Source organism: Meles meles, chromosome X (assembly GCF_922984935.1).
Source record: "Meles meles chromosome X, mMelMel3.1 paternal haplotype, whole genome shotgun sequence".
In the NCBI taxonomy this organism is placed as follows: Eukaryota; Metazoa; Chordata; class Mammalia; order Carnivora; family Mustelidae; genus Meles; species Meles meles.
In genome coordinates, this window is record NC_060087.1 from 54,862,689 (window position 1) to 55,006,867 (window position 144,179).

Here is a 144,179-nt window from a genome sequence, read left to right on the forward strand (position 1 = left end):
CCCCCCAAAGATCAATGAATCTAGAAAGACCTCCAGAAACTTGATTGTGAAATTTATGAATCATAATTTTAGAGAAGAGGTCCTAAGGGAAGCTAGGGGGAAGAGATTCCTTAAGTACAGAGGAAGGTTCATCAGAAGAAAATCTGACCTGTCCACAGAAACTGGGCTGCCAGAAAGGTTTGGCAGGATACATTCAGGGCACTAAATGAGAAGAAAATACAGCCAAGAATACTTTATCCAGCAAGGTTGACATTCAAAATGGATGGAAAGATAAAGAGATTCCAAGACCAGCAAAGTTTAAAAGATTATTTGTCCACCAAGGTGACACTACAAAAAATATTAAGGGGGTTTTTATAACAGATAAAAGAACCCAAGAGTGACACAGAAGAGAAATTTACAAAGACAATCTACAGAAACCGGGACTTCACAGACAACATGATGTCAATAAAAACTTATCTATCAATAATCACTCTTATCACTCTATCAATAATCCAAAAGAAAAGAGAGAGGACCCAGATTAATTAAATTATGAATGAAAGGTAAGAGATCATGATAACACCAAAGAAATAGAAACAATTATCAGAAATTATTATCAACAACTGTATGTCAATAACTTAAGCAAACTAGAAGAAATGGATGCATTCCTGAAAACCTACCAACTTCCAGGAATGAAACAGGAAGAAATGGAAAACCTGAATAGACCAATATCTAGTAACAAGATTGAAGAAGTGACCAAATATTTCCCCCAAAACAAGAGCCCCGGAACTGATGGATTCCCTGGGGAATTCTACCAAACATTCAAAGAAGAAATAACACCCATTCTCCTGAAGCTATTTCAAAAAAAAAAAAAAAAAAAAAAAAGAGAGAAGGAGAACTTCCAGACTCTTTTAACAAAGCCTGCATTACCCTGATCCCCAAATCAGGCAAAGACCCCAGAAAAAGGAGAATTTCAGACCAATATCCCTGACAAACATGGATGTAAAGATTCTCAACAAGATCTTAGCTAAAAAGAACCAGGAGTACATTAAAAATATTATCCACCATGACCAGGTGGGATTTATCCCTGGGATGCAAGGTTGGTTCAACATTACCAAATCAATTAATGTGATAGAACAAATCAGTAAGATAAGAGAGAAGAACTACATGGTTCTCTTAGTTGATGCAGAAAAAGCATTTGACAAAATACAGCATCTGTTCCTGATTAAAACTATTCAAAGTATAGGGACAGAGGGAACATTTGTCAAATTCATAAAATCAGTCTACGAAAAAACCCACAGCTAATATCACTCTCAATGGGGAAAAGCTGACAGTCTTCCCTTTGAGATCAGGAACACGACAAGGATGCCCACTCTCACCACTGTTGCTCAACATAGTAGTAGAAGTCCCAGCAACAGCAATCAAAACAAAAAGTAATAAAAGGTCTTCAAATTGGCAAAGAAGAAATCAAATTTTCTCTCTTCACAGATGATGATACTTTATATGGAAAAACCAAAAGACTCCACCCCCAAACTCCTAGAACTCATACAGAAATTTATTAATGTGACAGGATACAAAATTAATCCACAGAAATCAGTTTCTTTCCTTTTTTCCATTTTATTTATTTTTTTCAGCGTAACAGTATTCATTGTTTTTGCACAACACCCAGTGCTCCATGCAAAACGTGCCCTCCCTATTACCCACCACCTGTTCCCCCAACCTCCCACCCCTGACCCTTCAAAACCCTCAGGTTGTTTTTAAGAGTCCATAGTCTCTTATGGTTCGCCTCCCCTCCCCAATGTCCATAGCCCCCTCCCCCTCTCCCAATCCCACCTCCCCCCAGCAACCCCCAGATTGTTTTGTGAAATTAAGAGTCATTTATGGTTTGTCTCCCTCCCAATCCCATCTTGTTTCATTTATTCTTCTCCAATCCCTCTAACCCCCCATGTTGCTTCTCCATGTCCTCATATCAGGGAGATCATATGATAGTTGTCTTTCTCTGATTGACTTATTTCACTAAGCATGATACACTCTAGTTCCATCCACATCATCGCAAATGGCAAGATTTCATTTCTTTTGATGGCTGCATAGTATTCCATTGTGTATATATATCACTTCTTCTTTATCCATTCATCTGTTGATGGACATCTAGGTTCTTTCCATAGTTTGGCTATTGTAGACATTGCTGCTATAAACATTCGGGTACACGTGCCCCTTCGGATCACTATGTTTGTATCTTTAGGGTAAATACCCAGTAGTGCAATTGCTGGGTCATAGGGTAGTTCTATTTTCAACATTTTGAGGAACCTCCATGCTGTTTTCCAGAGTGGTTGCACCAGCTTGCATTCCCACCAACAGTGGAGGAGGGTTCCCATTTCTCTACATCCTCACCAGCATCTGTCATTTCCTGACTTGTTAATTTTAGCCATTCTGACTGGTGTGAGGTGATATCTCATTGTGGTTTTGATTTGTATTTCCCTGATGCCGAGTGACTTGGAGCACTTTTTCATGTGTCTGTTGGCCATCTGGATGTCTTCTTTGCAGAAATGTCTGTTCATGTCCTCTGCCCATTTCTTGATTGGATTGTTTGTTCTTTGGGTGTTGAGTTTGCTGAGTTCCTTATAGATTTTGGATACTAGCCCTTTATCTGATATGTCATTTGCAAATATCTTCTCCCATTCTGTCAGGTGTCTTTTGGTTTTGTTAACTGTTTCCTTTGCTGTGCAAAAGCTTTTGATCTTGATGAAATCCCAATAGTTCATTTTTGCCCTTGCTTCCCTTGCCTTTGCCATTGTTCCTAGGAAGATGTTGCTACGGCTGAGGTCGAAGAGGTTGCTGCCTGCATTCTCCTCAAGGATTTTGATGGATTCCTTTCTCACATTGAGGTCCTTCATCCATTTGGCGTCTATTTTCGTGTGTGGTGTAAGGAAGTGGTCCAATTTCATTTTTCTGCATGTGGCTGTCCAATTTTCCCAGCACCATTTATTGAAGAGGCTGTCTTTTTTCCATTGGACATTCTTTCCTGCTTTGTCGAAGATGAGTTGACCATAGAGTTGAGGGTCGATTTCTGGGCTCTCTATTCTGTTCCACTGATCTAGGTGTCTGTTTTTGTGCCAGTACCATGTTGTCTTGATGATGACAGCTTTGTAATAGAGCTTGAAGTCCGGAATTGTGATGCCACCAACTTTGCCTTTCTTTTTCAATATTCCTTTGGCTATTCGAGGTCTTTTCTGGTTCCATATAAATTTGAGGATTATTTGTTCCATTTCTTTGAAAAAAATGGATGGTATTTTGATAGGGATTGCATTAAATATGTAGATTGCTTTAGGTAGCATGGACATTTTCACAATATTTATTCTTCCAATCCAGGAGCATGGAACATTTTTCCATTTCTTTGTGTCTTCCTCAATTTCTTTCATGAGTACTTTATAATTTTCTGTGTATAGATTCTTAGCCTCTTTGGTTAGGTTTATTCCTAGGTATCTTATAGATTTGGGTACAATTGTAAATGGGATTGACTCCTTAATTTCTCTTTCTTCTGTCTTGTTGTTGGTGTACAGAAATGCAACTGATTTCTGTGCATTGATTTTATATCCTGACACTTTACTGAATTGCTGTACAAGTTCTAGCAGTTTTGGAGTGGAGTCTTTTGGATTTTCCACATATAGTATCATATCATCTGTGAAGAGTGACAGTTTGACTTCTACTTTATCAATTTGGATGCCTTTAATTTCTTTTTGTTGTCTGATTGCTGAGGCTAGGACTTCTAGTACTATGTTGAATAGCAGTGGTGATAATGGACATCCCTGCCGTGTTCCTGACCTTAGCGGAAAAGCTTTCAGTTTTTCTCCATTGAGAACGATATTTGCGGTGGGTTTTTCATAGATGGCTTTGATAATATTGAGGTATGTGCCCTCTGTCCTTACACTTTGAAGAGTTTTGATCAGGAAGGGATGCTGTACTTTGTCAAATGCTTTTTCAGCATCTATTGAGAGTATCATATGGTTCTTGTTCTTTCTTTTATTAATGTGTTGTATCACATTGAGTGATTTGCAGATGTTGAACCAACCCTGCAGCCCTGGAATAAATCCCACTTGATTATGGTGAATAATCCTTTTAATGTACTGTTGAATCCTATTGGCTAGTATTTTGGCGAGAATTTTTGCGTCTGTGTTCATCAAGGATATTGATCTGTAGTTCTCTATTTTGGGGGGATCCTTGTCTGGTTTTGGGATCAAAGTGATGCTGGCCTCATAAAATGAGTTTGGAAGTTTTCCTTCCATTTCTATTTTTTGGAACAGTTTCAGGAGAATAGGAATTAGTTCTTCTTTAAATGTTTGGTAGAATTCCCCTGGGAAGCCGTCTGGCCCTGGGCTTTTGTTTGTTTGGAGATTTTTGATGACTGTTTCAATCTCCTTACTGGTTATGGGCCTGTTCAGGTTTTCTATTTCTTCCTGGTTCAGTTGTGGTAGTTTCTATGTCTCTAGGAATGCATCCATTTCTTCCAGATTGTCCAATTTGTTGGCGTAGAGTTGCTCATAGTATGTTCTTATAATTGTCCTTATTTCTTTGGTGTTAGTTGTGATATCTCCTTTTTCATTCATGATTTTATTTATTTGGGTCCTTTCTCTTTTCTTTTTGATGAGTCTGGCCAGGGGTTTATCAATCTTATTGATTCTTTCAAAGAACCAGCTCCTACTTTCATTGATTTGTTCTATTGGTTTTTTTGGTTTCTATTTCATTGATTTCTGCTCTGATCTTTATGATTTCTCTTCTCCTGCTGGGTTTAGGGTTTCTTTCTTGTTCTTTCTCCAGCTCCTTTACGTGTAGGGTTAGGTTGTGTACTTGAGACCTTTATTGATTCTTGAGAAAGGCTTGTACCGCTATATATTTTCCTCTCAGGACTGCCTTTGCTGTGTCCCACAGATTTTGAACTGTTGTGTTTTCATTATCATTTGTTTCCATGAATTTTTTCAGTTCTTCTTTAATTTCCTGGTTGACCCATTCATTCTTTAGAAGGATGCTGTTTAGTCTCCATGTATTTGGGTTCTTTCCAGCTTTCCTCTTGTGATTGAGTTCTAGCATCAGAGCATTGTGGTCTGAAAATATGCAGGGAATGATCCCAATCTTTTGATACCAGTTGAGACCTGATTTGTGACCCAGGATGTGATCTATTCTGGAGAAGGTTCCATGTGCACTAGAGAAGAATGTGTATTCTGTTGCTTTGGGATGAAATGTTCTGAATATATCTGTGATGTCCATCTGGTCCTGTGTGTCATTTAAGGCCTTTATTTCCTTGTTGATCTTTTGCTTGGACGATCTGTCCATTTCAGTGAGGGGAGTGTTAAAGTCCCCTACTATTATTGTATTATTATTGATGTGTTTCTTTGATTTTGTTATTAATTGGTTGATATAGTTGGCTGCTCCCACATTAGGGGCATAGATATTTAAAATTGTTAGACTTTCTTGTTGGACAGACCCTTTGAGTAGGATATAGTGTCCTTCCTCATCTCTTATTATAGTCTTTGGCTTAAAATCTAATTGATCTGATATAAGGATTGCCACCCCAGCTTTCTTCTGATGCCCATTAGCATGGTAAATTGTTTTCCACCCCCTCACTTTAAATCTGGAAGTGTCTTCGCGTCTAAAATGAGTTTCTTGTAGGCAACATATGGATGAGTTTTGTTTTTTTATCCATTCTGATACCCTGTGTCTTTTGATTGGGGCATTTAGCCCATTAACATTCAGGGTAACTATTGAGAGATATGAATTTAGTGCCATTATTAGTCTGTAAGGTGACTGTTACTGTATATTGTCTCTGTACCTTTCTGATCTACTACTTTTAGGCTCTCTCTTTGCTTAGAGGACCCCTTTCAATATTTCCTGGAGAGCTGGTTTGGTGTTTCCAAATTCTTTCAGTTTTTGTTTGTCCTGGAAGCTTTTTATCTCTCCTTCTATTTTCAATGATAGCCTAGCTGGATAGAGTATTCTTGGCTGCATGTTTTTCTCGTTCAGAGCTCTGAATATATCATGCCAGCTCTTCCTGGCCTGCCAGGTCTCTGTGGATAAATCTGCTGCCAATCTAATATTTTTACCATTGTATGTTGCAGACTTCTTTTCTCGGGCTGCTTTCAGGATTTTCTCTTTGTCACTGAGACTTGTAAATTTTACTATTAGGTGACGGGGTGTGGACCTTTTCTTGTTGACTTTGAGGGGGGTTCTCTGCATCTCCTGGATTTTGATGCTTGTTCCCTTTGCCATATTAGGGAAATTCTCTCCAATAATTCTCTCCAATAGACCTTCTGCTCCCCTCTCTGTTTCTTCTTCTGGAATCCCAATTATTCTAATGTTGTTTCGTCTTATGGTGTCACTTATCTCTCGAATTCTCCCCTCATGGTCCAGTAGCTGTTTGTCCCTCTTTTGTTCGGCTTCTTTATTCTCTGTCATTTGGTCTTCTATATCACTAATTCTTTCTTCTGCCTCATTTATCCTAGCAGTGAGAGCCTCCATTTTTGATTGCACCTCATTAATAGCTTTTTTGATTTCAACTTGTTTAGATTTTAATTCTTTAACTTCTCCAGAAAGGGCTTTAATATCTCCAGAGAGGGTTTCTCTAATATCATCCATGCCTTTTTTGAGCCCGGCTAGAATGTTCAGAATCGTCATTCTTAACTCTTGTTCTGACATATTACCAATGTCTGTGTTGATTAGGTCCCTAGCCTTCAGTACTGTCTCTTGTTCTTTTGTTTGTGGTGATTTTTTCCGCCTTGTCATTTTGTCCAGATAAGAGGATATGAAGGAGCAAATAAAATACTAAAAGGGTGGCAAAGACCCCAGAAAAATGCGCTGTAACCAAATGAGAAGAGACCCCAAATTGTGGGGGGAGAAAGGGGATAAAAAGAGGTTTAGAAAAAAAAAAGAAAAAAATTTAAAAAATAAAACAAATAAAGAAAAAAATATAAAAAAGAAAGAAAAAATATATATATTTAGATAAACTAGTCAAAAAACGTTAAAAAAGAAAAGGGTAAAAGTTTTAAAAAATTTAGCAGAAGAAAAAAGAAAAAAACATTTAAAAAAGAAAAAAAAATTTGAAGTAGCTGCAAGACTAAAGAATCATGGGGAGAAAGCCATGAGTTCCATGCTTTGCTTTCTCCTCCTCTGAAATTGCGCTGCTGTCTTAGGAATTGAACCTACTTTCCTTGATAGATGAACTTCTTCCTGGCTGGATATTTTGTTGATCTTCTGGGGGAGGGGCCTGTTGTAGTGACTCTCAAGTGTCTTTGCCCGAGGCGGGATTGCACCGCCCTTTCCGCGGCCGGACTAAGTAATTGGCTCGGGTTCACTTTTGGGAGCTTCTGTTCCCTGAACGCTTTCCGTAGAGTTCCGGAGGACGGGAATGAAAATGGCGGCCTCCTAGTCTCCAACCCAGAGGAGCCGAGAGCCTGGGGCCCCACTCCTCAGTGCACCCCCAGAGGACAGCACCCAATCACTCCTGTCTCCCCAGCCTCTAGCCGCGCTCCGAGCTCACCCAGCCCGCGACCAGTTCAAGGTAACCCCGAGCTGAGAGTTCAGTCCTTGGCTCTGTCTCTGCAGCCGGCTTCTCCGTTCTAATACCTGCAAGCTCTGCAACACTCCCACACCCCCGATCCTTCTGTGACCCTGCGGGACCTGGGGCCACGCTGACCCCGCGTGGGCGTCACCCTGGTTTAGCCTCTGGAGCAATGTCCCTCAGTGTAACAGACTTTTAAAAGTCCTGATTTTGTGCTCCGTTCCTCCACCGCTTGCCGGGAGCCAGCCCTTCCCCCCGCGGTCTATCTTCTTGTTGTTTTAGATTCACTTCTCTGCCAGTCCTACCTTTCAGAAAGTGGTTGATTTTCTGTTTCTAGAATTGCTGTTTTTCTTCTCTTCGATCTCCTGTTGGCTTTGTAGGTGTTTGCAATGTTTAGATAAGCTATCGAGCTGATCTCCTGCTACCTGATATAGTCTCAGCCTGCTACTTCTCCGCCATCTTAACTCCTCACCCCCAGTTTCTTTCTTATACACTAACAATGAAAATATAGAAAGGGAAATCAAGGCCATTTATTATAGCACTAAGAACCATAAACTACCTTGGAATGAACCTAACCAAATAGGTAAACGATCTGTACTTGAGGAACTACAGAACACTCATGAAAAAAATTGAAGGAGACACAAAAAGGTGGAAAAGCATTCATGCTCGTGGATCAGAAGAATAAACATTGTTAAAATGTCCATACTGACATGAGCAATCTATCATTTCAGTGCCATTCCAATCAAAATTCCGCCTGTATTTTTGAAAGAGCTGAAGAAAAGAATCCTAAAATTTTATGGAACCAGAAGAGACCCCAAATTGCTAAGGAAATGTTGAAAAAGAAAAAAAAAACCTGCGGGCATCATGCTGACTGATTTCAAGCTTTACTACAAAGCTGTGATCACCAAGACATCACAGTACTGGTAGAATAACAGACACAAAGACCAGTGGAACAGGGTAGAGAGCCCAAATATGGACCCTCAACTCTACGGTCAAATAATCTTTGACAAAGCAGGAAAAAATATACAGTGGAAAAAGGACAGTCTCTTCAATAAATGGTCCTGGGAAAATTGGACAGCTATGTGTAGAAGAATGAAACTCAGCCATTCTCTTACACCATACACAAAGATAAACTCAAAATGGATAAAAAGACCTCAATGTGAGAAAGGAATCCATCAGAATCCTAGAGGAGATCATAGGCAGTATCCTCTTCGACATCAGTCACAGCCACTTTTTTCACTTCTTTAAAGAAGACATACAAACGACTAACATGAAAATATATGTTCATCATCATGACTCTAGCCATCTGGGAGATTAAAATCAAAACCACATTGAGATATTACCTTATACCAGTTAGAAGGCCAAAGTTAACAAGACAGTAAACAACAATTGTTGGAGAGGATGTGGAGAAAGGGGAACCCTCTTAACAGTCTTGGTAGGAATGCACGTTGGTGCAGCTACTTTGGAAAAAACTGCAGAAATTCCTTAAGAAATTAAAAATAGAGCTACCCTATGACCATGTTATTGCACTACTGGGTATTTACACCAAAGATACAGATGTGGTGAAAATAAGAGCCATCTGTATCCCGATGTTCATAGCAGCAATAGCCACAATTGCCAAACTGGAAAGAGCCAAGATGCACTTCAACAGACGAATGGATAAAGAAGATATGGTCCATATATACAAAGTAGTATTATGCCTCCGTCAGAAAGGATAAATACCCAACTTTTGTATTAACAAGGAAGGGACTGGAGGTGATTATGCTGAGTGAAATAAGTCAAGCATAGAGAGTCAATTATCATATGGTTTCACATACTTGTTGAGCATAAGGAATAACACAGAGGACATTAGGAGAAGGAAAAGAACAGTGAGTTGAGGGAATTCGGAGGGGGAGATGAAGCATGAGAGACTGTGGACTCTGAGAAACAAACTGAGAGTTTTGGAGGGAAGAGGGGGTGTGGAGTTAGGTGAGCCTGGTGGTGGGTATTAAGGAGGGCACATCTTGCATGGAGCAGTGGGTGTGGTGCATAAAGAATGAATCTTGGAACACTGAAAAAATAAAATTAAACTAACAAAAAATGGATGAAAAACCTCAATGTAACAGAGGAATCCATCAAAATTGACAAGCAGTAACCTCTTCAACATCTGCCACAGCAACTTCTTACAAGACACATCTCCAAAGGGAAGGGAAAGAAAACTGAAAATGAACTTTTGTAACTTCATCAAGATAAAAAGCTTCTGCTCAGCAATGGAAAGAGTCAAGAAAACTAAGAGGCAACCCATGGAATGGGAAAACATATTTCCAAATGACCTATTTGATAATGGGCTGGTATCCAAGATGTATAAAGAACTTCTCAAACTCAACAACCCCCCCAAAAAAAATCCAGTCAAGAAATGGGCAGAAGACATGAACTTCTTCAAAAAAGACATACCAGTTGGTAAGAGAAACATAAGAAAATGTTCTGCTTCACTAGTCATCAGGGAAATACAAATCAAAACCACATTGAGATACCATCTTACACCAGTGAGAATGGTTAAATTAATATGACAGAGAACAACAAATATTGGTGAGGAACACTTGCACAACTGGTGGGAATGTGAGCTGTTATAGCCACTCTGGAAAACAGTATAGAGTTTCCTCAGTAAGTTAAAAATAGAGCTCCCCTACAACCCAGCAACTGCACTACTAGGTATTTACCACTAAGATATAGATGTAGTGAAAAGAAGGTGCAGCTGCACCTCAATGTTCATGACAGCAATGTGCATGATAGCCAAACTGTGGGAGGATCCAAGATGTCCTTCAACAAATGATCACATAAAGACTATGTTTCATATATACAAAGGAATGTTACTCAGCTACTAGAGCGGATGATTTCCCACCATTTTATTCAACATGGATGGAACTGGAGGGGACTATGCTAAGTGAAAAAAGTCAAGCAAAGAAAGACAATTATCATATAGTTTTATTCATATGTGAACATAAGGAATAATGTGGAGCAGTTACAGATTGAACTCCTTGTTCTACTCTTTCCCCCCTTCTCACTACTGCACTTGACTAGTAAAAAAAAAAGTAAAACAAAAAGTAAAAAAAAAAAGTAAAAAAAAAAAAAAAGAAAAAAGAAAAAAGGAATAATGTGGAGGACCATAGGAGAAATGAGAGAAAACTGAAAGGGGGGATATCAGAGAAGGAGTTGAGCCATGAGAGACTATGGACCCTGGGAAACAAACTGAGGGTTTCGGAGGGGAGAGGCATGGAGCAATGGGGTATCCAGATGATGGGTATTGAGGACAGCATGCGTTGTACTGAGCACTGGGTATTATATGCAACTAATGAATCATTGAACACTGCAGGGCACGTATTGCATGGAGCACTGGGTGTGGTGCAAAAACAATGAATACTGTTACACTGAAAAGAAATAAAAAAAAATAAAAAACACACACAAAACAAAACAAAAACTAATGATTTCTTATACAGTGGCTAAATGAACATAATAATAAAATAATATAAAATGCAAATACCTTAAAAAAACAAAGTAACAATGAAATTAATGAAGTTGTAGGATAAAAAATTAATACCCGGAAATCGGTGGCATTTCTATACACTACTAACCAAGCAGTGGGAAGATAAATTAAGAAAATAATTCCATATATAATTGCATCAATAATAGTAAAATACCTAGGAATAAACTTAACCAAAGAGATGAAAGATCTGTACTCTGAAAACAACAAAACACTGATGAAAGAAATTGAAGATGACATAAAAAATGGAATGATATTCCTTGCTCATGGATTGGACAAATTAACAGTGTTAAAATGTACACGTTACCCAAAGCAATGAATAGAGTCAATGTAATCCCTATCAAAATACCAGCAGTATTTTTCACAAAACAAGACCACATAATAGCAGATTTTGTGTTGAAATGCAAAAGACCCTGAATAGCCAACATTATCTTGAGAAAACAAAATAAAACAAAGCAAGGGGTATCACAATCTGAGATTTCAAGTTTACTTCAAAGCTGTAGTACTCAGAACAGTATGGTACTGACATGAAAATAGACACATAAATTAATGAAACCGAATACAGAGTGCAGAAATAAACCATTATTTATATGGTCAATTAATTTATGGAAAAGGAGACAAAAAATGCAGTAGGGAGAAGAATATCTTTTCAATAAATGGAGTTGGGAAAACTGGATTAACTACAATAAAATGAACCTGTACCACTTTCTAACACCATACACAGAAACAAAACATAAATTAAAAACCTAGGGGCCCCTGGGTGGCTCCTTTGGTTAAGCCTCTGCCTTCAGCTCAGGTCATGGTCTCAGGGTCCTAGGATCAAGCCCTGCATTGGGCTCTCTGCTCAGTGGAGAGCTTGCTTCCTCCTCTCTCTCTCTGCCTGCCTCTGTGACTCCTTGTGATCTCTCTCTCCGTGTTAAATAAATAAAATCTTTAAAAGAAAAACAAAACAAAACACAACACAACCCCTAAATGTGAGATCTGAAACCATTAAAATCCTAGATGAGAATGCAAGCAATAATATATCTGACATTGGCCCTAGCAACATATTTCTGGATATGTCTCCTGGGGCAGGGGAACAAAAACAAAAATGAACTATTGGTACCAGATCAAAATAAAAGACTTTTGTACAGTGAAGGAAACCATAATCAAAACAAAAAGGCAACCTGTGAATGGGTGAAGAGATTTGTAATGATTTATCCAATAAAGGGTTAATACCAAAATATATATGTAAAAACTCAACACAAAACAAACAAAAAACTGTTCTCTGTTCTCAGAGTTTTCTATATTCAGCATCTTTTACATTTATAATAGAAAGAAAAACGTTTTATACAAAATAAGGACTGTATGTGTGTGTTTGGGAATAGAGGTGGAAGAACACTAATGAGATAAGGTTCTTGGCACTTGGGGACTGGAAGAGAAGTAATGCAACCAAGGTTAGAGTAGTCCATGGAAAGCTGAAAGTAGCTATTTGTGAGTTGGAACTCTTTTGTTACTTCTCAGAAGGAATTTAGAACCTGAAATGGGTATACAGAATGCAAATTTTTTCATGTTTGTATTCTCTGTAATGGTAGGTTTTGGAAAAGAGAGGGTGAGTACCTGGGCAAAGTGGTAGCAGTGGGAAATATAGTGACAGAGCCTCAAGCTCAAATTCATCCATAGGACAGAAATTTGGTTTTCATCCTAACACTCTGTCCACCCCTCTACCCATTTCTCACTCTCCATACACTAAAGAGGGCCTGACAGAATAAACTGCTCAGTGTTTCAGTGTTTGTTGATGGGAACATTGAGTGGCAAAGAGATAGAGGCCTTTCTACTTAGATGTTTCTTTCTAGGCTTTTCCTCTGTTTCAGGTTTTTTTTTTCCTTTAGTTTTTTTATTTCTTTTTAAAGGAGGCTGTTTTCATGTATAAGCAAACTCAATGACTACCATATTTTATTTTTAGCTTGTTTTTTGTTTTTTTATACAAATATTACATATTTGTTATAGTAAAATGTAAAAATGCAGGTTTGCAAATAAAACATAAATAAAAGTATGAATGAGTGAGTGAATGAATAAATGAAGAAACTATCTACAATTCCACCACCACCACCTAAAGATAAACCTGTATGTATTTTGATACACATTCATTTAGACATTATTCTGTGTATTTATTCTTGCAGTGTGATTATGTTATTTTGTAGCCTATTTCCTTTCACTTAGCAATTTAACATACGTATCTTTCCAGGTTATTAAAAAATTTTATTTTGAGGGTGGGACAAGATGTCAACTAAGTAGGAGGAGGTGCCATTTCAACCTGTCCCCTAAAATGAGCTGAATACATACCAAAGAACTCTGATCACCTATGAAATCAGACTGAGATTAGAATTATACACTTCTGGATCTCTACGGGAGCAGAAGATGCCAGTGGGCAGGTAAAGTGGAGTGGAAACATTGATCAGACTGATATCAGGAGATAAACAAAAGGGGGAGGGAGCCACCAGAAGTGACCCTTTGAAAAGTAATACCCCAATACAAGAGTGCCCTGTGATTGGGGACCAGCATTAACTTGGAGTCTGATTGAAAGCACTCAAAAAGAGCAAAGGATCTTAGGGGGAAATTGGGGGAATCAGGCGGTTAGGGACAGGGGCTTAAGCCCACTGATGCAGGACAGTCACCACTGGCGCTGAGCCAGAGAGAGTGCAGTGTAGAGGCCAGGTCTTGGTCCCTGAGCTGCCATTGTGCCTGACAGCATCTGGGTGGCTGCACCTGTGAGAGTGAGGGAGCCTCGCTAGCCAGCAGAACCACAGCCTTTTGCACTCTGCACATGTGTGAGCACTGCGTGACCAGAGTCCAACTCTTGCCCTGCACCCTCCCTTGAGAGAGGTGGGTGCAGGCGCTAGTTGGCCTGCACTCTCTCTGACCCGGAGAGTTGGAAGACTCCCAACCAGGGCCAGCGTGAAAATCTCAGTGAACTATCTCTGCTTGGGACCTCTCTGGCAGTTTGGATCAGCCCGGACAGCCACTGCTAGTATTTCTCTTGGTTTTGGGTACAAGCAGGAGTCCCTGGGACCCCACTGACCATGACTGGGAATGTGTTCTGCTAGTGGCAGAGAGGGAATTTATGTGCTCTGGAGCAGCCAGAGGGGAAGAAACGGAAGCTTCTCTCTGAGAGGGAGGTCTGGGTGCAGTTTGCTTTCACCTAAAACCTCCAAAAACTGCCAAAAGCCACCAAGGGGACATAAAGCAAGTGAACAAATAAACAAAAAAACCTTCAGAGAACAAAAGCCTGAAAAACCAGTTTCCCCAGAGCCCAGTCCCTTGATGGGGGCAGGAGGACTTAACTCAGGCAACAGGGCCTGAAAAACAGGGTGGCAGGCCACTCCCCACAGAAAGCCGGGCCCAAAAAAAAAAAAAAAGAGGACAACCACCACTACTTCATAGATACAACTTTTATTTTTAATTCGTTCCCACTATTCTGGTTCTTTTCATTTTTTTAAAAAATATACAACTTTTTAACCTATTTACCATCAAAATGAGATGTTCAGTACCTCAAATTCTGTAATTACCTTTTAACCTGAACTTTTTGATACATATACCTGTGTTTTTCTTTTGCTTTTATATTTTTTATTTTATTTTATTTTATTATTATTTTTTGATATTCATAAAGAGATAAAGTTCAAGGTAATCCCCTTTCCCCAATCAATGCTTCCCCTATAGGTAAACCAGTTTTAACCCCCCTTTACTTCAGGAAAGTTGAGTCCTTTAACAATGATATCAAGATACATCCAGGAAGAATCAAAATAAACTTCCTCACCCACACTGAGAATTTATAACCACTCTCCCATCTTTTTCTTCTGTCACTGTTTCTGTGTATTTGTTCTTGTCCTGAGTATATAAATATTATACTTGGGGTTCTTTTTGACGAATTTCTTTTATTTATTTATTTATCTATCTCTTGTCATCTACTTTTGTTGGTCTTTTCGTTTGTCTGTTTTTGTTTGTCTACTTCATAAATCTTACCTTGGGGTCCATTTAAGCTGGGCCCTCTCTTTTATCTTTCTTTTTATTTCCCTGTCTCTCTCTCTCTTTTTTTTTTTCTTGTTTCTTTCTTTTTGGTGGCAAATCTCGATTGCTCAGAAACATTCCAGGGTGCATGTTGCCTGCACCATGGTTGGTACATTTGGCTGCACATCTGTTCAGCCATCTCTCACAAAAATGACTTGGAGGAGGAATGCCCAACAGAGGAAAAATTCAGATGCTGGGCCCTCTCCATCAGAGCTATTGGATATGGACATAGACAGTATGTCAGAAAGGGAATTCAGGCTAATAATTATCCAGGCAATAGCTAGGTTGGAGAAAGCCTTTAATGACAAAATGGAATTGATTAGGGCAGAAGTGAAAGCAATCAGGGATGATGTTCACAATGTTCTCAATGAGTTCCAATCTAATCTAAATTCTCTAAAAGCTAGGGTAACTGAGACAGAAGATAGAATTAGTGATCTGGAGGACAGATAGAGAAAAAGGATCAGGAGGGAGCCTGGAACTAACAGCTTAGAAGCCATGAAACAGAATTAGGGAAATAAATGATGCTATGGAAAACTCCAACATCAGAATTATTGGAATCCCTGAAGGGGAGGAGAAAGAAAGAAGACTAGAAGATAGAGTGGAACAAATTATCCATGAAAATTTTCCCAATCTGGTGAATAGAACCAGTGTTCGTGTACTAGAGGCAGAAAGGGCTTCCTCCAAGATCATAGAATCTTGAAAGAGCTCGAGACAACTGATTGTGAAAATGATGAATCATAATTGTAGACAGGAGCTCTTGAAAGCAGCGAGGGCAAAGAAATTCCTTACTTACAGAGGAAAGCCCATCAGAATAGTGTCATACCTGTCCACAGAAACCTGTCAAGCCAGAAAAGGCTAGCAAGACATATTCAGGGCAATAAATGAGAAGAACATGCAACCAAGAATACTTTATCCAGCAAGACTGACATTCAAAAATGGATGGAGAGATAGAGAGCTTCCAAGACCAGGAAGGGTTAAAAGCGTATGTGACCACTAAGCTCACACTGCAGGAAATATTAGGGGTTCTATAAAAGAGGGGAAAAAATCTAAGAATATCACTGAACAGAAATATATGGAGATGAACTATAGAAACAAGGACTTCAAAGGTAACAAGATGTCAATAAAAACGTATCTCTCAATAATCACTCTCAATGTGAATGGCCTAAATGTGCCCATAAAATGACACAGGGTTGCAGATTGGATAAAACGACAGAGCCCATCCATATGTTGTCTACAAGAGACGCATTTTGAACCCAATATACATCCAGACAAAAAGTGAAGGGATGTAAAAACATCTTTCATGCCAATGGGCCTCAAAATTAGGCTGGGGTAGCAATTCTCGTATGAGATGAATTAGATTTTAAAATAAAGACTGTAGTCAGAGATACAGAAGGACACTACATAATTCTTAAAGGGACTATCCACCAAGAAGATCTAGCAATTGTAAATATGTATGCCCCCAATATGGAAGCAGCCAGTTACAAAAGAAATCTGTTAATCAAGATAAAGAGTCATATTGATATGAATACATTAATAGTAGGAGATCTTAACAGCCTCTCTCAGTAATAGACAGATCATCAAAGCAGAAAATCAATAAAGAAACAAGAGCATTGAAAGACACATTGGACCAGATGGATGTCATAAATGTATACAGAACATTCCACCCTAAAACAACAGAATACTCATTCTTCTCGAGTGCACATGGAACCTTCTCCAGACTAGACAACATACTGGGTCGCAAATCAGGGCTCAACTGATACCAAAAGACTGAGATTTTTCCCTGCATATTCTCAGATCAAAATGCTTTGAAACTGGAGCTGGACCACAAGGAAAAGATTGGAAGGAATTCAAACACCTGGAAGCTAAAGACCACCTTGCTTAAGCATGCTTGGATCAACCAGGAGATCAAAGAAGAACTTAAATGATGCATGGAAACCATTGAGAATGAAGACACTTCAGTCCAAAACCTATGGGATACAGCAAAGGCCGACCTAAGGCTGAAACACATAGCCATCCAAGCCTCCCTCAAAAAAATTGAAAAATCCAGAATACACCAGCTGTCTCTATACCTAAAAGAACTGGAGCACCAACAACAAATTAAACCAACTCCACACACAAGAAGGGAAATAATCAAAATTAGAGCAAAGATAAATGAGATAGACACTAGAGATACAGTAGAAGACAACAATGAAACTATTAGCTCATTTTTTGAAAGAATCAATAAGATCAATAAGCAATTGGCCAAACTAATTCAAAAGAAAACAGAGAAGGCCCAAATTAATAAAATTATGAATGAAAAGGGAGAGATCACAACTAACACCAAGGAAATAGAAATAATCATCAGAAATTATTATCATCAGTTATATGACAATATTTTAAGCAACCAGATGAAAAGGATGTATTCCTGGAAGATGATAAACTTCCAAAACTGAATCAGGAAGAAACTGACAACCTGAATAGATTGATACCTAGTAACGAAATTGAAGCAGTGATCAAAAACCTCCCATAAAACAAGAGCCCAGGACCTGATGGATTCCCTGGGGAATTCTAACAAACTTTCAAAGAAGAAATAACATCTATTCCCTGGAAACTGTTTCAAAAAATTGAAGCAGAAGGAAAATGTTCAGACTCATTTTATGAAGCCAACATTACCCTGATCCCCAAACCAGGCAAAGACCCTACCAAAAAGGAGAATTTCAGACCAATATCACTGATGAATATGGATGCAAAGATTCTCAACAAGATCCTAGCAAATAGGATCCAACAGCACATTAAAAAGATTATCCACCATGACCAGGTGGGATTCATCCCTGGGTTACAGGGATGGTTCAACATTCGCAAATCAATCAATGTGATAGAACAAATCAATAAGAGAAGAGAGAAGAAACACATGGTCCTCTTAATTAATGCATAGAAAGTATTTGACAAAATCCAGCATCCGTTCCTGATGAAAACGCTTCAAAGTAGAGGGATAGAGGGAACATTCCTGTACTTCATAAAATCTATCTATGAAAAACCCACAGCAAATATCATTCTCAATGGGAAAAAGCTCACAGCCTTTCTGTTGAGCTCAGGAACATGACAAGGATGCCCACTCTCACCACTCTCATTCAACATTGTAAAAGAAGTCCTAGCAACAGCAATCAGACAACAAAGAGAAATAAAAGGTGTTCAAATTGGCAATGAAGAAGTCAAACTCTCTTCTCAGATGACATGATACCTTATATGGAAAACGCAAAAGACTCCACCCCTAAACTACTAGAACTCATACAGCAATTCAGTAACGTGGCAGGATACAAAGTCAATGTACAGAAATCAGTTGCTTTCTTATACACTAACAATAAAAATACAGAAAGGGAAATTAGAGAATCAATTCCATTTACTATAGCACCAAGAACCATAAGATACCTGGGAATAAACCTAACCAAAGAGGTAAAGGATCAATACTCGAGGAACTACAGAACATTCATGAAAGAAATTGAAGAAGACATAAAAAGATGGAAGACCATTCCATGTTCATGGATCAGAAGAATAAATATTGTTAAACTGTCTATACTGCCTAGAGTATAGACATATACTGCCTAGAGTATAGACATAGACATGCCTATATTTTCCATGCCATTCCGATCAAAATTCCACCGGTATTTTTCAAAGAGCTGGAGTAAACAACTCTAAAATTTGTATGGAATCAGAAAAGACCCCAAATTTTTAAGGAAATATTGAAAAAGAAAAACAAAACTGGGGTCATCACGTTACTGATCCCATACTTTACTACAAAGCTGTGATCACCAAGGCAGCATGGTCCTGGCATAAAAATAGACATATAGACCAGTGGAACAGAGTGGAGAGACCAGATATGAACCCTCAACTCTATGGTCAAATAATCTTTGGCAAAGCAGGAAAAAATATACAGTGGAAAAAAAGACAGTCTCTTCCATAAATAGGGCTGGGAAAATTGGACAGCTATATATAGAAGAATGAAACTCAACCATTTTTTACCACATACACAAAGATCAACTTGAAATATATAAAAGACCTCAACATGAGGCAGGAATCCATCAGAATACTATAGGAGGACATAAGGCAGTAACCTCTTCAATATCAGCCACAGCAACTTCTTTCAAGATATGTCTCTAAAGTCAAAGGCAACAAAAGTGAAAATGAATTTTTGGGACTTCATCAAGATCAAAAGCTTCTGCACAGCAAAGGAAACAGTCAACAAAACAAAGAAGAAACCCACAGAATGGGCGAAGATATTTGCAAATGACAGTACAGACAAAAGGCTGCTATCCAGGATCTATAAAGAACTCCTCAAACTCAACACACACAAAACAGATAATCATGTCAAGAAATGGGCAGAAGACATGAACAGATACTTCTCTAATGAAGACATACAAATAGCTATCAGACACATGAAAAAATGTTCACCATCACTAGCCATCAGGGAGATTCAAATCAAAACCACCTTGAGATACCACCTTACACCAGTTAGAATGGCCAAAATTAAAAAGACAGAAAAAACGTGTGTTGGAGAGGATGTGGAGAGAGGGAACCCTCTTACACTGTTGGTAGGAATGCAAGTTGGTGTAGCCACTTTGGAAAACACTGTGGAGATTACTCAAGAAATTAAAATAGAGCTTCCCTATAACCCTGCAATTACACTACTGTGTATTTACCCCAAAGATACAGATATGAAAAGAAGGGCCATCTGTACCCCAGTGTTTATAGCAGCAATGGCCACGGTCACTAAACTGTGGAAAGAATGAAGATGCCCTTCAATGGATGAATGGATAAGGAAAATGTGGTCCATATACACTATGGAACATTATGCCTCCATCAGAAAGGATGAATACCCAACTTTTGTATCAACATGGACGGGGCTGGAAGAGATTATGCTGAGTGAAGTAAGTCAAGCAGAGAGAATCAATTATCATATGGTTTCACTTATTTGTGTAGCATTAGAAATAACTCGGAGCACATCGGGAGATGGAGAGAAGGGAGTTGAGGGTAACTGGAAGGGGAGGTGAACCATGAGAGACTATGGACTCTGAAAAACAAACTGAGATTTTCGAAGGGGCAGGGGGTGGTAAGGTGGGGGAGCCTGGTGGTGGGTATTATGGAGGGCACGTATTGCATAGAGCACTGGGTGTGGTGCATAAAAAATGAATTCTGGTACAATGAAAAGAAATTTAAAAAGTAAAAATAATTATTTTGGGACTTTAAAAAGTTACTTTATACATTTATTTATTTGACAGACAGAGATCACAAGAGAGGCAGGCAGAGAGAGAGGAAGGGAAGCAGGCTCCCTGCTGAGCAGAGATCTTGATGCAGGACTGAATCCCTGGACCCTGGGATCATGACCTGAGCCGAAGGCAGAGGCTTTAACCCACTGAGCCACCCAGGCACCCCAAAAATTACTTTAAGATACTCAACATTTTAATGTGTTCCCCTTGTAAAAATTGAAATATATAAAATGTACTAAGAAGATTTAAAAAAAATGATCAATGCTCTCTTTAACCACCAGTATCACCTCTACACTAGTCCTTGTCTTCTCCATTTCTCAGAAATAACTACTATTATCATTGGTGTGTATTCTTGTAGCTGGATGTCTAAAAATCTCCATCTATCATCTATGTATATATGTCTCTGTCATCTCTCTCTGTCTCTGTGTGTGTCTCTTTCTCCCTGTATTTTTGTGTGTATATGACATAATGACATATATATGACATTATTTTGAGTGGTCTTCATGGTGTTTATTTTCAATATAATGGTATCATGTTGAACATATCAGTCTGAAATTTACTTTTCTCATTCAAAAGCATGACTTGGATATCTATATGAATTTCATTCTATTTAATTGATATATGGTATTGTGTGGTATAGATACACCATCATTTATTTGACTACATCACTACTGAGGTAGGTTTAAATTTTTTTCTAATGTTTCACTATTGCCAATAACACTAAGATAAATATCCTTGATTGGCCTCCTTGTGCATATGTATGTGTAAGAATGTTCCTATAGGAGAGATGCCAGGAGAGAAATAATGTCATAGGATGCACAACACTTAGCTTCAACATTTATCAACACATGGCCAACATTGTTTCATCTAAATTCCACCCCCCCATACACACTGGATTATTTTAAAGCAAATAGTATCATCTGGATGCTTATTTTGAAATTCAGTTTATACTGAAAAATTGCCTCTAAGATGTCTATACCAATTCATTGTCCCATCAACAGTGTTTGAGGTTATCTATTTTCAATACCTCTGCCAAATTTGAAATTATCAAACTTTAATATTCTGCTAACCAGGAATAATATTGTATTATTGTTTTAACTTGCAGTTAAGTTAGTACAATTTTTAATTTTACTAATTTTAAATTTTAAAAAATTAAACTAATTTTTAATTTTAATTGCAGTTAAATTACAGCCTAATTAGTAGTGAAATTGTCCATCTTTTCACATACTTAATAAGTATTTGTTTTTCCTTTTCTGTGAAATTTCTGTTCAAATTCTTTGCTGATTTTTTCCATTTTGGTTTGTCTTTTTATGAAACATATTATATGTTTATGCATGAAAGAACGCATTATAAATGTGTAAAATGTTAGCTTGTGTTTAGCATTTTGATTGTTGAGAGGCAAGTGGACTTTTCTTAGCATCTGTTGATTCTTTTATTTATTTAATTGTTGACCACTTGTTATTTTCTACACTTCAGAGAATTCCTACCCTTATAAAAATTATTATTGGCCAAGTGGGAGAGATTGACACTAATTAAATGGCCACACATATAAATATATATTTACTAATAATTATATTTACAAATAATTATGTTAAATAAAACTACCTCGACTGAAAGGCTTGAGGTAGTCAGACTGGTGGACCACTGGGTAGACTGGGATAGAAAAAGGGTGAATAGCAGTTGCTCCCATTCAAAGAGCCAGATCCAATAGGAAAGAACATCTCATCTCCTGAATACATTCACTCTCTAGGCTGTTTCTCATTAGCTTTAGTGTCACAATCTGCTTGGAATGTACTGCTTTATGAAATAGTGTTCGTGGCTGTGGAGGAGCAAGATGACAGAGGGTAGGAGACCTAAATTTCTTCTGGTCCCAGGAATTCCCCCAGATAGTTATCAAACCATTCTGAACACCTACAAATTCAACAGGAGATTGAAAAATAGCAACAATTCTATGAATAGAAAAGTGACCACTTTTTGGAAGTGTATATTTTTCTGGGGTCATTGTTACCCTTTCATAATTTTGTTCTGTCATACATCTATTCTTCTCTGGACAAGATGACAAGGCAGAAAAAGTCAACTCAAAAAAAAAAAATGAGGCAGTAGCTACTGCTAGGGACCTAATCAATATGGGCATTAATAAGATGTCAGCAGTAGAGTTCTCTGAATGATGATTATAAAGATGTTAGCTGGGCTTGAAAAAAAAAAGGAATAGAAGGTATTAGATAATCACTCTCTGGAGAAATATGCCCCCCTTTCTAGAGAAATAAAAGAATTAAATCTAACAAAGCTGAAATAAAAAAAAACTATTAATGAAACACAATAAAAAATGGAGGTTCTTTCTGTTATGATAAATGAGGCATAAGAGAGAATTAGTGATAGAGAAGACCAAATGATGGAGAATAAAGGAGCTGAGAAAAAAGGAGATAAACAACTACTGGATCTCAAGGGGAGAATCTAAGAAATAGGGGACAGCATAAGATGAAACAATATTAGAATAATTGGTATCCCAGAAAAAGAAGAAAGAGAGAGAGGGGCAGAAGGTATATTGGAGCACATTATAGCAGAGAACTTCCCTAATTTGAGGAAGAAAACAATCATCAAAATCCAGGACGCAGAGTGAGCCTCCCTCAAAATCAATAAAAATAGGTCAACATCAATGGTAAAACTTACAAGTCCCAGTGACAAAGAGAAAATCCTGAAAGCACCTCGGGACAAGAGGTCTGTAACCTGCAATGGTAGAAATATTAGATTGGCAGCAGACCTATCCACAAGGACCTGGTAGGACAGAAAGGACTGTCATAGTATAGTTGGAGCATTAAAGAGAATAAATATGCAGCCAAGAATACTTTATCCAGCTAGACTGTCATTGAGAATAAAGGGAGACATAAAAGGCTTCCAGGACAAATGAAAACTAAGAGAATTTGCAAACAACAAACCAGCCCTACAGGAGATATTGAAAGGGGTCCTCTAAGTAAAGAGAGACCCTAAAAGTATAAGTCCAGAAAAGAACAAAGACAATATACAGTAAGAGTCACTTTACAGGCAATGCAATGGCATTAAATTCATACATTCAATAGTTACCCTGAATGTAAATGAGCTAAATTCCCCAATCAAAAGACACAGGGTATCAGGATGGATAAAACAACAAGACCCATCAATATGCTGTCCACAAGAGACCTAAAGACACCTCCATATTTAAAGCGAGGTAGTGGAAAACAATTTACCATTCTAATGGACATCGGAAGAAAACTGGGGTGGCAATCCTTATATCAGACAAATTAGATTTTAAACCAAAGGGTGTAACAAGAGATGAGAAAAGACACTATCATGCTTAAAGGATGTGCGCCACAAGAATATATATGCCCCTAACATGGGAGCAGCCAACTACATAAACCAATTAATAACAAAATCCAAAGAAACATATCAATAATAATGAAATAATAGTAGGGGACTTTAACACTGCCCTCACTGAAATGGACAAGTCATCTAAGGAAATAATCAACAAGGAAATAAAGGCTTTAAATGACACACTAGACCAGATGGACATCACAGATACATTCAGAACATTCCATCCCAGAGCAACAGAATACACATTCTTCTCTAGTGCACATGTAACATTCTCCATAACAGATCATATCCTGGGTCACAAATCAGGTGTCAACTGGCACCAAAAGATTGGGATCATTCCCTGCATATTTTCAGACCACAATGCTCTGAAGCTAGAACTCAATCACAAGAGGAAATTTGGAAAGAACCCAAATACATGGAGGCTAAAGAGCATCCTACTAAAGAATGAATGGGCCAACCAGGAAATAGAAGAAGAATTGAAAAAAAATCATGGAAACAAATGATAATGAAAACACAACTGTTCAAAATCTGTGAAACACAGCAAAGGCAGTCCTGAGAGGAATGTATATAGCAATACGAATCTTTCTCAAGAAATAAGTAAATGTCTCAAGTACGCAACCTAATGCTACACCTAAAGGAGCTGGAGAAATAACAACAAACAAAGCCTACACCCTAAAATAGAAGAGAAATAATAAAGATCAGAGCAGAAATCAATGAAATAGAAATCAAAAGAACAGTAGAAGAGATCAAGGAAACTAGGAGCTTGTTCTTTGAAAGAATTAATAAGGTTGATAAAGCCCTGACCAGAATTATCAAAAAGAAAAGAGAAAGGACCCAAATTAAAATCGTGAATGGAAGAGGAGGGATCACAACCAACACCAAGGAAATAAAATTATAAAAATATATTATGAGCAAATATACACCAGGAAATTTGACAAATTTTCTTTTTGTCAGGAAATTACCAAAATCATTCAAAGACACCATCCAAAAGAAGAAATACAGACCCATATCCCTGATGAACACAGATGCAAAAATTCTCACCAAAATACTAGCCAATAGGATACAACTGTACATGGAAAGGATTTTTCACCAGAACGAGGTTGGATTTATTCCTGGGGTCCAAGGTTGGTTCAACACCCACAAAGCAATCAATGTAATACAATATATTAATAAAAGAAGGAACAAAAAGCATATGATACTCTCAATAGTTCCCGAGAAAGCATTTGACAAAGTACAGCATGCTTTCTTGAACAAAACTCTTTACAATGTAGAGATAGGCCTTAATATCATAAAGACTTCTATGAAAAATCCACAGCAAATATGATTCTCTGTGGGGAAAAACTGAGAGATTTTTTCCCCAAGGTCAGGAACTTGACAGGGCTGTCCACTATCACCACTTCTATTCAACATAGTACTAGAAGTCCTAGTTTCAGGAATCAGACAACAAAAGTAAATAAACGTCATCTGAATCAGCAAAGAAGAAGTAGAACTCTCACTCCGCAGATGATATGGTACTTTATGTGGAAAACCCAAAAGACTCTACTCCAAAAGTAGTAGAACTCATACAAAAATTCAGTAAAGTGTCAGGATATAAAATCAATGCACAGAAATAATTTGCATATCTATACACCAACAGCAAGTCAGAAGAAAGAGAAACTAAGGAGTTAATCCAATTTACAATTGTACACCAAACCATAGGATATCTGAAGAGGCATAAGTTATCTAAGATAACCAAAGAAGCAAAGAATTTGTACTCAGGAAACTATAGAGCACTCATGAAGGAAATTAAGGAAGACAGAAAGAAATGGAAAAACTTTCTATGTTCATGGATTGGAAGAACAAATACTACGAAAAAGACTATGCTACATAGACCAGTCTACACATTTAATGCAATCTCTATCAAAATAACATTAATTGTTTTTCAAATAAATAGAACAAATAATCCTAAAATTTATATGGAACCAGAAAAGACCCAGAATAGCCAGAGGAATGTTGAAAAAGAAAACCAAAGTTGGCGGCATCACAATTCCAGACTTTAAGCTCTATTACAAACTGTAATCGTCAAGACAATATGGTACTGGCACAAAAACAGACATATAGATCAATGGAAGAGAATAGAGATCCCAGAAATTGACCTGCAACTATATGGTCAATTAATCTTCCACAAAGCAGGAAAGAATATCCAATGGAAAAAAGACAGTCTCTTCAACAAATGGTGTTGGGAAAATTGTAAAACCACATACAGAAGAATGAAACTGGACCATTTCCTTATACAATACACAAAAATAGACTCAAAATGGATGAAAGAACTCAATGTGAAACAGGAATCCATCGAAATCCATGAGGAGAACAGAGGCAGCAACATCTTCGACCTCAGCCACAGCAACTTCTTCCTAGAAACATCACCAAAGGCAAGGGAAATCAAGGGTAAACATGAACAATTGGGACTTCATTAAGATCAAAAGCTTTTGCACAGCAAAGGAAACAGTCAACAAAACTAAAAGATAGCCAACAGAATGGGAGAAGATATTCCCAAGTGACATATCAGATAAAGAACTTGTATCCAAAATCTATAAAGGACTTATCAAACTTAGAAACCAAAGCACAAATAATCTGATCAACAAGAGAAGACATGAACAGACATTACTGCAAAGAAGACATGAACAGACATTTCCTCAAAGAAGATATTCAAATGACCAATAGATACATGAAAAAGTGCTCAACATCACTCAGCATCAAGGAAATACAAATCAATGCCACAGCGAGATACCACCTCACACCAGTCAAAATGTCTAAAATTAACCAGTCAGGAAATGACAGGTGTTGGCAAGGATGCAGAGAAAGGGGAATCCTTCTACACTGTTCGTGGGAATGCAAGCTGGTGCAACCATTCTGGAAAACAGTATGGAGCTTCCTCAAAAAGTTGAAAATAGGGGCGCCTGGGTGGCTCAGTGGGTTAAAGCCTCTGCCTTTGGCTCGGGTCATGATCTCAGGGTCCCTGCTCAGCAGGGAGCCTGCTTCCTCCTCTCTCTCTGCCTGCCTCCCTGCCTACCTGTGATCTCTGTCTGTCAAATAAATAAATAAAATCTTTAAAAAAAGTTGAAAATAGAGCTACCCTACATCCCAGCAATTGCACTACTGGGTATTTACCCTAAAGATAGAAAATTAGTGATCTGAAGGGACACGTGAACCATAATGCTTATAACAGCAATGTCCACAATAGCCAAACTATGGAAAGAGCCCAGATGTCCATCAACAGATGAATGAATAAAGAAAATGTGACACACACACACACACACACACACACACAGGAATATTATGTACCCACTAACCCTCCCCCCCCAAATATTGCCATTTGCAATGATGTGGATGGAACTAGAGGGTATTATGCTAAACAAAACTAGTGAATCAGAGAAAGAAAATTATCATATGATCTTACTGGTATGAGGAATTTGAGAAACAAGACAGAGGATCATAGGGGAAGGGATTGGAAAATGAAAGAATATGGAACCAGAGAAGGAGAGAAATCATCAGAAGCTCTTAATCTCAGGAAAAAAACTGATGGTTGCTCAAGGGGACGGTGGTAGGAGGGATGGGGCATCTGGTTGGTGGACATTGGGGAGAGTATGTGCTATGGGGAGTGCTATGAATTGTGTAAAACTGATGAATCACAGACCTGTACCCTTGAAATAAATAACACATTATATGTTAAAAAATGAAAATAAATTTAAAAAAAACTAAAGCTTGATATAAAACCTAAAACAAAACAAAAGAAAAAAAAGGAAATAAGGTTGGCTGTAAAAACACTGGTTGAATGTGTGTTCTAGTGCTTCTTTATTAATCTTTGGCCAAAAATGAATTAAAGACTATCCTGTATCCCCAGGACAAATCCACTGGACCTTTCTAGGGAAGTCAATAAAAGCATGCAATGGATAGACCAAGTACCTTCTGAAAAAACTGGGGAACTTGCATCTTGGGGAAATCCAGCAGGACTGTGTGTGATACTGGATTTATAGCACTATTGATACCATCAGAAGCAATGATATTAGCAACATGAAAACTCAGAGCAATAGTATGAATATCAAGATCCATAAGAACAAGAGCAACAACATCAACTAGGGCAAGAATATAAACCACATCAGCAGGCGATGTAAGACAGAGGATGATAAGGACACTTCAGACATTTTTTTACCCATTTTTCAAGAAAACAGTAACACCACACTCAAAGAGGCTTGTAAGTGCTGCCATGCTTTGCAGTGAGAAACCACCTCCACCTTCAAAAGCCATGAAATGCAGGGTAAAGTGTGGCCCCAGAGTGATCCATCAAACTCCAGTGATCCACTGTATAGACACCACCTACCATTAGTAAAATCACAATACTAAGTACGAACTGCTCCAAACTGTTTATATATTTACAAGTCCCAATAATTTGGGGAAATTGGTTCATTTCGTCTGTTCTGTGCACCCACATTTCCACTTTTTTCATGCTTGACTGTGAGATACCTTCATAGTCTTGGAACCTAAGAAAGTCTTCCTAAAACAAAAAATAGTTTCGCCTATGATAGGTGACAGTGGCCAGAATGGCTACTACTTATGATACTTTATAAAAAATAGAATGTCCTTTACTTGAATTGACTTATTATTTTAAGTCCTTAACACCCGAGAGGCAGAAAAAATATAAGACCTCAAGTTCTTCAGGACTCACGGCTCTCTGGCTGATCAGAGCTTCCTGATATGGCTTGAGGCTAGGTTGCAAGCTGGGCTGGGTTGTGGTGATCTTGCAGGATAAGGTTGCTCTGGGGAAGTGAGAACCCACAACCATATCTAGGGAAACGTGGGGGCTGAGGCTGTCCCATTTGTCAATGTTCCTCTCAGGGTGTGGTGCCCATAAGAGAAAATATTCTGTGGTCTGACCAGTGCTAAGTAGAACAAGACTGTCCCCTTCCTAGTTCTGGACACTGCAACTGCATTTTTATCAGTGCAGTCAAAGATGGTGTTATCTTTTGGCCACCACATCTCACAACTGACACATGTTGAGCTAACTATCTACCCAAATCCCTAAACTGGATTACACATGCTGCTTCTAGGCCATATCTCCTCCAGTGTGTGTGTGTGTGTGTGTGTGTGTGTGTGTGTGTGTGTGTGTGTTAAAGATGTTTGAGAAGAGACAAAGAAGACCAGGAAGAATTCAGAATTGGGTAAGAACTTCTGATCCCAAACCCCTCACCAATTTGTTAAGTGTTATTACAAAGAGATGACCACTGGCAGAGAGTGGGCCTCAGAAAGGGATCACCATAGGTTCAAGGTCTGAATTTAATATGGTGAGGCCAGAAACCTCACCCATAGTTGATCTGGCACAGAGGCATTAATTCTTATTCTCCATAAACAAAGCTGAATTACCCAGATCTGCTGTTCATCCAAGTACTGGCCACTCAGGAGAGCAGACTTGAGTGCAGAAGAGAGTTTGAAGAATAGAGGAATAAGGCAAAAGGGCTTAGAGATCTTCTGGGATATTTACCTAGAGCCAGGGTAACTGTACGAATTGGTCTCTCCAGCCTTTTGGAGATTTCTGTTTCTGTGGCACAGGTTGATCCATAGACTCAGTGGACTTTCTCCTTGGATAGTATCACTGCCACATTGACACATTGTTTTTGTCTCCTTTTCCTCTAACCTCCTGGATATCCTCTTTCCACCAATGTCCTTTCTGACAACACAACAGTAACTTCAGCTAAGTTACAACATAATTGAGTAGGTTACTGTTTTCTGTATACCAAATTCCATTCCTGGAATGGAACTTCTTAAAGATTCAACTTAGGTCCCTTGATGAAGACTAGCATTACATTCCTATGTACTAGTACTATTGATTACATTCAGTCCCCATTGTATTAGTAATATGGGTATAAATTCTTTTTACAGGCTCAGCTCTTTCTGCAAAGTGTTCAGCTCATATGCTTCTTATTGACTCTGTTTGGTCCAGTTTCCAAAAAATATCAAATTTGGTCTAACTTGGCCTCTGTGAGTAAGTAGAGGTGTTGGGATTGGATGGATTGTGTGCCCTTTGTGGGATTATGCATGCATTCATAGTAACTATCCAAGATACAACTCCTCCAGAATTTATAATAATCAGATCTTTTGGGGGGGCAATTTTATCTTCGTTTATTTTATTTATTTTATTTTTTAATTTTTTAAAAATTTCTTTTCAGTGTTCATGAATTCATTGTTTATGCGCCACACCCAGTGCTCCATGAATTACATAATATTTCATTTAGCCACTGAAAGAGACCCATAAGATATACATTATCACCTCATTTTTATGAGAAAGCCGGGGTTTAGAGACACTAATCGCTTAGAGTTATACAACTATTTAAGAGCAGGACTGAACACAGAAGATTTCTTTCTTTATTTTTAAATTTTAAATTCAATTAACCAAATTATAGTACACACAAGTTTTCTTGATTCATATCCAGGGCTTTTCTACCTTTCCATTTGGTCTTACCTAAAAGTTGATGGTCCCACCTATGCTCCTCCTTCCAGGACTTTTCTGTCTCTGACCACTTCTGGGGACCTCACTGAGAGAAAAAATATTCCAGTGACAAAAATTCACTTGTACCTTGTTCAGACCTGATATAAAAGATGCAAGAAACTGGCCTTAGTGCTTAGGTTCTTCTGTCCATGAGGTGTCCTGGTCATACTGGTGAAAGAGGAGGAGAGAGACCTTACCAGATCATTAAGAAGGCTTCCCTTTGCCAGGCATTCTTGATGCCTTGAGAAGGATATCAGTGGAAAGTAGACTAAAAAAAAAATGATTCCTGCCTGCATTAGTTTTCTAAGGCCACCATTACAAAAGACTACAGACTGAATAGCTTTAAAAAGACAGAGATTTATTTTCTTGTAGTTCTGGAGGTTAGAACTCCAAGATTATGTTGTTGTCAGGTTTCGTTTCTTCTAGGGCCTCTTTCCTGACTTGTAGATGGCCACCTTCTCATCGTATCTTCACATGGTCTTTCCTATGCAGACATGTATTCCAGGTGTCTCAATAGTGTCCAGATTTCCTCTACTTAAAGTGATACTAGCCTGTTTGGAATATGGCCCAACTTAATGGTCATATCCTACATTAAATCAACTCTTTAAAGGCCCTATCTCCTAATACAATCACATACTGAGATTCTGGAGACTTCAGTATAGGAATTTTGGTGGGAAGACAAAACTCAGCCCATAACATTTGTACTCTGTTCCTTAGAGGTTGGGCTGAAACTAGTCCACCTTATAGATTTAAATATATAAAAAACAGATGCATTAAAATGGATAAAAAGATATGCTATCAACATTTTCCACAGAGATGGAACATATATCCTAAAGTTTGTATGGAACAAGAAAAGACCCTGAATTGCCAGGGCAATGTTGAAAAATATAAACTAGACTTGGAGCATAATGTTGCCTGACTTCAAGCTATATTACAAAGCTGTAATCATCAAGAATGAATGGTATTGGCACAAAAACAGACACATAGACCAATGGAACAGAATAGAGACCCCAGAAATGGACCCTCAACTCTATGGTCAACTAAACTTTGACAAAGCAGGAATAATATCCAATGGAAAAAAGACAGTCTTGTCAATAAATGGTGTTGGGAAAATTGGACAGCTATATACTGAAGATTGAAACTGGACCATTCTCTTACACCATACACAAAGATAAACTTAAAGTGGATGAAAGACCTCAATATGAGAAGAATTCGTCAAAATTCTAGAGGAGATACAAGCAGTAACCTCTTCAACATCAGTCACAGTAACTTCTTGCAAGACACGTCTCCAAAGGTAAGGGAAATGAGCAAAAATTAACTTTTGGGACTTCATCAAGATAAAAAGTTTTTGCACAGCAAAGGAAACAGTCAACAAAGCTAAGAGGCAACCCATGGAATGGGAAAATATATTTGCAAATGACCTATTTGATAAAGGGCTGGTATCCAAGATGTATAAAGAACTTCTCAAATTCAACACCCAAAAATCAAATAATCCAGTCAAGAAATGGGCAGAAGACATGAACAGACACTTCTCCAAAGAAGACATACCAATGGCTAATAGACATCAAAAAACTGCTCCACATCACTAGCCATCAGGGAAATAGAAATCAAAACCACATTGAGATACCACCTTACACCAGGTAGAATGGCTAAAATTAACAAGACAGTGAATAACAAATGTTGGTCAGTATTTGGAGAAAGGGGAACCCTCTTGCACTGTTGGTGGGAATGCAAGTTGGTATAGCCACTCTGGATAACAGTATGGAGTTTCCTCAGGAAGGTAAAAATAGAGCTACCCTACAACCCAGCAATTGCACTACTAGGTCTTGACCCCAAAGATATAGATGTAGTGAAAAGGATCACTTGCACCTGATGTTCGTAACAACAATGCCCACAATAGTCAAAATGTCCTTCAGCAAATGAATGGATAAAAGAAGATGTGGCTCATATATACAATAGAATATTATTCATCCATCAGAAAGGATGAATATATACCATTTTCATCAACATGGATGGAACTGGAGGGGCTTATGCTAAGTGAAAGGCAATTATCATATGGTTTCACTGATATGTGGAATATAAGGAAAAGCACAGAGGACCATAGGGGAAGGGAAGGAAAACTGAATGGGAGGAAATCAGTGAGGATGACAAACCATGAGAGACTCTGAGCTCCAGGAAACACTCTGATGGTTATAGAAGGAAGAAGTTGGGAGGATGGGGTAACGGGGTGGTGGGTGTTAAGGAGGACATGTGATGTGATGAGAACTGAGTATTATACACAACTAATGAATCATTGAATTCTACATCAAAAACTAATTATGCACTATATGTTGGCTAATTGAACATAATAGAGAAAAGAAAAAAATAAGATATGAAATAGTGCATATGGGTGCGCAGGATCAAGGATATTAATTGCAATTACTATCTACAACTGTTTCCTTTAGAATCTCAGGGATTGTTGGCAACCACCAATAGTTCTCTTGCTTGCAGAATCTTGTTTTTTCTGAGGAACTGTTTCTTTTCTCAATTTTGGCCCATATTTGGTCACTTGAGAAAAATTGGGCACTTGACTTCCTTTCTAGAAATAAGCAAAATAAGAATTTGGCCTATATTTATAGATAGTTCAGAAATGGAAATGGACATTTCTGTCTTCAGGCAGTGTTTATCATAAATATGGTGCACATAGTTTTTAGATTTCCCAGGATAGCTTCAGATCCAAAATTTTTGTCCTGTTGCTCCCATAACAACATGCACAATTTTCAGACTGGTTGTTCAAATCTGGATTCAGAAAATGTACTTTGGGGAGATGCTTAATGGATTTTACCATTTTCTTCAATTACTTTCCATTGATTTGAAGACAAATTCTAAACTCAGCATGCCATTCAATGTCTTCAACAATGTATACCTACACATCCAATCAGTTTTATCTCCTGTCACTCCTCAACATAAATCTTTCACTCAAATCATATAGAATTTTGGTCACCAAAACTCACCTGTTTCATACATCTACATATTTATACATGTGGTTGTAGGTTACTTTTCTGGAGTGCATATGAGGCTTTTTTCCCCCAACCCTATTGTAAACTACTTGCTATCTTTTTATTTATCTTTTTAATTTTTAAAAAAATTTTAATTTTATTTTTTCAGTGTTCCAAGATTCATTATCTTTCAAGTCTCAGTTCAAATATTCTTTGTGAAACTGTTCCCATCCATCCCAGAAAGTTGTTCACTCCTGTTTTGCCATTGTAGCTCAAATATAACATATTACATATTATCCTTGAACATATCATAGTGATGAGCCCACTGAGCTAATTGGAAGTCTGTTTATTTGGCTATCTTCCACACTAGACAGGAACCTAGCTTAGAGTAAATACTATGTGTTTGTTAACACATCCAAATGAAAGAATTTGAAAAGGATACTGCTAAGGATGAGTGCTTTCCCCTCCCCATTCTCTAGCATGATCAATATAATTTCTGTGATTAAGAGGATAAGATGTGAGTGAGGTAGAGCTAGGTACAACTCAGCCTAGGCTTCTAACTTGTTTTACCAATTATGGGATCTTTTCTTATCTAAGCTGCATTTCTAATGCTGGGCCCTAAAAAGACCAATGCAGGTTATCAAATTAACCTTAACCCCCCAAAGTGTAAGTACCTGAAGAGAGTATAGGATGGCTTGATAGACATGTTCCCAGATAGATCAGGTTTTATGTTGAGGAGTTCAGAAAACCTGGTTCCTCCCACCCACTTATCCACTTCAGGGTTCCTGAGACTTTGGGAGATAAGAACATTGCCACAGTGGTGGAGAAATGCCATGTTGGAAATTGCCACACAGGATTTGGGGAGGCAGTATGGGAGGTAGGGTTGGGGGCAGAATGGTACAGAGGGATTGATGCAAAAGCCAACTGTCATTCTTGAGCAACTGTGGAGGTATGGGCTAGAAGTCCAGACTGTTGCTGCTGGGACTTCCTTTTCACAATGACTCTGCAATTTAGAGGCTAAGTAGGTGGTTACATAGGCTACCTTAGGCCAAACCTGGGCTAGGGCTGGTGGAAGATAAGCCACCCACTCATGAGTTCCCTCCCCACCCCACTTTCTTCCTGCACATCTATTATTACATTAGATCTAACAATATCTGTGTAATTTTTGTAGGCCAAAGATTATGACCTCTGTTTTGCACTTGAGGATGTCAAGGCCTAGAGATGTGGGCCAAGAGGTAACCTCTTTCCATACTCTACTGAACTGCTCTTACTTAATTGTCCTTTCATGGTCAGAACAGGAGCTCTTGCTGTTACTAGGGCTTTAAGTCCATCCAACTTAACAGTTATTTGACCTTTCCATGCCGTCAGCTTCTCTGTTTCAGCCCAGTCATAAAATTGATGCCAGTAACACCATCTCCTCTCATCTTGACTTTTAGTATATCATGGGGCACATTTAGTCATTTACTCACTAAATGTTATTTAGTATCTCATAGCGTGTGCCAGGTACTATGATAGGCTATGAATGAAACACAGTTCTTGTTTATCTTACAAAGTTCCCAATCACAAAATGTGGTGTCCATAACTGGGGAAGTAATTAGCAACAAACACTTAAATTGACCAAAATATAAATTTCCCAAAATGGTACAAAGTACACTGAAATAAATTTGTAAGGTTCTAAGTGTGTTGGGGAAAATGGGTAAGGAGAGCTACTTTATTTAGCTGGGTTGAAAGGGAAGCCATTTCCTGAAGAGAATATTTTAAGGTAAGATCTGAGGGATGAGAAGGAGTCAGTCATAAGTTGTAGGGAAGTTCAAAGTCTTGGAAGTAGGGTGGGAGATGGGTGAAATAGGAGATGTGGATTAAGGAGGGCACCTGTAGTGATGAGCACTGAGTGATCCATGGAATTGTTGAATCACTATATTGTATACCTGAAACTAATATAACACTGTATGTTAGTTATGCTAGAATTTAAAATAATTTTTAGAAAGTCTTGGAGATCTAAAAAAAAAAAAGTTGTGAAGGTGTACAGAGTCCAACATCTAGAGGGTTGGTAGTCATTTGGTGGTAGTGTAGTATGCGGGAAGGGTACAGGTGTTGTATCTGGAATATAAGATAGGTGGAGAATGATGAAAATTTAGGTTATGGACATGTTGTGAAGGGTCTTATCCATATGACTGAGGAATTTTGAACTTTTAACTTCAAGCAATAGGAAGACTTTGATCATTTTTTAAGCAGTGGAATAACACCATCAGAACTGTATTGTTAAAAGATCATCATGGCAATAAATCCCACCACACTACATGTTTCAAGAAAGCAAACATTGTGTCTTATTCATCTCTGTATCCTGGGTGCTTTGAACCATGTCTGATACATACAAAACATTTAACATGTATTTATGGAATGAAAAAACCTAGTCCAGCCTCATTGTAGAGATGGAAATATGGAGGCCCATAAAGGGAGAGGGATTTACTCATGGTCGCACAGAGAAGCAGTGGCTGAGAAAAGACTGTAGCCCAGGACTCCTAACTTCTGGTGAAATTCTCTTTTCTAGACACGCACCTTCACTATAGTACTTGTTACTTGTGCATACTTATGTGAATTCCTTGGGGGAAGGGACAACATCTTTTATTTTTTTCAGAGGCACTTACATAGAACTTCGTTTTTATCAACTATTTTTTTTATTAACATATAATGTATTATTTGTTTCAGGGGTACAGGTCTGTGATTCATCAGTCTTATACAACTCACAGCAATCACCATAGCACATACCCTCCCCAATGTCCATCACCCAACCTCCCCATCCTTCCTACCCCCCCCACCCCTCTCGCAACCCTCAGTTTGTTTCCTGAGATTAAGAGTCTCTTATGGTTTGTCTCCTTCTGTGGTTTTGTCTTGTTTCATTTTTCTCTCCCTTCCCCTATGATCCTCTGTCTTGTTTCTGAGAGAAGGATCCACATCTTATGCATGTGCTGTATAATTAGCTACTATCTACATGTGGCAATTGAACTGGAAACATGGCTAGCCCAAATTGCGATGTCCTGCATATGCAAAATGCACACTACATTTCAAAGAATGTAAAATATCTCATTAATACATTTTTAAATTGCTTATACTTTAAGATAACATTTTGGATGCATTGGGTTAAATAAAATATATTATCAAAATTACTTTCACCTACACATTTTTCAATTTTTAATGCAGCTATTAGAAAATTTATAGCTCAGGGGCACCTGGGTAGCTCAGCGGGTTAAACCTCTGCCTTCAGCTCAGGTCATGATCTCAGGGTCCTGGGATTGAGCCCGGCATCAGGCTCTCTGCTCAGCAGGGAGCCTGCTTCCCTCCTCTCTCTCTGCCTGCCTCTCTACCTACATGTGATCCCTCTCTGTCAAATAAATAAATAAAATCTTTTTTAAAAAAGAAAATTTATAGCTCATATTATATTCTATTGGATATACATTACTGGTTTATTGTATATTTTTCCCCCTTGGTATCAAGCATAGAGCTTTGCATCCGGTAAGTGCTCAACACAGCCTATTGAAAAAAAGTTGAGCTGTAGTTGGTAGGCTAATTGCTGCCACCTCTCTTGTCAATGTCACTGGGCTTGTGGGGAACATCACAGTAAATCTTCCATCCCCAGGCCCAGTATACATGAAGTTTTCCCATCCTGTCCTGGAGGTGTCCTATAGATTACATCAGCCTTTGGTTTCTTTTCAGGGGAAGCCCCAGTGCAATCATATACACAGCAATTCCTGGGGTTATGGTGGAGAACTTGCAGTTCTGGGGTAACTATTTCATGTTTGGCCCTGTGAAGAAAAGGGATCAGGCATGATTCTGACTCTGGGCAGTTCTTAGGAGAGACAGACACACAAGTGTGGTATGAACAAGTTTTAGATGCTAGAGGCAATCATAACAGTGAGCAATTATTTTCAGTGAGAGAAGGGTGGTCAGAGATGGATTTTCAGGGACAATGAACATCATTATTTTCTCTCTCCATCTTTTAAGATCTAGCTAAAATCTACTTTCCCAAGAACCATCTCTTTGCCCCCTGCCCTAGAATAATCACACTCTTCTGACAGCACTTTGTACTTTTGTCAAATTACTTATCTCAAAGACATAGTTCTTTGGGTGCATGCCTGACCAAGAATCCCTCAATGTGATGTGGTGGCTGAGGCTCAGATAGGCTGTGCATGATTTTTCAATGGCATATTGTTAATGAGTTACAGAGGTGGGTTTATAACTCAGGAGCTAAAACCTACAGTAGAAGACACAATGACTCTGACTCAAAATTCAGTTGTTCTTTCTATTCTGGTACTGAGTGAATAAATTGATGTGTCTACAGTGTGGGACTCCAGAACTATCTAACAGTTCTCTCCATCCAACTCTCTTCTCCCTCATCCTTAATGGGCTAACCCAGTCACCACCCCCTAACCAAGTCAAAAAGCATCCAAAATGAGAGAACTGTATATGTTTTTGCTGGACAACAGACCTAGAGGAAAGTTCCCTTTGTGCAAAGTTGGCCCTTCTCAACATGCTTTGTGCTTGTGAGATAAAGAGGAACTTCAAGGATACTAATATATTTGCTCTAATTCAGGTCTTCTGCATAGATGGCATGATTTGCAGGTCCTCCTGGCTCCTAATGCACTCTTTCATGGACATACTGTGTGGTTCAAAGTGATCACTATTTTCAATTACTATTTTAGGTAATAACATTGTCTCCAAAATGCCTCTGTTAAAAAGCTAGTAGATTATTTTAACTGATGTGTCAGAAAAAAAAGGAGTGGAAAGCTGAAATTTCTCAATCTCTGTGGAGTGAGTAGAAAGGAGGGAGCCCCTCCCTAAGAAAGTGCCCACAGGACAATCCTGACTCTACCCCAAGCTTTTAGTCAGAAACAAAAATAAAAAGGAATTGAATCGTTCCAGAAGCCATATCTGGGGAAACTGTTCTCAAGGTCATAGCCAATAAATCATTCTGGTGGAAAGAAATTTCTTCAAAGTAGTGTAACAGCAAGTGGGAATCTCTCCCAAGCTAAAGCCCACAGTGAGGGAAGGGCAGGGATAGAGAGGTTTATAAAGAAACCAGGGGATATTTCAGTTGGAGAGGTCACTAAGAACATCTAGTCAAGCTTCTACTGAATAAGTGAAAAACCAAAGCTAAGGGAGGAAACAGAGCTAACATATCTGGGACTGGGGCACAAGGCTCCTTCCTGGCTCCAGCATATAGACTTTTCTCTTGAACCTTAATTTAAAAGACTGTATATAACTTGGATAGATTATTCACCAGGGCTTGAGCACTGCTCAGGTTTCTACTTCTGTTATGTAGATTAAGGACTGGGACTTGAGCACCACAATCATTGAAAGCAATCACAGGTATACTCTTAAAGCATTGAAAAAATTGTCTCTCCCTTCTGCCATGTTATCATGATTCATGACGTAGAGCACTGCATAATGGGAATCCGACATCTTCTAGACTGTGAATGGGGACTGCCCAAGGATTGCAAACACATGATGCTAGGAAGTCACTCACTTTCTTCTCACACTTTTCATGAAGCCTGAAAGTCACAGCTGAACCTAAGGGTCTTTTACCATATTTTCCTTCTCAAGTTCAACTACTTTATTCTCTCCTTGTAGCCATTGTGGGAGAGTAGAAAATGCTTAACATTTGGAATAAAAAAGATCTGAGTTTGAATTCTGTCTTCTCCCTTAATTCTTAGTTTTGTGTTTGTAGGCAAGTCATTTCTCTTCTATGTGCCTCAGTTTCTTCATCCTCTCATAGGGTTGATGATATCATAACAGAGAGTTGAGGATTAAATGAGATAACACATGTAAAGCACATAATCTTATTATTAATAGACGTGAATTTCCTTCAAAGTGGCTGGATGCCAAAATATGATCTATAGTCAGAGCTGTGCCAGCAAGGGCCAGCTTCATAGGCATGTAACCTGTAAAATTTCCCAGGTGCCATGCTTAGAAGACCCCACACAAACAAGGGTTAACGTTCTGCTGTTACTATCCTGAAATTCTTCTTATTATTATTTTTTAATAGCAGGCCCCTCATTACGTTTTACACTAGGCCCTGCAAATTGTGTAGCTGAGAAGCCATGTGTAGGTGAGAAGCCATGCCACAGGGAAGTAAAAAGGGTATATCAGGATAAGGAGGCATTCTAACATTGAAAGAACCCTTGTTTTGGAGTTGATAGAAGTGGGTTTAAATTCCAACTATGCCACTAATTTGCTTTTTGATATCAGGAATTTTCTTTCATCTCTTGGATGGTCTATTTCTCTATTTTGACAACAGGGATTTTCATTTGATAATGTCTCAGCTGTGACATCCCAGGATTCTCTAATTAACATTGGGAAAAGCATTAATGCAGCTTGGAGCTCCCTTATTGCAGCTTGGAGAACCAGTATCTATTTATTAGAGGTCAGCTATGAGTGGGCGGGAGTGGGGGGGGTGAGGATGGTTCATGGCAGTGGGAACTGTTGCTGCAGTAGTGAACCCTTTCACAACAGCACTGTTTTGTCATTTTGCACCCAGATTTCCGTTGGCTAACCTCAGCCTTATCTTCCTCATTTCTGTTTCCTCTTGAAGACACCGAAGGCCCTTCAAAACTCACGACCTTCCTACTCCAGACAAAAAGCTCAGTTACATCTGGCCTCTGCAGTTTGTCTCATCACCAGGGAACCTTTGCCTCCTCTGAGAGCAAGGCACAACTCCAGTAACAGGTATAATATCTGTTTGTTCTCTCTGCTTGGATTCCCAGGTTGAGGTAGTGTCTGTAGCTACCAGACATGGCTTGGACCTGCCTATCACATTCTCCGTATTCTCTCTTCAGAGATTCTTAGTCAAGGGTGGGTGAGAGGAAGGTTCCCAGTAGTCTTCTATCCTAAAAATTCTAACAATGAGAAGGGAGGATGACTTTCTTCTTCAAACAGGCTTTTAAAGAGATAGCCTCATGGAAGTGGAATATTTTCTGGACTCAGGGGTCAGGAAATTTGAGTAGTAGCCCTGATTTTGCCATTTACCTAGATATTCTTTTAGTTTTTATAACCCCTATTTTGATGGTTATCAACTCTCTGTTGAGAAAGGACATAAGAGTGATGCTGAGTAAATATTTCTGGGTGGGCCTGAATGGGGTGATGAACCATGCCTAAAAAAATCCATACTGCCTCCAGTATGTATGAGGAGGAACAACTGGATCAGGTGCAGTGCACGTCCTGTTGTTTGTTGTGTTAACCTTGCCAGTGTAGGTCAGGGGACAAAGGATGTTGTTTTATGTAGTATGTTAGACCAAGGGAAGAGCTTTCAGAGTTCCTTAACATGATTATATAGTATTCATATCTTCTTCCTATGGGTCTGACCAGCCTTTCTCAACTGAACCTTATTTTCTTATGTATACTATTGTGGAGAGTCAGGGACTAGAACATCAAGAGTGGAAATAAAACCTACCAGTTTCAGCTCAGCCACTGACTCCTTCCATTAATACTAGGGTAGCATGGTCTCTAAGCCTCTTAGTACTCTTTGAGTGTGCTAAGAAGAAGTCTTTAGCCACTTCCTATTACTCTCTCTGTCTCTGTCTCTCTCTCTATCTCTTTTTTGATGAAGTCAGAAAGGGCTTTCAGGAGGATGCTTACACCTCCAGTTTATCCAGGTCTTCTCATAGGAGGTGGTAACCAATGAGGGTAATGAGAGAAAAAGGCACCAGTCCAGTTATCTCTGTCTTGCCATCCTGAACTCAAACTCCATTAATCAGATTTCTTGGCTGGCCTCCACCCACAGCTCCAGGGACTGAGCCAAAGTGCCTGAGACCACCTATATGGGAAGCTCTGGAAAGCTCACCAAACACTTTCCTAACAATTCTGCCAGGTAAGTCTTATTGTCCCCATTTCCAGAGAAGACATCTGAAGCTCAAAGAAAGACTTGCCCAATGCCATGATTGGCTAGTTGGTACCCAAGGCATTAGAATCCAAGTTTGTATGATTCTTCACACTATACCATATATGGTGACCAAGATTATTGCTTTGGCTGAAAGACACTCACGTCTGGGTGGCTTGAGGTGGATTGACTAAGTAATGGAAATGAGGGGATGGGAAAAACTCTTTGTAGCCTTATATTTTAAGGCACTCCTAGATCTCAAATTTGAGAAGCATGTCACCCTCTCACCAACATACATTAAACTGAAAGTTGAGGTTTTTTTTTGTTTGTTTTGTTTTTAAAACAACAATGTTGTTGTTGCTGCTGCTGCTGCTGTTGTTGTCATTATTGCTGTTCCTGAAAGACAAGTCCCTCTGCCTTGTCTTAACTGGGAGAGGGCATTCTGACCTCATGGGGCAGTTTTCTATTCCTGACAATCTTGCAATGTTTGCCACTTTTCATCCCAGTATTTAATATAGGCCAGCTACTCTCTCACAGACCAACTGCCACAGTAGGGAGGGTGAGACATTTGACACAGACAACCTGGAATTTTTATCAACAGGATCTGTGTATTACCAAGGGAATTTCCCTAGGAGTTCCAGACCTGACCATGTTGCTGGCAGCTTCCTCATTTCCCTAATCGCTGTAGGTGGAAAGATCCGTGTGCCTGACTGCCAAGTCTACTCCTTGTCTTTGCCATCCTTGTGGATGTGTCTCCCTTTTCCCAGAGAGATATACATAACAGGGAGGTAACAGAACCAATGAGGAAAGCTGAAAGGCACAATGCGGTGATATAGGGCACAGCCTAAACTGTGAACCACTTGTATAACCTTTAGCAACTCTCTTCCTCAATATTTCATATTGAGGAAGAATGAAATAGTTTCCTTATTTATAATATGAGTGGGTAAGACACCACTTAAGACACCACTTAAGAGTGGGTCATTTTATAGCTGCCATTCTTGAGTTCTGATGGGGCAAGTAGGGCCATGTTAAGCAAACCTGAGACCATGAAACATTCCTGTTTCATCTGTCTTGACCCTGTTAAATCAATTGTCAATGGCCCTTGCTTTCCTTCTGGTAGCACAACCACCATTTTTGAACATTTGTTACATATCAAATACTGAATTAAAGGGTTTATATACATTATCTAATGCCATTTTCACAATAACTTACTAGGTAAGTACTCATACCCATTTTGTGCATGTAGAAAACAAGCTTAGAGAGATGAAATAATTTATCTGAGGTTTCCTAGCTACTTAATGACAGAGCCAAAATTCAAGCCCATGTTTAACTTCAAAGTCTATGTTCATAACCACAAGACTGTGGAAGGGTTGGGAAGGGGGTATGGACACTGACTCTGGGATCTAATTCTTTCCTGAGGTCAGAGAGGCAGGACAATGACCAAATTCCCTCCCTAATGCACATAGGAGCCCCACTGAAGCTTGAAACACCAAGAAATGTCATAGCTATAGTACTTAGGCCTGAGGATACCAACTTGAGCCCTGGGCCTCATCTGTGATCTCAACTGAGCCTTCCCTTGGATCTGTCTTCTGACTGGGATCCTTGTGTCTATTTTGATCACTTCCATATTCTGATGTTTCAGCTAGTCCTTATCCTTTGCAGTTTCTCTGGGGCTCAGGGTGTGATTCCTTTTTTCTTTCTTTCCCTCCAGGGTCACATCTCCCGGGAAGATCTTGCCTCCCCACTGAAGCCCCTGGTCTGGCCTCCTGCAGTGTCATGCTCCGTGTATTTGACAAGCTGAGTTGGACACTTCATGTGGCAGAGTGTCAGTTTGTCAAATACCCCAAGTGCGGCACATGCCTAACAGCTCCAGGCCAGGGTAGTCGGGATATAACAAATAAACAGCCGACTGGATACAAAATCACTTGCCAAACAAAAACTAAGCTCTCACAAGTTATTTTCAGTGATTTTGAAGGAACTGAAGCATTGTATCTGAAGTTGCCAGGGGGAAAGTGAGGTGATTCTTGAAGCTCCAGCCTATACTGTTTCCATATTGTCAGAACCTGAGAGAGGGATAATGGTCTTGGAAAAGTACATAGGGCCCAGGGATGGAAGTGCTCTTTGATTCATATTTCCTTTCTTCACATTACTCTACAGAGTCTCCCAGTAAGGATACCAGAATTTCCACACAAGCTTCATGACACTTTCCTAGTTCTCAGCTTTGAATCCTAAACAAATTTTGCTTAGCATAATCCCCTCCAGTTCCATCCATGTCAATGCAAATGGTAGGTATTCATCCTTTCTGATGGCTGAGTGATATTCCATTGTATATTCCATTGCATATATGAACCACATCCTCTTTATCTATTCATGTGTTGAAAGGCATCTTGAGTCCTTCCACAGTTTGATCATATGGTTTCACTTATATGTAGAACATAAGAAATAGCATGGAGGACATTAGGAGAAGGAAGGGGAAAATGAAGGGTGAAAATCAAAGAGGGAGATGAACCATGAGAGACTATGGACTGAGGGTTTCAGAGGGGAGGTGGGTGGGGAGATGGGTTGGCCCAGTGATGGGTATTAAAGAGGGCATGTATTGCATGTATTAGGTGTTATATGCAAACAATGAATTATGGAACACTACATCAAAAACCAATGATGAACTGTATGGTGACTAACATAACATAATTAAAAAAATAGGAAAAGAAAAACAAATTTTGACCTCATCAATCTTTTTCCTCTTCCCTGTGTCTTTTTTCCTTCTGGCAATACTCTCTCCATTTTTTTCTGCCTATTCAAATATTTCTCATACTTCTGGTCCAGCCAAAGTCCAAGCTCTCCAAGGACTTTTGAACATTAACCTACACATGTTTTCTTCTTCATTCGAACACTCCTTGCCTTGGTCCTTATATGTACCCCTTTCTTCTCCTATTGCCTAATAACACCTCTTGAGTTATTAGTAAACTTTTCCAGGTGATATTTTTTAATTCCCCACTAAGTTGTGAGGACAGCACGGTATTTCCTTGATTGTTGTCTCCCCCTCCATCCTTACCCCAGCATGTAGCTCAGTACTCTGGTTACAGAAAACAATAAATGTTTACTAAATGATTGACTCTCTATTAAACCATTATCCTTGGTTTTGGGTCAAAATGCCATTTATGATTTTTGTAGGGAGAAAAACCCTAAACTGTTGTCATAATGCTGTAGGGTATGTGAGGGTTTTTCCTCTTGAGAAATATAGTCAGGGTTGGAGGAGAAAGGAAAAAAAAAGTAGACTCATATGTAGCCCTCAGAGGGCTAATATGTTTTGGAATTATTTGGTAACTCAAAATTATACAGGTGTTTTATTACAGGATTTTCAGAGTCTTTAATAGTCTAATGTTGCATTGGAAATTTCCAATAGAGAACTATAGAATGAAACATTTCTCATGCTTATCCAATTGTGGAATTTTTTTCTGTAGGCCATCTCTTGGCCAAAACTTGGAAAACTGCCCTAGAGGACCTCATATCTTCTTCTTCTCTTGGGAATTTCCTTTAAACTTCCCCTGACTAGTCATCAAACTAAAACAATTATATATTATTATCCCATGTTTTTTAGCCTATCCTGCAGTTTTGGGCTAGCCTTATACCCAAGACTCTCTTACTGGCTTGTCTTGTATGGAAAGAAAGTATTAGTTTTGGGGAAAAGATGATATCCAGAAGTTTTCTGCTGCGATGAATATGCTCCTAGGAGTTCACAGACCTGCTTTCTGGTCTTTGTTCTGTCACTGACTAGATGTATGTGAATTTAGACTGTTACTTCCTCTGTAGGTTTTATTTCCTCATTTATGATAAAGGAGAATTAAAATCAATGATCCCTAAGCTTTTTAAGACAAGAGACTTTGAAATATCCCTGGGAGTTCATAGCTTCTGTGGGGGTAACAGTGGAGTGTCCCTGGGTTTGGGGTTCCTTTTATTAATGGACATATGATTAGGATTTTCTTCTTAACACTAGTCATCCCCTTCTCTAAGGGTAATAGTAATAATGTCTTTTTTTCCCCCTGAGACTGTGGGGTCTGGACACAGCTGTTTCGTGAAGGAAGCTGAGGTTTCCATTGGGTGGGTCCCTGATTTAGAGGCTTATAAGCATGATGGGGAAGAGTAAGTTGCTCTTTTCAGCAGCTATCTTAATCTGGCATATGGGGGAAAACACTGAAGTTTTGACCATTGACCTGGTGGGTTGATGGTGGTGAAGCAGTAGATTCCTTCTTGTTCATTTCTTTGTACTATTTTGACTTCTGTAATCATCCCAAAGGAGAGAAGCTCTTGGTAAAACCTGAGCTGACCTTGGGACTGCACTGGAATCAAAAGTGGCAAAAACAGCTTCCATGAAGAGCAAAGAGGTTGATTTAAAATGAATTATCTGAGGGAAAGGAAACAGTGTTGAGCCAGCCTAGAAAATGTCTTCACAGAGGAGACTGAAATAAAGCTATATGCATGTGTTGCACATATGCAAATGAACACACACACACACACACACACACACACACACACACCCCTACATGCCTATTTCCCATTTATGCTTGATGAAAAATACTTCCTTGCTTTGACCCTCATTCTATATTGTAAGAAGAGGCCAGGGGATAGAGATGACTTATGATGAATACAAATATTGCAAAGAATTTAGGATTCCAGGAGGTAGAAATCTTTGAGGGTGGTGTATTCAGACTTTGGAAAGAAAGGGAGCCCTTTATCTCTGCATCTACAGTCCCCTGAAACAGAAAAAGCGATCCTTCATTTTCATTTGTCCAACTAACTTAAGAGAGTCATCTAGGTGGAGATGGCAGGGTGACAGAGAAAGGAATGGAAGGCAGTTGGATACTAACTTGCCAAAAATTCATCTTGTCCCAGATGGTGGACCCACCTCTGAAGTAAGGTAAAGGTGGTGTGGTGAGAAAGAGAAAGACCAAAAAAGAAAAGGTGCTATTTATAATTCCAAGTCCCCACACATCTCAACTAGTCTCACCTTAATTACTTGGTAGGTATTTGAGAGAAGACCAATACGACCAAGGTTGCTATCATGATTAGATATTTATTGAGCATCAGAAGAATACCAGAGCACTAGAGTCACAGTTCAGGAGCAAAACTGAATCCTGGTCTATTGCATACAAATCTTAATTAAAAGCTATCTGGCCCTAAAAAAGGGAAGTGATCCTTAATACAACTGGTACTCTGAGCTGGCAAAGCTGAGTTTCCCTCTGGTCTTCTGGTGGCAAGAGGCCAAAGTTGAGCAGTGTCTGGAGGCAGGATGACCAAGTCTTAATGCTATGAGAACTTCCCTCTGGTGTTCAAAGAGAAGCAGTAGAAGAAGACAAAACATAAAGGTCTAAGTCCTGACGCAGTAGCAGGCTTGCTGAAGTGCATATGGTAACTTAGGCAAAACCAGTCACTCTTAGGCACCTCAGTGTTGGGCAGGGAAGACAAGTTGGGTCGTCCAGGAAGAGAGGTAGCAGGGAAGATGGCTATGCAGAAGGCTGAATAGGAAATTATGTCAGTAGGCCTTGGCTCAGCAGGACATTTTTAGCAGATACCAGTGTTCTTGGTGGCCAAAAGCTCATAATCTGGAGGAACTGTGTGCAGCAGGTGAGCATAGTCACTGTTGATCTGGGCGATGGCCTGGTTCTCCTGGCCCAGGCAGGGATCCTCAGAGTAGTCATTGCCTGGAGTCTGGGAAGATGGCTCTTCGCTGGAGCAACCACTTGTGAAAATTGCCACTCTCCAGGCTTCACCAGAATTGCTGGCCTCTCTGGCATGTGTCCTGTGGCCCAAGATCCCACCACCCATAAAGAGGGACTTGAGCCTGGGACTCTAGTTTCCCACACTTCTGTCCTAAATTTGCCAACTAACCCTTAGGTTCTTGTTATTAAGGCATTCTGGGAACAGGAGGATGATGGATCTGGATTATCCTATGTGATCAGTGAGCCAAGAAAGAACTTCAGGAGGTTCTTCAGAGAGGGAAGAAAGAAGTGCTCTGACCCTGAAGGCCTTTGGGCTTAGAATTGGGTTTGTGCCAACCTCCATTTCCTTCATGCCAGTGATTAACAGAATGAGGGCAAGGGAGGGTTCAGAAGATGGAAAAGCAGAGGCAGTCTTACCTGGCCACTTCCTAGACATGCTCTAGAAAAGAAGGAGGCATCAAGTCAGAAATCTCCATGGGGAATGGCCAAATATGGACACTGGTTACCAGTCAAAGGGTGAGGGAAGGGGAGACAGAAAGGGGGGATTGGGAGGTATTGGGAAGGTAAACTGAAGCACAGGAATACAAATTTCTCAGAGAAAGGTCGAGGAATCACACTTGGTTAGGATCCTCTTTGGCATACTCTGACTCAGAGCATTGGGCTGGAAGAGTTTCCTGGTGTGGTAGGGGAAGGGACACTGGAACTGGACACACTCGCCACCCAGAAATCTTGCCAAAGATCCCAGGGAGTTTTTTCTGGAAACTAGTTGGCCAGGCCAGAGCCCTGGCAGAAGGCGTTGAATTAATCTGACAGGGACCATGACCAAAGCCATTCCCAAATGCACTCATCTCCACTGGGCACCCAGGAAAGGTCTTTAAGTAGATCACCATTGCCCCCTAGTGTCTGTGAAGGAGAACTATCTATATTCTGTGCAGGTTTAAAGGTTCTATAACCTGGTACAAATATGGATGTCTCTTGATACTGCCTCCAGGAGTTTATAATCTTACAGGAATACAACTGGGAATGCATGCTTTAAGCCACAACAAAGCAAACAGAGCATGCCCTACACCATCTACTTTGTGATACAGCCATATATTTCCATGTCTTACCTCCCCCACTGGCCTGGTAGCTCCCATAACACAAGTGTTGTTTTTTCATTTTATATGGTCACTGCCTGGCACATAGTGGGCAATCAGTAACTACATGTTAAATTGAATTGAAGGTCCAAGGCTATCTCTTTCTTACAGAGAAGTAAATAATAGAAATGTTGGGAAGACAATCCAGAAGGGAAAAAGCATAAGGCCATGAGGCGTGTGGCCTGTTGGACTTCAGTAATTTGAAATGAAAATAAGGAGTGGTGGGGGTAAAGAAGATAGGCTATATCAGAGAGGGCTTTAAATAGAATGCACCGTTTTGACTTCTATTCCCTGGGCCATGAGAACCCTTGGAAGGTTTTTGAGAGAGAAACAATAAAATATGGTTACAGTTTATACCTAGTTTCATTGAGACCATGATTAATAATTTTTAGTATTCCTGGGATTTGTGGCTACCTGGGACATCTCTCCTTTCAAGTTCAACCTCATGAGTCATAGCCATGCTAACTGACCAAGACCAGAGCTTATACTTGAGACCCAGGAGAAGGAAATTCTTAAGGCTCTTTTCTCCCTTTTGGCTGGAGGAAGTCATGATGGAAACCAGGCTACTTGGGAATAAGAGCTGCTACAGAAAAAAAAAAAAAAGACACTAATGTTAAGCAAAATGGTGAGTGCAACAGGTATTGAGGCGTAGCTAGGTTTTACTTAGAAATGAATGTCCAAACTCTTTTCCTGCTCTGTTGGCTCACAGTTGTTAAATATCCCTGAAAAGTGCACCTTAATAGTGTCACTCTTTTGCTTAAAAAAATTGATGACTTCTAGTTCCTTTGGAAGGCCTAGATAAAAAATTCCAAGTTCCTTAGCCTGCTATTTAAGACACTCTATAATCAGAAGTAAACTCTTCTTTCCCCCTGCATTTACTCATATATTTTCTACACTGATGACCTCACTCACAGTCATCTTTTAAGCATTTGCACCTTACTTTTGTAGTTTCTCCTTCCTGGAATGCTGCCTTCTAATTTGTTTTCATCCTCCAAGGCCTGGTCTAAGTTTCATCTCCTTCTAAGAGCCCTTGTTAATCATGTAGGCTCTGACTCTCTGGAAAACTTTAGTATTGATTGTTTTCTCCAGGCTTTGAGTCAATAGCCTTTATTGCTATGTATGGATATTGATAAATAAACTTCATGTTTCTACTTTGAAACTTCTAAATAAATTCTAAGCAACTTGAGGCCAAGGATTGTTACTTCTGTTTCTCTTGCACCCTCATTAGACCATCCATTACAGAGATGGCTTGTACTAGGCTTTGTACCAAAGATTTGTGAATTAACTTCAATAAATCATATTGTTATTGTTGGCTTGCATGTCTGTCTCCATGCACCCTAAACTTCAATCCCAAACTATACTGAGAGCATTTGAAGTGCCTAGCACAGTGGCTGATGCAATTTATGCTTAACTGTGCTCTCAGAATGAATTAATGAGCAAAGTCACTCAGTCATACTCATCACTCACCTTGTTGGGATGTCTTCCGGCAGAGCATAACATAAGCCATGATGAAGACCACGATAAAGCACAGGGAAATGATAAGAACAATGGAGAAAATAGGCAGGTCCTTTCCTAGAAGGCAAAACAAGACAAAGAGCTGTATTGTTGAAAATGAGTTCAGAAATAGATTCGAAGGATCAGCAGACCAAGACCATCACCCAGACCAAGGATCGGACCAGCCCATAACCCTTTTTTCCCATTTTTAATATTCTCCTAGGTTTATTAGATAGCCAGAGAGACAAACAATAGCCAAGACCTATGAGAAAGGCTGGAAAGAGGCTAGAAACTCCATGTATAAATACATTCTTCCAAACCCACTAATTGATGACTGATTGGCTTGGGCATTTAAATTAGTTCTTCATGCTTTCCATGGGACCAAGACTAGAGGTTTTCACCTACTCTTAAGAGAAAATAGTATCTGACTTCCCACTTTACAGAAAAGCTTCATTATTGATATTCTAGTCAATTAATTCCAGCCAAATTTTTCCCCCCTTGGGGAACCACTTGACACTGAGAACACAAACTGGTGCAACCACTCTGGAAAACATCATGGAGGTTCCTCAAAAAGCTAAAGATAGAACCATCCTAAAACCCAGTAATTGCACTTCTAGGTATTTATCCAGAGGTTACAAACATAGTGATTCAAAGGGGTACATGCACCCTACCTAATGTTTATAGCAGCAATGTCCACAATAATCAAAATGTGGAAAGAGCTCAGACATCCATTGACAGATGAATGGATAAAGATGTGAGAATATATATATATATATATATATATATATATATATATATATACCTCCCAGCCATCAAAAGGAATTGAAATCTTGCCATCTGCAATGATGTGGGTGGAACTAGAAGCTGTTATGCTAAGCGAAATAAGTCAGTCATGGAGAGACAAATACCATATGATTTCATTCATATGTGTAATTTAAGAAACAAAAAAGATGAACATCGTGATGCCTGGGTGGCTCAATTGCTTAAGCATCTGCTTTTGGCTCAGGTCATGATCCCAGGATCCTGGAATGGACTTCCACATTGGACTCCTTGCTCAGTGGGGAGCCTGTTTCTCCCTATGCCTTCTCTGCTGCCACTCCCCCTGCTTGTGCTCTCTCTCTCTCTGACAAATAAATAAATAAAATGTTTTTAAAAAGATGAATATAGGAGAAGATAATAAAAAATAAAATAAGATAAAAACATAGAGGGAAGCCAACCATAAGAGACTCTTAACTCTGGGAAACAAACTGAGCATTGCTGGAGGGGAGGTGGGTGGGGGTGGTGTAACTGGGTGATAGGCATTAAGGAGGACACTTTCTGTAATGAGCACTGAGTGTTTTGTAAACTGATGAATCACTAAATCCTACCCAGGAAACTAATAATACACTATATTTTAACTAAATTGAATTTAAATAAAAAAATTATCATTCCAATTTTAGTATATGTGCTGCTGAAGCAAGCACTAAATTAGAAATAAAATTAAATAATTATTTTATTCACACTCTTTGGGCACGTACACATGTTTCTCTTTCTTCAGAACATATTTCAAAAGAGTCTCCTAAATAGCTATCCCAACTGTGCCTACAAACTCAAGGAAACCACTGGTCTGGGCTTCCAGTCCTGGATCTGTTATTTACTTCTTGTATGACTGTGGTAGGCAGAATAATGGTTATCCAAAGATGTTCATATCCAAATACCCAGGATCTGTGAGTATTTAAGTTTAAATTATATGGAGGAATTAAGGTTGCAGATGTATTTAAGGTTGCTAGTTAGCTGACTGTGAGTTGGGGAGATTAGCTTTATTATCAGGGCAGGCTCAATGCAATCAAAAGAGGCATTTAAAAGTGGAAGAGGGAAACAAAAGAGATCAGAGTTAGAGAGAGACTTGAGAATGATACATTGTCAGCTTTGAAAATGGTGGAAGGCAGCCAAGAGCCAAAGAATGTGAGTAGCTTCTAGAAGCTGGAAAAAACAAAGAAACTGATTCTTCCCCAGAGCCTCCAGAAAAACAAAACAAAACAAAACAAAACAAAACAAAACAAAACAAAACCAGAACAACAACAACAAAAAAAAACCACAGCCCTGCTAATAACTTGATCTTAGCTCAATGTGTCAGATGTCTGATCATCAGCAGTGCATGATAATACATTTGCATTATTTTAAGGCACTAAGTTTGAGGCACTAAATTTTATAGCTGTCAGAGAAAAAATAAATTCCATGACTACTCAGGTAGTAGTGTTTTGTTTTCCCATAAGTTCAATGAAAAGATTGTATAATGTCTAATGTCTGTAGCTAAAATATTCTGAATCTAGGGGATAAGATTAGGGGATAAAGAGGGGTAGGAATTCTATTGTCCTTAGGATGTTTTTGGCTGCAACTGGCTTTATTTTTACCAATCCCTAAAATACTTTGTCTTAGAAATCTGGAATATTACTCAGTCATAAAAAAGAATACAATTTTGTCATTTGCAAAAACATGGATGAATCTAAAAGATATCAAGATATCATGCTAAGTGAAATATTTCAATCAGAGAAGGACAAATATGTCTTTACTCATGTGGAATTTTAGAAACAAAGCAAATGAACAAAGGAAACAAGAAACAAACAACAACAAAACAGATTTAAATATAGAGAACAAACTGGTGATTGCCATCAGGGGATATTTAGGTGAAGGGGATTAAGAGTATAGTTATCATGATGAGCACTGACCAAAGTATAGAGTCATTGAATAATTACACTATTTACTTGAAATAAATATAGCACTGTGTGTTAATTGTACTTGAATTTAGAAAAAAATAAATTTAAAAAATCTGGTATTTGTGGTCCTCAGAACTGTGGTTGGAGCTGAGAAAAGTCAAGCTATATTTCTTTGATTTCCTGGTTGACCTATTCATTCTTTCACATCAATGTATTTGTGGTTTTTCTAATTTTTCTTTTCATGTGCTTGACCTCACGCTTCATAGTGTTGTGGCCAGAAAATATGCCTGCTATGATTTCAATCCTTTTGTACTGGCCTTATTTATGACCTAGTTTGTGATCTATTCTAGAAAGTGTTCCATGTGCACATAAAAAGAATGTGTATTCCGCTGCTTTAGGTTGGAATGAGAAAACCAAAGCTATAAACTGATGGAGATTAAAGGAAGGATCCCTCTTAGAATGAGCCAAGGAGTAAACAAAACAAAAACTGATGGAGGATATAGGGCACACACCCAATATCTGAGAATTCCCATTCCTCCTGGGTTATCTTCCCATTTTCTGAAACAAAGTCTCCAAAAATTATCTTCTAATTCCCTTGTGTCATTGGATGTTGCTCTGCAAGAGGCATGGAATTATGGAAGCCTTTAAGCCAAAGGTGGTAATGCAAAAATATCCCACAAAACAGGTTTGGAAGATGACTATAGATAGACAAAAAACAAACAAACAAACAAACAAACAAAACAAAACCTGTACAACCAGAAGGGGAGAATTACATGGGCATTAAGGAATACACAATTATTGAACATAATAAAAATAATTTAAAAGTCCTCTCCTCCACAAAAAATTAAAAAAAAATAAGTAAGAAATCCACAATTAATGATACACAGAAGATGAAACCAGTCATGATAGTCATTACTATTTAGCATCAACTAATAAAACAGATGCTTACTGTAAACCTGAATTCTCAGAAGTCCCCTGTTGTACTAGACATCAACAACTTTTGTTGCAGGACCATGTGTGGTATGGGGAGTTCTAAGGGATAAGGCAGAGCAGCTCAGGTGATAATAGGTTGCTCAGTGATTAAGGAAAGCATCTAATTATCAACTACTGTAACATTTTTTCACTTTTTAAACAATTAATGCACTCATAAGCTTCAGGTGAAACACAAAAAAAAGCTTCTCTTTGGGCTTTGGATCTTTGAGATCATGACTTATGGATTCTTGAAACTTTGGAGAAATCATAAATTAGCTGCAAGCTCCTTGGTGAGCCCTGGTTAAGAGCTCAAGTAATGAAACCCTGAAATTACCCTTATGTAGTCCAATGTCCATCTCCCTAGGAAAGTTGGCTGAGGTCATTGTCCCATTCCTATTCCTGCTTAGAGTGCTTGGGAGGTGTATTATTATGACAGCATAGGACCAGCTAAGAACACATCTACCACTTAACCGCACTTTGACTTTGCTCGTTACTGAATTTGTATCTCTCCTTCTCCATATCACCCACCCTGCCCATCTTCAGAGCATTTGACCATTGTGTGGCAATGTTTTGAAGAATTAAATTCCACAGAACAGTGTGTATTGTGGGAAGTTTCAGTTGCAAAGTTCAGAGCCAAAAAGGAAGGATGGAAATCCTGAATTTTCCTTACCTGGCTCAGCACTGGTCTTCCCAAGATAGCCATCCACTTCAGTGGTCCAGTTCCAAATCAGGTTCGCTGTAGATGTTGCTATGAGAACAAAGTGTTTGGCTCAGAGGCCTCTCTTCCAGCCAAGAACTATGAGGTAGAGGGTGACTGCAAAGTTTGGGTGCCTTCATTGGGCATCAATGCTGAGCTTTCCAGAATTCCTGGTCATGTATTGATCATTATTACTATGAGATGAGGTATCTTAGTTTCTTATTGTTAGTGGTAAGAAGAGGCCCATGGAGAGGGTGGTGCAACATATCAAAAGTCCCACAGAAAGATTAGCAACAAAACAGAACTCAGAACTTTCTCTTTTCCCAAATGTGCATTCCAACTCTCTCTTACTTTTGTCTCAGAAGTTTTCACAAAGAGGAGTGTACATATTTATGATTCCACTTTTCCACAACTTTTTAATCATTGCTACCTTTCTTTTATTTCCATTCTGTTATTTCCATGTGTTCTCTGAGGAACCCAATGACCTCTCATTACCCATATAATGGCTCCTTTAGCTTCTATGGCATCATTTCAGGACTCTATTACACCTGAACCATAGAGAAACTCACCTTCCAAGGGATATTTCATGGTTGTAGGTGTTTCAATCTTAGTCTTGATTGACTTTGAGGAGTCTGCAAGGAAAAGGGAGCTTAGTCAATGGTGTTGGCACCCTAAAGTGAACAGTTGAATTCCCTGGGGGAAATAAGTAAGTAAGAAAGCCAACTAAGAGGAAGTAAGTAAAGGCCAGTCAGGTCTATACCTGGACCTCTCTCAATACTTTTCTCATGATGCTGGAAAGGTGGGTGTTACCTGTTCTTCCTTCACATTATTTTAAGGTAGGATTATTAAACCAGAGTTCATAGACCCCCAAGGAATGTGTAACTAGAGTCCAGAGTGACTTTCAATATGAAATGGAAAGATATTTTGTTTTTACTAACTTCTGAAATTTAGCTATTAATTTTCTTGAGAGGGACTTAGAAGGTATTACAAAGAAAGAGGCTATGGTTGATGTCAATGGGATAACACTTGTTTCTTTACAAAAGCAATACAATAACTGACAACATTTTTAAAAATCAGTATTTTTTTTCAAAAATTAAAAAAAATAGTCAAAGGTTTGCATCAATCCAGGGAACATTTTTTTATAAAACAAAGCAAAACACTTCCTTGTTGTTAATAACAGCAGTTTTGTGCCATTTGAACTTCCCCTAACCCCTTTACTCCTCCCCAGGACAATAGTAAGTTTGAGTGAGCTGAACAAATTAATTTCCAAACCACTCGTGCAGTGGTTTCTTGAATCAAAAGCCTTGTCTTTTTGGTTATCCAATGCTAAAACTCTCCCTTGGGAGAGGGGTATATGTGTCACACAACTGCCTGAGACAATGGATAACAGTTGAGTGAAACAAGACACTGACCAAAAAACTTAGAAAGGAAAACTGAAGAATGAAATGTCAACTGGAGCTTTGAAAATCTCTGACACATCCTTAAGAATCTGGAAGTTCACTGTCAAGCATAGTGCTGTGTGCATGCTCAGGAAAGACATGAGAAGGTCATAAGCTTTCACCTCTGGCTATCCTTGAGACTCCATGTAAGCAAGAAGTAAAGGTTATGGCACTGTTATAAGCTACCTGGGTGAGTGCTAAAGACATATTTCAACAGGCAACAGAGCCCTTTAGATAAGACTGGGGAATTTATTGGTTTTAGGTGTTTAAAGATATCTCTATTTAATCATTAGCTGACTACTAAGATAATCTAGTAGAGACTTCACTGGCCATCTGTGACAAGGAATACAAAAACTATACTGGATTAATTCAAAAGTCACTAAACAAATAAACAGCAATTAACACAACAAGCAATGTCAACAAGAAGCCCTGGAGGAAGAGTGAGAATCAGACTTCCATAATTGTCACATTATATTATTTAAAAACTCCCAGCTTTCAACAAAAATATGAGATATTAAGAAAAAAACTAGAAAGCTCATAGATAAAAAATCAATAAATGGAAATTGTTTCTGAGGAAGTAAAGGTATTAGATTTGCTAACCAAAGATTTTGAATAAATTATTCGAGACTATGTTAAAAAATAAAGGAAATCATGCCTAAAGAACTGAAAATATGAAACTAATTCAAACCAAATGGAGAATATCAATAAAGAAACATATATTATAAAAGAGGAAATAACTGGAGTTGAAAGGTAAAATCACAAAAAAAAGTCATGAAGGGCAGAAAATTTTAATAGAGCTGATCAAAGGGGCAAAAGAAAGAATCCATAAATCTGAAAAGATTAAAATTGAAATTGGCCACAAAAACAGAAAAAAAAAAGAGAATAAGGAAAAATGAGCAGTACCTCGGAGACCTGTGGGACATCATCAAGTGTGCCAATGTACACATAATAAATGTTCTGGAAATACAGGAGGAAAAGGTAGAATAATATTTGTAAATAATGTCAAAAACCCCAATTTGATGAAAAACATTATTCTACAAATATGAGAAGCCCAAAGAACTCCAAGTAGGAAAATTTTTAAAAATCTACACCTAGACACATAATTAAAAGCCAAAGCCATGAAACAATAATAAAAGCAGCAAGAGAGAGTCGAGTCGTTATGTATAAGAGATTCTCAATAAGATTTATGACTGATTAAAAAAAGATTTATGACTGATTTCTCCCTATGGAAAAAAGAATGGGGATTCATCAGAAAGTTAAAAATAGAACTACCTTACGACCCAGCATTTGCACTACTAGGCCCTTAACTAAGGAATAAAGAAAATAGTGATTTAAAGAGGCACATGCACCTGAGTGTTTATAGCCGTGTATATAACCATATTTTTTTATATTAAAGAGTGTAAATTTTTTTGTAACTAATTTTCTTCTATCTGATTTTAAAAGACAACTACACAGTCTCCAGATGACCGAGTAGTAGGCAGAAACATGGAAACATGGAAAGAGCCCAAATGTCCATCAACTGATGAATGGATAAAGAAGATGTGATATATATATGGATGAATATTACTCATCCATTAAAAATAATCAGATTTTGTCATTTGTGATGATGTGGATGTAACTAGAGGGTATTATGCTGCTAAGGAAAATAAGTCAGTCAGAGAAAGACAGATACCATATGATTTCACTCATATATGGAATTTAAGAAACAAAACAGAGGAACATAGGGGAAGGGGAAGACAAGCAAGATAAGATAAAGATAGTGAGTGAGGCAAAGCATAAAAGAGTCTTAACTATAGGGAACAAACTGAGGGTTGCTGGAGGAGATGGGGTAATTGGGCATTAGGGAGGAGGGTTCATACAATGAACACTGGGTGTTATATGCAACTGTTGAGTCATTAAACTCTACCCCTGAAATTAATATTGCACTATATGTGAACTTACTTGAATTTAAATAAAATCTTTAAGGAAAAAAATATTTATGGCTGATTCCTTGCTGGAAACAAGGGAAGACATGATACACTGAGATGACATTCAAAGTTCTAAAACAAACATCCCATCAATCAAGAATTGATGTATTTAGCAAAATATTTGTATTTAGCAAAACTGTCTATATTTAGCCAAAACATAGGAGAAGTTAAAGCATTCTAAGATAAAAAATAACTGGGAGATTTTGTCACCAGCAGACTTGTCCCATGAAGAATCCCAAAAAGAATTCCTCAAACTCAAATAAAAGGACACAAGGTAGTAACTTGAATGAACATGAAGAAATAAAGCATCAGTGAAGATAACTACATAAGTAAATATAAAGAGTACAAATTTTTTGTAACTACTTTTCTTCTATCTGATTTTATTTTATTTTATTTTAAGATTTTATTTATTTATTTGACAGAGAGAAATCACAAGAGAGGCAGGCAGAGAGAGAGGAAGGGAAGCAGGCTCCCCATTGAGCAGAGAGCCCGATGCGGGACTCGATCCCAGGACCCTGAGATCATGACCTGAGCCGAAGGCAGCGGCTTAACCCACTGAGCCACCCAGGCGCCCATCTTCTTCTATCTGATTTTAAAAGACAAGTACACAGTATCCAGATGGCCAATTAGTAGGGGCACCCTATGCTTGCTTGCCTTGTCCCTCAAACAGCCAGATAAATGACAAATCATTCTGAACAGCCAAGAAATTAATTTGAGAACTGAGAGAGCAAATTGCACATAGAGGCAGAAAAATGGCCACACTATGGAAGGTAGGAGATGTGGAAAGTTGATTTTGGAGAGGAAATAATGGCAGGGGCTGCAGAGGCAAGAGACCCCTGATCACAGAAAGAGAAGTGAGAGAAAAAGAGAGAGAGAGAAAGAAATAAAGAGTGAAAGCAGGGTGCCTGGGTGGCTCATTGGGTTAAAGCCACTGCCTTTGGCTCAGTTCATGATCCCAGGGTCCTGGGATCAAGCCCTGCATTGTGCTCTCTGCTCAGCAGGGAGCCTGCTTCCTCCTCTGTCTCTGCCTGCCTCTCTGCCTACTTGTGATCTCTGTCTGTCAAATAAATAAATAAAATCTTAAAAAAAAGAGTGAAAGCAATGTGCAAAGGAAAGAAAGAAAGAGAGAGAGAGAGAGAGAGAGAGAGAGAGAAAGAAACTCTTCCCCAAAACCATTGGCCAGGAAAAAGAGAGTGGTTGACTATCAGAAATTTTCATAAGCAGGGGAGCTCAAAGTTTGAAGTTTTAGAAGTCTGCAGCATTAACATGGTTATGTCTAGTGGGCTTAGCATTGTTCCTGTGGGGAAGGAAGGCAGAGGCCAGGAACAGATAGCGTGGTCTGAGGATTCCCTAGGTTGCATAGGGAGAAAAAGTTCCCTCTTTTGGAGTGCATTTGGGAGAGGTGGCACTATCTCTCAGGGGACAAAAGAGAATATGGGTGCTATTGGGTGGTCCCATTAATTAGCATTGCATGAGAGGCAACTGCTGAGGACAGCTAACCTGGAAGCCGAAATTTGGCTCTGTTTTATTATAAACTCCTTGCCCCACATAGTTATGTGACTACATTTCTAGGAAAACAACAACAACAACAACACCAGTCACAGCATGGTGAGACAATCCCCCAGAGGGTCAGTGCAGGTATGACCTGTGCCAGGTCCTTGAAATTTGGAACTTTGAAACCCAGACACATGCCTGAGATAGACACAGGAGAAAAGTGCCAGCAGGTAAACAGAAGACTCAGACACAGAGTGAAGGCACAAGAAGGGACACAGGAGGGGAGATTTTTCACTCTTCTGTGAGGGCTTCCTAAACAGCAACAGGTGAAAACTTCCCTTTCTGGGGATGAGAGAGTGGGGTGACACTATTTTAGCCCTGCCCATCAGAAGGGACTGAATTCAGTGAGCAACATAGTGCTCCCAGGGGAGGCTGGAGCAGCTAACCTCAAACCCCACACTACTACACCCTGCAGGTACATCTATACAAGGACAAGAAGCCTGAGAACAAACACAGCACACCCCTGCCCTGGAAGAGTAGCACAATGCCCCTTCCTGCATGTGTCAAGTCTACTGGTCATAGACTGCTGCAAAGCTTCAGTTCCTGGGGAAATAGGGTCTAGCTTTTTCTAACAAGCACACCAAAATTCACCTAAGTTAAAAGTTGGCACACACTGGACCAGGTCCAAACACTCCACACTATGAGCCAGAAGAAACTCTGCAGAGGACTAATCAGAAGGAAAGAAGAGCCAAAACACAATAGTGGAGTGCACACAGCATACAGCAAAAAAACCTTCTTAAAGCACCATGCTCTGGACAGTATATGATCTGTTCTTAATATAACGATTACTTTCAAGAGCAGGAAACATAACAGCTTTTCCTAACACATGGTAAACAGAGGTCTAAGCAAAATGCCAAGATGGATGAATTCATTCCAAAAGGAAGAACTGCAAGAGATCATGGCCAGGGATCTAATCAGAACAAATCTAAGTTGGCCAGGGGGAAACATTAAGATGGTGGAAGAGTAGGGGACCTTAAATTTGTCTGGACACTGGAATAAGCTAGACAGTTATCAAAGCATTCTGAACACCTACAAATCAGAGATCTGAGAAAAGAAATGTTGCAATTCTACTAATGGAAGAGTGACCATTTTGGGGGAAGGTAGGAGGTGCAGAGACTTGAATCCAGGCTGATATATCAGAGCATATGGCAGAGGGGAGGGTGCTGCTTAAAGAGGCTACCACAAAAAAGTGATAAGCAGCAGTGCACAAAATCAGAACTTTTAGAGGTCTTCTGCAGTAGAGGACATTCTTTGCTTACAGGTGCTCAGGTGGCAAAGCAGAGTAGAATCCCAGGTGGGACAGCATGGTCTCAGGAATCTCAGAGTCACAATAACAAGGGTGCCTGAGTTAGACAGAGTTCCCAGGCATAAGAATGGAGGATCCAGCTGCAAAGAGTGAGTTTAGGTGCTGCCTTTCTGTGCTATGTTGCCATAAACTGCAAACCATTGCATGGTCATGCATCCAGTATCCTGGCAGGGGCCCAGCAAAAGGCAGAGTTATGGCAAGATCCACTCCTTCCACTGGGAGAAATAGCATGGTCTGTGCTGCAGGAGTCTGTAAAAGTTGTAGTCTTGAAACTCAGTTGCATGTGTCAGATGAAAATGCTCAATCACAGATCACAGGCTGGGTGAACACAGAGTTCAGAAAGAAATCAGGGAGATAAAAGTGATTGACTGCTTCTCTGTGAGGGCTCACTGAAGAGTGCTGGGACACGAACCTTAAGCCTAAGGGGTAGAGAGTGGAGTGCTACAATTTTCATTTCTCCCATCTGTCCTGAAATCCTTCAGAAAGCAAAACAGCACAACATAGTGGATTCTGAAACCACTTACACTGAGCCTGGCCCCTAGCAAGGAAGGCACATTTCTGCAACTTCAAAGGCACCTGAGAATCATCTCAACAGACACCTCCTACAGAAGACCACCGGGAAAAACTGGCTATCACAAAGTTTACAGGTAATAGATAACTTAAAATCTTCAGCTCTTGGGGAAGACAAAATATAGCATTTATGGGTTTCTTTAAATTCTTTAGTCTTTCAGTATTATTTTTTCTTATTCTTTCAATTCTTTTTTACTCTTTTTAAATTTTTATTTTATATATGTGTCATATATATACATATATGTGTGTGTGTGTGTGTGTGTGTGTGTGTGTGTGTATGAAATTCTGTATCCTCTTTTGGGATCTAGTTTAAGTAGTTGGAATCTCGTTTCTTTTAACAAGCAGACCAAAACACACTGAGGATCTAGGTTTTTGTTTGTTTGTATACTTCTGTTTTGTTTCTTGTTTGATTCATTCTTATTTTGTTTTTTTTTGTTTTTGTTCCCATTTTTTTCCCTCTGTTATTCTTGTTATTACTGTATTTTCTCTTTCTTTTATTTGTTTTCTTGATAAAATTACAAGATGATGAAATTCAACCCAAAAGAAAGAACAGGAAGTAGTACTGACTGCCAGGGATTTAATCAATACATATACAAGAGAGATATCTGAACTAGAATTTAAAATAATGATTATAAGGATACTAGCTGGGCTTGAAAAAACGTGGAGGAAACTAGAGAATCCCTTACAGTAGAAATAAAAGAACTAAAATCTATTCAGGTCAAAATTAAAAATGTTATTACCGAGATACAGTTAGTTACAAATGAAGGTTTTAACAGTGAATATAGATGAGGCAGAAGAGAGAGTCAGTGATATAGAAGGTAAAATGATGGGAAATAAGGAAGCTGGAAAGAAGGAGAAAGACAAGTATTGGATTATAAAGGGAGACTTAGAGAACTCAGTGATTCCATAAAGCAAACTACTATCCAGATAATAGAGGTGCCAGAAGGTGAAGAGAAGGAGAGAGGGGCAGAAGGTTCATTTTGACAAATTGTAGTTGCGAACTGTCCTAATTTGGGGAAGGAAACAGGCATTCAAGTCCAGGAGGCACAGAGTACCCCCCTCAAAATTAATAAAAATAGGTCAACACCTTGACATAAGATAGAGATGCTTGCAATTTCAAAGATAGAGAGAAAATTCTGAAAATACTTTGGGGCAATAAGTCCTTAACCTACAGGGGTAGAAACATAAGGCTGGCAGCAGACCTATCCACGGAGTCTTAGCAGGCCAGAAAGGACTAGCATGATATATTCTAAGTGCTAAATAGGAAAAATATGCAGCCAAAAATACTGTATCCATCAAGGCTCTCATTCAGAATAGAAGAAGACATCAAAGGTTTCTAGAACAAACAGAAACTAAAGGAATTTCTGAACACTTAAGCAGCCTTATAAGAAATATTAAAAGGGTTGCTTTGAGTGAAGAGAGAGCCAAAAAGTAACAAAGGTCAGAAGGGAACAGAGAGAATCTACAGAAACAACAACTTTACAGGAAATACAATGACACTAACTTCATATTTTTCAATAATTACTCTGAATGTAAATTGACTCAATACTCTAATAAAAAGACATATGGTATCAGATTGGATTAACAAAAAAGAAGACCCACCAATATACTGGTAACAAGAGATTCATTTTAGACCCAAAGAAATCTCAAGATTGAACGTGAGGGGGTGAAGAACCATTTACCATGCTAATGGTCTTTAAAAAAAAAAGCTAGAGTAGCAATCTGTAACTCAAAAGAACTAGATTTTTAAATCAAAGGCAGTAATAAGACATGAAGAAGGACACTATAACATAAGGAAAAGGCCTATCCAACAAGAAGATCTAACAATTGTAAATATTTTTGCCCTAAATTGGAGGTAGCAAAATACATAAATAAATTAATAATGAAATTAAGTAAACTCATTGATAATAATACAATAAAAGTAGGGGATGTTCATACCTCGTTTACTGCAATAGGCAGATAATCTAAGCAGATCATCAAGGAAACAAGGCTTTGAATAACATAGTAAACAAGATGGACTTAACAGATATTTTCAGAGCATTTCATCCTAAAGCAGCAGAATATATATTCTTTTCAAGTGCACATGGAACATTCTCCAAAAAATAATCACATACTGGGTCACAAATCAGGTCCCAACTGGTAGCAAAAGACTGAGATTATACCATGCATATTTTCAGACCACAATGTTTTGAAACTTGAAGTCAAAGACAAGACAAATTTGAAAGGAACACAAATACAAGGAGGTTAAAGAGCATCTTAATAAAGAATGAATGGGTCAACCAAGAAATTAAAAAAGGATATAAAAAATACATGCTAGGAAATGAAAATGAAAACATGACATTTCAAACCTTTGGGATGAAGCAAAGATGGTCTTATGAGGGAAGTATATAACAATACAGGACTTTCTCAAGAAACAAGAAAAGCCTCAAATATACAATATAACCTTACACTAAAAGGAAATGGTAAAAGAAAAGTAAATAAAGACTAAATCCAGCAGAAGAAGAGAAATATAGTCTTTAGACTATATCAGAGCTCAATGATATAGAAATGAAAAAAAACAGTAGACGAGATCAATAAAACTAGGAGCTGGGCCTTGAAAGAATTATTTAGATCAATAACCCCTTAGCCAGACATATCAACAAGAAAAGAGAAAGGAATAAATAAGATCAAATAAATAAAATCATGAATGAAAGAGGAGAGATCACAGTCAACATTGAAAAAATACAAACAAAGGAGACTATTATGAGCAATTATATGCCAACAAATTAGGCAATCTGGGAGATAGGCATGCATTCCTAGAAAAATATAAACTACCAAAACTGAAAGAGGAAGAGAGTGAAAACCTAAACAGACCCATAACCAGCAAAACAATTGAATCAGTAATCAATAATCTCCCAAAAAACAGGAGTCCAGTGTCTGATGGCCTCCCAGGGAAATTCAACCAACCATTTAAATAAGAATTAATAACTATTATTATAAAACTGTTTCAAAAAATAGAAAGGGAAAGAAAACTTCCAAACTCCTATAAGGTTAGAATTACTTTGATCCACAAACCAGACAAATACCTCACCAAAAAGGAGAATTACAGACCAATATTCCTGATGAACATGGATGCAAGAATTCTCAACAAGATACTAGCTAATAGGATTCAACAGTACATTAAAAGGATTATTCACCATGACCAAGTGATATTTATTACTGGGCTTCAAGGGTGATTCACCATCCACAAATCCATGTGGTACACCACTATGGATAAAGGAAAAGAACAAATCAGTGATATAGAAGATAAATTTATGGAAAATAATGAAGCAGGAAAGGAGAGAGAAAAATATTTGGTCACAAATGTAGGCTTAGGGAACTCAGTGACTCCATAAAGCATAATAACATTTGTATCATAGGATTCCCAGAAGAAGAGAGGAGAGAGAGGAGAAAAGGGACAGATGGTTTATTTGTGCAAATTATAGCTGAAAATGTCCCTAAACTGGGGAGGGAAAAAGACATCAAAATCCAAAACACACAGAGAACTATCAAAATCAATAAAAAACCAGCCAACACCAAGACATATCATAGACAAATTCACAAAATACACAGACAAGGAACAAATCCTGAAAGGTGCAAGAGGTTAAAAGAAAAAAAAAAAAAAAAACCCTTAACCTAAGGAAAATCAGGTTCACAGCAAATCTCTCCACAGAAAATTGGCAGAGAAGAAAAAAGTAACATGATATATTAAATGTGCTGAATTAGGGGAAAAATACAATCAAAAATACTTTATCCAGCAAGTCTGTCATTCAAAATACAAGGAGAGATAAAGAGTTTCTCAGAAAAACAAAATGTAAAGGAGCTCATAACTACTAAACCAGCCCTCCAAAAAATATTAAACAGAACTCTGTGAGTGGAAAAGATAGACCAAAAGCAACAAAGACTAGAAAGGAACAGGGAACATCAACAGAAATAACAATTTTACTAACATAATTGAAATAAATTCATATCTATCTATAATCACTCCAAATTTATTATTTTTCTTTTTTTTAAAGATTTTATTTATTTATTTGACAGAGATCACAAGTAGGCAGAGAGAGAGAGAGAGAGAGAGAGGAGGAAGCAGGCTCCCTGCTAAGTAGCGAGCCCGATGTGGGGCTCGATCCCAGGACCCTGGGATCATGACCTGAGGTGAAGGCAGAGGCTTTAACCTACTGAGCCGCCCAGGCTCCCAAATCACTCCAAATTTAAATGGACTAAATCCTCCAAACAAAAGACATAAGATATCAGAATGGGAAAACAAACGAACAAACAAGACCTGTCTATATGCTGGCCACAAGAGACTCATTTTAAACTTAAGACACTTGTAGATTGAAAGGAAAGGGATGGAGAATGATCTACCATTCTAATGGATATCAAAGAAAATCTAGAGTAACCATATTTATATCAGACAAACTAGACTTAAAAAAGCACTAGTAATAGATGAAGAAGGGCACTATATCTTAATTAAGAAGCCTATCAATCAAGAAAAATCTAACAATTTCAAATATTTATTCCCCAAACTTGGAAGCACTCAAATATAAAATCAATTAATAACAACCCTAAAGAAACTTACTGATGATAATACAATGAGAGTAGGAGAACTTAACATTTTATATACAGCAATGGACAGATCATCTAAGCAGAAAATCAACAAGGGAATAATGGACTTGAGTGACACATTGGACTAGATGGACATAACAGAAAAATTCAGTATATTTAATCCTTAAACAGCAGAATACATATTCTTTTCAAGTACACATGGAGAACTCTCTAAAATACATCACATACTGGGTCATAAACCAGGCCTCAGCAAATACAAAAAGACTGAGATCACACCAGGCATATTTTCAGACCACAATGCTATAAAACGAAGTCAACTACAAGAAAAAATTTGTAAAGGCCACAAATACATGGAGGTTAAATAACATTCTATTAAAGGATGAATGGTTTAACCATGAAACTAAAGAAGAAATTTTAAAAGTACATGGAAGCAAATGAAAATGAAAACAGGACAGTCCAAAACATTTTGGATGCAACAAACGCAGTCCTAGGAGGGAAGTATATAGCAATACTTGTCTACCTCAAGAAGCAAGTAAAGTATCAGATACAAAATATAACCTTACACCTAAAGGAGCTAGAAAAATAATAGAATGTAAAGTCTAAAGCCAACAGAAGATGGGAAATAATAAAGATTAGAACAAAAAAAAAAATAGAAACAAACAAAAAACAGTAGAATAGATCAACCAAATGAGGAAGTACTTCCTTGAAAAAAATGATAAAATTGATAAACCCCTAGCCAGACTTATCAGAGAGAGAGAGAGAGAGAGAGAGAGAGAGAAAGGACACAAATAATTACAAATCATGAATGAGAGAGGAGAGGTCACAACCAAAACAGAAATAAAAACTATCATAAGAGAATACTATGAAAAATCATATTTCAAAAGAACTGAGCAATCTGGAAGAAATGCAAAATTTCTAGAAACTTACAAACTACCAAAACTGAAACTGGAAGAAATAGAAAATTTGAACAGTCCCATAGCCAGCAAAGAAATTAAATCAGTAATCAAACTTGATCCCAAAACCAAAGACTCCACTAAAAACAAGAATCACAAATCAATATCACTGATGCAAAAAATGGATGCAAAAATTCTCAACAAGATGCTAGCAAATGGAATCCAAATGTCCATTAAAAGAATTATTCACCCCAGTCAAGTGGGATTTATTCCTTGACCTGTAGGGGTGATTCGATATTCATAAATCAATAAATGTGATATACTAAAATAATAAAAGAAAGGATATGAACTATAGTATCCTCTCAATAGATACAGAAAAAGCATATCATAAAACATGCAATCCATTTTTAGATAAAAACCCTCAACAAAGTAAGGATAGAGGGAATATACGCATATGGCAACATCATATATATATAAAAATATATATATTTATATATAACACATCATAAATATACATTTATATATATATATATATATGTATATATATAATCTCCACAGCTAATATCACCTTCAATGGGAAAAAACTGAAAGCTTTTCCTCTATGATCAGAAACAAGACGGGTATGTCCCCTCTCACCATTATTATTTAACATAGTACTGGAAGACCTAGCCTCACCAAATAGGCAACAAAAAGAAAAAAGAGTTATCCAAAATGGCAAGGAAGAAGTCAAACATTAACTGTTTGTAGATGACATGAGACTCCATGTAGAAAACCTGAAAAACACCAAAAAAATGCTAGAACTAATACATGAATCCAACAAAGTCACAAGATATAAAATCAACATACAGAAACCTGTTGCATTTCTATACACCAATAATGAACCAGCAGAAAGAAAAATCAAAAAATTGATCCCATTTATCTTTGCACCAAAACCCATAAGATACTGAGGAATAAACCTAACCAAAGAGGTAAAAGATCTGCACTTTGAGATCTGAACTTTGATACTTATGAAAGAAATTGAATAGGACACAAGGAAATTGAATAGGACACAAAGAAATGGAAGAACATTCCATGCTTATGGATTGAAAGAACAAGAATTTTTAAAATATCTGTACTAAGAAAGGCAATCTACACATTTAATGTAATTATTATCAAAATACCAACAGCATTTTTCACAGAGCTAAAATTTCCCTAAAATTGGTATGGAACCACAAAAGATCCCAAATCGCCAAAGCAATGTTGAAAAAAAAAAAAAAACCAAGCTGGAGGCACCATGATTCCAGACTTTAAGCTATATCACAAGGCTATAGTCATCAAGACAATATGGTAGTGATATACAAATAGACACATAGATCAATGGAATAGAACAGAAAACCCAGAAATGGACTCAGAACATTATAGTCAATTAATCTTCAAGAAAGCAGGAAAAATAAACCAATGGTTTTGGTTCTGAGGAACCTCCACACTGTTTTCCAAAGTGATGTACAAATAACACATTTTGCTCACCACCCCAAAAAACAAATAATCCAGTTAAGAAATGGGCAGAAAACATTAACTGACATTTTTCCAAAGAAGATATCCAGATGCCTAACAAACATGAAAAGTTACTCAACATGACTCATCAGGAGGGAAATACAAATTAAAACTACATGGAGATATCACCTCACACCTTTGAGAATGGCTAAAAAACAATACAAGAAACAACAGATATTGGAAAGGGTAAGGAAAAGGGGAAACCTGCTACACTGGTGATGGGAATTCAAACTGGAGAAGTCACTCTGGAAAGGAGTATGGAGCTTCTTGTATAAGTTAAGAACCCTATGATCTAGCAATTATATCACTAGGTATTTACCCAAAGAATACAAAATATAGATTTAAAGGGTACATCCATCCAATTTTTACAGAAACATATCAACTAAAGGTAAACCATGGAAAGATCCTGAGTGTCCATTGACTGATGAATGGATAAAGAATAGGTGATGTATACATCACAATGGAATATTACTTAACCATTAAAAGAATGAAATATTGCCATTTTCAATAACATGGATGGAGCAATAGTGTATTATGCTAAGTGAAATGCCAGTCATAGGAAAACAGGTACCATATAATTCATTCATATCTAGAATTTAAGAAACAAAACAAATGAACATATGGGAACATATGGGAAGTCCAAGAAGAGGGAGGGAAGCAAACCATAAAAGGATCTTAACTATCAAGGACAGAGTTGACGGAGGGAATTTTGAAGGGGATTGGCTAAACAGGTAATGGGTATTAAGGAGGGCAATTGTTGCACTGAATAATGAGTGTTTGATAGATGTGATGAATCACTAAATTCTACACCTGAAATGAAATGAAATTTACCATATATGTTAACTAATTATAATTTAAATAAAAATTGAAAAGCTTCCCTTTTACCTTCATCAAGATCAAAAGCTTCTGCACAGCAGAGGAAACAGTCAACAAAACAAAGAGGCCACCCACAGAATGGGAGAAGATATTTGCAAATGACACTACAAAGGGCTGATATCCAAGGTATATAAAGAACTCCTCAAACTCAAAACACACAAAACAAATAATCACATAAAAAATGGACAGAAGACATGAACAGACACTTCTCCAAAGAGGACATAAAATGGCCAACAGACACATGAAAAAATGTTCAGCATGATTAACCATCAGGGAGATTCAAATGAAAACCACATTGAGATATCACCTTACACCAGCGAGAATGGCCAACATTAACAAGGCAGTAACCAGCATGTGTTGGAGAGGATGTGGAGAAAGGGGAACCCTCTTACACTGTTGGTGGGAATGCAAATTGGTGCAGCCACTTTGGAAAACAGTGTGGAGATTTCTTAAAAAATTAAAAATAGAGCTACCCTATGATGCTGCAATTGCACTACTGGGTATTTACTCCAAAGATACTGATGTAGTGAAAAGAAGGGCCATCTGTACCCCAATGTTCTGAGCAGCAATGACTACAGTTGCCAAACTGTGGAAAGAACCAAGATGCCCTTCAACAGATGAATGGATCAAGAAGATATGGTGCATATATATATCAGAATATTATGCTTCCGTCAGAAAGGATGAATACTCAAATTTTGAATCAACATGGATGGGACTACAGGAAATTATGCTGAGTGAAATAAGTCAAGCAGGGAAAGTCAATTATCATATGGTTTCACTTACTTGTGGAGCATAACAAATAATATGGATGACATTAAGAGAAGGAAAGGAAAAGTGAATTGGGGGAAATCGGAAGGGGATAAGAAGCATGAGAGATTGTAGACTCTGAGAAACAAACTGAGGGTTTTGAAGGGGAGGGAGGTGGGGGGTTAGGTGAGCCTGGTGGTGGGTGTTAAGGATGGCACATATTGCATGGAACACTGGGTGTTGTGCATAAACAATGAATCTTGGAATACTTAAAAAATAAAATAATTTTTTAAAAGAGGAAATAAAAATAATACAGTTGAAGTTACTTAAAAATAAAGAGGAATATCTAATATTTACATTGACATGGATGGGACTGGAGGGTATTATACTAAGTGAATGAAATAAGTCAGGCAGAGAAAGACACTTATCATAGGGTTTTACTCATATGAGAAATACAATAAAATAGCACAGAGGATCATAGAGGAAGGGAGGAAATATTTAATGGGAAGAAATCAGAGGGGTGACAAACCATTAGAGACTCTTGATTCTGGGAAACAAACTGAGGGTTGTGGAAGGGGAGGTGGCTGGGGCAATAGGGTAACTGGGTGTTGGGCATTAAGGAGGGCACATGACTTGATGAGCACTGGGTGTTATAGGCAACTGATGAAACATTGAACACTGCATCTGAAAATGATGTACTCTATGTTGGCTAATTGAATTTAAATAAAAAAAACACACTTAATGGTAAGACTGAATGTTTTTTCTCTAAGATCCAAAACAAGACAATTATGTCCACTATCATCATGTTTATTTACAAATGTACTGAAGGATTTTGCCAGGGAAATTATGTGAGAATTAACAAGAATCCATATTGGAAAAGAAGAATACAAATATTTACATCTTCAGATTACATAATAATATTTAGAAAATCCTAAAGAATTCATAAAATAATGATTAGAGCTAATAAATGAGTTTAGCAACATTGACGGACTTAAGAACAATATACAAATATTTGTTGTATTTCTATACTCAAGCAACAAACTATCCAAAAAAAATGATGTTTAGAAAACAATTCTACTATACTAACATCAAAAATAATAAATTACTGAGAAACATATTTAACTAGAGAAGTACAACACTTGTATACTGAAAACTACAAGACATCATTGAGTGAAGATTCAGATAACTGGAAAAACATCTCCTGTTCATAGATTCAAAGATTTAATATTGTTAAGGTGGTAACACTGTCCAAATCTGCAGAATAAATTCAATCATATCAAGATCTCAATTATCTATTTGCAGAAATGGAGAAGCTGATCCTGAATGGATCAATATAACCCATATGTAATTGCCACAAATCCTAAATAGACAAAAAAAATCTTGAAAAAAAATTTGAAGGTTCACTTATCAATTTCAAAATTTACAATAAAACTATGGGAATTAAGCAATATGATACTGGTATAAATAGAGGTGCATAGATCATGTAAAACAATCGAGAGTCCAGAAATGAATCTGGCCATTGATATTTGACAAGAAAACATTCAGTGGGAAAGCTAGTTTCTTCAAGTTATAATGTTGGAGCAACCAGACAATAAAATAATGAGAGTGGGCCCCTATCTCATGCTATATAGAGAAAAATTAATTCAGAATGAATCAAATACCTAAATGTATGAGATAAAACTATAAAACTCTTTAAAGAAAGCATAGGAGCATATATTTATGGCTTTGAATTTGGTAGTGGATTTTTAGATATGACACCAAAACCACAAGCATAAAAAGAAAAAAAAATAGATCAGTTGGACGTTATCAAAATTAAAAACTTTTGTGCATCAAAGGAAACTACCACCAAAAAGTGAAAGGCAATCTACAAAAGGGATCAAATATTTGCAAAATATATATTTGAAAGAATCTAGTATCCAGAGTGTGTGTGTGTGTGTGTGTGTGTGTGTGTGTATAAAACGCCTCTGGCAACTCAACAATTACAAAGGCAAACAATAAAATTTTAAAAGTGAGCAAACTTCAAATTATAATATATTAAGCAATATGTAAAACTTTGTATGGTAACAGATGGTAGCTAGATTTGTCATGGCGATCACTTCATAATGTTTATAAATGTTGAATCACCATGTTGTACACCCAAAACCAATATAATATTGTATGTCAACTATAGTTCAATAAAAAATAACGTGCAAAGTATCTTAATAAGCTGTTCTCCAAAGAAGTCATACAAATGACTAAAAAGCATATGATAAGGTACTCAACATCATTGGTAATTAGGAACATGAAAACTGCAACAACAATGTGATACTCCTTCACACTCACTTAGTTTGCTATAATTTAGTAAATAAAATAGAAAAGAAAGTGATGAAAAAATGTGGAGAAATTGCAACCCTTATACATTGCTGATAAGAATGTAAAATAATACATCCACTTTGGAGAAGATTTTGCCAGTTACTTAAAAAGTTAAACATGGAGTGATTGTATGACCCAGCAATTCCATTCTTAGTCATGTACCTAAGAGAATTGGAAAAAAAATTCATATGAAAAATTTCACATGATTGCTAATGGCAGCATTATTCATAATAGCTAAAAAGTAGATATAATCCAAATTCCCACCAACTGATGAATGAAAAATAACATGTGTTATATCCATGAAATGGAATATTATTTAGCAATAAAAAGAATGAAATGCTTATGTATGTTACAGCATGGATGAACTTTGAAAACATTATGCTAAAAGAAAGAAAGCAGACTGTAAAAGTAGCATATTGTACGGTTCAATTAATTTCAAACACCCACAATAGATAAATCCAGAGAGACAGAAAGTAGACTAGTGATTTCTAGAGGCTGTAGGAATAGGGGATTAAAATGACTGCTTAATAGGTGTGGGATTTACTTTTGGAGTGATTAGAATGCTCTGGAACTAGATAATGGTGATGGTTGTGCAACTATCCTAACTACAGAATTGTATATATTAAAATGTTGAATTTTATAGTATGCAAACTATAACTCATTCTAAAAAGATGTCAATGAAAGGTTTATAGAATTTCAGGCAAAGAAAGAAGAACATTACAGGCAGGTAGAACAGCATTTTATGTTACATATGTGGAGAGAGAAAGAGGGAGAGGTAGGCAGAGGACACACTAACAGAGTTTAAACATTGTTTTTGGTTGAAGGGTCCATGGGGAGTAACAGAAGTTTTCTAAGAAAGGAATAAAAATTGTCCAATCTAAGTTTTGGAAAAATAGTTCTGAACAACAGTGTGGTGAGGTTTTTGAAGGTGAGGGAGTGGTATATTTTTTCCATTCATTTACAAGTATTAATTAAGTGCATCCTATGTGCCAAGTACTCCGTAAGGCCATCAAGAAGCAGTCATAGATTTTATAACTTGTAACATAAAATAGATAATAAATGATGAATAAGTTAATGGTTTGATGAGGATGAATGGACATGGAAAAGTCATTTAAAAGGCTATTGAAATTGCTCAGGGATAAAAAGATAATGAAATTATGAGGGTATGGGAAAATAAAGTCAGAGCTTAATAAGAGAGCTGATATAGTGGTTGAATTCACAACACTTGGTGATATTGATGATTATGTGAGAGGTAAATGGGAGAGGGGTCATAGGTATTGACAAATCTTCAAACTAAGTCTTTGAAAACACTTATGAGCAAGAGGTAAATTAGGAAAAATACAGCAACGGTGCCTGAGAAGGATCAGTCGGTTAGGTCTTAGGAAAACCAAGAGAGAATGGTGGTGTTTATAGTGTAAGTTGAAAGAGCTTGGAGGATTCATTGTTTATGCACCACACCCAGTGTTTTATTCAATATGTGCCCTCCCTAATACCACCAGGCTCACCTATCCCTCCATCCCCCTCCCCTCCAAAACCCTCAGTTTGTTTCTCAGAGTCCACAGTCTCTCATGGTTCATCTCCCTTTCCATTTTGCCCCAATTCACTTCTCCTTTTCTTCTTGTAATGTCCTCCATGTTATTCCTTACACTCCACAAGTGAAAACATAAAATAAATTTAAAAAAAAGTAGTAACAGAAAGGAAAGGCAGACAAAGAGTAAAAAACAGTGATCTCAGAATTTCCTATACAATAAAATTATAAAAATGGCCTCAGTTACCAATGTAGTTTATTTCATAAAAGTAGGAAAATTCATTACTATATGAGTCGAATGAAGTCTCCAAATACTTTCTTTTTGTTATTGTTGTCTGAAATTTAAAAAAAAGTAGCTAAAAATTTTTCAGTAAAAAAATAAAAGAGCTTTGAGGAGGAAGGAACATCAACCGTTACCTTGATGTTAAGGAAGATAGGTGTGAATGAAGAGGTCTTGGGCTTTGGTAATTTGGAGGTCAGTGATGATTCCAATTTATGAGGTTATATTGTAGAGAATCAAGAGGGACATTCAGTGTAAACTGAATTTTTCAGAAGTTTGGTAGTGGTCATAGGAGAGAGATGGAGTGGCAGATGTTATGTACAGATATATGTATGTAAATATATGTATATAAATATGTCTTATATATATTAGACTTAAATACATACAAATTATAATACATACATACATACATACATACATACATACATACATATTAGGCTTAGGCATAGAATAATAGGTGGGTTAGGAAATTAGATTATCTGAGGTTAAATGCACAGGTGGAGGGTTTGCTGTGGAGAGAAGACAGGCTCATCTTACTGTGGGCTAAGAAGGAAGAGGGAGGGAAATGTCAAGGCAGAGAGGGTAGTTGATAGAATTCACAACTGAAGTGGCTCTGGATATATTCTCAAAGAAGGAGGAGGTTAACCTCCTATTCTGAGAGCAGGTCTGGAGGCATAAAATAAAGTGAAAGTGTTCTGAAAAGGTGATATCAGGAATGAGACAAAAATGAGCAAACTGGTAAACATCATGAAGATAGGGATTTGACATCATAGAGCATGAAACTAAACTGAGACCAATGCATATCTGCTGTCTGTTTTATGAGAGCTTAGCAGTCCAAGAGTGTGAAGAAGTGTATAGCATACAGGGCCATTCCAGAAGTTAGGAACAACATAGAGGATAAGGCAAAGCAATGACAGTTGAGAGCTATGTACATCAGAGATGAAACAGGGAACCATAATCATAGAACCAGGTTGACATACACAAGGAAAGAGAAGGCTCAAAGAGCAGGGAAGCGTACAAAGCTGAGAGTAACTTCTCTGAGCCAGTTTCCTTTTTCATCAGTAGGGGGCAATGGTAAGCACTGCCTAACAGATTTGTTTCCTGTAAGCTTAAACTTTAGTAAAGAATGCAGAGGGTTTGATATATTGTAAGACAGGTCCTTCCCAGATGGGCTAGGAACTAACTCACAGAAAGGTGAGAATGCTCAACTTAGGTCTTTATGAAGTATACATTCTTGGACTTTCTGGGCATGCTATGTCCTCTCTGCTTGCCCATACTGTCAACTCTCAGAGAACTGGGCCATATAATTCTCTATGAGTGAGATTGCCCTTGTTCCCCCAACAACTGGTAGATCAGGATCTATAGCACACACATACTCATTACAACTCAGCTTTGGGAAACAAATGCTTCCAGGCAAATACAGGAGTCTCAAACCAACATTAGTCTCCTAATACAAGTAGTGAGAGCCAGTTTGCTTATCTTCCTTATACAGTGCTATTTTGTGAGGATAGTAATTTTCAGGTGGCTCTGAGGATAAGTCCCCAAAAGCAGTTCTGGGCAATGGCAATCTTGTTGAAATAAGTTTCTTCCCTTCCAAGGTGATCTCTTGGAAGGCAACAAGATTCATTTAAAAATATCACTCCTGGGCTGTTCATTTAAACCCCAGCCTGCAATATTTATGTACATGATTTGTAATGCTTCCAAGATAATGCTGTAAGAAATAGCCAGACCTGCATTAACCAGAGTCAATCTTCATTGAGACCTCAACCAGAACTTGCATTTGACTTTAGGAAGAAGATTGGGAGGTGGGTGGTCCTTAAAAATCTATGTAGATATCTGCACTTTATTTCATGAAACAAATTCAAATACAAACAATAAAATGACAATAAAAATCCTCACTGAACAAAACAAAAAGAGCAATAAGATATTACCTTACACATGTCAGAATGGCTAAAATCAAAAAGACAAGACATAACAAGTGTTGTGGAGAAAAGGCACCCTCATAGACTATTGGTGAGAATGTAAACTGGTAGAGCCACTGTGGAAAATAGTATGGAGGTTTTTTAAAAAAATTTAAAAAATAGAAATACTATATGATCCAATAATTCTGTTATTTGGAATTTACTCACAGAAAATAAAAACATTAATTTGAAAAGATATATGCACCCTGTGTTTATTGCAACATTATTTACAGAAATCAAAATATGGAAGCAACCTAGATGTCCATCAATAGACAAATGGATAAGGAAGGTGTAGTGTATACATACAATGGAATATTGCACAGCCATAATAGAGGATAAAATCATGCCATTTGAGACATGGATGGACATTATGTTAAGTGAAATATGTCAGACCAAGAAAGAAATACTAGGGAACTGGGTGGCTCAGTTGGTTGAGTGTCTGACTTTGGCTCAGGTCATGGTCTCGAGGTCCTGGGATCAAGCCCCAGGTCAGGCTCCCTGCTTCACTGGGAGTCTGTTTGTCCCTCTGCATCTGCCTCTGTCCCCGCCCCTCCCTTGCTTGTGCTTTCTCTGTCACTCTCCATAAATAAGTAAATAAACAAACAAACAAGTAAATAAATGATAAAGACAAACACCATGTGATTGCACTCATATATGGGACCTAAAATAATGAATAAACAGAAAGTAGAAACAGACCTATAAATGCAAAGAACAAACTGATGGGGAGGAGAGTGGGAAGATGGGCAAAATATGTGAGGAGACGTGAGAGATACAGGCTTCCAGTTAGAGAATAAAAGAGGAAAAAAGACACAGCAAAATGAATATAGTCAATGATATTATAGTAGTGATATAATGGTAGCTACACATGTGGTGAACATAACATAATCTATAAACTAGTCAAATCACTATGTGATGTACCTGAAACTAATGTAACATCGTGTGTCAACTATACTGAAAAAAAAAAGAACAAATAAAAAAGTTTCCAAAGGGTGACCAGGAGCTAATATTCAAGCATAAGAGACAATCAGACATAATGGAAAGAGTATGTGATCTGTGTGCAGGTTCCAACTTGAACTTCCTAACTGTGAACTCCTGGGCAAAAAAACACCTTCTGGTTTTCAGTTTCTCCTTCTGTAAAATGAGAATAGTGATAGATATCTCATGAGATAGACATGGGATTCAATTATAGAATGTGTGTTGAGTTCTTGTGAATTGTATCTGGCAAATATGATTTGTTTAGAGAATGTCACTTTTCCCTTTGCCATTTTTAAGATTCTTATAAGAAGACAGGCATTGTCTCCAGCCTTATTATCATCAATCCAGAATTTTTCTTTGCAACTGTACAACCCAGAACACACTCTCTCTCTCCACACACACAAACTCGTTCTATGGAATAAAGGCACTACTGAGGTATCTCCAGTGCAATGTAGTCCATTGCTAGGATCACCAAGAGAAAGGGTTGCTTACCTTCGACCACAAACTTCACAGTGTTGCTGCGCTGCTCAGAGCCTACCCGGGCCTTGGCAGTACAGAAATAGGAGCCTGAGTCAGCCACCATGGCATGCTTGAAGAGTAAGGTACTCAAGACTGCTACTTTGATGGGTTCTTGATTGTTGGTTTGTTCCTTGTACCAAGCATAACTGATGGGAGGAGAGCCCCAAGCCTGGCATTGAAGGCTAATCCTCATTCCCTGGGGCACTGTAAAGCCATATCCACTGCCAGTCGTCACTGTGGGTTTGGAAACAGAGACTGCAAAGGAAAAACAAGAGAGGAGGCTCTGGGAAGTTATAAGGATATGTAAAGACAAGGCTGAGTCATCTTTGCTGGGTATAGGGGTAATTATATATCTGCAAAGTGAACTAAAAGGAGCTCCTAACTTGGAACAGGGTAAGAAATAGGATAATGTAAATAAAAATAGTTTTGTTTGGAAGATTAGATACTGTTTTGTGTTATACATGTTATACATAACTGTTTGGAGTTAAAAATCTACTGACTTAAAAAAATATATATAGAGAGTTTTTGGATTATCTGCAGTTTTGGATTACCAGGGCCAGGTTTTCATAAAATTGTCAAGTCAGCAAAATGTATCTTGGCTAGCCCCAGTAACCCTTTCCCCAGAGCTTCTATGTCAGCATCTATTTACTCTCCAATATCCTGACTAGATAGATAGACTCACTTTTATGAGTTTTAAAATCCAGAGTCCAAGGAGGGCAACCAGTGTGTGGATGCTAGAATTTCTGGGATGCTTGAAGGGATAGAGATTTGAAGGCCAGGAATCCTTCCCAACACTTCTTAAATTATACTATGAGAGTAATGACCCTGAGGATCCTCTGCCGGTGCACTTTCCCTGATTAGCACATATGACTGAAGAAAGACTGTGTACAAGTAAACAAAATTCTCTGGTTTCTAAAGCTTTTCTAGTATTAGAGTCCTCTATTTGGTCTTTGTCTATCAGTGCTTTCCTATCATCACAGTCACTCACATTTCTGGACACGGAGCTCAATGACCTTATCTCTCACCACTTGGTTGCCATTAGGGGTCTGCCAAGTGACTTCACATGTGTAGTGGCTCCGGTCATCCATCTCCAGGGTATTCAGCTGGAGTGATACATCTCCTGGAATCTCATGGTTCACTTGCAGGCGGCCCCGGTATTTTGCTTGCTGGATATGGTCTCCAGAGGAATCATGTAGGAAGATGGTGACTGGATCCAAGCCACGATGTACCAGCCACTTTACCAAGACTTGAGTGTAGCCTTGCAGAGGACCATAGGTGCAGGGAATATTCACATCCCCTTTCCAAGGTCCTGTCACACTCTCAGGTGCTTCCAGGATGGGATGGCCTGAAGAGGAAGAAGAAAATAGACATAGATGGCACACCCACCTGGGAGCTAGGATGGCAGTGGCAGATCTCAAAAGACTTCTGAAAAAGACCTCTAAAATTTTCTTCCATCATACTTTCAGATTCCATGTACTCTTTTGTTCTCTGCCTGCCTTCCCATAAATCAGAACACATCCTCAGAAGGAAAACTCTTAACACTGTTTGGCTCTTGTCAGTTTCAAGTTCCTTCCCTGTCACTGCCTTGTTGTGAGATGACCCTGGATAAGTCACTTTGTACCACAAGGACCCATGTTCTTCATCTATAATGTAGAGAGTTTGAATGGAATGATGTCTAAGGATTCTTTAAGCTCTGAAGTTCTGTAAGTCTATGAAAAAGAACCTCTTTCAATATTTTCCAAAAGAAGTGTAGGAACAAATGCTGAACAGTTGTGTCTGGCCCATTTTATTATGTAATTATATACCTGGAGAAAGGTTTGTGCTGTAGGGCTAGGAAAGAAAGGGCCATATTCCCTGCTTATTCCCCATTACTCCTCAGAAAAGCTCAGTATTTGGGTCCCTGACCCTAAGCTCTTCTCTGGAAGGGAGGCTGGACACATACAGGGCAATTCTGAGGGTGGAAACTTGTGTTAAAGTACTTGTGTTTAACAAAATCATTAGTTATTGTTAAGTTTGAAATCCTCCCTTTGTATGCCTGACCTTTTTTTTTTCCTGATTCCTCTTTATTTCCCTTTTGGTTTCTCTTAGATTTCACCAAAGGTACATTGGAAAATTCTATCTTGAGGAGGAATGGAGAGGGAAATATCAGGAAAGGAAAAGGGTCTGAATAAATCCTAAAGCTGACTGTGGTAGGAATGGTAGTAGGACCGAAAGGAGATTCTTCCTTGGTGTGTGGGGGAGGGAAACATAGGCGACAGGATTTGGTAGTGTTGAGAGGCATCACTTCCTATTAGAAATTTTCATTCGGGGTGCCTGAGTATCTCAGTCAGTTAAGTGTCTGTCTTCATCTCAGGTTATGATCCTGAGGTCCTGGGATTGAGCCCTGCATCGGGCTCCCTGCTCAGTGAGGAGTGTTCTTCTCCCTCTCCATCTGCTCCTCTCCCTGCTCATGCTCTTTCTTTCTATCTTTGAAAAAAAAAAACTTAAAAAGAGAAATTTTCATTCATAACCTCTTATTTTTTTAAGCTCTTATTTTGAGGATTTTGTGTTTTATTTAACTCCAACCAGGAGTGAGGTATTATATGTAGACAATTAATTTATCTCTGTCCTAGAAGAAGGAGGTTCAAAATGTGAAATATTACTGAATAAATGCCTGTTTAGGTAGCCTAGGATTCTCAGACTTCAGTCAAACAGATGGTAGGGTAGGAGCATGCCTTCTAGCTTCCAGAATTTAATGCCATGTACCAAGTACCAGGCCTCTAGCCTTTGCTCACCAGAGATTCTTACAACATCACTAGCATATTTTGACCAATATAAAAACTTGAGTAGAAAATAATAAATAAACATGAATCCATGTTGCTAAATTCACCACATAGTCTCTGGAGGGTTTCAGATTGGGCAGGGAGCAGAACTCAGACCCACGAATGGGAGTGCAGTAGGTCAGATTTTGGTTTGTCCTAACAGTGAACTTTGTAATTAATCAGAGTTTTTTATTGATGAACTAAGCAGTCTGGGAGAAGTTCTGATCTTTGTTTGGGTCTTGGACAACATTACTCTTTAAGGTCCCTTCAATCCTAGATCGTTCAATGCTAATAGGGTATAATGGAAATGAAAGTTAAATAATTACATTTTCTAGCTGTTAGTGAACTTTCACCAGATAGTGGTGTTTCACTGTGCTATTGCTAGTTCAGGCCTCCATATGCATGCAGATGCAGCTTATAATCATCATGAACATGCATGTGTCACTTAAAGCACACACATATCAGCCTTAAGCCCCATGAAAGCCATCTGAGTCTTTCAGTTTAATATGATCTTTACCATCATTTTTTTTACAACTCTCACAAATCCCCCACTCCTCCTCTGAAAAGCATTCTCTCTCTTTTTCTTACAACAAAGCAACATTCTGTTGTGGAGATATCTGGAACAGCTGAAAATGCCTTCGTCTATGTGTATGTATGTGTTTCCTCTGACTTTGGAGGAAATGCAAGGCTTGGTTTGCATTACCTTCTCTGGGAACTCCCTGGGGACTCTCACAGAGCCCACTCTGGTCTGTCAATTGTAAGAATAGCTAGTCTCAATTTCTCAATCTTGAAAGTCACTGCTAAAAGTAGGTCAGGCTTGATTCCTACATTCCAGAATAGGGTCATGGAGCAGAGTTAACCAGACTTCCAAGAATTACATGTTTTTCTCCATTTACTTCTCCCCTCCTTCCTTTGCCTTTCCTTCATTCAACTCATCTTTCCATCTGGCTTCTATTCTTCCTCCTCCTTTTCTTGTCTCCTCTTTATCCTCCTGCTTCATTAGTATCACAGAGACAGTATATGGTAGGCACAGGGCATCACACACATATCCTCTGATCTCCAAAGTGAAGGTAACCTCAATAGAATTGACTTACACCTTCCAACTATCCTTTGGTTCTCAGAAAGCCTAGAGAAACACTGAATAGAAGCACCTAGTGATGTCAGAAGTATAGTGAAGGAGCACATGGTGTAGTAGTCCAAGATCTGTCTTAACATGTGACCCATGTCACCATGTCTCTATGTGACCCTGAGTAAATTGCTAAACCTGTCTGATCTTCATGTCATTAGCAATAAAATGGAGGTTAATAATATACCTTCCATGGAGGGTTATTCTGAAGAGCAAATGAGATTATAGGTGTGAAAAAAAACCTACAATAATGGCTGGTATTCAGTAGGTGCTGGATAGAGTAGCTTTATAAAATATTTTTAATGTTTATAAAATAGAAATGTTTGGGATTTATTTTACTATGATTATTTCAACATGTGCTTTGATAGAGTAGCTGTTTCTGCCCCCTAGAAGCTTTTTAAAAGTGAAGCTACAGTCATACAGAGATGTTCAGCTGGCAGAGCTGTTTGAGGCCAGCAAATTGATTCCCTCACTGTACAAATAGAATGGAGACGCTGAGATCCAGGGAGTGGGAATCTGTTATTGGCCATTCAGTATGTCCTGAGCTTTAGGTCTATAGTGTTAAACTATATATAGTGTTAAACTCCACATAAAAGGAAGACCTGTTTCCAGGGCTAGAGGCTCTCACAGGCTGAGAATGGAATGATATACATGAAAGCACTCACATGTACACACATGATTTAACTTTAACATGTACAGCATGTTCTCCTGAGCCCTAGTCCTGCCTCTGTAAGTATCAGCTCAAACAAACAGATTTGGAGAAGGTAAAAAGGGACCCTCTAAAACATGTTAGAGAATGAAAATATTGTATTTGCAAAAATCCATGTATTATTTAATAGTATTAGCTCTGCCACTAATGCTCTGTGGCCTGGAGAACATTCTTCTCCCTCTCAGGTGACTTAATTTAGTATCCTTTTTGGCTTTGAGGCTCTAGAATTTGATTGGTCACATAGCCCCAGGATAGAGTTGGCATAATTTGAGTCAGCTATGAAAAGATGTTCTTTCTGACCACATAAGGGACACCAAACTAACAAATATCTGGCCTCTCCCTGTAAAGATATGTAATAAGTAGATATGCAGCAAAAACCCCTTTGCTGTACCTTGGGTCTCACTTAGCAATTACTTAGACTTAGTTACCTAAAAGTCTATTTCAATTCTCAGGGATATAAAAGAGGATGGAGAAATACCTGAAGAAATAATGCTTCTATGGGATAGGGATATTAAGACCTCTTTTTGGAGATATCTATCTATCTATCATCTATCTATCTATCTATCTATCTATCTATCATCTATCTATCTATTATCTAATCTCTCTCTCTCTATATATATATATGTATATATATGTATACACACACACACACACACACACACACACACACACACACACATATATATATATAATCTATCTATGTAGATTTGTAATCTCCAGCATTAATTTCCCAGAAGTAGCCTGGACAAACTGGGCTATATTCACAGGGAAATGAGTTACCCAAAGAGATGGGAAGAAACAAGTTCTGTGAAGACCAGTTGAAGGAGTTAGGGCTAGTTTATCTTGGAGAAGAGATGAATCAAGAGGACACGATGTCTGCCATTAGAACTCTAAAGGGCTGTCGCAGCATCGAGGGAGTAGATATGTTCTATGTATCTCTAAGAAAGAGAGCTGGGGCCTTAGGATGGAAGCCACAAGGAAGTGGATATAGTTTAACTCAAGGAAGAACATCTTAACATTTGTAAATGCCCCGGACTAGACTGGATAGACTAGATAGTCTGGGAAAATCATCAACTCTCAGTCACTGGAAGTATGTGAACAGATATTTTGAGCAAAGTTCATAACAGCAAAGCATTAGGTCTATGTTACTTTTAAGGTCCAATCTTGCTCTTAGACAACATTCTTTCTTTGAAGGTTATATATATTAACAGGGATCAAGACCTGGAGACAGAAGGGTTAAGGTAAAATGGCAGAATTTCAGGTGAAATAAGATGGAGGAGGGATTTGGGTGTCATTGGCCACCTTCTTAATGTCCCTGAGATATGACAAGTACTAGAAAAATCATGTGCTTGTTTTTTAGGAAAAGATCTTTTTCAATTTCTATCCAAACTTACCTCCTGGCTTCTTCAGCAGGCTTCAACTACCCAAAGCTGAGAGAGTCTGCAGCATTGTCTGAGAACATTCAACTATTCAACAGGAATAGGCTTTCCCCAGTAGCCATTAAATCCCAAACCCCCAGCTTGTTACTGGTGCCAGCAGTGGTAACCAGGTCCCCATTTGCCACCTTACCATAGGTGACCACTGTTAGGTGGCCCAGAAGCAGGAGGCCCAATAAGAGCCCCATCACAGCCAGAACCACTCTTCTCCTTTCTTCTAACTTCCTGCTGTCAAAAAGGCTTGAACCTCTGAAGGCTGCTAGCGTCTGTGCCTGCTCACTTCCCTTCCTTCTCTATATCTCTCACTTGGACTCCCATACCCATCTCACATTGTCCTTCCTTCCCTATTTCAGCATAAATCATGTGAGTAACCCTCTGTCCCCTGCCTAGGATTGGAGGTTCAGTGGGAATGAAGAAGTTCCTCCCCTTGCTAGGGTATTGACTTGACTTTCCATGGAGTCAGTAATGTTCTCTGGTCTTTGATCTCCCAGGCTGTGTTTATTTTTGGTTTCTTCCACAAAAATCAGAGGTTAGGGGAGTAACATTTGGGATGAATTTTATTCTTTCAGTATAGGGGTATTTTCCTTTCTGGTGGTCCTGGGGAGGAGAGATCAACATTGCTGACCTATGCAATATTCAGCAATCATACTGTTAACTCCTGCCTTATACACCTATGCAAATGAACAGAGTGTTGGGCGTGGGTGCCTGTGGGCTTCAGAGTATAAGAGATTAAGTGTTTGAAAGAACATTATACAGATCAAAGCTTAAATATTTCTCAAGCCCATGGATAAAGTTGTTATGGGAATATATACTCCCATATCTCATATACAGGAAGCTCTTTGAATCACTTTCTCCAATAGTTCCACCTCTTTGGTGGTAATTGTTCCCTTTAGTGCTAATTTGGGTTCTATTATTTATTTCTTTTTTTAAGATTTTATTTATTTGTTCAACAGAGAAAGAGAGAGATCACAAGCAGGCAGAGAAGCAGGCAGAGAGAGAGGGGGAAGCAGGTTCCCCGCTGTGCAGAGAACACGATGTGGGGCTCGATCCCAGGACCCTGAGATCACGACCTGAGCCAAAGGCAGAGGCTTTAACCCACTGAGACACCCAGATGCCCCCTATTATTTATTTCTTAAAGGGAAAGTTAAGTTTAACATACAATGTACTTACCCATTGACCTGGTAGTGGTATGCTCTATTAGGTTAACTTTTCAATGACTTTTAATTGGTACGTATCTGTGATCAGCAAGTGATAGGCATTAGACTTACTAAGAAGCTTAATTTCTTCTCTTCACAAGCCCCAGAGTTTAATTTCACCAACAGTCTACTCCTAACTTTGGCACTGCTCAAAGTCTATTAAATATTGAAAATATGAACACCTCTAAAAGGAGAATACATCCAAAAAATTCATACCAAAATATAAGTAAAGTCTAAACTTGGCTTATTCTTTTTTAATTGGAGGACTAAGAGAGGCCTTGGCCAGGGGAGGGGTGAGCTTTGCGGAAAGGGGCAGTGAGACCCTAAGCACAGACAGTATCTCCTCCACATGCTTGCCAAGGGATAGTTACATACAGATGATTTGGGACTGGAAAAGGTTAAGATGAGAGTCCAGCATTTCAGGCTTCAACATTGTTACATGGAATTCTGTTAACACCTCTGTCTCCTAGATTCAGCCCATCTTGTCTGGGTTTCCCTGGATATTTGGTTATTTCATTCAGTCTACCTCATTTGCAATTCTAGTCATTGTTTTCCATTAGGTTCCTCACTCAGAGAACCCTGATCTTTGGAGAGCCCCTCTTTTGTATTTTACAACTGACACCTTAACACACACACACATACCCCTCCCTTTTACGGCATTTCCTAATGAAAAGCTGAAAACCCATGCCTCATTGGACTAGTGTCAATCTCTGTCTGGCATGGTGACTGTATTTTTGAACTGTCTCCGACCTCTTGTTAAGACCCTCTAAATGCGAAGATAAATGTCCCAGAAAACATGCACAACATTTCTCTGAGGAAGAATTGCAGTCCTACAGTGGGATCAGTAGCCTTGAGAAGAACATTGAAGAGGAAGTCAGGAAACATAGAAAAGGGCCTGGCTCTGCATCTATTTCATTCTGAGAATTTGAACAAGTTAAATATGAACTTCAGCTTCCTCAATTGTGACATGAGCACTGTTAGATTTGATGTTTACATCATTTCAGATTTTTAAAAATCAAACTACGCTATACATACAATAACAACAATAAAAATGATAGCTGCTATCTCTTGGTCTTTTACTCTTCCATGCACTGTACTAACAGTTTTCATAGATTAATTCATTTGGTACTTACAATATTTCATGGCAAGTATTGTACTCTTTCCTTTTTTGCAGTTTTTATTTTAATTCCAATTAGTTAACATATAGTTTTATATTAGCTTAAGGTACATAATACAGCCATTAAACACCTCCATAAAAACCTGGAGCTCATCACAGCAAGTGCATTCCTTAATCTTCATCACCTATTTAACCCTGCTCTACCAAACTCCCCTCTAGTAACCATCAGTTTGTTCACTATAATTAAGAGTCCACTTTTGACTTTTCTCTCTCCCTCACTGTCTCTCCTTCCTTTGCTCATTAGATTTGTTTCTTAAATTCCATATACAAGTGAAATCTTATTGTATTTTTCTTTCTCTAACTGACTTATTTCATTTAGCATTATACTCTCTAGCTCCATCTATGTTGTTGAAAATGGCAAGATTTCATTCTCTTTTATGACTAAATATGGTTAAATATGTAAGTAATATTTATATACTATATAATTATATATAATCCTCTTAATCATTCTTCAGTCAATGAACATTTAGGCTGCTTCTCTATTCTTGGTTACTGCAAATAATGCTGCTATAAACATAGGAGTGCGTGTGTCCCCTCATTGGGTAAATACCCAGCAGTACAATTACTGGATCATAGGGTAGTTCTACTGTTAACCTTTTTTTTATATTATTACTTTTTTTTAAGTTGTCATTTTAATTCCAGTTAGCTAACTTATATTGTTATATTAGTTTCAGGTGCACACTGTAGTAATTCAACAGTTCCATATATCATTCTGTGTTCATCATAAGTGGAATCCTTCAACCCCATCACTTACTTAACCAATCCTTTCACCCACCATTCCTCTGGTAATCATCAGTTTGCTCTCTATAGTTAAGAGTCTGTTTCTTGGGGTGGTGGCAATATGATGGGGGAATTGGAGACTCTATTTCAACTGGTCCCTGAATTGATCTGGATATCTATGAGACCACTCTAAAAACCCATGACATCAGCCTGAGATGTAAGAAGATATATCTTGATTTATACCAACAGAATATCTCTGATTATTAGTTTTGATGTATGAAGCAGGGAACCATGATTTTGTGGGCAGATATCAGAAGACAAACAGAAAGGAGAGGGAACCTCTGGGACCCTGCATGCCACTGGAGCTCAGAAGTCTCCTGCGCTGGGTACTGGGCACAGACTCACAAACCAGTGGTGGTGGGAAAAGGACTTTAAGGCAGTACCCTGGACTGAAACCTGGAGCTGCAGGGGAATGCATGCAAATAGGGGGCAGATGGTAGTTTAAGAAGCACAAAGGGCAGAGACATGCCTAGACCCAGAAATGAGGGCTGAGAGTGTGGCTGTGGGGTGTACAACACAGGATGCTGCAATTTTTAGCAACACAGACAAAAACAGAGTCAGTGTGTATTGGAAGGCTTTCTAGGGAACAAGCTTTGATCTCTGTTCTGAGACAGAAGTTTGCATATGGTCACTTCTGCTCTGAATCTTGGAAGAGACACAGAAATCCACCAGGGAAAGCTGCCAGAGAACAAAAGCCTCCCCAAACCCGTTTTCCCTGAGCCCACCCCCCCACCAGGAGCAGGGCAACTCTGCTCAACTGGGTAGCCTAAGCACAGGTCCCTCCCTCAGAAGACCAGCTGAAAGAATGAGAGGCCAGCAACCCTAAGTTCCCTATAAAGCAGGTTCATCTTGCTTGGGTTGTGGTCAAGAGTTTAGATTCTGTACCTTCCCTCAACCACCCATTAACAGAATGACTAGGAGGAGGAACCACCAACACAGGAAAAATTCAGAGACTGTGACCTCTGCCACAGAACTAATGGATATGGATATAAGCAAGATGTCAGAAATAGACTTCAGGGGGCGCCTAGCTGGCTCAGTGGGTTAAAGCCTCTGCCTTTGGCTCAGGTCATGATCTCAGAGTCTTGGGATCGAGTCCCACATCAGGCTCCCTGCTCGGTAGGGAGCCTGCATCCCCCTTTCTCTCTGTCTGTCTCTCTGCCTGCTTGTGATCTCTGTCTGTCAAGTAAATGAGTAAAATCTTAAAAAAAAAAAAAGAAATAGACTTCAGGGTAACAGTTATGGAGACAATAGCTAGGCTGGAGAAAACCATTAATGGCAACATAGATTCTTTAAGGGCAGAAGTGAGAGCTAATATGGCAGAACATAAAATTCTTATCGATGATATCCAGTCTAATCTAGACATTCTAACAGCCAGGATAAATGAGGAAGAAGAACAAATACTTATCTAGAGATAAACTGATAGAAAAGAAGGATTAGGAGGAGGTCTGGAACAAACAGTTTAGAATTTATGAAAACAGAATTAGAGAAATAAATGACACCATGAAACGTACCAATGTCAGAATTATTGGGATCCCTGAGGTGGTGGAGAGAGAGAGGACTTGAAGATTTCAGCAAATCATAGCTAAGAACTTCCCTAATCTGGAGACTGAGCTAGCATTCATGTCCTAGAGGCAGAGAGAACACCTCACAAGATCAAGGAGAATAAACCAACCCCCAGACATGCAATAGTAAAACCCACAAATCTTAAAAGCAAGGAAACCATCTTAAGGGCAGTTAAGGGGAAGAGATTCTTTACATACAGAGGGAGGAACATGAAAATAAAATCAGACCTGTCTACAGAGATCTGGCAAGCCAGAAAGGGGTGCCAGGGCATATTCAGGGTAATAAATGAGAAGAACATACATCCAAGAATACTTTATCCAGCAAGAGTGTCATGTAGAATGGATGGAGGGATAAAGATCTTCCAAGACCAGCAAAAACTGAAAGAATATGTGACCACTAAGCCAGTTCTGCAAGAAATATTAAGGGGGTTTCTATAAAAAGATAAAAACTCCAAGAGTGATATGGAACACAAAATTACAGAGAAAATCTATAGAAACAAGGACCTCACGGTCAACATGATGACAATAAATTGTATCTTTCAATAATCACTCTCAATATGAAAAGCCTAAATGCTTCTATAAATCAGCACAGGGTTGCAGATTAGATAAAAAGGCAGGACCCCTTGGGGCGCCTGGGTGGCTCAGTGGGTTAAAGCCTCTGCCTTCAGCTCAGGTCATGATCCCAGGGTCCTGGGATCGAGCCCCACATGGGGCTCTCTGCTCAGCAGGGAGCCTGCTTCCCCTCCTCTCTCTGCCTGCCTCTCTGCCTACTTGTGATCTCTGTCTGTCAAATAAATAAATGAAATCTTTAAAAAAAAAAAAAAGGCAGGACCCATTCATATGCTGTATACAAGAGAAGCATTTTGAGCCTAAAGATACAACCAGACTGTGAAAGTGAAGGTATGGAGAACAATCTTTCGTGCCAATGGGCCACAAAAGAAAGCTGGTGTAGCAATTATCATATTAGAAAAATTAGATTTTAAGCTGAAGATGGTAGTTAGAGATACAGAAGGACATTATATGATCCTTCCAGGATCCATGTAACAAGATGTAACTATTATAAATATTCCCTAACATGGGAGCAACCAACTACATAAGTCAAATGTTAACCAAAATAAAGAGACATATTAATAATAATATGTTAATTATAGGAGACCTCAACACTCCACTCTCAGCAATAGACAGATCATCTAAGCAGAAAATCAATAAGGAAGCAAGTTCTTTGAATGACACACTGGACCTGTGGGACTTCATAGATACAGAACATTCTACCATAAAATAACAGAATACTCATTCTTCTCGAGTGCACGAGGGACTCTCACCAGAATAGACTACATAATGGATCACGAAATAGGTCTCAAATGATACCAAAAGACTGAGATTATTTCCTGCATATTCTCAGATGACAAGGCTTTGAAACTTGAACTCAATCACAAGAAAAAGTTTGGAAGAAATTCAGATACTTGGAAGCTAAAGACCATCCTGCTTGAGAATGATTGGGTCAACCAGGAAATCAAAGAACTTTAACAATTTGGGGAAACCAATAAGAATGAAAACACATAGGTCCAAAGCCTATTGGATACAGTAAAGGTGGACCTAAGGGGAAAATACATACCTATCCAAACCTCACTCAAAAAAAAAAAAAAAATCTTGAATACACAAATTAACTTTACACCTTAAAGAAATGGAGAAAGAACAAATTAAGCCTAAGCCCCACACAAGAGGAGAAATGTTTAAGGTTAGAACAGAGATCAATTAATTAGAAACCAGAAATAGAGTAGAGCAAATCGATGAAACTACAAGCTGTTTCTTTGAAACAATTAGGAAGATCGATAAACCACTGGCCAGACTTACCCAGAAGTAAAAAATGAGATGACCCCAGTTAATAAAATTATTACTGAAAGGGGAGATATCATGACTCACACCAAGGGAATAGAAACAATCATCAGAAATTATCATCAATAGCTATATGCCAAAAAGTTAAGCAACCAAGAATAAATGGATGCATTCCTGGAAACCTATAAAATTCCAAGAATGAAACAGGAAGATTGACACCCTGAATAGACCAATAACCAGCATGAGGTTGAAGTAGTGATAAAAAACCTCCCCAAAAACAAGAGTCCAGGACCTGCTGGATTCCCTGGGGAATGCTACCAAACATTCAGAGAAGAAATAATATTTATTCTCCTGAAGATATTTCAAAAAAATAGAAACAAAAAAAAATCCAGACTCCGTCTATGAAGTCAACATTAACTCAACCCCAAAACCAGCCAACAAGCCGATCAAAAAGGAAAAATTCAGACCAATATCCTTGTTGAATTTGGATGCCAAAATTATTAAGATCCTAGCCAATAGGGTCCAAAAGTACATTAAAAAGATTATCCACCACGACCAGGGGGGATTTATCCCTGGGATGCAATGGTGGTTCAACATTCACAAATCAATGTGATAGAACAAATCAATAAGAGAAAAGAACCACATGGTCCTCTCATTGATGCAGAAAAAACATTTGACAAAATACATCGTTCTTTCCCAATTAAAACTCTTCAGAGCATAGGGACAGAGGGAACATTCCTCAATTTCATAAAATCCAACTATGAGAAACCCACAGCGAATATCATTCTCTGTGGGGAAAAGCTGAGATCCTTTCCCTTCAGATCAGGAACATGACAAGGATGCCCACTCTCACCACTATTGTTCAATATAGTACTAGAAGTCTTAGCAACAGCAATCAGACAACAAAAAGAAACAGAAGGTATTCAAATTGGCAAAGAAGAAGTCAAACTCTCTCTCTCTTCACATATGACATGATACTTTATGTGGAAAACCAGAAGACTCCACCTCCAAATTACTAGAACTCATACAGAAATTCATTATTGTGCCAGGATAAAAAAATCAATGCACAGAAATCAGTTGCTTTCTTATACACTAACAATGAAACTCTAGATAGAGAAATTAGAGAATTCATTCCATTTACAATAGCACCAAAACCCATAAGATACTTAGGAATGAATGTAACTCAAGAGGTAAATGATCTATACTCAAGGAATTACAGGACACTCATGAAAGAAATTGAAGAAGACACAAGAAGATGGAAAAAATTCTATGCTCATGGATAGAAGAATAAACATTGTTAAAATTTTTATGCTGTCCAGAACAATCTATACTTTCAACACCATCCCAATCAAAATATCATCAGAATTTTTCAAAGTGCTGGAACAAACAATCTTAAAATTTGTATGGAACCATAAAAGACCCTGACTCCCCAAGGAAAAGCTGAAAAAGAAGAACAAAGCTGGGGGCATCACATTGCATAATTTCAAGCTATACAGCATGGTACTGGCACAAAAACAGACACAAACATCAGTGGAACAGAATAGAGAGTACAGATATGGACCCTCAACTCTGTAGTCAACTAATATTCATCGAAGCAGAAGAATATCCAGTGGGAAAAAGACAGTCTCTTCATTAAAACATAGTCTCTTCATTAAATGAAAATTGGACAGATAAAAACAAGAGTCAATTCTTCTATATATAGAAGAATGAAACTTGACCATTCTCTTACACTGTATACAATGATAAACTCAACATGCATCAAAGATCTCAATGTGAGACAAGAATCCATCAAAATCCTAGAGGAGAACATAGGCAGTAACATCTTTGACACTGACCACAGAAACTTCCTTCAAGACATGTCTCCAGGGGTGCCTGGATGTCTCAGTAGCTTAAGCTTCTGCCTTCAGCTCAGGTCATGATCTCAGGGTCCTGGGATGGAGCCCCGCATCAGGCTCTCTGCTTAGCAGGGAGCCTGCTTCCTCCCCCCCTCTCTGCCTGCCTCTCTGCCTACTTGAGATCTCTGTCTGTCAAATAAATAAATAAAATCTTAAAAAAAGACACGTCTCCAAAGGCAATGGAAACAAAGTGAAAATGACCTTTGGGACTTCCTCAAGATAAAGGTCTTCTGCACAGCAAAGGAAATAGTGAACAAAACAAAGAGGCAACCCACAGAATGGGAAAAGATATTTTCAAATGATGCTACAGACAAAGGGATGATATCCAAGATATATAAAGAACTTCTCAAACTCAACACCAAAGAAACAAATAATCAAGTCCAAAAATGGGCAGAAGACATGAACAGACACTTCTCCAGTGAAGACATACAAATGGCTAACAGTGACATGAAAAAAATGTTCATCATCATTAGCTCTCAGGGAAATTCAAATCAAAACCACAGTGAGATACCACCTTAGACCAGTTAGAATGGTAAAAATTGGCAAGGCAAAAAACAAATGTTGGAGAGGTTTTGGAGAAAGGGGAACCCTCTTACACTCCTGGTGAGAATGCCAGGTGGTACAGTCAGTTTTGAAAACCGTGTGGAGGATCCTCAAAAAATTAAAAATAGGGCTACCCTATGACCCAGCAATTGCACTACTAGGTATTTACCCTAAAGATATAGATGTTGTGAAAAGAAGGGCCGTATACACTTCAATGTTAATTGCAGCAATGTCCGCAATAGCCAAACTGTGGAAAGAGCTGAGATGCCCTTCAACAGAAGAATAGATAAAGAAGATGTGGTCCATATAAACAATGGAATGTTACTCAGCCATCAGAAAAGATGAATACTCAGCTCTTGCATCAACATGGATAGGACTGGAAGAATTTATGCTAAGTGAAATAATTCTAGCAGAGAAAGTCAATTGTTATATGGTTTCACTTATTTGTGGAACATAAGGAATAACATGGAGGACATTAGGAGAAGGAAGGGAAAAGTGAAAGGAGGAAATCAGTGGGGGAGATGAACCATGAAAGACTGTGAACTCTGAGAAACAAACTGAAGGTTTTAGAGGGGAGGGGTTGGGGGTGGGTTAGCCTGGTGATGGGTATTAAGGAGGGCATGATTTGCATGGAGCACTTAAAAAACATAAACAGTGAATCATGGGACACTACATCAAAAACTAATGGTGTACTCTATGGTGACTAACAAAATAATATAAATAAATAAATATATAAATAAATTAACAAATAAATAAAACAAATAATATAGGGAATGATCTGAAAGAAGATTCTGTTCCTTGCTTTGCTGATTTTTCTTTTCCTATGGTCATCTGATTTTTTTTCTTAAATTCCACATATGAGTGAAATCATATGGTATTTGTCTTTCTCTGACTGACTTATTTCACTTAACATAATACTTTCTAGCTCCATCCACATCACTGTAACTGGCAAGATTTCATTATTTTTTTATGGCTGAATAATATTTCAGTGCATATGAATACTACCTCTCCTTCACCTACTTATCAGGTGATGGACACTTAGGCTGCTTCCATATCTTAGTTACTATAAATAATGCCCTAGAAAAATAGGGGTGCATGTATCCCTTTGAATTAGTGTTTTGGTGTTCTTTAGCTAAATACCTAGTAGTGCAATAGTTGGATCACAGGGTATTTCTATTTTCAACTTTTTGAGGAAACTCCATACTCTTTTCCAGAGTGGCTGCATCCATTCACACTCCCACCAACAGTGCAAGAGGATTCTACTTCATCCACATCCTCACCAACACCTGTTGTTCCTTTTGTTGTCTATTTTAGCCATTCTCATAGGTGTGAGGTAATAGCTTATTGTAGTTTTGATTTGCATTTCCCTGATGATGACTGCTGTTGAGCATCTTTTTATGTGTCCATTAGTAATCTGTACCTCTTCTTTGGAAAAATGTCTATTCAGGTAATCTGCCCATTTTTAATTGGATTATGTTTTGGGGAGTTTATTTTGGGGGGGTTGAGATTTATAAATTATTTTTGTATATTGGATACTAACACTTTATCAGGTGTCATGTAAACATCTTTTCCCAATCCATAGACTGCCTTTTACTTTTGTTGATTGTTTCCTTTGCTGTACAGAAGCTTTTTTCTTTGTTTTTTTCATGAAGTCTCAATAATTTATTTTTGCTTTTGTTTCCCTAGCTTCAGGATACATATCTAGAAAGAAGTTGCTAAAGCCAATGTGAATGACCTTACTGTCTGTGTTCTCCTCTAGGAGTTTGATGGTTTCCTATCTCTCATTTAGGTATTGAATCCATTTTGAATTCATTTTTGTGTACAGTGTAAGAAAGTGATCAAGTTTCATTCTTTTGCATGTGGCTCTCTTGTTTTCCCAACACCATTTGTTAAAGAGATTGTCATTTTATGCATCAGATATTATTTCCTGCTTCTTTGATGTTTAACTGACCATATAGTTTTGGGTCCATTCATGGGTTTTCTATTTTGTTTCATTGATGTATGTATCTATGTTTTGTGCAAGTACCACAGGGTTTTGATCACCACAGCTTTGTAATATAACTTGTAGTCAGAATTGGAATGTGTCCAACTTTATTTTTCTTTTTCAGAATTGCTTAGTCTATTTGGGGTCTTTTATAGCTCCATACAAATGTAAGGATTGTTTGTCCTTGCTCTGTGAAAAATGTTGTTGGTATTTTGACAGGTATTACATTAATTGTGTATATTGCTTTAAGTAGTATACACATTTTAACAATGTTTTCTCTTCCAATTAATGAGCATGAAATATCTTTCCATTTCTCTGTTTTATCCTCAATTTCTTTCAACAGTGTTTTATGTTATTCACAGTACAGGTCTTTTAAGTTTTTGGTTAAGTTTATTCGTAAGCATCTTATTGTTTTTGGTGCAATTGTAAATGGAATTTATGTCTTCATTTCTTTTTCTACTGCTTCATTATTGGTTTATTGAAATGCAACCGATTTCTGTATGTTGATTCTATATCCCTAAACTTTAACAAATTCATGTATCTGTTCTATCAATTTTTGGTAGAGTCTTTGAGTTTTCTATATAGAGTATCATGAGATTTGCAAATAGTGAAAGTTTTACTTTTTCATTACTGGTTTGGATGTATTCTACTTATTTCTGTTGTCTAATTACTGTGACTAGGATTTCCAGTACTATGTTAAATAACAGAGTAAACATCCCTGTATCATTCCTGACCTTAGAGAAAATGTTCTCAGTTTCTCCCCACTGAGAAGGATATGAACTGCATATTTTTCATATATAGTTTCTATTTGTTGAGCTATGTCTCCTGTAAACCAACTTGTTGAGAATATTTATCATGAATGGATGCTGTATTTTTTAAATTTTTCTGTATCTATTGAAATGATCTTATGTTTTTTTGTTTGTTTGTTTGTTTGTTTATTTACAGCATAACAGTGTTCATTGTTTTGGCATCACACCCAGTGCTCCATGCAGTACGTGCCCTCCCTATTACCCAGCACCTGGTTTCTCAACCTCCCACCCCCCCGTCCCTTCAAAACCCTCTGGTAGTTATTCAGAGTCCATAGTCTCTCATGGTTCATCTCCACTTCCAGTTTCCCTCAACTCCCTCTACTCTCTATCTCCCCATGTCTTCCATGTTATTTGTTATGCTCCACAAATAAGGGAGACCATATGATACTTGACTCTCTCTGCTTGACTTATTTCGCTCAGCATAATCTCTTCCAGTCACATCCATGTTGCTACAAAAGTTGGGTATTCATCCTTTCTGATGGAGGCATAATACTCCATTGTGTATATGGACCACATCTTCCTTATCCATTCATCCATTGAAGAGCATCTTGGTTCTTTCCACAGTTTGGCGACCATAGCCATGGCTGCAATAAACATTGGGGTACAGATGGCCCTTCTTTTCACTCCATCTGTATCTTTGGGGTAAATACCCAGCAGTGCAATTGCAGGGTCATAGGGAAGCTCTATTCGTAATTTCTTCAGGAATCTCCACACTGTTCTCCAAAGTGGCTGCACTAACTTGCATTCCCACCAACAGTGGAAGAGGGTTCCCCTTTCTCCACATCCTCTCCAACACACGTTGTTTCCTGTCTTGCTAATTTTGGCCATTCTAGCTGGTGTCAGGTGGTATCTCAATGTGGTTTTAATTTGAATCTCCCTGATGGCTAGTGATGATGAACATTTTTTCATGTGTCTGATAGCCATTTGTATGTCTTCGTTGGAGAAGTGTCTGTTCATATCTTCTGCCCATTTTTTGATATGATTATCTGTTTTGTGTGTGTTGAGCTTGAGGAGTTCTTTATAGATCCTGGATATCAACCTTTTGTCTGTAATGTCATTTGCAAATATGTTCTCCCATTCCGTGGGTTGCCTTTTTGTTTTGTTGACTGTTTCCTTTGCTGTGCAGAAGCTTTTGATCTTGATGAAGTCCCAAAAGTTCATTTTTGCTTTTGTTTCCTTGGCCTTTGGAGACATATCTTGAAAGAAGTTGTGTGGCTGATACCGAAGAGGTTACTGGCTATGTTCTCCTCCAGGATTCTGATGGATTCCTGTCTCACGTTGAGGTAATTTATCCATTTTGAGTTTATCTTTGTGTACGGTGTAAGAGAATGGTCGAGTTTCATTCCTCTACATATCACTGTCCAGTTTTCCCAGCACCATTTATTGAAGAGACTGTCTTTTTTCCATTGTATATTTTTTCCTGTTTTGTTGAAGATTATTTGACCATAGAGTTGAGGGTCCATATCTGGGCTTTCCACTCTGTTCCACTGGTCTATGTGTCTGTTTTTATGCCAGTACCACGCTGTCCTGGTGATCACAGCTTTGTAGTAAAGCTTGAAATCGGGTAACGTGATGCCGCCAGTTTTGTTTTTGTTTTGCAACATTTCCTTAGGAATTCGGGGTCTCTTCTGATTCCATACAAATTTTAGGATTATTTGCTCCAGCTCTTTGAAAAATATCGGTGGAATTTTGATCGGAATGGCATTAAAAGTATAGATTGCTCTAGGCAGTATAGACATTTTAACAATGTTTATTCTTCCAATCCAAGAGCATGGAACAGTCTTCCAACTTTTTGTGTCTTCTTCAATTTCTTTCATGAGTGTTCTGTAGTTCCTCGAGTACAGGTCCTTTACCTCTTTGGTTAGGTTTATTCCCAGGTATCTTATGGCTCTTGGTGCTATAGTAAATAGAATCAATTCTCTAATTTCCCATTCTGTATTTTCATCCTTAGTGTAAAGAAAGCCACTTATTTCTGTACATTGACTTTGTATCCTGCCACATTACTGAATTGCTGTATGAGTTCTAGTAGTTTGGGGGTGGAGTCTTTGGGGTTTTCCATATAAAGAATCATGTCATCTGCGAAGAGAGAGAGTTTGACTTCTTCGTTGCCAATTTGGATACCTTTTATTTCTCTTTGTTGTCTGATTGCCGTTGCTAGGACTTCTAATACTATGTTGAACAAGAGTGGTGAGAGTGGGCATCCTTGTCGTGTTCCTGATCTCAACGGGAAGGCTGCAAGCTTTTTCCCATTGAGGATGATATTTGCTGTGGGTCTTTCATAGATATATTTTATGAAGTTCAGGAATGTTCCCTCTGTCCCTATACTTTGAAGCGTTTTCATCAGGAATGGATGCTGGATTTTTTCACCTGCTTTTTCTGCATCCATTGAGAGGACCATGTGGTTCTTCTCTCTTCTCTTATTGATTTGTTCTATCACATTGATTGATTTGCAAATGTTGAACCATCCCTGTAACCCAGGGATGAATCCCACCTTGTCATGGTGGATAATCTTTTTAATGTGCTGTTGGATTCTATTTGTTAGGATCTTGTTGAGAATCTTTGCATCCATATTCATCAGTGATATTGGTCTGAAATTCTCTTTTTTTTTTTTTTGGTCTTTGCCTGTTTTGGGGTTCAGGGTAATGCTGGCTTCATAAAATGAGTCTGAACATTTTCCATCTGCTTAAATTTTTTGAAACCGTTTCCAGGGAATAGATGTTATTTCTTCTTTGAAAGATTGGTAGAATTCCCCAGGGAATCCGTCAGGTCCTGGGCTCTTGTTTTTTGGGAGATTTTTGATCACTGCTTCAATCTCATTACTAGATATTGGTCTATTCAGGTTGTCAATTTCTTCCTGGTTCAATTTTGGGAGTTTGTAGCTTTCCAGGAATGCATCCATTTCATCTAGGTTGCTTAGCTTATTGGGATATAACTGTTGGTGATAATTTCTGATGATTGCTTGTATTTCCTTGATGTTAGTTGTGATCTCTCCCTTTTCATTCATAATTTTATTAATTTGGGCTTTCTCTCTTTTCTTTTGGATTAGTGTGGCCAATGGTTTATCGATTTTATCGATTCTTTCAAAAAACCAGCTTCTAGTTTCATTGATACGTTCTACTGTATCTCTGGTTTCTACCTCATTGATCTCTGCTCTAATCTTATTTCCCTTCTTGCGTGTTGAGTTGGCTTGATTTGTTGTTGATTCTCCAGTTCTTTAAGGTGTAGAGACACCTGTTGTATTCTGGATTTTTCAATGTTTTTGAGGGAGGCTTGGATGGCTATGTATTTCCCCCTTAGAACCGCCTTTGCTGTATCCCATAGGTTTTGGACCGAAGTGTCTTCATTCTCTTTGGTTTCCATGAATTGTTTAAGTTCATCTTTGATCTCCTGGTTGATCCAAGCATTCTTAAGCAAGGTGGTCTTTAGCTTCCAGGTGTTTGAGTTCCTTCTGAACTTTTCCTTGTGATTGAGTTCCAGTTTCAAAGCATTGTGATCGGAGAATATGCAGGGAATAATGTCAGTCTTTTGGTATGGGTGGAGTCCTGCTTTGTGACCCAGTATGTGGTCTATTCTGGAGAAGGTTCCATGTGCACTTGAGAAGAATGAGTATTCTGTTGTTTTAGGGTGGAATGTTCTGTATTGTCGATGAGGTCCATCTGGTCCAATGTTTCATTCAATGCTCTTATTTCTTTATTAATTTTCTGCTTCGATGATCTATTTCTGAGAGAGGCATATTAAGATCTCCTATTATTATTGTATTCATATCAATATGACTCTTTATCTTGATTAATAGTTTTTTTTACATAATTGGGTGCTCCCATATTGGGGGCATAGATATTCACAATTGTTAGATCATCTTGGCGGATAGTCCCTTTAAGAATTATGTAGTGTCCTTCCATATCTCTAACTACAGTCTTTAGTTTAAAATCTAATTTATATGATATGAGAATCACTACTCCAGCCTTCTTTTGAGGCCCATTGGCATGAAAGATGTTTCTCCATTTCTTCACTTTCAGTCTGGGTGTATCCTTAGGTTCAAAATGGGTCTCTTGTAGACAACATATGGATGGGTCCTGTCGTTTTATCCAATATGCAACCCTGTGTAGTTTTATGGGCGCATGTAGGCCTTTCACATTTAGAGTGCTTATTGAGAGATAGGTTTTTATTGACATCGTGTTGCCTTTGAAGTCTTTCTGTCTGTAGATTGTTTCTCTATTTCTGTTCAATGATATTCATAGGATTTTTCTCTTTTATAGGACCCCCCTTAATATTTCCTGCAGTGTCAGCTTGGTGGTTGCATAGTCTTTTAAGCCTTGCCGGTCTTGGAAACTCTTTATCTCTCCATCCATTTTAAATGTCAGTCTTGCTGGATAGAGTATTCTTGGTTGCGTGTTCTTCTCATTTAGCACTCTGGATATATTTTGCCAGCCCTTCCTGGCTTGCCAGGTCTCTGTGGAAAGGTCTGACGTTATTCTAATGGGTTTTCCTCTGTATGTAAGGAGCCTCTTTGTCCTAGCTGCTTTTAAGAGGGTCTCTCTTGAAACATAATTCCTCATTCTAACTATAAGGTGTCGTGAAGACTTTGGAGAATCTAAAATCTTGGGAGGAAATCTTCCTGCCTCTAGTACATGAACGTTGTTTCCATTCGTGAGATTGGGAAAATTTTCATAGACAACTTTTTCCACTATATCTTCTGGACTTCTTTCTTTTTCCTCCCCTTCAGGGATTCCAATAATTCTGACGTTGGAACGTTTCATGGCATCGTTTATTTCCCTGATTCTGTTTTCGTGGCTTCTGAGCTGTTTGTTCCAGGCTTCCTCCTGATCCTTTCTCTCTATCTGTTTGTCCTCCAGATCACTAATTCTATCTTCTGTCTCAGTTACCCTAGCTTTTAGAGAATTTAGATTAGATTGGAACTCATTGAGAGCATTTTGAACATCATCCCTGGTGGCTTTCAGTTCTGCCCTAACGTTGTGAACATCATCCCTGGTGGCTTTCAGTTCTGCCCTAATCAATTCTGTTTGGTCATCCATGGCTTTCTCCAACCTAGCTATTGCCTGGATAATTGTTAGTCTGAATTCCTTTTCTGACATATTGTCTATGTCGATAGCCATTAGCTCTGTTGCAGAAGGCCCATCCTCTGTATTTTTCTTCTGTTGGGTATTCTTCCTCCTAGTCATTTTGGTAAGAGATGACTGAACAGATGCACCTGGACTTATCGATTGTGGTGCAGTCAATGTGCACCCTGGAACGCTTCTGTGCAATCAGGATTCCCTACCCAAATGAGAGAAAAAAGAAAAGACAAAGAAATAGAGAAGAAGAAAGAAAAAAAGGGGGAAAGAAAAAAGGAAAAAAAAGAGAGAGAGAGAGAGAGATAGGAAAAAAAGGGAAGATAAAAGAGAAGGCTCAGCCCAAATGGGCCACAAGGTAAGATTTGTGAAGTATACAAACAAAAACAGACAAACAAAAAGAGTGATAAAAGTATATGACAAGAGAAAAAATATGTATATATAAGCAAAAAAAAAAAAAAAAAAAAAAGGAAGAACCTCATCAGAAAGAACCCCAAGTATAAGATTTATATATTATCAGGACAAACACAATTTCACAGAAACACTGACAGAAGGAAAAATTGGGAGAGTGGTTATAAATTCTCAGTGTGGGTGAGGAAGGTCATTTTGATTCCTCCTGAAGGTATCTTGATGTTTTTGTTAAGGGACTCATCTTTCCTAAGTTACAGGGGGATTAGAAACTAGTTTGCCTATATGGGTAGCATTGATTGGGGAAAGGGGATTACCTTGCAGTTTAACTCTATATGTATAGTAGAAAATACAAATTAAAAAAGAATAAACTAGACTAAACTAAGTTAAAATTAAAAAAGAATTAAAAAAATAGAAAAGCAAAAGAAAAACACGGTGTATGTATCAAAAAGTTCAGGTTAGAAGGTTATTAAATATTTTGATGTACTGGACATCTCAGTGTGATGGCAAATAGTTTAAAAATTATCTGTATGTATATAAAAAAAGAACCAGAATATTGGTAAAGAGTTAAAAATAAAAGTTGTATTTATGAAGTAGTGGTGGTTGTTCTCTTGTAGTCTTTTTTTTTTTTTCTTCCTTCCTGGTTGGTTTTCTGGGGGAGGGGCCTGCTACATGGGTTTTCAGACAATGATGTTCCCTGAGTTAGGTCCTCCTGCTCCCCTCAAGGGGGTGAGCTCTGAGGAAACTGTTTTTTTTTTTTTCAGGCTTTTGTTCTCTGGGGTTTTTATGTTCTTTCATCTGCTTTCTCTTGCCTTGACAGCTTTTGATGGTTTTTGGAGGTTTAGAGGAGAGCAAACTGCACCCCGATGTCCCTCTCAGAGAGAAGCCTCAGAATGTTCTGCAGAGCTGCTGGCAGAGTCGGTTCTGAGTCACTGTCCCTGGGGATGCAGGAGCTCCTCGTTGTACCCAAAACCAGGGCAGTGGCGGCTGTCTAGGCAGCTCCAGATGGCCAGAGAGGTTCGGAGCAGAGATTGCACACTGAGATTTTCCCGCTGTCCCGGGCTGGGAATGTCTGTTTTTTCCGGATGCCAGAGCTCCAATTTAGCGCCTATGAGCACCGATATTAAGGGAGGGTGTGGGACGCGCGTTTTTCAGGATTGCCATCTGGCCAGGTTCCCAGCCCCTCATGGGAGCCAGACCCCACTCGTTCTCGGGTGCGCTGGCGTTCAAGTGCACTGGGGGCTCAGGGACGGAGACCTGATTTCTCCACCCCACTCTCTCTGGCTCAGCGCCAGGGGAGTCTGTCCTGGGTCCGGGGACTTACGTCCCTGACCCTAACCACCCAGGTTCCCACTATTACCCCCCGCCATCCTTTGCTCTTTGTTTTTTGAGTGCTTTCAACCAGACTCCAAGTTATTGCTGGTACCCAGATGCAGAGCACTCTCGTGTTGGGGTATTACTTTCCAATCGGTCACCTCTGGTGGCTCCCTCCCCCTTTTGTTTATCTTCCGATATCAGTCGGACACTCCCAGTCTGCTTTACTGGCCGCTGGCATCTTCTGCTCCTGTAGAGATCCAGACGTGTGTAATTCTGATCTCAGGCTGATTTCATGGGTGGTCGGAGTTCTTTGGTAGGTAATCAGCTCACTTTAGAGTACAGGTTGAAATGGTGCCTCCTCCTACTTCCCCGCCATCTTGACTCCCCCCATAATTCCTCATTTTAACTATAAGGTTTCATGAGGAATTTCGAGAATCTAAAATCTTTGGAGGAAATCTCTCTGCCTCCAGTACATGAACGTTGTTTCCATTCGTGAGACTGGGAAAATTTTCGTAGACAATTTCTTCCACTATATCTTCTAGACTTCTTTCTTTTTCCTTCCCTTCAGGTATCCCAAAGTTCTGACGTTGGAACGTTTCATGGCATCATTTATTTCCCTGATTCTGTTTTCGTGGCTTCTGAGCTGTTTGTTCCAGGCTTCCTCCTGATCCTTTCTCTCTATCTGTTTGTCCTCCAGATCACTAATTCTATCTTCTGTCTCAGTTACCCTAGCTTTTAGAGAATTTAGATTAGATTGGAACTCATTGAGAGTATTTTGAACATCATCCCTGGTGGCTTTCAGTTCTGCCCTAATCAATTCTGTTCGGTCCTCCATGGCTTTCTCCAACCTAGCTATTGCCTGGATAATTGTTAGTCTGAATTCCTTTTCTGACATATTGTTTATGTCAATAGCCATTAGCTCTGTTGCAGAAGGTCCATCTTCTGTATTTTTCTTCTGTTGCGTATTCCTCCTCCTAGTCATTTTGGTAAGGGATGACTGAACAGATGCAGCTGGATGTATCGATTGTGGTGCAGTCAATGTGCACCCTGGAATGCTTCTGTGCAATCAGGGTTCCCCACCCAAATGAGAGAGGAAAGAAAAGAAGAAGAAATAGAGAAGAAGAAAGAAAAAAAGGGAATAGAAAAAAGGAAAAAAAAAGAGAGAGAGAGAGAGAGACAGGAAAAAAATGGAAGATAAAAGAGAAGGCTCAGCCCAAATGGGCCCCAAGGTAAGATTTATGAAGTATACAAGCCAAAACAGACAAACAATAAGACTGATAAAAGTATATAAGAGAAAATAAAATATATATATATAAGCAAAAAAAGGGAAGAACCTCATCAGAAAGAATCCCAAGTATAAGATTTATAAGATATATAAGATTTATATATATTATCAGGACAAACACTGACAGAAGGAATAATTGGGAGAGTGGTTATAAATTCTCAGTGTGGGTGAGGAAGGTCATTTTGATTTTTCCTGAATGTATCTTGATGTTTTTGTTAAGGGACTCAACTTTACTAAGTTACAGGGGGATTAGAAACTGGTTTGCCTACATGGGTAGCATTGATTGGGGAAAGGGGATTACCTTGAAGTTTAACTCTATATGTATAGTAGAAAATAAAAATTAAAAAAGAATAAACTAGACTAAACTAAGTTAAAATCAAACAGTTCAGGTTAGAAGGTTATTAAAGAATTTGATGCACTGGACATCTCAGTGTGATGGCAAATAGTTTAAAAATTATTTGTATATATATAAAAAAAAGAACCAGAATATTGGTAAAGAGTTAAAAATAAAAGTTGCATTTATGAAGTAGTGGTGGTTTTTCTCTTATAGTCTTCTTTTTTTTTTTTTCTTCCTTCCTGGTTGGTTTTCTGGGGGAGGGGCATGCCACGTGGGTTTTCAGACAATGATGTTCCCTGAGTTAGGTCCTCCTGCTCCCCTCAAGGGGATGAGCTCTGAGGAACCTGGTTTTTTTCAGGCTTTTGTTCTCTGGGGGTCTTTATGTTCTTTCATCTGCTTTCTCTCGCCTTGACAGCTTTTGATGGTTTTTGGAGGTTTAGAGGAGAGCAAAATGCACCCCGATGTCCCTCTCAGAGAGAAGCCTCAGAATGTTCTGCAGAGCTGCTGGCAGAGTCGGTTCTGAGTCACTGTCCCTGGGGATGCAGGAGCTCCTCGTTGTACCCAAAACCAGGGCAGTGGCGGCTGTCTAGGCAGCTCCAGACCGCCGGAGATGTTCCGAGCAGAGATCGCACACTGAGATGTTCCCGCTGTCTTGGGCTGGGAATGTCTGTTTTTTCCGGATGCCAGAGCTCCAGGCTAGCACCTAGGAGCACCTCTCCCAAGGGAGGGTGTGGGACACGCTCGTTTCAGGATTGCCATCTGGCCAGGCTCCCAGCCCCTCATGGGAGCCAGACCCCAGTCATTCTCAGGCTCGCTGGCGGGTCAGGTGCACTGGTGGCTCAGGGACAGAGACCTGATTTCTCTGCGGCACTCTCTGGCTCAGTGCCAGGGGAGGCTGTCCTGGGTCTGGGGACTTAGGTCCCTGACCCTAACTGCCCAGATTCCCACAATTTCCGCCCCCCGCAATCCTTTGCTCTTTGTTTTTGAGTGCTTTCAACCAGACTCCAAGTTAATGCTGGTCCCCAGATGCAGGGCCCTCTCGAATTGGGGTATTACTTTCCAATCGGTCACCTCTGGTGGCTCCCTCCCCCTTTTGTTTATCTTCCGATATCAGTCGGACACTCCCAGTCTGCTTTACCGGCCGCTGGCATCTTCTGCTCCTGTAGAGATCCAGACGTGTGTAATTCTGATCTCAGGCTGATTTCATGGGTGGTCGGAGTTCTTTGGTAGGTAATCAGCTCACTTTAGGGTACAGGTTGAAACGGTGCCTCCTCCTACTTCCCCGCCATCTTGACTCCCCTCAGCCTGATCTTATGTTTTTTATCCATTCTCTCATTGTGATGTATCATGTAGATTCATTTGCACATATTGAATCATGCTTGCAACAATGGTACAAGTCACACTTGACTGTGATGAATGATTTTCCAGTATTTTATTGAGAATTTTTTCATCTTTGTTCATCAGGGATATTGACCTTAAGTTCTCTCTTTTTAAAATTTTGTATTTATTTATTTTTAATTTCTTTTAAGTGTTCCAGAATTCACTGTATATGCACCACACCCAGTGCTTTTTTTAAATGGAGTCTTTATTTGGTTTTGGTATCAGGGTAATGCTGACCTCTTAGAATGAAATTGGAAGTTTTATTTTCTTTTCTGTTTTTTTTTAATAGTTTGAGATGAATAGGTATTAACGCTTCTTAAAAAATTGGTAGAATTCATCTGTGAAGCCATGTGTCTTGGACTTCTGGTTTATTTTATTTTATTTTATTTTACTTATTTTATTTATTTTGACAGTGACTCAATTCCTTTGCTACTTATCAGTATGGTCAAGTTGTCTATTTCTTTCTGTTTCATTTTTGGTAGTTTATATGTTTCTAGGAATTTTTCCATTTATTTTGTCCAATTTGTTTACTTTTTTCATAATTTTCTCTTATTAATGTTTGTACTTCAGTGGTTTTAGTTGTTATTTCTCCTCTCTTATTTGTGATTTTATTTATTTGAGTCCTTTATATTTTCTTTTTGATAGGTCTGGCTAGAAGTTCATCAATTTTATTAACTTTTCAAAGAACTAACTCCTGGTTTCACTGATATGTTCTATGGTTCTTTGTTTTGTGGGTTTTTTTTAAAGATTTTATTTATTTTATTTATTTGACAGAGAGAGAGAGAGAGATCACAGCAGGCAGAGCAGCAGGCGGTGGAGGAGGGGAAGCAGGGTCCCTGCTGAGCAGAGAGCCCAACATGGGGCTCGATCCCAGGACCCTGAAACCATGACCCAAGCTGAAGGCAAAGGCCCAGCCCACTGAGCCACACAGGTGCCACTCTTTTTGTTTGTTTGTTTTTATTTTTAGTTTCTATATCATTTATTTCTGCTCTAATTTTTATCATTTTCTTCTTTCTCCTGACTTTAGACTTCATTGTTCTTCATGTTGTTCTTTTCCTAGCTCCTTTAGGTGGAAAGTTAGGTTGTTTATTTGAAACTTTTATTGCTTCTTGAGGTAGGCTTGTGTTGCCATATAATTCCATGTTAGGACAAATTTTGTTGCATCCCAAATGTTTTGAAACATGTGTTTTCATTTTCTTTTGTTTCCAAATATTTTCTCATTTTTTTTCTTGGTTCCCCTAGTTTACCCATTCATTGTTTAGTGGCATGTTGTTTAACCACCATGTATTTGTGTTCTTTCCAGAATTTTTCCTTGTGGCTGGCTTCTAGTTTCATAGTGTTGTGCAAAAAAGGTGCATAGTTTGACTTCGGTAATATTCTATTTGTTGAATCCTGATTGGTGACCTAATATATGATCTATCCTGGAGAACATACCATGTGCACTTGAAAATAATGTGTATTCTGCTGCTTTAGGATGGAATGATCTGGATATATCTGTTAAGTCCATATGATCTAAGGGGTCATTCAAAGCCACTGTATTCCTTGTTGATTTTTTCTTTAGATGATCTGTCCGTTGACATAAGTGGGTTGTTAAAGTCCCCTGTTCTTAATGTATCATTTTTAGTTAGTTCCTTTACATTTGTTATTAATTGTTTTGTATACTTGTGTGCTCTCATGTTTGATACAAAAATATGTACAATTGTTAGATCTTCTTGTTTGATTGCCCCCTTAATGATTCTATACTGTCCTCATTTGTCTCTTGTTACAGACTTTTTAAATTTTATTTTATTTTATTTTATTTCATTTGTTCAATCAATCATGTTTTGGTGGCACAGAAATGAACTCATTATACAGGCTTTAGAAACAGTCTTTGTTTTAAAGCCTAGTTTGTTCAGTATAATTATTGCTGCTTTGGCTTTCTTTTGACATCCATTTACATGATAAGTGTTTCTCCATCCCCTCACTTACAATCTACAGGTGTCTTTAGAGATAAAACGGATCTCTTGTAGGCAGTATATAGTTGGGTCTTGCTTTTTATTCAATTCTGACACCTTATGTTTGATTGGAGTGTTTTATTCATGTATATTAAAATAATTATTGATAGAAAATAGATATATACTTACTACCATTTTATTACTTGTTTGTCATTCTGGGAATTTTATTTTATGGTTTCTTTTTTGTCACTTTTTGTCTTTCCTTTGCACTCAAACTATCCCTTTTACTATTTCTTACAGGTCTGGTTTAGTGACCATGAAGTCCTTTAGTTTTTCTTTGTCTGGGAAACTCTTAATTTCTCCTTCAATTCTGAATGATGATAGTCTTCCTGGATAGACTATTCTTAGCTCCAGATTGCTCCCACTCAGAAGTTTGGATATATTATACCATTCTCTTCTGGTTTGCCAAGTTTCTGCTGAAAGATCTTCAGCTAGCTTTATGGGTCTTCCCTTGTATGTTAGAGACTTACTTTGGCGTGCTGCTTTTTTTTTTTTTTTTTTCATTTTTTAAATTTGTTTTAACATCTTAATTTCATTTTCTTTTCATGTTCCAAGATTCATTGTTTACGTACCACACCCAGTGCTCCATGCAATATGTGCCCTCTTTAATACCCACCACCAGGCTCACCCACCCACCCACCTTCCTCATCTTCATAACCCTCAGTTTGTTTCTTAGTGTCTACAGTCTCTCATCTTTCACATTCACCTCTGATTTACCTCAATTCATTTTTCCTTTCCTCTCGTAATGTCCTCCATGTTATTCCTTATGCTCCACAAGTAAGTGAAACTATATGATAATTGACTTTCTCGCCTTGACTTATTTCACTCACCATAATCTTGTCCAGTCTGATCTATGTTGATACAAAAATTGGGTATTCATCCTTTCCTATGGCTGTGTGAAAAGAAGGGCCATATGTACCCCAATGTTCATAGCAGCAATGTCCACAATCACCAAACTGTGAAAAGAGCCAAGATACTCTTCAACAGACAAATGGATAAAGAGGATGTGGTTCATATATACAATAGTTTGCTGGTTTTAAGACTTTTTCTTTTTTTTTAAGACTTTTTTCTTTATCACTGTATTTAGGAAATGTAATTTGCTATGTAATTTGCTATGTCTTGCTGTTGGCCTGATGATATTGATTTTTATTGACATCTATATTTTTTGATTGGAGCATTTAGTACATTTAAATTTAAAGTAATTACTGAATAGATATGTATTTATTGTCATTTTCTTAGTTGTTTTGCCATTGTTTGTGGAAATTTTCTCCTGTCCTTTCTTTTCTCTTTTTCATGTTTTGCTGATTTTCTTTAGTGATGTATTTTCGGGGGGGGTTCCTTTTTTATTTAAGTTAATTAACATATAGTTTATTATTAGTTTCAGAGGTAGAGTTCAATGATTCATCAGTTGCATAGAACACCCAGTGCTCATTCCATCAAGTGTCCCTGTTAATGCCCATCACCCAGTTACCCCTCCCCACACCGTCCTCTCTCCAGCAACCCTCAGTTTGTTTCCTATGCTTAAGAGTCTCGTATGGTTTGTCTCTCTATATTATTTTATCATGTTTTATTTTTCCAGGGTTTGTTTCTTTTACTAGCCAGAATAATGCTGTATGTATTGTTCTTTGATGTGCTTGTTGGAGGTGTTCTCAGCCTAGCACAATCCTTTTATTCATTATATATTCCACAGAATTAGTATCACTGTTTGAGTTCATTCTGCTGTTATAATTATGCCCACTTTTGTGCACAAACTTGAGAACAGCAGCTGGAATTTGAGGGAAAGAGTGTCAGTTTGAGCCCTTGGCAATCTGAGGTGAATCTGTGTTGACTTGGTATTAAACAGGTGCCACCCGTGCATGCTGACTCAGGCAAGAGGGTGGCTGGACTGTGTGAATTTGGAACCCACAGGCCAATGGCATCATGTGTGACAGGGAAGTGGCTGGTTTTGCTTCTATTTATTTATTTTTTTCTGGGAAACTCTATCTCTCCTTCTATTCTAAATGAAAGTCTTGTTGGCTAGAGTATTCTTGCAGTAAATCTTTTTTCCCTTTTTGCAGTTGGAATTTACCATGCCACTCTCTTCTCTTCAGAGTTTCTGCTGAAAAACCCACTGATTGTCGTATGAGGTTTCTTCTGTATGTCACCCCTTTCCTTTCTCTTGTAGCTTTTACAATTCCCTCTTTATTACTACTTTTAGCCATCTTATTACTTTGTGTCTTGATGCAGGCCTCTTTGGGTTGGCCTCTCTGTGCCTCCTGGATCGGAATTTCTCTTCACTTCCCCAAATTCAGGAAGTTGTCAGCTTCTATTTCTTCAGACAATTCTTCTGCCCCCTTTTTTTGATCTTCTCTTTCTGGGATCCCTATTATGTGACTGTTATGCTTTACAGTGTTGCTGAGTTCCCGGTCTATTCTCATCTCACTCCCCATCTGCTCAGTTTTATTACTTTCCATTACTCTGTACTAAAGATGGCTGATCTGTTGTTTTACTTCCTCTTGTTTGCTATTCATTCCAGATGGTCTATTTTTGTTTTTATTTCCATTTAGTGAGTCCAGCATCTCTATTTTTTTTTCTTTTTTACATCTCCTAATTCTTGGCAGCGGGTCTCAAGAAGCTCCTTCACTCTTCTCAAGTCTAATGAGGATCTTCAGGAGCATTCCTTTAAATTCAGTATCAGACATATTTCTTATCTCCATTTCACTTAGGTGAAATGTGATTTTGTTCTGTGACTTTGTGATTAGGTGTTGTGATTTTGTTTTGTTCTTTCATTTGGGACAAATTCTTCTGTCCCCTTCTTCCATCTATTGCTGTGTCTGTTTCTCTGTATTAGGAAAGTCAGCTCTGTCTCCCATACTTGGAAGTGAAATGTCTCTTTTTCACCAGAAAATGGAGTTTTAGTGGTGTCTCCTCTGTGTCTTGCTACAGGGATGTTCTACCATTGTGGCAGAGTTGTGATTGTCTTCAGTCCAGCCTGTGATGTTTCTCAGCCTGTTGTGGGCAGAGTCCAGAGCCTGTGGTATTAGTGAGCCATTCAGGGGCTGCCTTGGGCTTGAGTTAAGTAAGAGCAGACACTTGTCAGAAATGACGTAGCACCAAACGGAAGGCACTTTCCCTGTGTGGTCCCTGAGAAGCTTTTTTGGTGGCTGGAGCCTGCAATCAGACCAGCTGCCTGCCTACAGACCACTGCTGGGATCATGGTCATGATATGGTGTGTAGTTATCTTCTCCTCTCCCTGGAGCAGGACTCACTTTGTCTAGGCTGCTTGCACACTGCCAGGCTTGTGGCACCACTTTGATGGGATCTTGCCAAGAGCAGTCAGAGGGAGTGGATCTGCCTCACTGTGGCCTCTTGTCTGTGTTGGGCTGTAGAGGATCTATTCTCCTAGCTTCCCAGTTGCTTTCTGGGTTATCTATGCCAATGTGGGTGTTCTCTAGGCAGCCATGTGGAAAGAGGTGAGTCCAGGGTCCTCCTACTTTGCCATCTTCCCAGAAGCCTCCTCTTTAGTGAAGTATTTTACTTTCTTTTTATTCTTTGCATATTTATTAGTGTTTTTAAATGTATTATTACCATTAGTTTGTATATAACCTTTCCTTCAATGAGCAGTCTATATTAAATTCATGGTTATTAAAGTTTGAGCCATTCATTTTCCCTTTCCCCCCACATTTTAGGTATATATTATCATATTTTATACCCTTTCTGTGTAAATTCCTTGACTGATCTTTTATTGACAAATTCACTTTTACTGCTTTTGTGTTTCTTACCTTTATACTGTCAATTTTGGTCTCTCCCGTACACTCAAAAAGTCCCTTTTACTATTTCTTGCAGAGCTGGTTTAGTACTCATGAACTCCTTTAGTTTTTGTTTGTCTGGTAAACTCTTTATCTTTCTTATTCTGATGATATTCATGCCGGATAGAGTATTCTTGGCTGCAAATTTTTCCCATTCAGCACTTTGACTATATCATGCCACTCCCTTCTAATTTGCAAACTTCTACTGAAAAGTCCCCTGCTGGCCTTAAGTGTTTTCCCTTGTAAGTTACTGTCTTCTTTTTTGTTACTGCTTTTCAATTTTTTTTTTAATCACTGTATTTGGCCAATTTAATTACAGTATGTTTTGTTGTGGATCTGCTTTTGTTGATTTTGATAGAGGTTCTCTGTGCCTTCTCAATCTGTATGTCTGTTTCCTTCCCCACATAGGAAGTTATCATCTATTTTTAGTTCAAATAAATTTTCTGTCCCCCTTTCTTCTTCTGGAACTCCTATAATATGAATGTTATTATGTTTGATGGTGTCACTGAATTCCCTAAGTCTCTTTTCATTTTGAGTAATTCCCTTTTCTCTCTCTTGTTCAGCTTGATCAATTTCCATTACTCTGTCTTCTATACTGCTGTTCATTTCATTACTTGTTTTGTTCATTTCATTTATTTAACACTTTATCTCACTCTATTATTCCTTATCTCTGTGTTAAAGGTCTCATTCATGTTATACACTCTTTTTTCAAGTCCACTGAGTATCTTTATGATTATTGCTCTAAATTTTCCATGAGACATGTTAGTTATATCTGTTTTTCTTAGATGTTTGGCCACAACCTTTTCCTGCTCTTTAATTTGGAATAAATTTCTCTTTCTCCTCATTTTTCCTCCTTGTCTGTGTTTCTCTGTGTTATGAAAGTCAACTATGTCTTCTCTTGAAAGTAGTGATTTTATGAAGAAGAGATCCTGGAGTACCCTGATGTGCCAAGTCTCTAATTCACCAGAACCTGGCTCTTCAGGAGAGTGTTCTATGTGTTGTCTACTCACTGCTATTGTGTCTGAGTCATTTTTCCTTCCAGTGAAGCTGTGTACTGTTCTTCTTCTGTTACTCTGTAGTTACACAAAATATACATGCAGAGATACATAGAACACAGACACACAAAATAGTAACACAGACCAAATATATACAGCCATGCACAGACACCCAAAAAGCATAGAAGCACCAATATATACACCAAAGAGTGCATAGTCAGACAGCACATACATATTAAGCATATAAACACTCATGTAAACATACAGATATACACATAAAAATATTAAACCAAATATATATAAAAAGACAGGCAGAGTTGTTTAAAAGCACACTAACAGTAATGGATCTCACATACTGAGGAACAAGGGAATAACAGAATCTCATTTGCATAATGGGAGTACAGAGGTGATTAAAAAACCCCTGGAATTCAATGATCTAAGAAGGCTCCCTAAAGAAGCTGGAATATGGGCTGGGCCCTGGAATTAAGTTAGCATAAACAAGGCAAAATGAAATGGGAAGAAATTCCAGGTAAGAAGTAAGGAGAGAGAAAACTAATGCCTAGTGGCAGCGAGGGTAAGAAGAATTCTGGTAAAGAAGGAGAAAATTAGACTTTAGCTTGTTGTATACACAGAAAAGTAGGGACAAGAAACGCTTGGCCAGATGGTGGTGGTATTTGAAAATTGAGCCAAGATGACTCAACTTGAGCTTATAGGCTTCTATGGCAGTTATAGAAGGTTTTAGAGTGCAGCTGGCATCTGCTGCTGCTGAAAGATGTATTTTGGGGCCACATCTCTTGGGAGAATACCAATAGAATAAGGTGGTAAAATTGGAGGAAAGGCAATGGGAGACTATTAGGCTATTGGCAGCATAATAATGGAAAGAGCACTGGAAGGGGCATTGGGAGGCCTGGAGTCATCTCCTTTTCTTAGCCTCAGTGCTACCATCTGTATACTAACAGTGTCATATTCACCCATGGGTTTTTTTTTTTTTTTCATTACCACTAATACAGCTTTATTTTTTTTTTGCTTTTTTTCACCTTTTTAAAAATCTTTCTCTTTCTTTTCAGTGTTCCAGAAATCATTGCTTATGCACCACATCACCTATGGATTTTTAAGCAAAATTATGAGGATCTCTAGGAGTCTTGTAAGAGTGTTGCTGTAGGGAGAATTGGGAGGTTTATGTGACTATATTAACCATGGGTACTGAAGACCACTTGAATTCAACAAGCTAATTATGCACATTTCATCCCAAATCTGTGTTCAGTAATATCATGTTGGTAGTTTGAAATCCACTATGGTGGACTAGTTTCCACCATCAGCAAATGTCATAAGCCAGAGCTTCTTTGATGATGATGGTGGGCTGGTGGTGATGATGATGATGATAAATTAGCCAGCATATAATACATCATTAGTTTTTGATGTAGCGTTCAACAATTCATTAGTTGTATATAACACCCAGTGTTCATCACCACACATGCCCTCAATACCCATTTTTTTTCTTTCAGAAAGCTTGATTTTAAATATTTACCCATACACTATTGATTTCAATTCTCTAAATCCATGTTAACCAGAATAAGTCTGATTTTATCTGCTAGATCTATTGGGGTTCTAACATGTCATTTGTCTGAAAGGGGTCTATACCTTGAATAGTTTGAAAATCACAGACTTGGTTTGTTATTAAAGGCCCTTCTAAGTCAAGCTTTACAATGTATAGTTATAAAGTAAAACCCATGCATGAGACTAGGCACATCGTAGATACTGACCAAATGTTTATTACATACCTTCAGTGCTTCTGATTTTGTACCAGGTACTGGGAATATAACAATGATCCAAACAGAAATAGAGCTGAGTGTCTAATGGGAGGAAATCAATTTTGAGCAAGCAACCAGAAATATGGAAATGAAGTCCCATCAGCATCAATGCTGAATCTTGTTTTCACCACCAAAATTGTCTATGAATTTATTGGGAGGATGGGAAAACAGGAAATATGCATGAGTGTGTATGTACAAGATTGGCATGAATCGAAGCAAGAGTGTGAATGAGAGCTAGATTTTCATTGTCTGTAAAGATGAAAGAAGGAATAGCAATATAAGGACGCTATTTAAAGTTATAAAGTCAAAGCCCCCAAAAGATCAGTGAAAAGAGTTGAGAATATTTGTCTCTGAAAAAGGGAAAATATTTTAGAAAATATTGTAATAGTATTTGATTGTTTTGATTATATGCATGTTTAACTAGAAAATATAAGTATTGAATATGGCAATGGTGATGATTACCATGAAGTTAAAATAAAGAAGTGTAATGGGACAGAGAGTGTGGTTAGCAAAATACGGGACCCCCCAAATGTCCAGTGATTCCCAGAATCTGTGCATATATTAAATTACATGGCAAGTGAGAATTACACTTACAGATGGAGTAAACGTTGTTTGTTAATCAACAGCTCAACCAACACTGAGATTATTTTGGATTATCCAGATGATATCAGTGCAATCACTAAGGTATTAAAAGTGAAAGAGGGAGGCAGATGAGTCAGAGTTGAGTGGAAATGTTACTGTGGATAAGAAGCACAGGAGGAGTACAAAATTGCTGGCTTTGAAGAGAGAAGAAAGAAGTCATTAGCTAAAGAATGTGGGTCTCCTCTAAAAGCTGAGAAGAGCAAAGCTGAAATAGGTTATCCCCTAGAGTCTCCAGAGAAGAATGTAGACTTTTTGACATCTTGATTTTAGCTCAATAATATCCATGGCAGAATTTTGGTTTCTAGAATGGTAAGATAGTAAATTTGTGTTGTTTTGAACCACTTAGTTTGTCATAACTTGTTATAGCAGTAACATAAAACTAATACAGAGATTAATGAGGTGGCAAATATTTCCTAAGAAAGTGACATTTGAACAGAGATTTGTTAAAGTGAGGGATCAGGCTTGGCAGATATCTGAAGAAAAATAATTCTAGGAATGGAGAACTATAAATGGAAAGATCCTGAGAAGGAAGCATGCCTGGTATGTTAAAGTATTCGTGGTTAGAGCAGACTGAGTAAGGGAGAAAACTGGTAGAGGATATGTGGGAATGTGGATGGTTGAGCAAGAGTAGATAATGAAGGATCTTGTAGGTCATTTAAAGGATCTTAGCTTTTGTTATGAGATAAGGAATGATTGGAGGGATATGAACATGTTTGAAATGACATGTTTTGATGTGTGTTTTAGAAATATTTCCCTGGCTTCTCCATGGTAGGTTCTAGGGGGCAAGGGTAAAAACAAGTGAGATAAGTCTGGATGATTATGCAATACCTGAGTAAATTTAGGATGGTTGCAGTGAAATCAGAGTAGGGGGAATGGATGCTGGAGATGGGAAAGAAGAGTGGCTAGGATTTGGCTCTGTCAGAGTGAATCATGGTTAAATGCAAAGCACAGATACAGCTCATGTAATAGATCCAGATGTCCTGGGAAACATTAGGGTCACAAATTGAACTCTTTTATTTTTAGAGAACATATTTTGGGACTAGTCATGTGGAAATAGAGTTATGTGGCTCCTGCATTGAGATATCTTCCTAGGGAGAATATGGCAGGGTGAGAGGTCATGGTTAGAAGGAGATCATTGACAAATCATTTACAGACAGATGGTGGTGAAACCATTGGAGGTAAAGCATCTTCTTTTTTAAAAAAAGATTTTATATATTTATTTGACAGATAGAGGCCACAAGTAGGCAGATGGGCAGGCAGAGAGAGAAGGGGAAGCAGGCTTCCCGGCGAGCAGAGAGCCCAATGTGGGACTCAATCCCAGGACCCTAGCATCATGACCTAAGCCGAAGGCAGAGGCTTTAACCCACTGAGCCACCCAGGTGCCCCAAGTGTCTACTTTTGAAGAGAGTAAAGAGAGGAGAGAAAGGAGAAGAGACTCAAGAATGGTGAACCAACAGTTCCTTTGGACATCCTCTCCCTCCTTTGCCACCATTTCCAGACCCATATTTTGAATCACAGAAAGTCAAAGCCTAGAGAATCCCATGAGAGAACCATGGGTCCTCTTTTGTCTCAAATGTACAGGTGGGGAAAACTGAAACCTAGAAAGAAAATGGAATTTGTTCAAGGCTACACAATGAAATCACTCTCAGAGGCCAGATTAGAACTCAGACTGCTTTTAATTGCCTCATACTGTCCAGTATGATCCTACATCCCCTAACTCTGAAGGTTTTGCTAAATTACCCCCAGAAATGTATTTAGGAGAAACCTCTTTTAGACTTGTCAGAGTAGAACTACTTTGTTCTTATTGGGTTCCTGTTTCTCTCTCTATTGTATAAATCCAATGTGGATGTGGAGATATGATGCCAAGTAGTAGGGGGATATTGAGCTTTCTTCATCCTTTAAAGTTACTAGAATTGATAAATATCCTGGAATAACCAAGAAAACACTTGAAAATCAAGTCTAGATCCATTGGTTACATGCATTTACACATTATGGGGAAAAAAATGAAACAAACAAATGCCACCAGTTCTTTTTTGACTGAACAATAAAACCCCAAATTTCTTGAGTTCTGGTTCGTAAGGTGACAGAAAAAAAAAAAAAAAGAAGTGAAACAATTGTGGTGACTGAGTGGGTGGATGTGATATAAACACACTGTCCAAATTTCATGAGTTTCCTACTCCCATCCACTCTACCCACTGACTTGGAGAGTTGAGCAATAGACACTCATATCAGGAAGATCAGTGACAGGGTGTGTCTGCCAGTCTTTCTTCTAGACCTCTTCTGAGTGGACATTCAATTTAATTCCAATTTATTTCACCAAAATATTTGATTACTGACTTGTTATTAGGTTTGTGTTAGGTATCTTATAAGGTTTTTCTCCTTTATTTAACCCTTACAGCCATGCTATGATGAAGGTACTAATTTTATTCACATTTTACAGATGGCAAGATAAGGCTTTGGGGATGTAGATCACTTTTGTGAGGCTCCATTGATAATTTGAGGTAGAGGTCAGAATTGAACCTATGCAGTTTGTAACCAGAATTCATGTTCTGGCTACCATTATCCCATATTGTGTCTTGTACTATGATTTTAACTTCTGTAATTCTGGGCCCAGTCAAGGGCCTGGTATATGCCAGATACTTAGTATCTGTGTTAGGTTTAACCAAATTGAATGTGAAAGATGTTGTAACTGGTAGTTTAAAGTACTATAAAACTATAGGGAAATGAAGAATTGAATCCCCACAGAATCAGGAAAGGATTTGTAGTAGCATTTGAGATGGATTTTGAAGACTTGATAGGTTTTCTATAGGGAGAATTGGAGGAAAATAAGGGGGTGAAATTCAAGGTGAAGCACGACCACTTTTGTGTGCATGGATGACTTTCTCTTCAGCACCTCTATCCTTGACTAGTATGCTAGACTTCAGCCTCCAGATTTTAGCAACCGTTTTTCCCTTAGGAAAAGATTTGACCTAGGGTATACTCAAAGCTATGTAATTGCACACCATAAAGTAAAATTTCCACCATATTAAGTAGAAGTTTACATTACCTGATGTATGCTATCTGAAAGATTTCAAGAAGGTGTTTGTGCCCATATTGGTAGGTAGAAACAAATAAGCCAACATTAAAATGTCATTAAAAAATAGGTGAATTTGTGGCATCTGGGTGGCTCAGTCAGTTAATTGGCTGCCTTAGGCTCAGGACATGATCCCTGAGTCCTGGGATTGAGCCCCACATGGGTCTCCTTACTCAGTAGGAACCCTGCTTTTCCCTCTCCCTCTGTCTGCTGCTACCCCTGCTTGTGTTCTTTGTCAAATAAATGAATAAAATCTTTATTTAAAAATGTGCAAATTTATAGAATCAGAAAATGGGTCAGTCTTTGCCTAGGGCTGGGAGACAGGGGTTGCTGAAGAGTGACTGCTAATGGGTACAAGGTTTCTTTTTGAGATTTTACAAATAATCTAAAATCAGGTGCCTGGGTGACTCAGTTGGTTAAGTGACTGCCTTTGGTTCAGGTCATGATCCCAGAGTCCCAGGATTGAGTCCCACATCAGGCTTCCACCTCCATGGGGAGTCTGCCTCTCCATCTGATATTCTACCCTCTCATGCTCTCTCTCTCACTCTCTCTCAAATAAATAAATAAAATCCTTTTAAAAATCTAAAATCAATTATGATGATTGTTGCACTGCTCTGTAAGTATACTAAAAACCGCTGAGCTGTACACTTCAAATAAGTGAACTTCATGGTCTGCAAATTATGTTTCAACAAAGCTATTGAAAATTTCATTACCATTTTGGAAAAATTTTGTAATGGTCTGGGAAAATGTTTAAAATGCAATGTGAAACAATAAAGCAGATTATGAAACTCTATGTAGGTCATAATCTGAAATATATGATGGATTTACATATAGTGTTTAATTTTTTCTTTTAAGTTTTCATTTTTCCTAATGATCATATTTTTTAAATAATTTCTTTTTCTAATTATAAATGTGGAAAATAAGCATCAAATACTTCTTTTTCATTGGTAGGCTTAAAATAAATTTTATCTTGTTATTTTTCATCACTTTCCAATTTTTTAAAATTAAAATGCATTATTTTCATAATCAGACAAAACTAAAGCATTGAAAATATCATAGAATATCCATTGCATATTATAGCATCTACAAATAAAAATAATTTAAATTACCAATGAAAAAATTAGAAATCATTAGGAGATCACTTGCACAACAACTAATGCATTTCACTACTAAACCCAAGGGAATATGATAAACTCATTTGCAATAGACAAAAGAGAAAAACAGTTGATGCTGCTCATCATTGGTGGGGGTATGGCGGAAGAGGCACTCTTCCACAGAGGTGGCCAGAATGTAGACTCGTGCCACCATTTTGAAAGGCACTTTGGCAATATCTCTCAGGATTTAGAAAAAGCATGTTTACTGAGGGATTGGAGTTTTAGAATTTTGTTCTATAGAAATTTTAAACAAGTGTAAAGTGAAATACAAACATGGATCCTTATTGTATCATTGATTATAATAGGTAAAAATTAGAAGCAACTTAAACATCTATCAATTCGGAAGTGATTGTGTCTATAGATATAAACTACAATTTAGAATTGTTTAAATAAATTATAGTTTATGAATATAATAAAGAATACCATGAGGCTGTTAAAAAGAATGAGATACATCTATACTGTATGTTTAGATACAAAAATATGTGTACAACATATTCTTAATTGAAGAAAGAAAATTTAAAAAGTGAATGTATAATGAATCTATTTAAAGGATAGGTTAATATATACATAGGGAAATTCTATACAGGGAAAATGACAAACTGTAATCTATAGAGTGGATTAATGGGAGACTCACTTTCTGCAAAGGAGAAGGATTGAATTTTAATCCTAGACTTGCTATTTACTAAGGCATGGAACCTTATGCAAGTTAGTTCATCTTTCTAAACTCAATTTTCGTATATGTAGCAGAGCACTAAAAGTATGCATATTTCATAAGATTTCTTTTCTTGAAGGTAAAATGTAAAATGCATGTAAGCACTCAATAAACATCAGTTCATCTGCTTTGTAGTGTTCTAATTCTTTATTAATTTTCAGGCATTGTTTCTGAAATCAGGAAAATGGTAAAGAAAAAATAGACAACCCACAATTAGATAATGGTTTGACAACTCTCAGAGTAGAAATCAAGGTCAGGAGAAATTGTCTAAAGCTTTCCTATGGGGAGCAGAGTATCTGGTAACCTGCAAAGGAGCTCCCTAGATGGGAAAAGACTTATATCTCAATATTTTTATATATATTATCCCAACCCTGTCAGTTATCATCACAGTATAGATGAAACAGAGGCTCTAAAATTAAGTAACTTGCTCAGGGTCACACATTGTGAAACCAGAAATCTTATCCTGTTCTGTATGATTCCAAGTTTGTGTTCTTTCATATTGCACAACACTGTCCAGATTAATTCAAGTAGAGAGTGAATAGACGTTCCCTGGAACATCCCCTTACTCCCTTGCACAGCCATTACCTTTCACACACAGACTGTTTCCTTGCTTTAGGGACTAGAAAGTGGAAGTGGAACCCCTTATGTTCTGTTCTGGGATATTTACAGACTGAGCCAAGAGTAGCTATGTGTCCTGCTAGTTCATGGGCTTTCACTGACCACAGAGTTTGAGAACCCTTGAGTAAACCAAATTCTTCTATTTCACTGGTCTGGGAGCAAAGCAGAAGTGACAAAAGCTGACAAAGCCCAGATGAAGCAGGGATGTTGAAATAGAGACAATAACATGCCCTTATGAACACAGCCAATATAAATGTTCTAAATTGAATTCTGTTCCTTATGCTTATACACTTTCCTGTCTTATTCCTAGTCTTAGAAGTACCAGGTACTCTTACTTTTCATTTTATCCCTTCTTTTAGGTGACTCACTGTGCTATTCTCTCTTCTTTATCCTTGTAATCAAATTTCTCATTACATTTCTGTGTAGTTCATAGCTGGGCTATTAAAAGCTTTTCTTCACGGATCTAGTTATATCAAATTTAGCTTTAAATTTACACCAAAGACTCCATGTTGTCCATCTCTTCTCAATTCTCAAAACTTCATCAACTCCTCCTCTGAACTTAAATATTAAGTATTCTAGCAGAGGGCAGGTAGAAAGGGAAATACAAATGTAACTCCCTTCTAAGTTATTGACTGCTAGAATGTAAGCTCCACAAGGAAGGAATTTTGTGTATTATGTTTGCTGATATGTTTCAAGTGCCTAGAACAGTGTTTGAAAACTATTGGGGTATCAACAAATATTTGTTGAATGAATGAATTAATGAATTTATTAATTTATGAAAATTCTAAGATTGTACAGTTTATTCCCTTCCTGTCTAGTGTTCAAATAGGAAATTATGGATAAGGAAGATGTGGTCCATATACACTATGGAGTATTACGCCTCCACCAGAAAGAATGAATGCCCAACTTTTGTAGCAACATGGACAGGACTGGAAGAGATTATGCTGAGTGAAATAAGTCAAGCAGAGAGAGTTAATTATCATATGGTTTCACTTATTTGTGGAGCATAACAAATAACATGGAAGACATAGGGAGATGGAGAGAAGAAGGGAGTTGAGGGAAATTGGAAGGGGAGGTGAACCATGAGAGATTATGGACTCTGAAAACCAACCTGAGGGTTTTGAAGGGGCGGGGGGTGAGAGGTTGGGGGAGCCAGGTAGTGGGTATTAAAGAGGGCATGTATTGCATGGGGCACTGGGTGTGATGCAAAAACAATGGAGTCTGTTACGCTGAAAAGAAATAAAAAAAATAGGAAATTCAAACTGCCCTTAAAGCTTAGAAGCCATATAACCTAAGAAATAAGAACCTGTAATTTTGCTCAAAAAAGCCTTTCCATTTTATAAAGTTACTTACTGCTAGAGTTTGTTCTTTTGTTCATGTACTCTCCATTCTGTTGTTGAGAACCTACTATGTGCCTAAATCTGAGCTAGCTGAGTAAAAAAATGAGTACAGAACATTCCTGATTTCAGGAAATCCAGGATCTAGAGTGGGGCATAGATATAAGACTAATTAGACTTCTAGGTTGCATATAATGGGTGTCATGTTATAGATACCAAATAATCCAGAAGCGGAAATGGGGACAGATCACCTTTAATTCTGCCCTTTAATATTGCCTTTAAATCCCAATATAGAATATCTTTCCTTTGGCAGCTTCAGCCCATTAAATTGTTAGCAAAAAACCATTTAGATGCTGTTCAACATAGCTTCCATGACAGTTTTCAAGGATGCCCATTCCTTTGTCACCTCTATAGTATATAATTTCAGTTCCATTAGCCTTGCTTCACAGGACATGGTCTTATGACCTTGAGAAATTTTTGAGAGCCCTTGCTAGGTTTCTTCTTGGTGAATATTCTAGTAAGCCATGGTAGTCAACCCCATGACTGGGAAGTTGGGAAATTAAAGAAGTCTCAGAGTGTGTGTTGAGTGAAATGGAAAAATGCTGTTGATGACCTAAAAGTATAATCAACCCTCCACTTCCCTAGAACATGGAACAACTAGGATGGTTTATCAATAGGCTAAAGTTGGGGAACAGAGAACAGGAAAGAGAAACAACCAAGACAGACTTAAAAGGAGTCACCGGAATTCTTGAAGTTTCAGAGGTGACCATCACTTATACTTTCTTGACTGGCTTGGTCACGGTCACCTAGATGAAGCATGATTACATTAAATTTAATACTATGTTACTTTGGCACAATAGTAACACAGCTGCTCCTGGATGGCACTATTTAAGATGAATCATGAATAGATAGATCTAAAGGGTCAGCTACCTATGACAAAACTGGCTCAATGCAACTGTACTGGTGCTGTGTCATATGAGGGGACACAAAGTGTTAAACAGTAGATGCTACTTCATGGACCATATAACAACTCAAACACAGCTGTTGCCCATCTCCACTTTAGAAGCTATTGCAAGGAAATATCTCAGAGTTTTGCACTTAATGATACTTCTATTTCTCTGTCTCCATTTAATTCTTATAATTTCTCAAAGGGAGAGTTATATGTCACTGAAAATGTTAAAAAATAAAAAAATAAAAAAATATATTTTCAAGAGAATTTTATTTTTCCAAAGTCTTGATAGTATGAGGAAAAAATGTGTACTTATCATGCTATCATGGGGCACATATACCCATGTTGCTGGTAAGAAGGTGCTTCAAAAGTTGATTTGGTTCCAGTTACTTCAGGTAACTTCTCAACTTTATGGAGTCAGAAAGTCACTATTATAACATCTGTTAAATTGTGTCAAATTAATCAAATATATAAAGCAGTATTGCTCATTATTTCTTAAACTTCAGAATCATCTGGAGGGATTTTAAAAATTCCAATGCCCAGATATTACTTCAAACAAATTACATTGGAATATTTAGGAGTAGACCCAGACGTCGGTGTTTGGTTAAACCTCCCCAGAGGATTCCAATGTATAGCCAAGGTTGAGAACCACTGCATTAATCACTGTGTAAGCCCAAGTGTCACTTTAATTACTATGATGACAGATAAAATTAACGAAATTTCCAGGAATTACAACTTCTTCATTTCTACTTTTTGGTATGAGCATATATACAAAATATCATCCTGGGAAATCAAACTAAGTGCTGTCCTTGGTGAGCATATGATTAAAGGGTAAAGTCAGTTGCTCACTAGACATCGGAAGAATTCTTAAAATTTGGGAAAGTGCATAAATAGAATAAATGAAAAGGGGAGATCCTGGAATTAGATAAAAGATGCCAAATACCTTTCATCCCATGAGGCCTTGTATTACCATTATGTAATACTCTCCTGTATGTAAAGTGATATAACCACATTAATGGATTTTTTAGTTAAGTTTCCTACCCTATGATTCCATTCTGTGATTTCTTTCTTTAATGGAAACCATTCCTGGGAAACTATAAACTTCCAAAACTGAACCAGGAAGAAATTGACAACCTAAATAGACCAATATCTAGTAAGGAGATTGAAGCAGTGATCAAAAACCTCCCCAAAAAACAGGAGCCCAGGACCTGATGGATTCCCTGGGGAGTTCTACCAAACATTCAAAGAATAAATAATACCCATTCTCCTGAAGCTGTTTCAAAAAATAGAAAGAGAGGGAGAACTTCCAGACTCTTTCTACAAAGCTGGCATTACCCTGATCCCCAAATCAGGCAAAGATCCCGCCAAAAAGGAGAATTTCAGACCAATATTTCTGAAGAATATGGATGCTAAGATTCTCAACAAGATCCTAGCTATAGGATCCAACAGTACATTAAAAACATTATCCACCATGACCAGGTGGGATTCATCCCTGGGTTGCAAGGATGGTTCAACATTTGCAAATCAACAAATGTGATAGAACAAATCAGTAAGATAAGAGAAGAACCTCATGGTCCTCTCAATTGATGCAGATAAAGCATTTGAGAAAATCCAGTATTCGTTCCTGATTAAAATGCTTCAAAGTATAGGAATAGAGGGAATATTCCTCAACTTCATAAAATCTATCTATGAAAAACCCACAACAAATATCTTCCTCAGTGGGAAAAAACTGACAACCTTCCCTTTTGAGATAAGGAACACGACAAAGATGCCCACTATCACGACTCTTGTTCAACATAGTATTAGAAGTCCTAGTAACAGCAATCAGACAACAAAGAGAAATATAATGTATTCAAATTGGCAATGAAGAAGTCAAAATCTCTCTCTTCCCAATTCTACTTAAAATTTGATTTTAAGAAATTCACCTTTTAGTCAACTTTGCTGGCATATATCTGTAATAAAACATGCAATAATTGACCGAGTCAAGATGGCGGGGAAGTAGGAGGAGGCGCCATTTCAAACTGTACCCTAAAGTGAGCTGATTACCTACCAAAGAACTTTGACCACCCATGAAATCAGCCCGAGATCAGAATTATACACGTCTGGATCTCTACAGGATCAGAAGACGCCAGTGGCAGGTAAGGCAGAGTGGGAACGTCGGACTGATATTGGAAGATAAACAAAAGGGGGAGGGAGCCACCAGAGGTGACCGATTGGAAAGTAATACCCCAATTCGAGAGTGCCCTGCGTCTGGGGACCAGCATTAACTTGGAGTCTGGTTGAAAGCACTCAAAAAACAAAAAGATCAAAGGATCATGGGGCAAATAGTGGGAATCGGGGCTATTAGGGATGGGGACCTAAGTCCCGGGTACCCAGGACCGCCTCCCCTGGTGCTGAGCCAGAGAGAGTGTGGAGGAGAAATCAGGTCGCGGTTCCCGAGCCGCCAGCACGCCCCAGAACGAGAGGGGTCCGGCTCCCTTGAGGGGCTGGGAGCCTGGCCAGATGGCAATCCTGAAAGGTGCGCCTCTCACACCCTCCCCTGGGAGACATGCTCATAGGTGCTAGCCTGGAGCTCTGGCATCCTGAAAAACCAGACATTGGCAGCCCGGGACAGTGGGAAAATCTCAGTGTGCGATCTCTGCTTGGAACCTCTCTGGCTGTCTGGACTTGTCTAGGCAGCCGCCGCTGCCCTGGTATTGGGTACAAGGAGGAGACCCTGCATCCCCAGGGACCTGGACTCAGAACCGACTCTGCCAGTAGCTCTGCAGAGCATTCTGAGGCTTCTCTCTGAGAGGGAGATCAGGGTGCAGTTTGCTCTCCTCTAAAACTCCAAAAATCATCAAAAGCTGTCAAGGCAAGAGAAAACAGATGAAAGAACATAAAAACCCCCAGAGAACAAAAGCCTGAATAAAACAGTTTCCGCAGAGCCCACCCCCTTGAGGGGAGCGGGAGGATCTAACTCAGGGAACATCATTGTCTGAAAACCCACCTGGCAGGCCCCTCCCCTAGAAAACCAACCAGGAAGGAAGAAAAAAAAAAAAAAAGAAGTCTACAAGAGAACAACCACCACTACTTCATAACTACAACTTTTATTTTTAACTCTTTACCAATATTCTGGTTCTTTTTTAAATACATACAGATAATTTTTAACCTATGTCCAGTACATCAAATTCCTTAATAACCTTCTAACCTGAACTTTTTTTTTTTTATTTGACAGAGAGAGACCACAAGTAGACAGAGAGGCAGGCAGAGAGAGAGAGACAGAGAGAGAGAGAGAGAGGGAAGCAGACTCCCTGCTGAGCAGAGAACCCGATGCGGGACTCGATCCCAGGACCTGAGATCATGACCTGAGCCGAAGGCAGCGGCTTAACCCACTGAGCCACCCAGGCGCCCCTAACCCCAATCAATGCTCCCCCTATAGGCAAACCAGTTTCTAATCCCCCTGTAACTTAAGAAAGTTGAGTCCCTTAACAAAAACATCAAGATAAATCCAGGAAGAATCAAAATAAACTTCCTCACCCACACTGACAATTTATACAAACTCTCCCAATTTTTCCTTCTGCCAGTGTTTCTGTGAATTTGTGTTTGTCCTGATAGAATATAAATCTTATACTTGGGGTTCTTTCTGATGAGGTTCTTCCCTTTTTTTGCTTATATATATATATATATATATATATATATATATATATATATATTTCTCTTCTCATATACTTTTATCAGTCTTTTTGTTTGTCTGTTTTTGTTTGTATACTTCATAAATCTTACCTTGGGGCCCATTTGGGCTGAGCCTTCTCTTTTATCTTCCATTTTTTTCCTGTCTCTCTCTCTTTCTCTCTTTTTTTTTCTTTTTTCTTTTCCTTTTTTTTCTTTCTTCTTCTCTATATATTTTTCTTTTCTTTTTTCTCTCATTTGGGTGGGGAACCCTGATTGCACAGAAGCGTTCCAGGGTGCACCTTGACTGCACCACAATCAATACATCCAGCTGCATCTGTTCAGTCATCTCTTACCAAAATGACTAGGAGGAGGAATACCCAAAAGAAGAAAAATACAGAGGATGGACCTTCTCCAACAGAGCTAATGGCTATCGACATAGACAATATGTCAGAAAAGGAATGCAGGCTAACAATTATCCAGGCAATAGCTAGGTTGGAGAAAGCCATGGATGACCAAACAGAATTGATTAGGGCAGAACTGAAAGCCACCAGGGATGATGTTCACAATGTTAGGGCAGAACGGAAAGCCACCAAGGATGAGGTTCAAAATGCTCTCAATGAGTTCCTATCTAATCTAAATTCTCTAAAAGCTAGGGTAACTGAGACAGAAGATAGAATTAGTGATCTGGAGGACAAACAGATAGAGAGAAAGGATCAGGAGGAAGCCTGGAACAAACAGCTCAGAAGCCACGAAAACAGAATCAGGGAAATAAATGATGCCATGAAACGTTCCAACGTCAGAATTATTGGAATCCCTGAAGGGGAGGAAAAAGAAAGAAGTCTAGAAGATATAGTGGAAGAAGATGTCTATGAAAATTTTCCCAATCTCACGAAAGGAAACAACGTTCAGGTACTAGAGTCAGAGAGATTCCCCCCCAAGACTTTAGATTCTCGAAAGTCCTCATGACACCTTATAGTTAAAATGAGGAATTATGTTTCAAGACAGACCCTCTTAAAAGTAGCTAGGACAAAGAAGCTCCTTACATACAGAGGAAAGCCCATTAGAATAACATCAGACCTGTCCACAGAGACCTGGCAATCCAGGAAGGGCTGGCAAAATATAATCAGGGTACTAAATGAGAAGAACAAGCAGCCAAGAATACTCTATCCAGCAAGACTGACATTTAAAATGTATGGAGAGATAAAGAGTTTCCAAGACCAGCAAGGCTTAAAAGACTATGCAACCACCAAGCTGACGCTGCAGGTTATATTTTCTTTTAAAGATATTATTTATTTGATATATATAGAGAGATCACAAGTAGATAGAGAGGCAAGTAGAGAGACAGGAGGAAGCATGCTCCCTGCTGAACAGAGAGCCCGATGTGGGGTTCTATCCAAGGACCCTGAGATCATGACCTGAGCCGAAGGCAGAGGCTTAACCCACTGAGCCACCCAGGCGTCCCTGACACTACAGGAAATATTAAGGGGGGGGTCCTATAAAAGAGAAAAAATCCTAAGAATATCATTGAACAGAAAATTAGAAAAAATCTACAGACAGATAAACTTCAAAGGCTACACGATGTCAATAAAAACCTATCTCTCAATAATCACTCTCAATGTGAATGGCCTAAATGCGCCCATAAAACTACTCAGGGTTACAGATTGGATATAACGACAGGACCCATCCATATGTTGTCTACAAGAGACACATTTTGAACCTAATGATACACCCAGACTGAAAGTGAAGGGATGGAGACGCATCTTTCATGCCAGTGGGCCTCAAAAGAAGGCCGGGGTAGCTATTCCCATATCAGATAAGTTAGATTTTAAATGAAAGACTGTAGTAAGAGATACAGAAGGACACTACAACATTCTTAAATGGACTAGCCACCAAGATGATCTAACAATTATAAATATCTACGCCCCCAATATGGGAGCACCCAATTACGTAAAAAAACTATTAATCAAGATAAAGAGTCATATTAATATGAATACAATAATAGTAGGAGATATTAATACACCTCTCTCAGAAATAGACAAATCATCAAAGAGGAAATTAATAAAGAAATAAGAGCATTGAATGAAACATTGGACCAGATGGACCTCATAGACATATACAGAACATTCCACCCTAAAACAACAGAATGCTCATTCTTCTCAAGTGCACATGGAACCTTCTCCAGAATAGACCACATACTGGGTCACAAAGCAGGACTCAACCCATACCAAAAGATTGACATTATTCCCTGCATATTCTCAGATCACAATGCTATGAAACTGGAACTCAATCACAAGGAAAAGTTCAGAAGGAACTCAAACACCTGGAAGCTAAAGACCACCTTGCTTAAGAATGCTTGGATCAAGCAGGAGATCAAAGATGAACATACACAATTCATGGAAACCAATGAGAATGGAGACACTTTAGTCCAAAACCTATGGGATACAGCAAAGGCGGTTCTAAGGTGGAAATACATAGCCATCCAAGCCTCCCTCAAAAAACTGAAAAATCCAGAATACACCAGCTGTCTCTACTCCTTAAAGAACTGGAGAATCAACAACAAATTAAACCAACTCCACATACAATAAGGGAAATAATCAAGATTAGAGCAGAGATCAATGAGGTAGAATCCAGAGATACAGTAGAACGTATCAATGAAACTAGAAGCTGGTTTTTTGAAAGAATCGATAAGATCGATAAACCATTGGCCACACTAATCCAAAAGAAAAGAGAGAAAGCCCAAATTAATAAAATTATGAATGAAAAGGGAGAGATCACAACTAACACCAAGGAAATAGAAACAAGCATCAGAAATTATTACCAACAATTATATGTCAATAAGCTAAACAACCTAGATGAAATGGATGCATTCCTGGAAAACTACAAACTCCCAAATTTGAACCAGGAAGAAATTGACAACCTGAATAGACCGATATCTAGTAATGAGATTGAAGTAGTGATCAAAAACCTCCCAAAAAACAAGAGCCCAGGACTGACGGATTCCCTGGGGAATGCTACCAATCTTTCAAAGAAGAAACAACACTAATTCTCCTGAAGCTGTTCCAAAAAATTGAAGCAGAAGGAAAACTTCCAGGCTCTTTTGATGAAGCCAGCATTACCCTGATCCCCAAACCAGGCAACGGCCCTACCAAAAAGGAGAATTTCAGACCAATATCACTGATAAATATGGATGCAAAGATTCTCAACAAGATCCTAGCAACAGGATCCAGCAGCACATTAAAAAGATTATCCACCACGACCAGGTGGGATTCATCCTTGGGTTGCAAGGATGGTTCAACATTCGAAATCAATCAATGTGATAGAACAAATCAATAAGAGAAGAGTGAAGAACCAAATGGTCCTCTCAATGGATGCAGAAAAAGCATTTGACAAAATCCAGCATCCGTTCCTGATGAAAACGCTTCAAAGTATAGGGATAGAGGGAACATTCCTGAACTTCATAAAATCAATCTATGAAAGACCCACAGCAAATATCATCCTCAATTGGAAAAAGCTTGCAGCCTTCCTGTTGAGATCAGGGACACGACAAGGATGCCTACTCTCACCACACCTGTTCAACATAGTATTAGAAGTCCTAGTAACGGCAATCAGACAACAAAGAGAAATAAAAGGTATCCAAATTGGCAACGAAGAAGTCAAACTCTCTCTCTTCGCAGATGACATGATTCTTTATATGGAAAACCCCAAAGACTTCACCGCCAAACTACTAGAACTCATACAGCAATTCAGTAACGTGGCAGGATACAAAGTCAATGTACAGAAATCAGTGGCTTTCTTATACACTAACAATGAAAATACAGAAAGGGAAATTAGAGAATCGGTTCCATTTACTATAGCACCAAAAACCATAAGATACCTGGGAATAAACCTAACCAAAGAGGTAAAGGACCTGTACTCGAGGAACTTCAGAACACTCATGGAAGAAATTGAAGAAGACACAAAAATATGGAAGACCGTTCCATGCTCTTGGATTGGAAGAATAAACATTGTTAAAATGTCTATACTGCCTAGAGCAACCTATACTTTTAATGCCATCCCGATCAAAATTCCACCGGTATTTTTCAAAGAGCTGGAGCAAATAATCCTAAAATTTGTATGGAATCAGAAGAGACCCCAAATTCCTAAGGAAATGGTTAAAAACAAAAACAAAGCTGGTGGCATCACGTTACCCGATTTCAAGCTTTACTACAAAGCTATGATCATCAAGACAGCGTGGTACTGGCATAAAAACAGACACATTGACCAGTGCAACAGAGTGCAGAGCCCATATATGGACCCTCAACTCTATGGTTAAATAATCTTTGACAAAACAGGAAAAAATATACAATCGAAAAAAGACAGTCTCTTCAATAAATGGTGCTGGGAAAACTGGACAGCGATATGTAGAAGAATGAAACTCGACCATTCTCTTACACCATACACAAAGATCAACTTGAAATGGATAAAAGACCTCAACATGATGCAGAAATCCATCAGAATCCTAGAGAAGAACATAGGTAGTAACCTCTTCGACATCAGCCACAGCAACTTCTTTCAAGATATGTCTCCAAAGGCAAAGGAAACAAAAGCAAAAATGAACTTTTGGGACTTCATCAAGGTCAAAAGCTTCTGCACAGCAAAGGAAACAGTCAACAAAACAAAAAGGCAACCCACGGAATGGGAGAACATATTTGCAAATGACAGTACAGACAAAAGGTTGATATCCAGGATCTATAAAGAACTTCTCAAACTCAACACACCCAAAACAGATAATCATATCAAAAAATGGGTGGAAGATATGAACAGACACTTCTCCAATGAAGACATACAAATGGCTATCAGACACATGAAAAAATGTTCATCACTAGCCATCAGAGAGATTCAAATTAAAACTACATCGACATACCACCTGATACCAGTTAGAATGGCCAAAATTAGCAAGAGAGGAAGCAATCTGTGTTGGAGAGGATGTGGAGAAAGGGGAACCCTCTTCCACTGTTGGTGGGAATGCAAGTTGGTGCAGCCACTTTGGAGAACAGTGTGGAGATTCCTGAAGAAATTGCACTACTGGGCATTCACCCCAAAGACACAGATGTAGTGAAAAGAAGAGCCATCTGTACCCCAATGTTTATTACAGCCATGGCCACGGTCACCAATATGTAGAAAGAACCAAGATTCCCTTCAATGGATGAATGGATAAGGAAGATGTGGTCCATATACACAATGGAGTATTATGCCTCCATCAGAAAGGATGAATACCCAACTTTTGTAGAAACATGGATGGGACTGGAAGAGATTATGCTGAGTGAAATACGTCAAGCAGAGAGAGTCAATTATCATATGGTCTCACTTTTTTGTGGAGCATAACAAAGAACACGGAGGACATAGGGAGATGGAGGGGAGAGGGAGTTGAGGGATACTGGAAGTGGAGATGAACCATGAGAGACTATGGACTCTGAAAAACAACCAGAGGGTCTTGTAGGGGCGGGGTGTTGGGAGGTTGAGGAACCAGGTGGTGGGTAATAGGGAGGGCACGTATTGCATGGAGCACTGCGTGTGGTGCAAACAATGAACACTGTTACACTGAAAATAAACAAATAACAAAAATTTATTTAAAAAAGAGTATTACAGAAAGTTGTTATATGCTGAGGGATAAAGTATGCTGTAAAACAAAGAATGGGGGGAGATAATAAAATGAAGTGAATAGAGGCAGAATATGTTAATAATGGTTGACTCTGGCTGTTGAGATTATAAGTCATATTTTCTAGCCCTTAAGATTATATTTTACTTTCTAAAATATTTATTGAAGAGTGTGTGTTTCTATTATTATTGAAACAAAATAAGCCAATAAAGGGAAGGGAAAGTAAAAAAAATGCAATAATTTTACTTATCATGCTAAGATAAAATCCATTAGAATAGGAACCTTGTGGGAGTATTCAGATTGGGGCCTCATTTTTGCAGGTCATCACAATAGTGTGGGATAAAAATAAACAAATATTTAAAGAAATAAATGAGTACTGGGAGGCAAAAAAAAGGGAAAATTTTGAAATGGTTAATAGCATTTCAAACACAAAATAAAGGGTAAACGTTTTTGCCCCCTATGTGGACAGCTTCCACAATAAAATGCGATGGTTCGGTCCCTCCATAAAAGGTCGAATGTCCTCTTGCTTTATTTCAAGCAGTTTCCCAGGCATACTTCTCAGCTAAAAGTGAAAGGATGCAGAATAAGCATCCCCTTTAGAAATTTCACTGGGTATATAGACAGTTCTTTGTCCTAAGATCTTGTTGTTCTGTCCAAGTACCACAAAACAGCCTCTTTTTTAAAAAAAATTAAATTAAATTTTTTTTATTTGTTTATTTACAGCATAACAGTGTTCATTGTTTTGGCATCACACCCAGTGCTCCATGCAGTACGTGCCCTACAAAACAGCCTCTTAAATCAACAGAAATCTTCTCTGACGGTTTATCCATTTAGTCACTTAACAAACACATACTGAGAGGCTATTTTGTTCTAGGTACTGGGAGTATAGGGAGAAAAAAATTAAAAAAAAATCTCTGCTGTTGAACCTTATAGTCTAGTTAGGAAGAATGAATAATAAATATGTAAACAAAGTTTCTTTTTTCCACTTGTACTCTTCGCATTTAATACAATTACGCATTTGTTTGATTAATATGAGTCCCCTAAAATGGACTGAACTCAAATAGGGCTGGGGCCCTCTCCTACTGACATTTGTTTTCCCAGTTCTTGACACAGAGCAGGCAGCCAGGAAATATTTATTAAATGAGAGGATCCGTAACAATATAAAAGCTGGAGATGATCTATCACCTTTTTAATTGATAATCTTCATACTTTGTTCATTCTACTCTGTCTGTAGTACAATAGTTAAATAGTCAGCAAGGACTTATCTTTGCCTGAAGATCTGGTGTCTTGAGAAAGCAATTGAGAATAGGGAACTGAGATCTTCCTCCATTTTCCTAAAATCAGACTTACCAGTTCTTTTAACAAATATTTTATTTATTATTTGACAGAGAGAGAGAGAGAGAGAGAGAGAGAGAGATAGCACAATCAGGGAGGGAGGGAGAAGCAGGGTCCCTTCTTAACCAACTGGGCCACCTAGGCACCCTCAGATATACCAGTACTGATTGCTGAAGGACAATGCCCTGAGCACATGCAAAATAAAATGAGCTAAGGTATTTGACTAAAAGATTTTCATTGTACAACATGAAGCTTTTCATATTTTTAAATTCCAGGGACAACTGTTAGTAACTTCTAAGCATTCATTAAGCAAATAAGTTAATACCAAAATATATTTTGTTATACATTTCAGAATACACAAAATTTCTAATATGAGGGGAAGTTGCTACCCTTTACATACTGGATATTTAATATAATGGGAATTTTAAGCTTTTTCAGGTATGTGCCCTTGTAGGCGTGTCTATAAAAGCAGTTGAGCACTTGCCTGGCTTGGTAAAGATTCCATCATTCTTCAGGGAAGAAGAGAAGCATGTCCCATATTCTTGGAATTTACTTAATAATCTGACACCAAGAAAAATTTTACAGGTTACTTGGAGGTGGTCATACTGTTGAGCACAGTGATGTCTTTTTCCCCATAGGCTATGCAAAACAATGCAATGATAGATTTAGAAAAAAAAATCTTACCAAAACAAAAAAGCCCAAGTTCCATATTCCCATGGTAAACATTAAGACCTCTCAGTCATTTGGTCTTTTGCTTGAGGCTAATAGCTAATTATGTTGACTATTTTATTATTTAGTGTGAACTGAGGACTTTGGGAAAACATTTGCTGGACTTGTAAGTGTTTGAGTCTTAGAACTATCCATACTACAGCTACATTATTTATGCAACACACTAATTTAATCACATCATATTCCTTAGATATTCTCAGTTTCTTCTTTTTTAAAAGATTTTATTTATTTATTTATGTGTGTGAAAGAGAGAACATGAGCAGGGGGAGGGGTAGAGGGAGAAGCAGGCTCCCTGCTGAGCTAGTAGCCTGATGCAAGACTCCATTCAAGGATCCCAGTATCATGACCTAAGATGAAGACAGATGCTTAACCAACTGAGCAACACAGGCATCCCTCTCAGTTGCTTCTTATTGCTTATCATTTTAAAATTATACTTCCAGCACACCTAAGTGGCTCAGTTGGTTAAGTATCTGTCTTCAGCTCAGGTCATGATCTCAGGATCCTGAGACCCAGCCCCACGATGGCCTCCCTGCCCAGTAGGGAGTTGGCTTCTCCCTCTCTCTCTTTCCCTCCCCGCTACTCGTGAGCTCTCTCTTTCAAATAAATAAATAAATAAAATCTTTACTTTTCATTGTGTTATGTTAGTCACCATACAATACATCATTTGTTTTTGATGTAGTGTTCCATGATTCAATGTTTATGTATAACACCCAGTGCTCCATGCAATATGTGCCCTCCTTAATACCCACCACCAGGCTCACCCATCCACCTACCCCACTCCCTTCTACAATCCTCAGTTTGTTTCTCAGAGTCCACAGTCTCTCCTGGTTCATCTCCCTTTCCAATTTCCGCCCCCACTTCACTATTTCTTTCCTTCTTCTAATGTCCTACATGTTATTCCTTATGTTCCATGAGTAAGTGAAGCCATATGATAATTGTCTTTCTCTGCTTGACTTGTTTCACTTAGCATATTTTCCTCTAGTTCCATCCATGTTAATGCAAATGTTGAGTATTCATCCTTTCTGATGGCTGAGTAATATTTCCTTGTATATATGGACCACATATTCTTTATCCATTTATCTGTTGAAGGGCATGTCAGCTGTTTCCACAGTTTGGCTATTGTGGATCTTGCTGCTATGAACATTGTGGGGCATGTGGCCTTTCTTTTCACTACATCTGTATCTTTGGGGTAAATACCAAGTAGGGGATTGCAGTGAATCTTAGATAGCTTTTGGTAATATTGAAACTTTTAACAATACTGATATATCTAGTCCATGAATACAAGATACTTTTCCATTTGTTTGTGTCTTCTTTGATTTATTTCATCAATATTTGTTTTCAAAGTAGAAATTTTTCACTTCTTTAGTTAAAGTTATTCCTAAGTATTTTTTTAATTTTTATTGTGTTATGTTAGTCACCATACATTACATCATTAGTTTTTGATGTAGTGTTCCATGATTCATTGTTTACGTATAACATCCAATGTCCTATGCAATATGTGTCCTACTTAATAACCATCAACAGGCTGACCCATCACCCCTTCTAAAACCCTCAGCTTGTTTCTCAGAGTTCACAGTCTCTAATGATTCATCTCCCTCTCCATTTTCCACCCCCCGTTCACTATTCCTTTCCTTCTTCTAATGTCCTCCATGTTAATTCTTATGTTCCAAGAGTAAGTGAAACCCTATAATTGACTTTCTTTGTTTGACTTATTTCACTGAGCATAATCTCTTCCAGTCAAATCCATGTTGAGGCAAAAGTTGGGTATTCATCCTTCCTGATGGCTTTTTAAAAGTATTTTTAGGGCACGTTTTGCATGGAGCACTGGGTGTTGCGCAAAAAGAATGAATACTGTTACGCTGAAAAAATAAATAAAATGAGAAAAAAAAATTTATTTGATAGAAAGAGAGAGAGAGATATGAGAGACAGCACAAGTAGGGGGGCAGCAGGCAGACAGAAAGGGAAAGACAGGTTCCCCCGAGCAAGAAAACCAATGTGGGCCTCGATCCCAGGATCCTGGGATCATGACTTGAGCCAAAAGTAGGTGCTTAACTGATTGAGCCACCCAGGCCCTTCAAAAGACACATTCTTTTAGAGTGCACATGGAACATTCTCCAAAATGGATAAAATACTGGGTCACAAATCAGGCTTCAACTGCTACAAACAGATTGAGATCCACCATGGATTTCTGACCACAGTACTATGGAAGTTGAAGGCAGCCACAAGAAAAAAAATTGGAAGAACCACAAATACATAGAGGTTAAAGAACATCCTATTAAAGGATGTATGGGTTAAGATATTTGCAAATGACAGTACAGACAAAAGGTTGATATCCAGGATCTATAAAGAACTTCTCAAACTCAACACACACAAAACAGATAATCATATCAAAAAATGGGCAGAAGATATGAACAGACACTTCTCCAATGAAGACATACAAATGGCTATCAGACACATGAAAAAATGTTCATCTTCACTAGCCATCAGGGAGATTCAAATTAAAACCACTTTGAGGGAGTGCCTGGGTGGCTCAGTGGGTTAAAGCCTCTGCCTTTGGCTCAGGTCCTGGTCCCAGTGTGCTGGGATTGAGTCCCGCATCGGGCTCTCTGCTCAGCAGGGAGCCTGCTTCCTCCTCTCTCTCTCTGCCTGCCTCTCTTCCTACTCATGGTCTCTCTGTCAAATAAATAAATAAATAAATAATCTTTATAAAATAAAAAAAAAATAAAGCCACATTGCGATATCACGTGACACCAGTTAGAATGGTCACAATTAGCAAGACATGAAACAACATGTTTTGCAGAGGATTTGGAGAAAGGGGAACCCTCTTACACTGTTGGTGGGAATGTAGTTGGTGCAGCCACTTTGGAGAACAGTGTGGAGATTCCTCGAGAAATTAAATATAGAGCTTCCCTATGACCCTGCAATTGTACTGCTGGGTATTTACCCCAAAGATACAGATGTAGTGAAAAGAAGAACCATATGTACCCCAATGTTTACTGCAGCAATGGCCACAGTCGCCAAACTGTGGAAAGAACCAAGATGCCCTTCAATGGACAAATGGATAAGGAAGATATGGTCCATATACACGATGGAGTATTATGCCTCCATCAGAAAGGGTGAATGCTCAACTTTTGTAGCAACATGGATGGGACTGGAAGAGATTATGCTGAATGAAATAAGTCAAGCAGAGAGAGTTAAGTATCATATGGTTTCACTTATTTGTGGAGCATAACAAAGAACATGGAGGACATCAGGAGATGGAGAGGAGAAGGGAGTTGAGGGAAACTGGAAGGGGAGATGAACCATGAGAGACTATGGGCACTGAAAATCAACCAGAGGGTTTTGAAGGGGCGGGGGGTGGGAGGTTGTGGAACCAGGTGGTGGGTAACACGGCATGTACTGCATGGAGCACTGGGTGTGGTGCAGAAACAATGAATACTCTTACGCTGAAAATAAAAAAAAATAGTTCTATCCTCACTGAAGAAAAGAATTATGAAGAGAAGTGTATTTTTTAATTTTTCACCTGAAAATAACAATTACAATGATAAGGCCCTATTAAGCTAAATAAAAGAAAAGCGCCTGTAAGAACAGTATTAAAGAAAATTACCTGCCATGAAATCTGTTTCTTTGCTATTCACAGGAGGTTGATGAAGAGCTTCTGAAGACAATTTAAGAAAACAGATGCCCTACTCTTTTTGGGTCTCTTACAATTTTCAGTTTTTAACTATGGCCATTTACCACCTGAATCAGTCCAGTAGAAATGTCTGATTTCTTTTTATACCCTTAATTATTACCAATCTAATAATTGCATTACTAAATATTTGCATTTAACTTTAGACACCTAACCGCGTCACACTAACATGTACAGATTATTTCTTTATCAAATGTTCTCATTAAAGTGTCACCCATAGAGGTGCCTGGGTGGCTCAGTGGGTTAAAGCCTTTGCCTTTGGCTCATGTCATGATCCCAGGGTCCTGGATCGAACCCTGCATGGGTCTCTCTGCTCAGCAGGGAGCCTGCTTCCCTTCCTCTCTCTCTACCTGCCTCTCTGCCCAATTGTGATCTCTGTCTGTCTAATAAATAAATAAAATTTGAAAAAAATGTCACCCATAAACACAAACTTTTGGTATAAAAGATGAAGCAGGTATTCTAGGGTATAAAGTCATGTTAAACAAAATAAAACATACAGCACCTCATTAGTTTTTGATGTAGTGATGTACTACGTGATGACTAAGAAAACATAATTTTAAAAAATAACAAATAATGCTGCAAAAAAAGTAAATAAAACATGGGGGTAATGTGGTAATTCTAATGTTTAAATTGTTCATATGTATATGTTTTTTCTGAGTATTCTTTTACATACTCACCTTAAATATTCTCAACAGTTTCACTGGCAACAAGAGGGAAGTACTCAAGAATGTTGTGTTATTTAACATGGTAAGTAGAGCAAAACCTCACAAATTTAGAAATATTTTTCAGTTTATGATCATATGGAGAAAGAATAATATTTCTGTTTGTACAATTTATAAAGAAAAGAATTGCCAGGAAAAGTGATAGTTTACTTAAGGGAAGGGTTTGTGAATTATTTTTATCAGTAACCATTTGTAAATGTGTGAAAAGCTAATTTCTATTTTACTAAGCTGGGCTCTGATGTATCTTGTTTGTACACCAAAGTAATAAAATATTTTAAAAATTACTTATTTAGATTGGACTTTTCTATAATTAGTCAATATTAAAGCAGATGAGGAAAAGTATGAGTAAGGTGTGGAAGAATACAGATGACATGCCTTAATCCCTCTTGCTTAATTCACTTAACAAGTTTTCCTGCTAATAACCTACTATCATGATGATCTTCTTTAGCATAGTATAGTACAGGTCCTTATAGCTGGGTGGTATATAACAGCAACATGGAAGAGTTGAGAATAAATCTCACATATATTTCTTCCATGACATCCATTTTGAGTAAAGCTTCTGTTCTACCTGTCATCAAAATAGGAAGTTCAGGACTAACTGGTTAAAAAGAAAAAAAAAATGTGTGTGTGTGTGTGTTTGTGTGTGTGTGTGTCTGGGTGCCTCAGTTCATTGTGCATTGGACTTTTGAGTTTGGCTCAGGTCATGATCTCAGGGTTGTGAGATCAAGCCCTGCATCAGGCTCTGCACACAGCAGGAAGTCTGCTCAAGATTTCTTCTCTCCCTCTTCCCATGTTCCCCCCAAAATAAATAAATAAATCTTTAAAAAAGTAAAAAAGAGAAATAATTTTACTTTATTTATTATTATGTTCCATTAGCCAACATATAGCACATCATTATTTTTTGATGTACTGTTCAACAATTTATCAGTTGTGTATAAGACCCAACGTTCACATTGGATTAAAAAAAAAAAAAAGCAGAACCCGCCCAGGTGCTGTCTACAGGAGACTTAATTTGAACCTAAAGAGAAATAATTTTAAATAAGTTACTTTAAATACAATAACTTGAATACTGATCCTTTGGTTATCATGGGGAAAAAAGAATTTACACAATAGTGAAGAATAATGTGACAAGAAGATTGGATACATGAAAAACTATTATTAAATCATCACAATTCTACTTTATGGATACATTAATATTAATGGTTTTTAAGTCACTACAGCAAGTAGAAACACCACATAATAGCCAAAAAAATGTGATATTACTGTGGGGAAGAGAAGCCATAATAACATCTTTTCCAGTTCAGAAAACCAAGACATAACTGCCATATACACCAAGTTGATGAAAAACCTAAGGTAGGAATTCAAGTATTTTTGAACACCAGGCTTATTATTCTCAGTGTCAGTTGTCACATACAATTTTTTTTTTACTGAATAACCTGCATAATTGCATTAAATTCTCAAAAATGCATTGACAGGCTTAGTTCACTGATACGATCAGTCACATGAACTTTCTTCTCAGACAGTAATAACTTTTGGTCCACCAAATTAGCTTAATTGCATTGCTTGCATATTTTATTACTTAAATGACAAATGGAGGGATTGACAGTAAATAAGTTCTGCTGTCAAGAATAATGGAAAAAATGGCAATCTAATTGTCAGAAAAGATACAACCCTGAGACTAATAACAGAATCAGCCTTTTAGAAAATTTCCCAAAGGTAATGAATTTCACATATTGGCAGATTCTCAAAAAACAAAACAAAACAAAACAAAACACACACAAAGCCAACAACAACAAAACACACACACAAACCATATGGTATTTTCCACATAGATATTTTACTTTCAGACAATAAAGTCTATTGTTACTCATAAGATTTTAGTAAATAATTCATTGTTTGTAATTCAGCTGCAACAGCACTATTTCAAGTAACATACCAGAGTTTATAAATGAAAAAAGCACAGAAAAGAAGAAAAAAATCACATTAGTCCAGTTTAGTCTAATAAGATTTTAGGAATCCTGAATAGGAAGTGCTCTTCAACCCAAGAAAGCTCTCAGTTCAAAGGATGACTTTTTGCTCATGTAGTGTCAGGTAAAGACGATGAATCAGAATAGAGTATGTTGCAAGGTACTACAACAATGTAACTAGCTAACCCAAATGGCCTCTAGGGTTTTCTTATCTATGAGATTCTACACAGAGAGAATTTAGGCTTTGAAATGACTGTATTCTTTCCAGTGAACAATATTCAGTCTGAATTTTATCAATAAGTAAGAACCTCAGACATTAAGGGAGAGAGATTTATCAACTGTCAGTGAGAAAAAAATGTTTCATATTTTGACTTTAGCCAGCGACACAGCTATTGACTTCATTTTATGGTGCCATTCACTAAGAAAATCAGGTGTTCTGAAAACCATTTGTAGTATTACTGTCAACTATTACTGATTAATCTGATTTCAAGAAGCCCATATGTTACAAGAATCTTAAACCCAACTAACACAGTAAGTGTTTGGTCTTGCCTATAGCATTCCAGATCTATCAGAACTTCAACTCAGCTTCAGTGGCCAACTTAGTCATTTAGTGTTAAAGCTATCCAGAATTGATCAATTGAGTTGAGTTGCTATGACCAGCTAAGTTCTGAGGAGCTTCAGTGCCCTGAAAGATGAAGATTGTTTCATTGTCTAGATTAGTTCTCCTTGGTACAGGTCTAAGGGTATATGTTCTTCAGTAAATTTTGCAATCAGGCTTAGAAAGTTCACGAAGCTGATTTTTGAGTGTTTCTCAGGAAGCTTTATTTCAAATTCTATCAAGACCCACACCTGATATTTATCTCCTTGGGGTTGGACAATAAAAGAGGGTTGGTAGCAGAAAATAGTGGAAGCATAAAATAATAAATCATGTAAACAAAAATTGTAAGCATTGCTGATGAAGGAAGACACCCCTCTTCCACATGATACTCAGGGTTTTTATGGGGAGAGATTTGCTGACAATAGTGCCTTTATGACTCCAATTCCGTAGTATTTCTGCTGAAGCAAACACAATCTCCTAGTTTCAGGAAATGAAGACATCACCCCCTGCCCCCCGCCCTACAGTTCTGTGCCAGGAAGGAAGTTTCACCCTACTTTAAAAAAAAACTTATTTTTAGATGTAAGACGGAGGATGGATTTTACACCATGAATGTCTGGCTCTCATTTTCAAGAGACTAAAGATGGGGAAAAATCTATTATATATATGTATATATATATATATATATATATATAACTAATAAATTAAAATATATTTAATCTTTCTGTTTAGTTTTTTCTTTGATCCATTGGTTATTCAGGGGATCATTGTTTAATTTCCATATGTTTGTGAGTTTTAAATTTTTCTCCTGTTAATGATTTCTAGTTTCATAGTATTGGGATCAGATAAGATACTGGTATGGTTACAGTATTCCTGACTTCTAATATTTGTTTAGTGGCCTAAAATAGAGTCTATGTGAGAAAATGTTTCATGTACAGTTGAGAACAATGTTTATTCTCTGTTGTCAAACAAAAAGTTATGTATATGTCTGTTAGGTCCATTTGGTCTATAAAGTTCTTCAAATTCAATTTCCTTACTGAGACTCTGGTTGATCTATCCCTTTGGAAGGGGAATATTAATGTCCCCAACTATTATTATATTGCTAGTTGTTTCTCTTTTTAGTTTTGTTGCTTATTGTTTTATATGTTTAAGTGCCCCAATGTTAGATAAATGTATTTAATTGTTATATATTATTTTTTAAACATTCAATTAGACAATATACAGTACATCATTAGTTTTTAGTGTAATGTTCAATTCTTCATTAGTTACATATAACACTCAGTGATCATCACAAAATGTGCCCTCCTTAATACCCATCATCCAGTTACTCCATCCTAGAGTCTCTCATGTTTTGACTCCACCTGTGATTTCTCCCCATTCAGTTTTCCCTCCCTTCCCCTATGGTCTTCTTTGATATTTCTTAAATCCCACATATGAGTGAAACCATATGATAATTTTGTTTTTCTGCTTGGCTTATTTCACTTAGCATAATCCCCTCCACTTCCATTCATTTTGATATAAATGGTACGTATTCATCACTTTTAAAAAATTTCTTTTCAGTGTTCCAGAATTCATTGTTTATGCACCACACCCAGTGCCCCATGAAATACATGCTCTCCATAATACCAACCACCAGGCTCACCCCCCCCCCACAAAACCCTCAGTTTGTTTCTCAGGGTCCACAGTCTCTCATGGTTGGTTTCCCTCTCCAATTTGCCCCAAATCCCTTCTCCTCTACATCTCCCCATGTCCTCAGTGTTATTCCTTATGCTCTGCAAATAAACGAAGCCATATGATAATTGACTCTCTCTACTTGACTTACTTCACTTAACATAATCTCGTCCAGTCCTGTCCATGTTGATACAAAAGTTGGATTTTCATCTTTTCTGATGGAGGCATAATACTCCATAGTATATATGGACCATATTTTCTTTATCCAATCATCCATTGAAGGGCATCTTGGTTCTTTCCATAGTTCGATGACTGTGGCCATTGCTACTATGAACATTGGGGTACAGATGCCCTTCTTTTCACTACATCTGTACCTTGGGGGTAAATACCCAGTAGTGAAATAGCAGGGTCATAGGGAAGCTCTATTTTTCATTTCTTAGGGAATCTCCACAGTGTTTTCCAAAGTGGCTGCACCAACTTGCATCCCCACCAACAGTGTAAGAGGGTTCCTCTTTCTCCACACATTCTCCAACATGTTGTTTACTGTCCTGTTAATTTTGACAATTCTGACTGGTGTAAGGTGGTCTCAATGTGTAAGGTCTCAATGTGGTTTTGATTTGAATCTCCCTGATGGCTAATGATGATGAACATTTTTTCATGTGTCTATTAGCCATTTGTATGTATTCTTTGGAGAAGTGTCTGTTCATGTCTTCAAACTATTTTTTTAAATTTAATTTTATTATTTTTATTTTTTTATTTCTTTTCAGCGTAACAGTATTCATTGTTTTTGCACCACATCCAGTGCTCCATGCAATACGTGCCCTCCTCAATACCCACCACCAGGTTTCCCCAACCTCCCACCCCCCGCTCCTTCAAAACGCTCAGGTTGTTTTTCAGAGTCCATAGTCTCTCATTGGTCACCTCCGCTTCCAATTTCCCTCAACTCCTTTCTCCTCTCCATCTCCCCATGTCCTCCATGTTATTTGTTATGCTCCACAAATAAGTGAAACCATATGATACTTGACTCTCTCTGCTTGACTTATTTCACTCAGCATAATCACTTCCAGTCCTGTCCATGTTGCAACAAAAGTTGGGTATTCATCCTTTCTGATGGAGGCATAATACTCCATTGTGTATATGGACCACATCTTCCTTAGCCATTCATCCATTGAAGGGCATCTTGGTTCTTTCCACAGTTTGGCGACCGTGGCCATTGCTGCTATAAACACTGGGGTACAGATGGCCCTTCTTTTCACTACATCTGTATCTTTTGGGTAAATACCCAGTAGTGCAATTGCAGGGTCATAGGGAAGCTCTATTTTTAATTTCTTGAGGGATCTCCACACTTCTCCAATGAAGACATACAAATGGCTATCAGACACATGAAAAAATGTTCATCTTACACCCATTTTTTGACATGATTATCTGTTTTGTGGGTGTTGAGTTTGAGGAGTTCTTTATAGATCTTGGATATCAGCCCATTGTCTGTACTGTCATTTGTGAATATCTTCTCCCATTCCATGGGTTGCCTCTTTGTTTTGTTGACTGTTGACTGTAGCTGTGCAGAAGCTTTTGATCTTGATGAAGTTCCAAAAGTTCATTTTGCTTTTGTTTCCTTTGCCTTTGGAGACATATCTTAAAAAATGTTGCTCTCGCCGATTTTGAAGAGGTTATTCTCTATGTTCTCCTCTAGAAGTCAAACTCCCTCTCTTGTCAGATGGCATGACGCCTTATTTGGAAAACCCAAAAGACTCTAGCCCCTAACTACTAAAACTCATACAGCAATTCAGTCATGTGACAGGATGCAAAATCAATGTACATAAATCAATTGGTTTCTTATACACTAACAATGAAAATACAGAAAGGGAAATCAGGGAATCAATTCCATTTACTATAGCACCAAGAACCATAAGATACCTGGGAAGAAACCTAACCAAAGTCGTAAAGATCTGTACTCAAGGAACTATAGAAACACTCATGAGAGAAATTGAAGAAGACACAAAAAGATTGAAGACCATTCTATGTTCATGGATTGGAAGAAAAAACATTGTTAAAATGCCTATACTGCCTAGAGCAATCTATATTTTCCATTATACTTATACTTGCCATACTTGCCATTCTGATCAAAATTCCACTGGCATTTTTCAAAGACCTGAAACAAAGAATCCAAAAATTTGTATGGAATGAGAAGAGATCCCAAATTGCTAAGGAAATGTTGAAAAAGAAAAACAAAACTGGCAGCATCATGGTGCCTGATTTTAAGGTTTACAACAAAGCTGTGATCACTGGGACAGCATGATACTTGAACAAAAACAGACACATAGATTAGTGGAACAGAGTAGAGATCACAGATATGGACCCTCAATTTTATGGTCAAATAATCTTCAGCAAAGCAGGAAAAAATATACAGTGGAGAAAAGACAGTCTCTTTACTAAATGGTACTGGGAAAATTGGACAGTTATGTGTAGAAGAAAGAAACTTGACAATTCTCTTACACCATTCACAAAGATAAACTCAAAATGGGTAAAAGACCTCAACGTGAGGCAGGTGTTCACCTTTTCTCATGGCTGAGTAATAGCCCATTGTATATATGAACTACATCG

At 38.2% G+C, this 144,179-nt stretch overlaps 1 protein-coding gene and 1 long non-coding RNA gene across 3 annotated transcripts; one reads left to right on the top strand and one right to left on the bottom strand.

Annotated features, from left to right (window-relative positions):
- Positions 1 to 39,843: 39,843 nt before the first annotated feature.
- On the top strand, positions 39,844 to 43,388 carry LOC123935404. Its single transcript, XR_006816904.1, has 3 exons — positions 39,844 to 39,907; positions 40,962 to 41,048; positions 42,769 to 43,388. It is a non-coding gene; the product is annotated as an uncharacterized LOC123935404 (long non-coding RNA).
- Positions 43,389 to 46,108: 2,720 nt separating this feature from the next.
- On the bottom strand, positions 46,109 to 83,179 carry VSIG4 (V-set and immunoglobulin domain containing 4). 2 transcript variants are annotated; one of them, XM_045994425.1, is made up of 8 exons: positions 83,056 to 83,179; positions 77,839 to 78,195; positions 76,824 to 77,105; positions 54,339 to 54,401; positions 53,743 to 53,820; positions 49,378 to 49,482; positions 47,192 to 47,213; positions 46,716 to 46,854 (listed from the first exon to the last, which is right to left on the bottom strand). In XM_045994425.1, exons 1-7 carry the CDS (start codon positions 83,108 to 83,110, stop codon positions 47,203 to 47,205), a joined length of 951 nt encoding a protein of 316 aa, XP_045850381.1. In that variant the 5' UTR covers positions 83,111 to 83,179; the 3' UTR covers positions 46,716 to 46,854; positions 47,192 to 47,202. The 2 variants fall into 2 exon arrangements, with proteins under 2 accessions (XP_045850380.1, XP_045850381.1); XM_045994424.1 differs by lacking the exon at positions 47,192 to 47,213 and having other exon boundaries at positions 46,109 to 46,854.
- Positions 83,180 to 144,179: the final 61,000 nt, after the last annotated feature.

What these genes read in the sequence shown, in the direction of transcription:
- VSIG4 (XM_045994424.1), bottom strand. Translation starts at nt 83,110, where the DNA reads ATGGGGCTCTTATTGGGCCTCCTGCTTCTGGGCCACCTAACAGTGGTC. An exon ending in CATGAAATATCCCTTGGAAG is followed by an intron (nt 53,821 to 54,338) that starts GTGAGTTTCTCT and finishes TTGTTCTCATAG; the next exon opens with CAACATCTACAGCGAACCTG. An exon ending in GAAGACCAGTGCTGAGCCAG is followed by an intron (nt 49,483 to 53,742) that starts GTAAGGAAAATT and finishes TTTGCCTTCTAG; the next exon opens with GAAAGGACCTGCCTATTTTC.